The 144,179-nt window shown below is 36.3% G+C and overlaps 3 protein-coding genes and 1 long non-coding RNA gene across 8 annotated transcripts; 2 read left to right on the top strand and 2 right to left on the bottom strand.

Annotated features, from left to right (window-relative positions):
• Positions 1-34,703: 34,703 nt before the first annotated feature.
• CTSB (cathepsin B) lies at positions 34,704-65,605 on the top strand. Of its 2 annotated transcripts, XM_003757924.4 has the most exons (10): positions 34,704-34,841; positions 57,796-57,946; positions 58,659-58,747; positions 59,166-59,283; positions 59,839-59,957; positions 61,646-61,731; positions 62,560-62,706; positions 63,195-63,311; positions 63,826-63,954; positions 64,438-65,605. In XM_003757924.4, the coding sequence occupies exons 2-10, from the start codon at positions 57,821-57,823 to the stop codon at positions 64,533-64,535; spliced, it is 1,029 nt and encodes a 342-aa protein (XP_003757972.1). In that variant the 5' UTR covers positions 34,704-34,841; positions 57,796-57,820; the 3' UTR covers positions 64,536-65,605. The 2 variants fall into 2 exon arrangements, with proteins under 2 accessions (XP_003757972.1, XP_023350443.1); XM_023494675.2 differs by lacking the exons at positions 34,704-34,841; positions 57,796-57,946; positions 58,659-58,747; positions 59,839-59,957 and having other exon boundaries at positions 59,210-59,283.
• A 190-nt stretch (positions 65,606-65,795) lies between these two features.
• FDFT1 (farnesyl-diphosphate farnesyltransferase 1) lies at positions 65,796-104,122 on the bottom strand. 3 transcript variants are annotated; one of them, XM_031951133.1, is made up of 8 exons: positions 103,895-104,122; positions 95,594-95,691; positions 89,946-90,129; positions 81,916-82,044; positions 79,817-80,008; positions 77,599-77,775; positions 73,431-73,583; positions 65,847-67,263 (listed from the first exon to the last, which is right to left on the bottom strand). In XM_031951133.1, the coding sequence occupies exons 1-8, from the start codon at positions 103,991-103,993 to the stop codon at positions 67,042-67,044; spliced, it is 1,254 nt and encodes a 417-aa protein (XP_031806993.1). In that variant the 5' UTR covers positions 103,994-104,122; the 3' UTR covers positions 65,847-67,041. The 3 variants fall into 3 exon arrangements, with proteins under 3 accessions (XP_003757973.1, XP_031806993.1, XP_031806994.1); XM_003757925.4 differs by lacking the exon at positions 103,895-104,122 and having other exon boundaries at positions 65,796-67,263; positions 95,594-96,153; XM_031951134.1 differs by lacking the exon at positions 79,817-80,008.
• A 7,821-nt stretch (positions 104,123-111,943) lies between these two features.
• On the bottom strand, positions 111,944-133,977 carry NEIL2 (nei like DNA glycosylase 2). Of its 2 annotated transcripts, none has more exons than XM_031951132.1 (6): positions 133,817-133,977; positions 133,054-133,169; positions 122,403-122,542; positions 116,626-116,993; positions 114,590-114,783; positions 111,944-113,228 (listed from the first exon to the last, which is right to left on the bottom strand). In XM_031951132.1, the coding sequence occupies exons 3-6, from the start codon at positions 122,538-122,540 to the stop codon at positions 112,909-112,911; spliced, it is 1,020 nt and encodes a 339-aa protein (XP_031806992.1). In that variant the 5' UTR covers positions 122,541-122,542; positions 133,054-133,169; positions 133,817-133,977; the 3' UTR covers positions 111,944-112,908. The 2 variants fall into 2 exon arrangements, with proteins under 2 accessions (XP_031806992.1, XP_031806991.1); XM_031951131.1 differs by lacking the exon at positions 133,817-133,977 and adding an exon at positions 133,454-133,548.
• Positions 133,978-134,330: 353 nt separating this feature from the next.
• LOC116421473 lies at positions 134,331-135,371 on the top strand. Its single transcript, XR_004231842.1, has 2 exons — positions 134,331-134,420; positions 134,749-135,371. It is a non-coding gene; the product is annotated as an uncharacterized LOC116421473 (long non-coding RNA).
• Positions 135,372-144,179: the final 8,808 nt, after the last annotated feature.

Here is a 144,179-nt window from a genome sequence, read left to right as displayed (position 1 = left end):
AAGGCAATTACAATAGACTTGTGGTGGATCCAAGCATAGTATTTTTTCAAGCTTTTCTTGTTAGTTTGTATTATTTTTTTCTTTCTCGGTGGTTTTTTCCCCCTTTTGATCTATTTCATTTGTACAACATGACAAATATAGAAGTATCTTTAAAGGTATTGCACATTTTTAACCTATATCAGATTGCTTGTTGCCTTAGAGAAGGGAGAATGTAAGAGAGGAAGGGAAGGAGAAAAATTTGGAACACAAGTCTTACAAAAATGAATGTTGAAACTATTCTTACATGTATTTGGAAAAACAAAATACTATGGAGAAGCTTTTTTTTTAAAGTACTGCTGCTCATATTTTGGGCCAAAAAAAAAAAAAAAGACATGAATTGATGTTGAGTGAATTGAGCAGAACCAGGAAAATATTGAACACAATAAAAGCAAGATTGTGGGATGATCAACTTAACTCCAAAAGACTTGTGATAGAAAATGCCATCCACATTCAAAGAAAGAACTATGGAGACTGAAGGCAGATCAAAGCATATTGTTTTCACCTTTTTGTTTTGTTTTGTTTTGGTTTTTCTCATGGTTTTTCCCTTTTACTCTGATTTTTCTTTCCCAACATAACTCATATGGAAATTTTAAAAATGATTGTACATGTATAATCTATGTCAGATTGCTTATTGTCTTGGGAAGGGGATAGGAAAGAGAGGAAGAGAGAAAAATGAAATTTGGAAATCAAAACCTTACCGAAAAATAATGTTAAAAACCAGCTTTACAAGTAATTGAAAAAATTACTATTAAAATAATTTTTTTTTTAAATGCTTGTTAACTGGTTTCTATTCACTAAGCTGCTTGTTGAAGGATCTAGGAAGCATCCTGTTAGCATTTTCTTTACAATACAGAAGTAGTCAGTTCCTTTTTTATGGGCTACTACAAAGTAGCCCTCCTACAAAGGAGTTCTATCTTCTGAAGTAAAATCTCCCCTTTGAAGTAAAAACTCCTAAGAGAATTTTGGGGGGAAATACCTGTCTGTGATTACATTGATAAGTTTCATTATATTCATTTCATTCCCTGTGAGGAAATCCCCTCTGCTGTGGCAGTTCTACAGCAGTTCTCCCACTATTAGAAGTGGGGACAGGGGACAGAAATTCATTAGCAATTCTGTGAAGTATTACCCTTGTGTTCTTTCAGGATATTGTTTTCCTGGTTCCACTTCTTTCCCTCTTCATCGGGTCAAGGAATTCTTTCCATGCATCTCTGTATCATGAGGGGAAAGGGAAGCTAAATAGCTACCTGATCCTTATGATTTCTAACAAAATCCTATATTGACTTTAGAGTTTACATTCTGTAACTAGTTTTGATCCCCCAACCACATGTCAGGGAGCCATTTTGATTGGCTCTGGAACCAAAATTAAAGTCTTTTTAAAAATTATGGATCAGCCAAATAAAGACGTTTGACTCTTTTTGGTTCTTTGAATTTAGAAGGCAAATTGTAGTGTACTTCAGAGTGAAAGAGGGCCTTCTCTCATCTGGATCTTCAAACAGAAGACCTATTGCTAGGTAAAAAATAGAAGAGATTCTGATCCAAGTATAGACCTGACACATGGTCTTCCTATCCCTCCATCTCTCCTTCCATCTCTCCCTGTTCTCACAATCTATCCTTCATGTTCTGATTTTATTTATATCATTTTCCCTTGCCTTTATAAGTCTTCTACTCTACTGCTCTCCAGTCCTAAATCACCACTTTCTCTGCCTTTTCTCATACTCTTGAAATATCTGATGCTTAGCACAGTATCTGGTATCTGGTAGGTAGTTAATGAATACTTATTGACTGGTTGATTGATCAACACTGCTGGAAGAATTTGTTCTATAATGCAAATAGAGTTCACTATAAGTGCATTTTATCTAATCTTACCTGGGCTCTCTCTGTTTCATGGAAGTCTTATTCATGTTGGATTATCTATCATACTGGTTGTTTCAAATCTTCCCTTCAAACTCCCAGGTCAATTTCTAATCCTGTCTCTCTTAACAGATGATCTCACCTCCTGATTTAATGAGAAAATGGAGGCAATTAATCATAAACTCTTTTATCTCTCCTATAAAACCTCAAAACTCCCAACGTGATTCATGAGCAATGTATATTAAAATTTAATTAATTTTTGAAAAACCTTCAGATGTTTTTATCCAATCCTCCTGTCTCATTTGCACTAGCATCTTGTGAAGACTATCTTCTCTGCATATGCATTTGATCCCAAATACTCCTAAATCCTTCAGGAGCTCACCCTATGAATCTCTCTCATTTTCAATCTCATTTATACTTCCTGGATCCTTCCTTATTGCTTCCTAAACAACTCAAAATTAGGACTTCAAATTACTTTCTAATCTTCTTTCCTTGTCACAGTAGGAAGTTCTTTTCAACTCCTAGAAACAGTTTCCTTCCTTACTGACTTCACTTCTTATTAACCTACTCACTTCATTTTTCCAGATAGACGGGGATGAGATGGGGATATATTCCATTTAAGAATAAAAATTCACCAAGATTCCATCTTGCTCCATCTTCTCTTCTCTCCTTCTGTTTCTATCCCTTCCTTCTCTAGATAAATAGGTAGATAGAAAGATAGAAAGATAAAAAGATAGATAGATAGATAGATAGTAGACAGATGATAGATAGATTCCCTTTGTAATTTGATTGACTCTTAGATTCCATTATTAACTATAAAGTAAATGATTTTCAATATCTTTCCTAAATAATATTTTTTCTGCTTTATTTGTTTTATTTTTCCCAGTTATATGTAGAAACAACTTATTTTGTTACATATGTACATCTTTTTTAATATATTTCCTTACAAATCATGTTGGGACAGGACAATCAGAACAAAAAGGGAAAAAAGCACAAGAAGGAAAAAAAGCAGAAGAAAAAGAAAAAAAGAGATCATAGTATGTATTGATTTACATTCAGTTTCTATAGTTCTCTATCTGTATTTGGATGGTATTTTCCAAACAAAGTTTATTGGTATTGCCTTGGAAATAATACTTCTGCACTGCAAACTGCCTGCTAGACATCTCTACCTGGTTATCTCATTGATATTTCAAATTCATCATGTTCAGGACTTAAATCATCATCTCCACCTCCCCTCAATCTAGTCTTCATTTAAATATAATGACTTTTTGTTGATGCCACCATTCCCTCACCTTCCCTCACCCCCATATTCAATCACTTGCCAAATCCTACAAATTTTATCTCCATAGCATCTCTTTCATCCATCTTTTTTTTTCTCCCCTTAGTCACCACCATCTCCTGTCATTTGGATTATCATGGTGAGCAGTCTCTCTACTATCAATCCCCATTAGACCATCCTCCACAAAGTTGTCAAAATAATCTTCCTAAACCAAAAATCTCTCTTAGCTTGGCAGCCCCTGAGTTGTACTCCAATCTATTTTTCCTTAGCGCCTTTTGTATATTTTATGTTCTAGTCAAATTGAAGTATTAACTAATCGTGACCTAAATGGCCAATAGACCATCTCCTTCCTTTACAAGTTCCCCCCATGTTTGGAATGCATATCTTCCTCATCTCCACCATTCAGAATGCTTATATGTTTTTTCAAGGCTCAGATCAAAAACCTCTTCATTGGTGAAATTAATGTCTTTTTTGTCCAATGGCCTCCATACCTTATCTTTATTCTACCTATATTTTTATTCTACTTGCATATCTCCAGAAAAATATAAGTTTCTTGCAGGAAAAACTGTTTTGATGTTTGTGTTGTGCCACATTTCTCTTTTGTTGTCCTGACTTAGTTTCCCTAATTGTTCTGACTCAGTTTTCCTCAATTGTTCTGCCTCAGTTTCCCTCAATTGTTCTGCCTCAGTTTCCCTAATTGGTCCTGCATCAGTTGCCCTAATTGTTATGCCTCAATCCCCTTAGTTGCAAACCCTCCTCTGGTTCGTGAAGACTGATATAACTCAGGGCTATTTGCTCTAAGGTTATAAATTGTCAATATGTAAACTCAAAAAGGGGGAATCCAGACATTCTGTCTCTTGCCAGACACTGTCTTAACTCCCAGCTTGTTAGAATTTATGGTCCTACCTCCAAACCTGTCAGAGCTGAGTTGATCGCTGTGGCCTGGAGATTCCCATTCACCAGAGTTTGGACTCCACCCCGCTGCCTTTGTTTAACCATTGTGTAGAAATATGTCATTGGGCACTCAAATTGGCTGTTGGATGCTAGATTCTTGGAGACCATAGTTTCATTCAGCCCTGGGACCAAACCATGGGTCCATTTGGTCCCAGTAAATCCCTCCCTTTCAAATAAAATAGTAAAAACTCTCTAATCTCTATCTTGCCTCAGTTTCCCTGGCATTACATTTGAATTACTAGCATCTAGCTAGTACCTGGATGATAATTTAATAAATGTTGAAATTGAAAGATTAGGATTAAAAGATAATATCAAGGATATAGAGGACAAAAAAAAAAAGAGTCCCAAAAGAGACAAAAGAATAACAGATGAGTAACCCAAAGAATAAATGAATTCATCAATCAATTAAGCCATTCTATATACCAAGTATCAGGGAAACAAATGGAAATTTAAAGCAGTCCCTGATTTTTAAAAATTCACCTTCCAATTGGAGGAGATGACACACATAGGACAGTTCATCCACAATGTAGATGGAAAGGTAGAGATCCCTAGAATTTAAAAGCAAGAAAACCAACAAAGCCAAAAGCTTTTTTGATACAATAGAAGGGCAAGAAGGCAAAGTTCCATAAGCTAAAGGGCACAAATCAAAATTAAGTCAACAAGGCATTTATTAAATGTTTACCTACTCTGTGCTAAAAGCTAAGAATGCAGATACAAGCAGAAAGTCCCTAGGCCCTGAGAAGCTTACATTATAAAGAAAAAAGATAACACCAGAGAGGAGACATATTAAGGTCTGCAACTTCTGGATTTTGAAGTCATTTGAATAGAGGTAAGTAAACTAAACAGGGAAGGTCATAAGAGAGAAAATATTGAAAGAAAAGAAAAAACCATACAGGGTAGAAACTTTGGTGGAAGAGATTGGGTTCTGGGAAGGGAAGAGAATAAGCATTTTGCTGATAAAAATTAAATAACTATCTCAAGATCATAAGCATCTGAGATAGGATTTTAATTGTTTTTCTCTCATTCTAAGTCCAGCAATTGATACTAAGCAGAAGAGTAGAACATACCAAGTTTTAGATTTTTTTTTAAGTCTATAGAAGCATTAATAAACCCTTGAGCTTAAATGCATAAATTTAGAAATCTAAGGCTTAATCTTTCTCTATTCTTCTCTTTTCTGAATAAACATCCTTCCAGACATTATATTCAGAGATAGCTGCCCAGTTCTGTCTAGGCTTGATGCTGTAATAAACTCAAATTCTCCAGCCAAGTGAGGTTTGTTTTGCCAAGCCTCTGTTGGTGTCTCAGCCCTTCCAGATTCTGCTTTCCCAACCTGGAAGTGAGTATGCGAGACATATAATGGTGAGAGGCATTTCCTTCTCTTGGGTCCTTAACAAGGAGATTAGTTATTATTTTCATCTTTGACAGGTATAAGTCATATTTGCTGGAGCAGTGTGGCCTAGAATCAGAAAGATTCATCTTTCTGAGTTCAAATATGACCTCAGACACTTGCTGGCTGTGAGACCCCGGGGAAATTATTTAACCCTGTTTACCTCAGCTTCATCACCCGTAAAATGATTTATGCTAAGTGAAATGAGCAGAACCAGGAGATCATTATATACCTCAACAATGATACTGTACGAGGATGTATTCTGATGGAAGTGGATTTCTTCCATGGACAGAAGCAGCTACACCCAAAGAAAGAACACTAGGAAATGAATGTAAACTGCTTGCATTTTTGTTTTTCTTCCCGGGTTATTTATACCTTCTGAATCCAATTCTCCCTGTCCAACAAGAGAACTGTTCGGTTCTGCACACATATATTGTATCTAGGATATACTGTGACATATTTAACATGTATAGGACTGTTTGCCATCTGGGGGAGGGGGTGGAGGGAGAAAGGGGAAAAATCGGAAAAGAAGTGAGTGCAAGGGATAATGTTGTAAAAAAATTACCCAGGCATGGGTTCTATCAATAAAAAGTTATTTTAAAATGATTTAAAGAAAAAAGTAACAAAGTACTCCACTATCTTTTGTAAGAAAACATCAAATGGGATAATAGGAAAACTGCTAATATAATTTTTTTAAGTTTATTTTAATCGTATTTTATTTTTCCAAATATATGAAAAAATAGTTTTCAACATTCACTTTTTTCAAAGTCTTGTGTTCAAAATTTTTTCCCCTCTTCCCTCCCCTCCCCAAAACAGCAAACAATCTGATATAGGCTAAATGTGAGCAATTCTTCTAAACATATTTCCATATTAGTCATGACATACAAGAAAAATTAGATCAGAGGGGGGAAAATGAAAAAGAAAAAAAAATACAAATAACAATAAAAAAAAGTGAAAATACTATGCCCATTTTACACTGAAGAAAACTGAGGCTTATAGATGTGAAATAACTTTTTCAAGTTCACACAGCCAGAAAAAAAGCAATATCTGGGACTTCAATCCAAACCATCTAATCTCCAGCTTGGAGTTTGTTTGTTTTTCCATTACACCATCCCACCTTTTGTCTGAATTCATTTTTTAGAAGAAGAAAAAAAAATACTCAAATGCACAGTAAATAAAAACAAAGTATTCCACACCCATATCAGTAAGAGTAGTGTCTGACACCAGCAGCCAATTAAATGTGATGCAACAAACTATTATTAAACATTTAAAATTTGCAGTGTCATGCTGGTTGCTGAGGATACAAAGATGAAATGAGAGAATGAGCTGGGGAGTCTCTGCTTTTAAAAAGATTTCAGCCTAATGGATGAAATAGGCACAAATAAGTGCAAATTAGATTCTATTTAAGGGCACAAGAGAGATAAATAGAGAGTGTTTTAAGAGAAGGGAAAAAACTAGTTCCAGCTAAGAACAACAGGACAGACTTCATTGAGGAAGTAGAAGATTCAGTAATATGCAAAGCTAATTATTTATGGAATGTGAACAAAAAGAATTTCTTCACAAATATATTTTAATCCTCAACAACTTGATATTGCCATTGTCCACTGTTTATTATCTCTCTCTGCTGTCTTCTCATCTTGACCTACAAAATCCTCTCATATTATTACCTTCATCTTGATCAAAAGCATTCACTTATTTGGAAAGATACTAAAATGGATAAGAGGAAGTTGAAAGACAAGAAGAGATCATAAGAATCTATTTCCCTGTCTCCTAGAATAGGCATTGGTAGCATCTTTGTACAATGCTGAAAAATCATTACTCTTCATCTTATCAAGAGGGCTAGCTGGCGTGACTGGGGGCGGGGCAGGGGGAGAGGGGAATGGGGGAGAGAAGGGAGAGGTGATGTGCATGTGCCATTTAAGAGATGATATTCTAAACTTTTTCCAGACAAGGTGAGGATGAACTTCTCCCAGTCAAGGTGAGGATAAGGCTGAAAATTTGTTCCAATGATGAACTGAAAAGTCAAATCTTTGGAGGACTAAAACGATTTGGAATTTGGATATTAACTGATTCTCAGCCCACTTGAGAACAGGACTAGAACAAATGGATTAACAATTAACCATGGATCAAGTACTCAGTAATTGCTCAATGATTGGTTGAAATGATGAAAAAAAATTCAACTTGGGCCAAAGTAGAGTTAAGTGATTATACCAATTTTTTAGCCCCTGGAACAGATCACCAAGGGAAGCAAATCATCATGTTTAGGTAGGTATGGGAGGAGTACTATGATTTATTTGCCAGCACCTCCCACACGGAAAATAACAGTAGAGAGAAAGAAAGGAAGGATGAGCCTTATATAGGATCAGATTCTGTCAAAACAGCATATATGAATCATAAGAAGCTGAGCCTATTTGCTTCCCCATTTCTATTTCTGCAAAAAAGGGCCAAGGGGCAAGGAACCTAATGCATTGAAGAATTGTGCTTCTTAGGAATATGAAAATAATGATGGATCATTCCTCCTTTGTTTTTCCTCGACATTCAATGTATATTTATTCTAATACTTCTTTAATGAAGATCATTGAGGAGGGTATTCCCAGCACTGATACCACACTCCAAGATTCTTATTTTTTTCCTTTACTCCTCCACAGAAGACCTAACCAGCATACTAATGACTTTCTATTAGTTCTTTCTACATTTTGTGGAACAGCACGAATGATGTGGTTTATGATGTGGGATTCAGCACCAAATGATGTGGTTTAAATACCAACATGAGATAGGTAATGATGATGACAGGCCCAAAAGTTGAGATTCAGTCACATAAAGAATTCACAATAGCCATTCTTTGTGGCAAAAGTGAGATTTAGGGAAGATATTATAGACAAAATGAAGGGATATAATAGACACTAGGAAGGATGAATATGAAATAGAGTTAGGAGAGCACATGAAAGACAAGTTCCTCAGTGGAATGCACAATTATGCAGTGAAAAAGAAACACCCCATGAAGTTGGGGTATGTAACTGGCAGGCTAGACCCTGAAAGAGACTTAGCACTCCTAAAAGGGGTAAATTAGCTGTAAGGAGGGGGAAGTAGGGTTGAGAAGCATAGTGGATTTAGGTGAGATACCACCTGGCATAGGGAAGGGGAAGGAGAAAGACCACATGAGGCAAAGTGCTATGGCAGACTGATTCAAAGGAAGGCAGAGCCATTGGATAGATAGAGACATGATTGAGATTTCTGAAAGGGCATGGCAAGGTGAGACTGCTCAAGACCTCTCTATAAAGGGTGGGTCTCAGGGATTTGACTTAACTTGGATTTCAGACAGATAGACTTCTCTAGAGAGTAGAACCATGGAACTAAAGTGATCTCTGTCAGAGCCTTCTCCCTACTTGCCTCAGGGATCAATTCCCCTGCCAATCACATCTAACATTGACCTCACAACTAGGACTGTCCATCTATTATTTCTCATTTTCCTTCCATGTATTATTTCATTACAAAAGTCCCCATTCTCTTTCCCAGTCCCTTCTTGAACACAAATATCATTTGTATTGCTATTATGCTATTATGCCCACCATGAAACTCACAAAATATAAACCAATAAAATATCCAAAAGCAAAATGGGTTCAAGCACAGTGAAACTGCGTGGGTCTGTGATTCAGAAGGCTAAGGAAGTTTACATAATCCACATGCTTTTATTTTATTTTTAAAAAATTTAGGTTATCCATGTATAATCATTTTCTTTTTTTATTGAAGCTTTTTATTTATAGGCAATTTTTCAACATTGACCCCTTGCAAAGTCTTCTGTTCCAAATTATCCCCTCCTTCACCCCAGCCTCTCCCCTAAATGGCAGGTAGTGCAATATGTTTTAAATATGTTAAAATATATGTTAAATCCAATATATGTACACATATTTATGTAGTTATCTTGCTACACAAGAAAAATCGGATCAAGAAGGAAAATAAACTGGGAAAGAAAACAAAATGCAAGCAAACAACAACAGAAAGAGTAAGAATGCTATGTTGCGATCCACACTCAGTTCCCACAGTCCTCACTTTGGGTATAGATGGCTCAGTTCATCACTGAACAATGGGAACCAAATCAGTTCCAATAGAGCAGTAATGAACTGAACCAGCTACACCCAACAAAAAAACTCTGGGAGATGACTATGAACCACTACATAGAATTCCCAATCCCTCTATTTTTGCCCACCTGGACTTTTGATTTCCTTCATAGGCTAATTGTACACTATTTCAAAGTCCGATTCTTTTCGTACAGCAAAATAACTTTTTGGACGTGTATATATATATATATTGTATTTAACTTATACTTCAACATATTTAACATATATTGGTCAACCTGCTATCGAGGGAAGGGGGCAGGGGGAAGGAGGGGAAAAGTTGGAACAAAAGATCTTGCAGTTGTCAATGCTGAAAAATTACCCATGCATATATCTTGTAAATAAAAAGCTATAATAATAAAAAAATAAAGAAATAAAAAAGAATTGATCATCATATAATCTTCTTGTTGCAGTGTTCAGTGATCTCCCGGTTCTGCTCATTTCACTTAGCATGAGTTCATGTGAGTCTCTCCAGGCCTCTCTGAAATCATCCTGCTAATCCATATTTTTTTAAAACTTGCTTTCTGCATGCATAAAACAAATGCATTCTCACTGGAGCACTTCCTGGTCCATGGGACAGTTGGGCAAGTGTGAGATTGCAGCCTGGAGTACTTACTTTCAAGGCATGCAATAAATTTCCTCCATTTATCAAACTGGGCCTGCCCAGATGACCCTGAGCTTTGCTTTTGTAGACTGTGGTACACTTTCGTAGTCCAATGGCAACCCTTGATGCCATACCTGCAACTCTGTTCAGACTCAAACTCAATCAAGTCAACAAACTTTTTTTTTAAGTGCCTACTGTGCACTAGACACTGGAAATACAAATAAAGGTAAGAGATCATCACCCTTGGCCTTGAGAAGTTTATGATTTAATGGGGAAAACAAGCTGCAAATATCTTTGTACAAAAAAGCTACCTACAGAATAAATAGGAAATGATCATTTTTATCACATAATGGTCCCACTTCCCTTTCCAGTCCTACAAATCTTTGGTGATATCTTTCTTTTTAGGCTACTTCTTGAATGCATGTCATAATTTGTAACATGCCTACTCATGCCCAACATAAGACTCACAAAACTCAAAAAAATAAAAAATAGGAATCTTCCTGTGGAAGTTGGAATTTTAAATAGGACTTGAAGGAAGTCAGGGAAGCCAGGAAGCTTACATATAAACTCATAAAATCTTAAAACTGAAAAAGACCTCTCAAAAGTGAAAAAGAGACTTTTTAAATTCTAAAGTGGTCCCATTAACACCACCTATTCTACAGAGAGAAAACAGAGCCCAATATATAGAAAATTACATTATTTGTCCAAAGTCACATATCAAGTTTGTCCTAACTTATAATTAGGCTACTCTGAATTCTTGCATCCAGAGTAAATAAGATCTAAGAAAAAGCTAATTCTTTCCTTGCCTGGAAAATAAAAATCAATGGATTAATAGAACCCTTTCACTGCTTTTATTTATTTTTAATAAGAATTTTTACTTTATTAAATTTACAAAGCAGTATAAGTTATTACTAATATTTTATACACAACTGGGTGGTTGGTCAGAAATCAACAATAACTACAAATAGACTTTTTTTTTCAAAGAGAAAGCAAGTTCAAAAAAACTGTTATGGTGACTAATCCATAAAAGTATAAACTGTAATGTAACAAGAATTACAGTGTCCAGAAAAATCTCAAGCATATACTAACTAGTATGACAAATGAACTTATTTATATTCAAAACTTGATTTATATATAGTGAATCTCAAATTCAATCCTTTCATTGCTTTTAGATGATAAAAAGAGTCCTGAACTTATAAATAGGAATGAATGGCAGAGCCATTCTAACCTAAGATGTAGTAAGGTCTATGTTCAACACTTTAGAAGGCACAAATAAAATCTAAAAGGACTTTAACAATTTATTGAAGATAAAAGGTTCAGGGGATAAAATGGAGAATTTTGATTATATAAAATTCAAAAGGCTTTGCACAAACAAAACTGATGAAATTAAAATTAGAAGAAAAACAGGAAAGTGAAGGGGGAGAAATCTCTGTAGTAAATTTACCTGATAAAGGTCTCATTTCTAGAAATATTGAGGACTGAGTCTAATATGTTATATTAGATTGATTCTAATTCCCCAATTGATAAATGGTTAAGGAATATGAAAAGGCAGTGGTCATAGTAGTAAGAGGATGAGGAAGAGGAGGAAAAAGAGAAAGAGGAAGAGGAATTGTTGTTTATCCTGCATTCTCAAAGATGACTATAACATCAGAGAGGTGACACCATGCCATGCAAAGTGAATGGCATTAAAGTGAGGGAGGGTTGTAGAAAGTCATCAGCCTCAGTTTTTCCTCTGGAACCATGTAGATCTATAGCAAGATATAGATTAGGAAGACTAGAGATGGCTGTAGAAACAGTGAGAGACCTCATTGCCTGCCTGATGGACTTTGAGAAGGACAAGCAGGCAGAAGAGGAAGATATCAAAGAAAGAAATTAAAGATTTCAATAGTCATTTGAAAAAATACTCTAAATTATACTAACCAAAGAAATAAAAATTAAAACAAGGTCTGAGATTCAACCTCATACCCATCAGGTTGACTGAAATTATTACTTCAAAGGAAACTGTAGATGCTAGAAGTGATATGGGAAAATTGATACATTAACATATTATTAGTGAAACTGTGACCCAGTCCAACCATTCTACAAAACAACTTATAATTATGTCTCAAAAGTTATCAAAATGTGTATTAACCTTGGACCCAGAAGAAAGCTGCTATTAGGTCTATAGCATAAAGAGATCTAAGAAAAAGGAAAAGGATCCATATGTACAAAAATATTTCTAGCAGCTCTTTTTTATAATGACAAAGAACTGAAAACTAGAGGGTTGCCCATTAATTGAGGAATGCTTGGATAAGTTATGATACATGAATGCAACAGAATGTTATTGTGCTATAAGAATTAATAAAGGGGAACCTGGGATGACTTATATGAATTGACCCACTGTGAAGTGAGCAGAACTAAGAAAACAATCTATACAGTAATGACAATATACAAAAATAATCAACTATGAAAGACTTAGCAATTCAAATCAGCAAAATTATCCACCACAATTCCAAAAAACTCATGATGAAAACTTTCTTCCAGATAAAAAACTGATGTACTCAGAGTACAAACTGAATCATTCTCTTTTTCTTTTTCCTAGTACATGGCTAATGACAAAATTTATTTTGTATAACTTCAAGTTTGTAATGGTTTTTGTACTTCTTGCTTCCTCAATGAATGAGGGAGTGGAGGAGAAAGAGAATGTGTAATTGAAAATAAATAGCATCAGAGCCAAGACAGTAGATTAGAAATACACTCAATTGAACTCGCTGAGTGAGTTCAATGAATCCAACAGAGAACTATTAATCACCCAGTGTTCCCCTCCAAAAAAACTATAAAATAACTTCTCAAATCTAATTTTTGATCAGCAGAACTAATAAAAGATCAGAGTGAAAAATTTTTCCAGCCTAAGATAATTTAGAAGACCAGGAATGTCTGAAACATTGGGTTAGGTATTGGCCCAGAGAATGTCAGCAGCAGCAGCTGTGGGACTGAATCAGCCGCAACAACTGCAGCTACAGAAGAAGCAGTTTCTGGAACTCTCAAGCAAGAAACTGGTGAGCATCAACACTCACAGGCTTGCAGGGGGTAGCAATCAAGATTTCAGATAAAGCAAAAGCAAAAATATATTTAATCAAAAGAAAAAAGAAATTTTGCTCTAAAAAAAATGCTGAAGATGATGAAGTAATACTAAAATGTTTAAAGGACAAATTTCTCTGCTAAAGGTCTCATGACTCAAATGTATAGGGAATTGAGTCAAATTTATTAAAAATAAAATAATTCCCTAATTATTAAATGGCCAAAGGATATAAACAGGTAGTTTTTGAAGAAAAAATCAAACCTACCAATAGTCATATTAAAAAAAAAAATACTCAATCATCATTGATTAGAGAAATTCAAATTAAGACAACTCTAAGGTACCACTTCACATCTATCAGATTGGCTAATATGCCAAAAAAGAAAATGATAGCTGTTGGAGGGAATGTGGGAAAACTAGGACACTATTCACTCTTTTTTTTAAAAAAAATTATTTATTTTTAATATATATTGCTTTATGAATTATGTTGGAAGAGTAAACTCAGAACAAAAGGGGAAAATCATGAGAGAAAAAAACAGAAAAAAAAAGTGAACATAGTATGTGTTAATTTACATTCAATCTCCATAGTTCTTTTTCTAAATGCATAAGGCATTTTCTATCCAAAATCTATTAGGTCTTGGATCACTGAACCACTGAGAACCAAGTTTTTCACAGTTGTTCATTGTATATTCTTGATGTTATTATGTACAATGTATTCCTGATTCTGCTTGTTTCACTAAGCATCAGTTCAGATAGTGTTTTGGTTGGTTTTCTGGAAGTTTCTGGACCAGCCTTCGGTTCAGCAGAATAATCACCACGAGAATAGCCAGAGATAAAGTACAAAAATCTTTATCATCTCCTTCACAATCTGTTTCCTTGCCTGGGACCCAGGCCAGCTTTCTGGAGGTCCTCCAGAATGTGTCTTGGTTTCTGTGAGGGAGACAGGAAAACCACCATGATATTCTCTGTCTTGAAATCTCCCTGAATCCAGGAGCTTCCAGTCCTCTGTCTTCCCTAAGTCTGTTCCAGTCCCCCAGGAGAGCCACCAGGAGCCTGACCAAAGATGGAATGTCCTTGATGTATTATAGAGTTATATAGAGTATTATATATCTGCTATAATTACATCATCGTAGGTGTGAATCTTATAGAATAGGTGTCAATCTTGTAGAACTATATTAACTACTAAGTACATGTACTGAACAGAGAACTATTAACCACCATGCTAAACTAGATAACCACTGTCTTATCAATTCCACTGAGTTAACATCTTTTAAGAATCCATGTTTCAGAGTTCTGCCCCATTACATGTTCATATAAATCTTTCCAAGCCTTTCTAAAAATCAGTTTGTTCATCATTTTTTGCAGAACAATAGTATTCCATTACCTTTATATATGATAACTTGTTCAGCCATTCCCCAATTCATGGGTATCTATTCATTTTCCAATTCTTTGCTACCACAAAAAGAACTGCTATAAACATTTTTGTACATGTGGATCCTTTTCCCTCTTTATGATTTCCTTGGGAAATAGACCCAGTAGTGGCACTGCTAGGTCAAAGAATATGCACAGGTTTATAGCCCTTTGGGCATAGTTCCAAATTGCTCTCCAGAATGGTTGGATCATTTCATAGCTCCACCAATAATGTATTAGTGTCCCAGTTTTCCCACATCCCCTCCAACATTCATTAATACACTCTTGATGAAGTTGTGAGCTGGTCTAATCATTCTGAAGAACAATTTGCAACTATGTCCAAAGGGCTATAAAACTGTTTACTCTTTGGCACCCAGCAATGGCATTAGTAGGGCTATACTCCAAAGAGATCAAAGAAGAAGGGAAAGGATCTTATATACAAAACGATATAAAGGACCTTTATATACAAAAAGATTTATGACAAAGAAAGATAACAAAGAAATGGAAATTGAAGGCATGGTTATCACTTGGGGAATAGCTGAACAAGTTGTGATATATGATTATGATGGAGTACTATTATGCTACAAGAAACATTGTTGGGGGGTGTTATGGGCCAGAACTCTGAACTTGAAACAAAGGTTTCTTACAAGGTGCTAAGTCAGTGGAATTGATAAAGACAATGGTTATCTAGTTTAGCATGGTGATTAATAGTTCTCTAAGTTCAGTATGATTGATTTAATCTTACAACAAATAATGGTTTCCTAGTGATAAAATGATTGGTTTGTACTCAGTGTAGAACATATAAGCTAGGAGCCTCAGCCAGGATTCATTAAGAGAGATTCAGAGGGCAAAGAAGACAGGCGGGAACTCAAGCTCTCAGAACCACAGAGAGAGTTAAGTCTTTAAGAAAGCTAACCAGGACCCAGGAAAGGAGACAAGACTTTGAAAGAGATAATAAAGGATTTGAACTTTAACACCTGGCTGTCCTTGTAGTGATTTCTGAACTGAAAGGAAGGCTGCTTCCAAGACCCCAAAAAACCCAAACCAAAGAACTTCATAGGTGGGGAGGGTTCAGAATAAAAAAAAAAAAAAAAAAAAAAACCATGAACTGATGCAAAATGAGAGGAACTGAGAAATCATTGTATATAATGGCAGGAATGTTGTAATGATGATCAATTGTAAAAGACTTGATGACTGATAATTACAGTGTTCCAAGACAAATCCAAAGAACTCATGATAAAAAAAAATACTATTTACCTGCAGAGAAAGAACTGATGGATTTTGTAAGTGCAAGTTGAAGCATAATTTTCTCACTTTATTTTTCTTGTTTTTTCATGAAATTGCTAATATGGAGGTATATTTTACATGATTTCACGTGTAAAAAAAAGAAAGAAAGAAAGAAAATGAAAGAAAAAACCAAAACATTATGGAGACAATATGACAACTTAAGAAACAATTCTGAATCAGTGTAAAGTAGTCTGTTTCATTTTCCAAAATTGTGGAGGAGGTCAGAATAAGGAGAACTATTTTGGAGCAATGGAAAGAATACTGGATTTGGAACCAGCTCCAGCTCTGTCACTAATTAATTGAATGATATTGGATATCTCATTAGACCTCAGCTTCCTTATAAATAAATCAAATAAAAAGATTGTATTTTATTATCTCTAAGGTCTCTTCCAAGTCTAAAAATCTATAATCATACCTTAAAGACGGCTTTGGAGGAGAAACTGGTCCTGGCCTGTTCCCTAAAAGAGACTTACTCTGATGCTTCAATTAATCAATTGATCTCAATGTGAGTACTCCTTCCAAAAGTACAGATAGTAACCTATCTATGCTTTCTCACCCTATGTGATGCTTGTCTACATCCTACCATAAACTTCCCATAGAGTGTCTACCCAGTGTGCTTGAAAGGCTTTCTCTAAACTACTTGGCATTGTGTGGTTGCCAGTAGAGCTCATAGGCTGTCAGTCTGTCATTCTTTGCTCTTGTTACTTGATCAATCCATCTATTTTTCTAGGCATCCATCTCTAATGATACTTTCACATTGCTTTTTTCTTTTTCTTTTTCTTTTCTTTTCTTTTTTTTTTTTCTTACTGAAGTAATTGGGGTTAAGTGACTTGCCCAGAGTCACACAGCTAGGAAGTGTTAAGTGTCTGAGGTCAAATTTGAACTCAGGTCCTCCTGACTTCAGGGCTGGTGCTCTATCCACTGTGCCACCTAGCTGCCCCCACATTACTTTAAAAGCATGTCCATGATTTGCATGCACCATGTACCTTTCCACTGCTCTTTGAGTGAACTGAAAATTCAGTTCTTTGAAAACTGAGGTATTCAATGACTTATTCTAGCCTTGCAATATCACTAGAAAACAAAACAAAACAAAAATGTTTGCGTTAAAGACAGGTTTTTGTTTTAGGAAGAAACTTGGAATTCACAATTTTCCAAATGTAATCTAGTCCCCTCACTTTCTTCCAATTAATTCTGGGACTAATCCAATATCCACCAGCAGTGTATATCCTAGATATATTGATTGGTTGGTGGTCATCCTTCATGCTTGAATACAGAGAAAGCAGAATCCTCTTGCTATATGAAGTCATGGATGAACTCTAGTTCCTTGGCTCTTTAGTATCATCTATAAACTTGATTTTGTTAGAGAGAAACTTTTTAAAATCCAGAAAGCAGAATGGAGGAGCTTTGCAGTTTAAAGGAACTACCTAATACTGAAATATCTTAACACTATTTCAATGCTGGCCAATGAAATACCTGGAAAGCTTCAGACTCTAGATTTAGAGTTGTTGTTTCACTAAAAGAGTAAAATATTGCTGCTTTATTAAAAGAAGCTTAACCAATTGCTTCAGTGGTCTGACTTTGCAAAGTAGCAACTTTGTCTAACAAGAAAGCAGAGAGGTTCAAAAAGAAGGCTCATGAAAGATAATATGATCTAAAAAAGACCACCAACATCCAAGCAGGTTGTCAGAATGTTGAGTAGTCCCAAGTTTATGTACTTTCCTGTTAGCTTTCTATAGTGCATTCTGTCTTTCTCTGTCAGACACTGTGGATTGGTGGGAGAATGTGACCCAAGTCTGAGTAGACATATTTTGATTAGTACTACTTTTTTTACTTATTTATTTTGAGCCAATGTTATGTTAGGATTATTATTTCTTTTGCTCTCTCATTTAGTAAATATTTCATGTCTAAGAGTTGAAGGCAGCATTGTGATTACGTTGTATAAATAAGAAATATAATAAGGGAGGCTCAGGAGGCATAGTCTAGCCTGGTAGATTACACCATAGGACCCTGACAGTGAGTTGTAGCAGTGAGGTTATGGCTGTGGTTGGCTTTGTTTCAGAAGCCAACACATACTTGCCATTGTGAAGGCAAATTGGAACAAGGGAGCCATTGCTGAGAGGAAAAAGAGAGGAGACAGGTGCCATAATGGGATACATGCCTGTGATGTGTATGTGTGTGTGTGAGAGAGAGAGAGAGAGACAGACAGACAGACAGACAGACACAAACAGACAGACAGAGACAGAGACAGAGATAACTTGTTAGAACAGAATTTTTACCTTAAAGTGTAAATTGACACTACTAATTGGTCAGTTTTTTTTATTGAACAAGATAATAAATACAGTGGCATCTTTTAGAGTGCTTCATCAGTCAACAGTATAAGTATAAAGACGGGATCTACTGTATACTATTATTTGCAAAAAAAACCAACCAAACAAACAAACAAAAAAAACCTTCCTATTCTCTTTTTTATACTTTCAAGGACAACTTTAGACATGTGGATATTATTCTCACAAAGATTTTATAAAAATGGATAAGTAGTAATATGGATCAATAACTATTGATATTTTTTTCCTTTTTCAGAAATAATAATTTTTTCTTAATCATTGAATATCCTGTATCTAGTATTAACATTTGTATTTCAGAGGTGAATGAATAAATGAAAAAAATACTGATTGAGAGCTTGCTAGGTGTCATTCATGGAGCTAAGCATTAAGAATATAAATATAAAATTGAGACAGCTTCTGCTCTTAAGAAGCTTACATACAGTTAGAAAAAAAATAACACATATAGGTGGGCAAGGAGAGATGTTTTGATAGTTTAGTGAATATAATGCTGACTTGAAGTCAGGATATTCTGGGTCCAGGAGATCCTACATTAGGTACTTACTAATTCTGTAACCCTGTATAAGTCATCTAAACTTTCAGAACTTCAATTTCTCATTCATAAAATGAGGGAGTGGAACTGTTTGATCTCTGAGGTCCTTTGCAGCTCTACATATACAATTCTACCATTTTGAAAGCTACAGGGATTATGAGTGGATCCATAGTGAGGTGAATGATAGGCCCTTTCCTCACTAATGCAATAACTATATTGATTTGTTTATGGATTGACAGCTGGAAGTCTAGGAAAAAAGATGATATTATAATGGCAACAGAGTGTATAGGAAGAAGATGGCTGGAGTATCTGAGGCCAGTTAGATACAGTGAACCAAGAGATGCTTACCAATCTTGAGAATAAATACCTTGAGAACTTGTCTTTCAATGGATTTGAAATTATGATACTTCCAGAATATGTATAACAGGTATGGTATAGCTACATCTATCTTTCTTTTATGTAGCCTTAATTCTACTTCTTCATCTAACACATAAGTAATTGTGATGCTGAGGGAGAAAAGGAGTCAGGGGAGAAGAAAAGAAAGGGAAGGGAATAAACATTTATATAGCATCGACTATATGCCAAGTATCATGCTAAACACGTTACAAATATGATCTTACTTGATTCTCACAGCTCTGTGAGGTAAATTCTGTTATTATCCCCATTTCAGAACTGAGGAAATTGAGGCAGAGTTTAAATAACTTTCTAAGGGTCACTCAACTAGAAAGTATTTGAGGGTGAATTTGAACACACATCTTCTTGATCCTACAAACCTAGCAGTCTATACACTATAACACCTAGCTGCTTCTATTAGAATCCAAACTTACTGGGTCCAGTGTCACTAAAGGTGAAAAGGAGATTATTTTCATTTTTAACCTCTTCATTTTCTCTTATCACTTTCATTCTTAAATGCTTGAAGAATGATATGGCATAATTTTGTTTTTTGCTAAGTCCTCCATATTTTTTTTGTTTTCCCTCCACAGCTTCTCATTATTTTATGAGATATTTCTTGTAATTTTCTAGCATCCTCCTCCATAAGATTTTGCAAATGAATTTTGCCCTTGGCTGCTATGTCACTTCTTTTAGTGAGGGAGCAAATATTTATGGTAATTTTCAGGTTCCTTTGTTTTTCTTATTTATGTTGGTGCGACTTTCATTGAGAAATGGTGATAGCCATTGATATTTGTTCTTTTATTCATTTAGCATTTTTTGGTCATTGATAGGTTAAGTTGGTACTATTTAAATTGCATGTCATAGTTATCACTGTTATTCTTGTGATCTAATGTTGATTTTAATCTTTACACTAACATGTTGATGGCCTGACTAATTCTGACAGATTATTTAGAAATAACTGCCATATCAGTAATGTCATTTCCTGTGTATAAATCTTATTTGTGCATGTGTGAGTGCAATTATTTAATGTTCATAATGTCCAATGCTTCCCAACTATTTTCTCAAAGAAAATACTCATGTTAAGTAAAATTGAAAGACAAAAGGGAAGAGTGGTAAAGAGAGCAGATACACAAATTTAGGAAACATATATCTGTCTTTCTGGATCAGAGCATTTGACTTTGAAAAGAATGAGAGATAAGTAGAAGAGTAAAACTGAACAATGTTGCATCTCAAGTTGAAGCATTTTGTCTTGAACCTAGATGAAAAGTATATAAAATCTCTTGCTTGACGATAACATCTATCCTTCTGTTCCATTTCATCTGGTTTACAGGCAAATAGTCAGAGGCAATCTGATTCATGAAACAAAATGAATGTCTAGCAACTGGGAAATGTCTTAAAAATATATATTGTGCTATAAGAACCAATAAAAATGAAGAATTCAGAAAAGCTCTGAAAAACATGTATAAACTAATATAAAGTAAAGTAACCAAAACAAAGAAAACAATATATACAATGACCATAATAATGTAAATACAGACTAATTCAATTTGACTTTAATGACTAGTCTTGGCCCCATATAAAAGATGATGAGATTAACTCTGTCCTCTGCAGCCAGAAAATCTTTTTATCTTTTTATATTTATGGAGGGAGGGAAACAAGGGCTCCCAAACCTTTTAATCCCTCCTCAGATCTCTCATAGTTTCTCTACCCCCATATTCTTATCTGAGAACCTTGCCTCATATTTACCTGAAAAGTTTGAATCCACTGAATTCTCCTATCTTTTCTCCTTATCTCACATTATCTAGATGCCTTCTATCTTCTTTTTCTCATATGAAGAAGAGGCCTTTCTCTTGCTAAGGCAAAATCCTCTCTATACACAAATATCCCATTCCCTCTACCTTCTTGAATAGACCACTCCAACATCCTTACTTTCTCACTTATCGTCAATCTTTCCTGACTGCTTCCCTACTCCCTACAAAAATCTGTGTCTCCTTCATTTTCAAAAATTCCTTGGTTAAAGTCATTATTAATCAGAGAAATGCAAATTAAGGCAACTTTGAGATACCACTACACAACTGTCAGACTGGCTAGAATGACAGGGAAAAATAATGCAGAATGTTGGAGGGGATGTGGGAAAACAGGGACACTAATACATTGTTGATGGAATTGTGAATACATCCAACCATTCTGGAAAGCAATTTGGAACTATGCTCAAAAAGTTATCAAACTGTGCATACCCTTTGATCCAGCAGTGTTACTACTGGGCTTATATCCCAAAGAAATCATAAAGAAGGGAAAGGATCCTGTATGTGTTAAAATGTTTGTGGCAGCCCTCTTTGTAGTGGCCAGAAACTGGAAACTGAGTAGATGCCCATCAACTGGAGAATGGCTGAATAAATTGTGGTATGTGAATATTATGGAATATTATTGTTCAGTAAGAAATGACCAACAGGATGATTTCAGAAAGTCCTGGAGAGACTTACACAAACTGATGCTAAGTGAAACGAGCAGGGCCAGGAGATCATTATATACTTCAACAACAATACTAAATGATGATCAATTCTGATGGACCTGGCCATTCTCAGCAATGAGATGAACTAAATCAGTTCCAATGTAGCAGTAATGAACTGAACCAGCTACGCCCAGCGAAAGAACTATGGGAGATGACTAAAAACCATTACATTGAATTCCTAATCCCTATACTTTTGCCTGCCAGCATTTTGGATTTCCTACACAGGTTGTACAATATTTCAGAGTCCGATTCTTTTTGTACAGCAAAAAAACAGTTTGGTCATATATACTTATTTTGTATTTAATTTATACTTAAATATATTTAACATCTACTGGTCATCCCACCATCTAGGGGAGGGGGTAGGGAGAAGGAGGGGAAAAATTGGAACAAAAGGTTCGGCAATTGTCAATGCTGTAAAATTACCCATGCATATAACTTGTAAATAAAAAGCTATTTTTTAAAAAAAGGAGGCCTCAGGAAGAGCTTTTATACAATCAATGCTTTCCTTTCCTTTCCTTTTCATTCTCTTCTTAGTTCTCAGTAGTCTAGCAGCTTATCTCATCATTCACAGAAACTGCATTCTCCAAAGTTACCAATGATATCTTAATTGCCAAATTAAATAGTCTTTTCTCAAGCAGAACTTTATCTTTTTGCAGCCTTTGACATGGTTAAACATTTTCTTCTCTCTAGGTTCTTGTGACACTACTATTCCTGATTTCCCTCCTACCTATCTGAGTACTTCTCAATTTCCTGGAGATTAAAATTGCTAAATAATGTAATGATATTTCAAGTGCAGCACTTAGGCTTTGATATCCCTAGGACCTAGCACAATACCCATCATATAGTAAATATGTTTTTAATAAATACTTAATTGATTAATTGGGTTTGCTTTCTCATTTCCCACTAATACTAGCAAAGTAAAAGTAATAACTGACTTGAATTACTCAGGTTTTAATCAAAAAGATTTAACAAGTTCTATATCATCTTTCTGACAAAATGGAGGATATACATTTTCCCAGACCTGTCTGAATAAACACAATGAATATATTTGTTATTAGAAATTTTTTTTTCAAAAAAGTAGGCAGCAGAATGGAGAAAAAGACATTTTTTTTTTTTAATAAAAAGGTAGGGGGCACTATAGATGTAGAATTCTTCATGCATTCTACAGATCATTTCAGATGAGATCATTATGTTATTAATTTTATTTTGTTTAAAGAAACCTCTCAGAGTAAGGGAAATCTATAAATATAATATAATGTGAACTAAAAATAAACAAATAAAACTTAAATTACAAAAAATAAGGCTCTTTATAGTCTTCTTTCAAGACCTCTCACATCATTTTTCTTATGCCCTAGTCATGTTGGCCTATTTGGTAATTCTCTTCTATGACATTCCATCTCCCATGTATCAACTCTTCTGCCATGCTCTTTCTATTCTCATTTCTATCTTTTGGAATCCTTACCTCCTTTTAAAGATCAGTTCAGGTTCTAATTCCTACACTAATTTTCCTTATTTCTTTAGTGTTTTAATGTTCCTCTCCATTTACCCTGAAAACTACTTTGGATTTACTTATGTGTTTACACGTGACATGTGTATCCCCCTTGCAGAATGTAAGATCCTTGAAATCAAGAGCTATTTTTTAAAATTTCAAGTATTTTCTGAATTTAAATTATTTTTTGTTTATTCAATAAGCATTTATTAAGCACCACATATATAAGGCACTGAGCTAGATGCTGGGGGAAACACATGAAAATGAAATCTCTGCCTTTGGGGAACTTACATTCTTCTTATGTCTATAGTATAGACATAAAAAGCTAGGGGGAACAGTGAGTAGAGTACCAGGCTTGGAATCAGGGAATACTGACTTTAAATCTAGCTGCAGATACTTACTAGTTGTATAATTTCAGGTAACCACTTAACCCTCCTTGACTCAGTTTCCTCTTATGTAAAATGAGCTTGAGAAGGAATGGCAAACCGCTCCAATATCTTTGCCAAGAAAACCCTAAATAAGGTCACTAAGAGTTGGACAAGACTGAAAAGAGTAAACAACAAAAATCTTAGGCAAATAACTTAAGCACTGTTTGCCTCGGTTTCTTCAGTGGTAAAATGGGGATATTAATTGCACCTACCTCCCAGGGTTGGTGTAATAATAAAATGAAACAATATTCGTAAAGGATTTAGCCTAGTATCTAGTATCTACTCACTTCTAATGTCGTTTAGTTATTTCAGTCATGTCTGACTCTTTATGACCCCATTAGGGCTTTTCTTTGGAAGAAATACTGTAATGGTTTGCCATTTCCTTCACCAGCTCACTTTACAAATGATGAAAGTGAGACAGAGTTAAGTGACTTACCCAGAGTCACACAACTAGCGTCTGAGGCCAGATTTAAAATCTGACAAACTCAAGTTCCCAACTCCAGGCCTGATACTTTATATCTACTGTGATACCTAGCTGCCCCACAGTTTTTATATAAATAATATCTATTATTATTATTATTACAGAAAAGTGAATACAAAATGTATACAAAGTAAAAAATATTTACATAGTGACAGTCAACAAATTGAAGTCCTTCAGTATCAGGGCAGAAGCTGGGCTAAAGAGGAATACTGTAAGTCATATGTTATACTTCTTGAGAAAAAAGTGGAAAAGACTGGGGAACAGTAGATTTTTGCAACTAGGATCTTTATAGGATGATACAGATAAATGGAGTGAACCTCAAAAGAGAAAAGATTGTTCAGGGATTGGTGTCAAAGGAAGATTTTAGAAGTGTTCATGAGGAACAAGGAATATTTCACCTCTTCCTCTTGCCCCAAGAGTACTAATTTGGGATTATCTTCTATCTCTGTCCTAGGTCTGTTTCTCTTTTCTCTGTATTTGCTCTCACTGACCTCCCCTGAGTTCAATTACTATCTCAAATAAGATGATTCCCAGATGTATAATCCCAGCCCTCATCTTTTTTTCAGTTCCAGAGCCATTTCACCTACTATTAGACATTTCAAGTTGGATGTCCCATAGGCATTTCAAATTTATCATGCCTAATATTGAATTCATTATCTTTATTCTCCCAAATTCATCCCTCTTCTTAACTTCTTTGTTACTTTAAAAGTTTCTCCCATATTATATCATCCTCTACTCCTCATTCTCCCCACACATACTTCTCATTGCCAAATCTTGTTTCTATTTTCATAACATCTCTAATCTGTCCCCTTCATTCTATTCACACAACCAATACCTAGTTTAGAACTAGAATGTTGCCATAGCCTCCTAAATGGAGTCTCTCTCCACTCCAATTAATTCTCTGTATAGCTGCTGAAGTAAAAAACAAAACAAACAAACTAAACTAAAATGTAGGTGTGACCATTAACATTCTACTAAATAAATTCAATGATTCCAAAAGTTCACAACCCTGCTCCATATTATCATTTCAATCTGCAAATTCAACACGCAAGTCTGGCCTATTTGCTGTTTCTCACACAGGATATCTAGACAAGGAAAGGGTAAATCATTCAAGTATCTTTGCCAAGAAAACCTCAAATGGCGTCCTGAAGAGTTCAAAACAACTGAAAGTACTGAACAACAATGACCACAACAATAACACACATAGTATTTCACCTTTCATTTCTATGCTTTTGCACTGGCTGTCTTCCATTCCCATAATTATTTCTTGTTCTTTCAGAATTCCTCATTTCTTTCAAGACTCATTCCAAGTATTACTGTCCTTCTTGATTTCATACCCCCACCCCCCCAAAAAAAATTCTTCTCTTTTAAGTTTTTTTTTTTTTGGTATCTATTTTTGCCTATCTTGAATGTATAGGTGCACAAATAGATATATAAATAGATTTTATCCTCTTCCTTAAGAATGTTAAATCTTTGAGGACAATTATTGTCCTTCATTTTTGTTGATCACTCAATGCACAACTCTTTATTAGGTGCCTACCTATATGCTAGACCCTGTGCTAGGTATGGATAATTCAAATACCAAGAATAAAACAATTGTCTTTTTATGTTCAGTATTTACATCAGTGCTAGACACTTGGTAACCATTTGATGAAAGATTGTGTAGCCAGTACCAGAGGAAAAAATTAGGAGAATTTTCTAGAAAGATGAAGATGTTCCAAAATGTAAGAATATGGAAGGAGAAAGGAAGAGACCTAATAAAAAAGGGGAAGAACAGTTTGTTAACAATAATGATTCCAAACGGCACAATAACCAAGACCAGATAGAGCCTGAGGGAACAGAGTTGAAACAGAAAACAAATGAAGCATAGCAGAATTTTGAAGCAAATTCTTCTTTTAGAAGAAAAGGTGAAGGTCTTCCATTCCATCCAGAGCCAATTCCAGTCATCCTGATCTATATCTAGCCACTGGACCCAGATGACTCCAAAGGAAAAAGTGAGGCTGGTGACTTTGCATGGCCCTCTCACACTTTAATCCAATTCACCTGAAAGCCATGGTATCGCCAACAGCAACAAATGCTGACCTAATAGGAAAAGGAGTTTTCACCTAGACTCCTAGTCACAAGGAGAAAGAAAGCACAAGGAGAGAGTCTGCTAGCCATAGAATAATAGATTGCCACAATCTTCACTGTTAGCAAGTTTAACAATCTACTCCATTTCCAGTGTGGAATTTATTTTCTCACTTTGGGGTGGAAGTGGGGATGAGGCTTCTGTCCTAGGCTGAATCTTGGTGGCCTTGTCTGGAAAGGTCTAATATCTACATTCTCAATATAATGGAGAGCAATCCAGTCATCATAGGTTTTAGAAGTGATGGTCATAGTGGATCCAGATGTTTGAATGGTGAGAGATGTGATGCTTGATCTGGATCCCCTCCTATCCTTGCCTTCTCACTTATTCCCTCTACATTTCTCACTTCAATTTCTCTTTATTGCCTGACTTCTTCCCTTGCATTGTTGCATTCCTGCAGTGAAAAAGATAAACAAACAAAAAACCCAGAAAACTTTTACATGAAGTTGACTTCTTGTCAACTTGACTCTTGACTTCAAAAGCTGTCATCCTACATTGTGAATCTCTTCTACAACCAGACTAATCCCTAGAAAAATCTGTCTATATTGGTTATCTCCACATCTTCCTATCTTGTTTATTGTAAAGCACTTTAAAATCTGATTTCAACCATACTACTCCCCCCAAATATCAATGATTTCTTATTACTGTTACTTGTAATGGTTTTATTTGTTTTTCTTTATCTCTTTATCTGCAATACTATTGACCATTCTTTTCCCTTGGATAATTTCTTTTCTATTGGCTTCCAAGAAATGTTCTCTCCTGGATTTCCTTCTACTTACTTATCTGACCACTTCTTAGTCTCTTTTGCTAAATCATCATTTCCCCTAAGGAAATCCTAAAGTCTTTGTCTTGAAAGCACTTTAAAATCTGGTTCCAACCATACTACTTCCCCAAAATATCAATGATTTCTTATTACTATTACTTGTAATGGTTTTGTTTGTTTTTCTTTATCTCTTTATCTGCAATACTATTGACCATTCTTTCCCCTTGGATAATTTCTTTTCTATTGGCTTCCAAGAAATGTTCTCTCCTGGATTTCCTTCTACTTATCTGACTACTCCTTAGTCTCTTTTGCTAAATCATTATTTTCCCTAAGGAAATCCTAAAGCCTTTGTCTTGAACCCTTTTCTCCTCTCTCTAAACCAGAGATTCTTCATTTGTATCATAGACCCTTCTGGTAGTCTTGTAAAACCTATAGACCTCTGAGTTCAAATGTAACCTCAGACATTAGCTAGCTATGTGACTTTGCTCACACTGCCCCACCCATCTGGAGTCTTACAATGTTTGTACTTTTGACCATAGATGTTTCTGGGTCTTGGCATCTACTCTTCAGTCTTTTGGTTTCTTGGGCAGAAAAGCAGACTATGGACTCAAAATCCCCAGGATTTACCCACAAGCCCTTCTACTGACTTTCAGCAGGTGATAGAATCACAGAAATCCAGCTTCACAAAGGACCATGACCATCTCATGTTCCAACTCATACCGGAAAAAGTATCTATACCATGACCCACCACAAAAATCTATATACATTTCTGTAAAGCTTTGAGCATTTTTCTCAGAACAGTTCAATGAGGTAGATAATACAAGTGTTTTACTTCTACTTTACAGTTGAAAAAACTGAGCTCTGACCTTGCACAAGTCACTTAAGTGCTGCCTATTTCCGTTTTCTCAACTATAAAATGAGTGTAATAATAATAATAATAATAATAATAATAATAATAATAATAATACCAATTACTTCAAAGAGTCATTGTAAGATCCAGATGAAATAATATTTGAAAAGTGCTTCTTACCTCAGTGTCTGGAACAAAGACGGCACTTAATAAATGCTTATTCCCTTCTACAAATAATGGTTTTAAGTGCCTAAAACGCATAGGATTGCAAAAATAACTAATTATAATAAAGTATAGTTATCTTTTCTTTTCGTTTTTTGCTTTTTGCTGAGGCAACTGGGGTTAAGAGACTTACCCAGGATCATACAACTAGAAAGTATTAAGTATCTGAGGTCACATTTGAACTCAGTTCCTCCTGACTTCAGGATTGGTGCTCCAACCACTGTGCCACCTAGCTGCTCCCCAAATATTTTTAAAATACAAATTCTCCTGTCCTCTGAAATTCACAGTCCCATAGGGGTGAGCGGACCCCAGTTTAAGAACCCCTGTTACACATTATATCTTCTGTTGACCTCATCAGGCATATAGGTTCAATTATCATTTTCAATTATTTATATAGATAATCTCAGATCTATATTTGATTATTCTATATGGATATATTCTCAGAATGTCAACTTAATATGTTTAAAATGGAAGCTATCATTTTTCTCCATAAATCCATCTCTCTTCAAAATTCCTACTCTTTTAAAGGTATTAACAGAAGATATTAAGTACATTGGATAAAAAGTTATTTCAATTTGGAAACTGGAGAAATAGAGTAAGGGCTTAATAAACATGGTGTTGATGATTGCAATGGGAGAGTAATCCTAAGCCTAAATTCAAAACTTTATTTTCCTAATTTCATACCAGGCTTTTACATTTCTATAAAGCTTTGAGCACTTTTCTCAGAACAGTTCAATGAGGTAGATAATACAAGTGTTTTACTCCTACTTTACAGTTGAAAAAACTGAGCTCTGGAAAATAAAATGATTTGCCCATATTCATACCATCTAGAAACTCCATCCAGACTCCACACAGTTAGAATTCCTTACAAAATACTGAGGTTTAGTTGAAAGTATGATAGACTATTTGAAATAGTTCATTTCCCTAAACTTTTTGAAGTAAAAAGTACCTTGTGAAGTAAAGTTAAAATAGGCTTATTAGAGACACAGCTAGAAAAGTTATTTCTATTATACCTTAAAGTCTGCTCTTATCTGGGTCCAGGGCAAACCACCCATACGTTGTGCAAGCCTGATATTCTTACCTCTCTAGAATGATCCTCCCAACTGGGGTCTGCCCTACCCATCTGGAGTCTTACAATGCTTGCACTTTTGACCATAGATGTTTTGGGGTCTTGGTATCTACTCTTCAGTCTTTTGGTTTCTTGGGCAAGTATCTTGGGCAGAAGAGCAGACTATGGACTCAAAATCCCCAGAATTTACCCACAAGCCCTTCTACTGACTTTCTGCAGGTGACAGAATCACAGAAATCCAGCTTCGCAAAGGACCATGACCATCTCATGTTCCAACTCATACCCAAAAAAGTATCTGTATCATGACCTACCACACTAGTGTTCATCCAGTCTTTTTTGGATACTTCCAATAAGGAGTACCCTCTCTAGTACCTTTCAAACTAGCCTAGTCCACTTTGGATTGGCTTTGATTTTGCCAGGAATATTTAGTTAACAGGAAGTTTAAATTTGCCTCTTTGTAACTTTGAGCTGTTGTTTTTAGTTCTGCCCAACAAAATCTCAACCAATTGTCTAAGGATGGTGAAAAAGGGATTCCTTTTTTAGGTGTAGATAACCATGGAAGATTCCTTCTAACTTTCATATTCTGTGATAATGTCTTATATGAGTATTGGGGTAAGTGTATGTACTTTCTGTTTTTCTGTCCACAGTCATCTGTGAAATTACCAAAGGATTGATTAAAAAAAAAAAAAAAAAAAAGGTAGGAATCCAGGCAAAAATGAATCTATAGCCAAAAACAAAAACATTCTACATTCTACTACAGTTGACCTGAGGCAGACAAAAATATTGAAAAGGCCCTGTTCTGGAATACTTTATATTAAGGAGAGACAACAAATAAATAAACAAGTATATAAAACATACATATAGGGAAGAAGGAAAGTAGCTTTAGAGAAGAAGACTCAGGTGGATAGGAGGCCTGGGAAGACTTCCTACAAAAGTCAGCATTTAAGTTGAGTATTGAAAGAAGTCAAGTCAAGAAAGAAGTCAAATAAAGTCAAGTCAACAAGCATTTATTAATAATTTACTATGTGCTAAGTATTGTGATAAACACTCAGATATAAATATAAGCAGAAAGAAAATAATCTCTGCCTTCAGTTTGGTGAGGAATGATGCCAAAGATAGAATGGGTATTTCCCTTAAAATGGAGGTTCTGGGAGGAACCAGCCAATCAGAGGGAGAGAAATTAGAATCTACTTTCAATGTGTGAAGTCCAGGGCTAGAGAAAGCTTCCATGGTAAAGAGATTTCTGGGGCCTCATAGAATAAGTTGGGAAGGAGAGTCACTTGAGATAGTCCATCCTCCTTTGGGAAAGCTATATCATAACAATATTTTGTCTTGGTTGCCAAGTTGTTTTCCTATCTGAATCTTTGGACCCCATTTGATATTTTCTTGGCAAAGATGCTGGAATGACTTGTCATTTCCTTTTTCAGCTCATTTTACAGATGAGAAGCTAAGGCAGATAAGGTTAAGTAGTATCTAGAGTCACACAGCTAATAGAATCTGAGGCTGAATTCGAACTCAAGAAGATGAGTCTTCCTGATTCCAAGTCCTATATTCTACCCACTGAACCATCTACTTGCTCTGTATCACCAGAAATTTGCCTCTCTGAAACTTCCATTGATTGTTCATGCTCTGACCTCTAGGATACACAGTACTAAAGAATAACTGATCTGATGTCTGACTGTAGTAACCAGACATGGCAGCCCAAGAATAAAAGTCAACTACTTTTCTCCAACTATTTTAGACTCTAGCACAACAGGACAATGAACAGTGTCAAGATATGACTTCAAATTTTTTATGGCTTTGATATAACAATTCACTCATACCTTAATTAAAAGTATACATTAGGCAGATCATTTTGCTAATCATTAAGAGAGTTATAAAGTCAAGTAAAATACATCCTTGCCTTCAAAGATCCTGAAATCTAGCAGTGGTGTTGAGTAGTAGATACAAATAATAATAATTCAAATTAAACCATAATAAACACATAAAAGAAATATTGTGTGTTATGGAGGAAAAGTAATTAATTTATAATCTAGGGGAGTGGGATTTGAACCTAGGACTTCTTGCTCATAAGCCAGTGTTCATTCCACTGAATTTTTTTCAAGGAGGTTGTATATACTTTTTTAAAAGGCTATTTATTTTTTGTGTAAAACTACTAAATGCCAGTTGGTATCTATCCATTGCCCAATTCTATTACTCCACTTCCCACCTTTCAGCATAATTTACCATAACAACTCAGAGAGAAAGTCCCTTTTAATTGTTGAAACTCAATTGATTTTTCTCATTAAAAAGTTTCTTTGCCAGAAAACAGAAAATTCTGTTGGCTGGGTTTCTTCTCATATGCCAAGCATTGTGCTATGCTAGCTAGATATTAGAAAACAATGGCACACAATGCATTTTAAATTATAATACTGAAGCACAGCAAGGGTTTGTTAGCTCCTTTCAAATGGGCCTGTCTAGAAGAATAAGGAAGAGCCTTTGACTCTATAGTCAAGTTAGACTATAGTTAGAACTATAGTTAGAACATTTCCTCAAATTTGGTACTCTACCCCATAGAATTCTAAAGAAGTTCTAAATTTATTCTGGGGACAACCAACTGACAGATTGGTAGGTATGGGAAAGATCTGGAGATTCCTTCCTGCAAAAAAAAAAAAGGTCCTTAGACATTTAATAAGGGTCCCTTTGATGAGGTTAGTGGCAGGTTTGGGGTACAGGGAACCAAATAAAGAGATTTGGCTCCCCTAGTACCCTAGGATTCTGTGCAGGGCAGGGAGTTGTGTGAACCTCTTCTGGTGGCACAGAGGTCCTTCATAAAGGAATTTACAAACCCGAAAAGCTAGACTGATAAAAGAAGTTTATTATTGGCATTGGGAAGTCAGCCTTTGCTATGCATGAATAGAAAGACTGAATTTCTTACTGACAAGATCCCAACAGAGAAGTTTCTTGCAGAAAAATCCCTAGAGAGAGGTATAAAGTCTTGTTAGGGAAATAGGTGAGAAAAAAATAAAAGAGGGGTTAATGCTGAAAGTGACTATCATTTAAGTGGGCAGAGGGTTGAAACTTATGCCAGACAGAGAGAGGTTTCTTGGCATGGTATATCAGGTCCTCTGCAAGGACTGAGGCCCAAGTTGACTCATTATAATAGAAGCCTAGGCTAGCAGCTCTTTATGGGGGCTGGGTGCAGTTTGAGAAGGTATCAGAACAGAAAATCTTGGAACTGAATGAATGTCTCTGGGCTAATTTCCAATTCAATAGGGTTGAAATCTCCAGCTGTGACTCAACTAGCCCTATCTAAATAACAGAATGAAAACCACTTTATCTTGATTCCCTGGCGCGAATGGGGTCTCTCAGGGGAGAGCTTAGTGTTCTTCCCCAAAGTCAGAGAGAGAAAGAGAAAGAGTTTTGGGGTTTCCCTTGTCATCTTCACACTTGTTATGTGGTGCTAGTCTACTCTTTTGAGTTTGTGATCAGATTACTTTAATCCCAACATTGTGAATTTTAGTTATTTAGAAAACATTGTGTCCTTCTCTCTCCTTTCCTCTAAGTCTCTGTTTTTGTCACCCTTCCCACCAAAAGGCTCAACAGTCACTGATAGTTATAATGAATGGCTGATAGATCCTACCTTTGGAAACTTCTGTTTGAAGCTCTTTCTACCTCCCTATCTCCCCTCCCTTTATTCATAGATTTCATTTACTTCCACCTTCAACCTTTCTGACTTTATCAAAGAGATTTTTCAGATTAGAGAGATGTTCCAGGGGTAGGCAAGAGTATTCTGTATAATCTACAGTTGGCAAGAACCTCAGGGATCTTCTGATCCACCTTCTTCAGATAGATAGATAGATTTTTTCTTTTCATCATTCCTTATTCCATCTTATTCACTCTTTTCAACTCCCTCTTATGTATTGTTTTCCCCATTAGAATGGAAGTTCCTTGGGATCATCTGCTCATATTTTGTTTTCTTCCTAAACTTTAGCATTGTTCCTGGTACAAATTAAGAGTTTAACAAAATGCATTTTCTGTCTATTAGGAAGTTCAACTTCCTGTCTATTGTTGTGCCACAGTTCCCTTTAATTGTCCTGCCTCAGTTTCCCTAAATTGTTCTGACTCACTTTCCTTAATTGCTCTGCCTCACTTTCCCTGAATTGTTCTTCCTCAGTTTCCTTGGTTGCGACCTCCCTTTTCTGCCCATTAGAACTGAGATAATTAGGGCTGTGGAGACCTGACATTCCAAAAGATAAGACTACAGATGTCCTATTTCAGATATCTAATTGGCATTGTTTATAAGTAAGTTTCAGACTTCCTGGCTCTGAGCTGGATATCTTCTTAACTTGAAGTTCATAAGAATTTATGGTCCTCCCCCCCCCCCCCCCCCCCCCAACCAGTCAGAACCACATTGATGGTCCCTGCCTGGAAATTCCTGCTCACCAGAGTCTTAGAGCCCCAAGCTTGGAGCCAAGGATATATATGTCAGTGAGAACTCACATTCAATGCTGGATGCTTTGGACATCAGCCCTGGGGACATTATGCCCCCAGCACAATCTCTCCCTCTGAGAAATCCAAATAAAATATTAAAAAGTTTCTAATCTCTACTTTGCCTCAGTTTCCCTGGCATTACACTATCAGGAGGTTCATTAAGACTGAGTCCCCACCCCCACCCCAATCACAAAGGCTTTAAATATCAAAGGCGGGATTTGAATCCAAAGTCAGCCTTCTTAGGCACACTAAATTAGTGATCTGTGGAGATCATACTGATTTATTTCCCTGACTTTCTTAGTCCAAACTAAACTCTTACCTTTTATAGAAAGTTTTCAACATCTCTTCTTAATTCCAGTGTCTATATATATATATATATGTTTGCTTTGTATATATTTGTATGTTATCTCCCTCATTAGATCTTAAACTCCAGGAAAGTAGGGACTGTCTTTTGTCTCTTTGTAGCAAAGGAGCTTGGCATAGAGCCACAGAACGTAGAATTGACTAGCAAATGCCTTTTTTTTTCCCTGAGGCAATTGGGATTAAGTGATTTGCCAAGGGTCATATAGCTAGGAAATGTTCAGTGTCTGGGATCACAGTGGGAACTCCGGTCCTCCTGAATTCAGGGCTGGTGCTCTATCCACTTAGCCACCTAGCTGCCCCAAATGCCTCATCTTTTAAGTTAAAGTTGGCTACACTACTTTTTGTCAGTCAAATAATAGTCCTTTTCCGAGTCATCATTCATTTATTCAACTAGCATCAATCAAATTCTGAAAGAGGCAATTCCGATTGTGTTAAAAAGCAGACTTGAGCTCAGTCATTTTCACTCCAGAAAATTTTCCTAGTACTCCAGGAGTCATATGAAAGATGTTTGTTTCTTTCTGGGGAGAGGTGCGGTGGGGTATGGATAGAGGGTCTTGTTTTTAGCTCTGGGCAGAAGGGAGAGGGAGAGAAGATACCTCTCCCGGGACTGGGTATTCCCTTCCCAGTGAAGGGCTGAGATCACGTGAAATGAATCAGCAATTGGGCGGAGCTGGGGACCGGGGGCGGGATTAGAACCGACTGGGCTGGGTTGGGACTGGGAAATAAATGCTCTTTGCTGAGCTGACCCAGCTTTGGGAGCTGTGCTTGTGCTTGCGGGAAATTCCTGAGCCATCCTGTTCTGCTTCGGAGGGACTGTGAGTCGTGGGGAGTGGGAGACTGTTGCACAGAGGGAGGGTGTTCCTGCTATTTGAGACGGCAACCTTACCTCTACCCCACCCCCACCTCCCGGCCTTATCTTCTCCAAGAGCGTACATTTTTTTTCTTTTCCTAGTCGTGAAGAACTTGGTTCACTCTGAGGTCCCCGAATTTGTAGAACGAACCTTTGGGCAGCGGTGGGATGTCGGCGTTCCGGACGTGGGGACTACAGGATGCGGTGGGGTGGGGTGGAGCCCGAGAGGCCCGAGCGCAGCTGTAGCGTGCAGGGGTATAAAGGTTGTTCTGTTGTGGGAGCAAAACAAGCAGCACAGCCAGGCGTCCCCTCCCCCTCTTCCTCCTCTCTCTTCTGGGTGCGGAGGTATCCTAGGGCCGCTTTTCTCCAGCCTAAAAACCATCCGGGATAGCCCCTAGATTGAGACTGCTGCAGTCCCCATTGCAGCAGTCCCCATTGAGCCCCAACTGTGGGGGGAGGGGATTGCCTTCAGTAGGGATGTTGGCTACGGGTGAAAACGAACCTCCTGGCCCAGGCCTCTTTGTGCAGGGTAGCTCGTGCCCTGCCTGCCTGGAGGAGAGTCACTGGGCACGGAGAGGTTGCCAGCTGAGCTCTGGGACTGAATTCCGGGAGTGGAGTAAAAGATAGTGAAGGGAAGGAGGCGGTGGGTAACCAGGGACCGCCCGCAGCCTCCCAAGGTACTATGGGGAGCCCGGAACTGCTAAGAAAGTGAGGAGTCCAATGCTGGAAATGTTTATTTGGTAATGAAGGGCACAGCCAAAGGATATGGGGAACCACATTTCATAGATCTCACTACCTGAGGGAGAAATGAAAATGTATGACCTTTCTGGAGCCTTGTGTCCTTTCTGATGTAGGAGTTTTAGGAAGCTGGGCATGTCAGGGCTGGAAAGATTACCCTTCCTTGATTGCGGTTCCATTTGGGAAAATCTAGTTTCCTGTGTCTGCTGAGCTTTGAATCGGGCAGAGGTTTTGGGAGTTGCTATACAGTAAGGGCGGGGTGAGGAAAAGCTCTGATTGGTACCTAGAAAGGTATCCTATTCCATTAACTACTAAACTTGTCTGACGGGCACTTAACAAGCTCTTGTTCCTTGGTAGGCACTGAGGAGAGGGAGACAAAAGAAATACCCAAAGAGACTGCACTATTGGAGGAAATGCTACAAGTAATCAGATTAACTATGTACTGGATATTTTGTGGAGGGAGAGAGCTAGGCTAATTATGAACTGAAATTTAGAGGAAGCTATGGATCTTAAGAGGTGGAAGTAGGTTAGGAATCCAGGCTTGGCACTTTGGACAGGGATTAGGACATAGGGACACTAATCTGGGGATGCCAGTTTACCCTCAGGGTGTATTATGGGGGGGAAAGGGAATGTCTCTAAAGACCTTTTTTTTCTTTTTTGATCTGATTTTCTTGTGCAGCAAGATTATTATATAAATACGTTTATACATATTGGATTTAACATATATTTTAACATGTTTAACAGATATTGGATTACTTACCAACTAGGGGAGGAGGTGGGGGAAGAAGGAAAAAATCTGGAGCACAAGGCTATGCAAGGGAGAGGGCAGGTAGTAGGGGCAAGTCCCAAAAGATAGTCAAGAGCCATATTTTTAAAAGCTTGAAGTACTCGTTTATATGAGTTTGTTTTATTTTGAAGGAAATACAGAACCACTGAAGATTCTTGAAGGGTAGGTTTTTTGGTTAGAGTTGTGTGTTAGGAATATTAATGCAGAAGCTAGATTGGGGAAAGGAAAAACTAGAATCAGGAAGACTAAGTAGAAAGAGAAAGCTGTTGCAAGAATCTTAAATTTAGGAGGAAATCATCCAATAATGCTGATTTTGTGCTATTACAAAGAAGGAGATTAGACCAGATATGTAGAAATGGAGACCATAAATTTCTGTTAAAGTAAGAGATAATGAATTTTGTTTGTGTTGCATTTTGTGTTATGTGTTAGTGGGACATCCTTAGATTGTATCTAAGGACAAAGTCTAGGTTTAGATATCAATTTTGGAGTCATAAGATCAAAGAACTGGAAAGGACTCCAAAATTTATCTAGTTCACTACTACTACTACTACTACTACTACTACTACTACTACTACTACTACTACTACTACTACAACACACACACACACGATAAAGTAAGCTGAAGCTCCAAGGAGGTATATATTAGTTTTTAATGGCCAATTGAGTAGTAAATGTCAGTCATCATTACAAAGATCATTTTATTTACAGGAACTGGTAAGATCACCACGTTGAGAGGAAGACCCAAAACAGCCCTAAGCTGTACACCCACATGTAGGGGTGGGATGGGAGTAATCTGACATTAAGAAAAAAATGAATGGAAATTAGCCACCAGAAACTGAAATTGCAATGAATAAGAAAAAGATGTTTGTGTGTATATTAGCAGCTGAAATTGCCCTTAATTATCCTGTATGCCCAGAACAGAAAGAATGCGCTGCTGCTTCCTTTTTTTTAAAAAATTATTTAGTGTTTTATTTTTTTGTTACATGTACAATTTGAAAAGCAACTTTTAACATTTGTTTTTAAAATTTTGAGTTCCAAATTCCTTCCCCCCATTGAAAAGGCAATTTGGTAAAAGTTATATGTGTGTAGTCATGTAAAACATTTCCATATTAGTCATGTTGTGAAAGAAAACAGAAAAAAATCTCAAGAAAAATACGATTTTAAAAAAGTATGTTTCAGTTTGTATTCAAATGCTGTCAGTTCTTTTTCTGGGAACCGGTAGCATTGTTTCTCCACAAGTCCTTCAGAGCTGTTCTGGGATCATTGTGGGATTTTTTTCTTTTTCTTTTCTTTCTTTTTTTGTGCTGGGGATAAATGACTTGCCCAGGGTCACATACCAGGAAGTGTTAGATGCTTGAGGCCAGATTTGAACTCTAGTCCTCCTGACTTCAGGGCTTGGTGCTCCATCCCCCTGGGATTATTGTTAATAGCTATGCCATTCACAGCTGATCATTTTACAATATTGTTACTTTGTGAATAGTACATTTCACTTTGTATCACCTCCTAGAAGTCTTTCTAGGTTTTTCTGAGAGCATCCTGCTCACCATCTCTTAGCACAATAGTATTCCATCATACTCCCATTCCCCAACTGATGCGCATTCCCTCAATTTCCAATTCTTTGCCACCAAAAAAGAGCTGCTATATTTTTATGCAAATAGGTCTTTTTTCCTTTTTGGTTGGTTTTTCTTTTTGAGTCTCTTGGGGTACAGATCTAGTAATGGTATTGTTTGATCAAAGGGTATGTGTGATTTTATTGCCCTTTGCGCATAGTTCCAAATTGTTCTACAAAATGGTTGAGTCAGTTCATAACTTCACCAGTAATGCATTAATATCTTATTCTTTGCACATAAGGGATGAACTTTTCTCAGGTACTTCTGATGTTCCCTGAATTGGAAGAAAGAAAGCTATGGGTTAGCTGGATTGCATTTCAGGGCTCTGCTCTCTTGGTTCTAGAAAGCCAGAAGAACTGGATTGGCCACTGTGATTTAGAGATTACACAATGAGAATGATTTTTCAAGTTCAAATGTTTTAGAGATTTATAGGAGGGTAGATTTAGAGTTGAAGGGGAGACTTCAGAGTCCATCTAGCCCAACATTTCATTCTACAAATAAGCAATGGAGGTGCAGAAAGGTTATCCCTGGCTAGGTCATCCAGTTCTTTTGACTTAAAACAATGCTCATTTATCTTGCCTATCCTAGGTCAGGATTTGCAACCCTGAAGCTAGTGGACATTACAGAGAACCCTTAAGGTAGTTGAGAAATTGAAATTTCAGCTGTTATACAACATTATATCTGGGTTCTGGGCTCACCTGTCACTAATCTTTTACTGGGCCTTGCTTTCTCCCTCTGTAAATTGAGGGAGGAATTTATTACTACCATTATATGATAACTAATGATAATGAGGCAGCTTCCAAGGAAAAAAATTTGAATCTACTAATGTTGAGGTATGGATCGAATGTTGAGGTGTAGATTTGGGGTACCTAAATGAAGTTAGGGTTTAGTTAAGGTCTAGTGGCAGGTTTGGGGTACAGGGAGTCAAGCAGAACTCCTCTGTAACCCCCTTGGATTCGGGGCAAGGATACAGCGGTATATGAGGTCTAGTAGCAGCGTGAATTCCCAAAAGCATTTATTGGCTCGGAGAGCTATATTGATAAGAGGTTTATCCATTACATTGAATTCCCAATCCCTATATTTATGCCCACATGCATTTTTGATTTCCTTCACAAGCTAATTGTACAATATTTCAGAGTCTGATTCTTTTTGTACAGCAAAATAACGTTTTAGTCATGTATACTTATTGTGTATCTAATTTATATTTTAATGTATTTAACATCTACTGGTCATCCTGCCCTCTAGGGGAGGGGGTGGGGGGTAAGAGGTGAAAAATTGGAACAAGAGGTTTGGCAATTGTTAATGCTGTAAAGTTACCCATGCATATAACCTGTAAATAAAAGGCTATTAAAAAAAAAAAAGATAAAAGAGGTTTATTACTGAGTTTAGAAGTAGGAGATAGGTGAAGGTAGAGACAAGGAGGGCACTGGACAGACCGAGGGTCCTCACATGGCTGGCATGTTTGGAATCTCTGCAAAGAGGGGTTCCCAGTGTGGCCCTTTTAAGTCGGAGATTTAGCTCGAGGGGCTTTTGGGTGTAGCCCCAAAGTTGGCTCAGATCCGGGTGGGGCTGGATCTTCTATTGGAATTCAAAGGGAGCAGGATTTGTGAGTCAAAGGGTAATTTACATTAACTGGGGGGGGGGTTGGGAATCAAAGATTGGAATCTTTCCCGCATCACTAAGATATTATCATCTGCACTGTATCAATGTATTCAATCTCAATTTGTATTTTATAAAAAGATTTCAGTCTGTTGCCCAGAAATCCAAGGGTAATTTTATCTAGCATGATTATTATCTCATTTTATCTTCAACACACCCTAATGAGAATAGGTGCTGTGGTTATCCCCATTTACAGGTAAGAGTGAGGCTGAAAGTTTTAAGTCACTTGCCCAAGAGCCCACAGTTAAGATGTGGCTGAGGCCAGATTGGAACTCTTGACTTCCAAGATTAGCACTTTATGCAATGTACCACCTAGTTGTTAGTTGTCTTCAATATATAAATGTTATATAATTGCATTGGAATACAAACAGGGTTTTAGGGAATACAAAGGGAAGAGATTTGTCTTAATCTAAGGTTTGGTGTCTAAATAGTCTTTTTTCTAAACCAGATATGCCGAAAATACAGTCATGACACTCCTGAACAAAGCCTGTATCAGATTTTAAAATGCAAATAGGAAATACTTAACAACATTACTATATTTTCATTTATTTTATTATGTGGTTTTCTAAGAGAAATAATGCACCTACAAGGCTCCTCAGGTATGGTTTAAAGATTCTTTTTCTATTTGTGCTTGACCGAACTGATCTATACTGCTATATCAGATATTTTATTTAATCAGTATATACCACTGAATCAAACAACTAGCAGTCTCCTTATATGTGGGAACCTGACATCTATTGTGGCCACTTCAGTGTTATTCTCACTACCTCACATATCTAATTCATATCTAGGTCTTGTCATTTCTTTCATTCCTATATCTTTTTTTGTCACTACTCTAATTTAAGTCTTGAATATTTCTCTCTTGGATTGTTGAAGTAGTATAATAGCCTATTTCCCTTTCTATCCCCACAGCTCTCCCCATTCTAACCTATCTTCTCCTAACTGTCTAAGTAACTTCCTAAAACATAGGTCAGACCATGTCATCTCTTTCTTAATATACTCTACGGGCTCTCGTTTTATCCAGCATTGTTCAGAATCAAACATAAAGCTCTCTGGCATTTTCAGCTCTTTATAACCTGGCCATATTTTACCTTTTTCCTCTTCCATACATTTTCTAATCCAGTTAAACTCTTCATATACAACACTCCAACTTTTCCTTTGCATTGACTTCCCAGTGCCCTGGAATTCTCTGCCTCCTTGTGTCTTCTCATTGTTTATTTGAATTGCCTGGCTTATAGTAAACACAGCTTAAAATAGTTTTTGAGTAAATTGAAATGAAATTTCTGGTAGTCCATTTAGAGAAGGTTTAAGAGAAAAGTAGGAGGGATTAACCTATGTATAAAAAGTCCTATTTAGCTGAATATAGGAGCCCTTTAGCTCCATTTAATGAGATGCTCTGCCAGTGGCATCTGACGGGTTTGTGGATCTTGCCTCTCCTAGGAAGGAAGGCTAACAAAAGTGTGAAACATCTTTGATGTCATACATAGGATATGGAGCAAGGTGGGTTCCAGTTCAGGAACTTTTTGGTCTGGGTCCTTACCTAGGATGAGTAAAAATCAGTGTTTCCTTTGCAGTGAAAGGATATGACACACAAGTAGATCTCATCGAGCAACATACTACTTTCTGTCTCTAGGAACTGAGATGGTTCCAAGATTTCCTGGACACTCTTGACTCATGGTTATTATTGGCCAAAAGGGGCAGCATAGCACCAGACCTTGTTGATTTTAAGTAACCTGCCATGTGCCAGGTAATAACCTGAAAATGCAGCATTACATTCTACAAATATAATAAAAACTGCTGATTGAGTATCAGTATGAGGTAGGCAGTAATGTGTAGGGAGGGGAATATCAAAGCAAAAGACAATAAGGATTACCAGTAGAGGAGGGCCATATTTTAGTCATGGAGAACAGCCTGAATAAATAAAGAAGACTGAGTTTGGGGGCAGGTGGTAGTCTAGTTTTTTCTGTAAAGTACCCTAAGGTGGTACTGGTACCAGAGTAAATGCTTGTGGAAACCCAGAGTCTTGGACTGAAGCCAAATTATAGAGAGTCCTCTATATAATATAAGCCAGACTATAAGAAACTTTTTAATCTTAAAATATGAAGACACGAAGGATTTTTCCACCAAGAATCATGGATTTCAATCTCTATACAAAGAGGAAATGAAAACCAGAGAAAAGTGACCAGCAGAACCCAGTTTTAAGCCTCTGACATCAGCCTGACCAGACCTCTGCTGTATATTGTTGATAGCCATGTGATTAGTAAAGGGAAAAAATAAAAACAAAAAGGCTGCTTCAAATATGGAACTATATTAAGATGTGACTTTTTGAGGGAAGGAATGTACCTGTGCATTTTTTTTCAACATCTTAGTATGAAGCTTTATTCACTTTTCTTTATCAATTCAGAAACAATGCCATGGACTAAACCTATTCCTCCAAGTGAGACCATGTGCTATACTTATTTTCTTTCTCCCTTCCCAGAAGTTTAATCTTTAGAATCACACAAGAATGACACTCCTATGCTTAAAACACAGTAGAGCATTTTCCTTCTCTCAACATTAGACATGAAAGGAGTGACTTAACCAGTGTGGTTTATTAGCCAACAAATGCATTTTTTTTAAATAGCTGGACTTGGAAAGGCATATGAGATGTGGTCAAATTCTCAGAAAATAGGAAAGAGAGGGTTTGAACCAGATAATTAGGTGGATGGTGAGACGGTGAAGATGAGGAACTAAGGAAATGCTTGGTATTTGTCCAGAAGTCTCCTTTCTTCCTCTATTTGTACTAGTGGAGTTTAGATGATTCTCATTGCACTTGTACCCTATTCCTCCTCAGAAATGGTGACATGCCTGAATTCAGCTAATACGTCTTCCTAATCATTGTTAGTGTTCTCAGAACATTTGTATTTATTCCTTTCACAAAGGAATTCAAGGAACTAAACCAGGTACAGGGATCTTACAGGTGTTGCTGAGCCCAACTCTTCCTATTTAAAATTGGAATGAGAGAGGTCCACTAACTACCTGTGTCTTAAAATGCTAGAGGGAGAAGATGTCAGAAAAGTATTTATCTAAGCAAGAGAAAATAGAATTGTTGAGGACTAGCTGCCCCTTTTGCAGAGTTGGAGTAGTTTACTTATAGGAAGAGCCAAGTTGTATTCAAGTGTTTGACTATTGCTTTTACTTGAGTTTGAGTGTGAAAGGAGTGGTTTCGAGTTTTCCTTTTTAGCTATAGGAAATGGGCTTTTTCTGTCTCTCCATTGTCCCCTTTTGGAAGTCCTACCTTTCAAGATTCAGCTCAAGTATCACCCTTATAAGAGGCCTTGATTTTTTGTTTGCTTGTTTACCTGGATCCCTCTACCCCCATTCCCTGGCAGTTATTTTGTATATGGTTCATTTTTGCTTATTCACATGTATGCTGTAGAGTGTACCTTTAGCTGATACTATTTTCTTTGGTCCTTGTAGTACAACACTAGGCATATAGTACATAATTCAAGTTTATTTAAAGGTTTGACAAATTTAATATTGAGTAAAAAAAAAAAAAAAACTAGTGAAAAAAACCTATTATCTCTCAAGTTTGTCCACTCCATTTATAAAATTTTTTCATATCAAGCTTAAATTTTGTCTCTGCAGTTTGTCAATTCTCAGTTCAATATAGCAATTCAGCAAGTGTGTTAAATACATGCTAAGTTCCAATACATACTAAGGCAACCACAAAATGAAGTCTCTGCTTCCAGAAATTACTTTATTGTGTGTACCACTCACACAGGCACCAAGTAAATAGTAATTCTCTTCATCGGTGAGAAGTCTTCTCTAAGTGCTCAGGCTTGAAGCATTTCATTTTCATAACTGAATGCAATATAATTTGGAAGAGGAAGAAAGTCTTGATGACTAAGGATAATCAGGAAAAATTCTACCAGAATGCTTTAGTCCTCATTCTTGGAAAGTAAGGAATAGTTTATAATTTTCTGGATTATTATATTTTTCTATTAAATTCTTGATGTCTTATGGAGATAACTTTGGGATCTCAAGGAGTGTTCCACTAGAATGTGCAAAATTGGGCCTGCCAAGGTAGGAAAGCACAGCTAGAGAATGTGTTTACTTAGTGTCTGATGGCCAATCCAGCCAAGCATGAGTGGATTGTTAGCAGGTGATCAATTTAGAAGAGTTACAGAAACTCATGTAACTTTTGCTACTGCCTGCCCTTAAGAGAAGAACCTACCCAGTGAAATGAGACTCCTTAAGTACCCACTTTTCTCAAGCTCCCAAATAAGGAATGAAAGGTAGCATAGGCTTTCTGAGCAGGAGATTTGAAGTAATCTGTGTTTTTATTCAACCTCCTTATTACATAGACCTCTTTGGACTGGGTCAGACTGGGAGGAGAAAAGACAAGGAGAGAAGCTCTAAAAGGACACTGATCTGGCAGATAAGGTGGGGTGAGACCCTTGCACTAGCTGCAGGGAACTTTTCAGGAAGTGCTGTTCAGAAGTTGAGACCCATGGTGCCAGTAGAAAGTAGCTGTTATGTTTTGGGCAGGTACATGACCTTGTGTGGAAGGTAAGATGGGATGGGGTTCAGTCTAAGGACGGAAGAAGGATTTAGTGGTTTTCCTCTCATAACACTCTGCCTGGTGGTAGAAGTTGATTTTTTTTTTTTAATTTTTTTTATTTAATTTTTTTTTTTTAGGCCTCTGATATCTCTCATCACTGTTTATCCTGATGAAAAACCAGTCCTTAAAGATTTCTACCTTCATAGGGCAGACTGAGGGAACAGATTTAAATGGAGAATCTTTAGATCCAGGGTTCAGATGCTATGCAGAAGACCTCTAAAAGTATATTTGTGTATGTGTGTATAAAACATCAGATTCACATGTATTAGTAAAGAGATGGGGGTCTATTGAGAATCTTTCTTCACCAGTCAAGACAGAAGCTTTTTTTCTTGGTATGACAGTGCATCAGATTTTGACAGTAGAAGATAGACTTGAAACCTGTCCCTGGTCCATTTCTCTCGGTCAATTGGAATTTCCTCTGCAAAAAGATTTCCATCATAAAATGAAGCCAATAAAACTTACATTTACCTTACAAGGTTTTGAAGATCAAATGAAATAGATATAAAATGCTTCATTACAATAGTAGTAGGACTAAGAAGCATTTCTTAAATTCTTTTATCCTTTCAGTAATGTGAGGTAGGTGGATATTTATAGGTTCATTATTCATATCTTACAAATAAATCAAGGCTCAAAAAGATTTCGGGATCACACAACTAGAAAAAGTGACTGTTAGTTCCTAATATATTTGACTAATTCTTTAGCAATTAAAGGCTTGCTTAGGTTCATCTTATTTCCAAAAATAATCAGACTCCAAGGAATTGAGATATGGAAAGGGATCTGATTATAGAGACTAAAATTCTAGATTGAAGTCCTGCTACTGATTTACTGGCTTTATGGTCTTGAACAACTAATGGTTAACTCTTTTCTAAAAAATCTTATATCCAATCTGGGAAGTTACCTAAACTGATGAAATCAGTCTGGATAAAAGTTGACAATTGGAGCAATTAACCAAATTACGATACATGGTATATAGGATCTATTGTGTCATAAGAAAAGACAAAAAGGACAGATAATAGAGAAATCTGGGGAAATTTGTATGAACTAATTCAAAGTGAAATGAAGAGAATCCAAAGAATAATTTTTAGAATAATAGAAGCGTTTTGAGGAAAAACAACTTTGAAATCTCAAAAATTCTCCCTGATGAAATGATGAATTGGGATTTCAGAGGACTAAAGAGAGTGCATACTAATTACCATCTTACAGAAGGAAAGGCCTGAAGTCTTTTTTGTAATAGGTGGGCTCATTTTGTTTTCACAGGTTCCTTTTTATGCTCTTCTCCTTCCTACCCATTCCTCCATAGCAACTCTCAGAACATAATGGTCAGTTTATCTTGATCCAGAGGCAAAACTTAGAAAAATGCCATCTGCAAATATAGAGAAGGGCTTTCCAAATTATGTATAGAAAGCATGAAGGGAGGGGGAGGGAAAGTAATAGAAGGGTGGTAATTTCACCAGGTCCTGCAGTATGGCAATGTAGACAATACAGAAAGCTATGTCCAAGCAGTTTGGCAAGCCAGTTGTGACTTCAGCTGCTCAATACAGGGTATCAATATCTTTCATTTAATGTGTAGCTCCCATTGCTGATCTGAGTTCTGCTTTCAATTTATCATTTCTTCAACATGAGGAAAAACTACACTTCCCAACAGCCCCTACTACCAGTATAGGTTAGAGAGGGAACCTATGGAGCAAGACGTTCATTTTCACACAGACAAATTTTTGAATTTTGCTTGATTGAATTTGTTACAAGAGTTCCTCTATCTTTCCCTTCTTCTCTCCCACCTCTACCCTCATGAAAAATGTAAGAGGGGAAAAGGTCAATAAGGTTGAGAGAGGCAGAGAGATGAAAATGCTTGCAGCATTAAGAGATGAAGCTTTTTTTGATGCCTTTAAGAACAAAAGGAAAAACGGAAGCAGAACAACTTTGAAAGTTATACCTTGGATTATAAGGAAAAGGCAGGTTGTATACTACAGAATAAGGGTTTCATGTGCAATCTTCCTTCTGTTCTGCTTTAATATTGAAATGATTATTTTATTTTGAAGTTTGAAATTTAAATGAAAGAAAAAATGATCTATGTAGCAAGTATAATTCATTTGGGTTGGGAGAATGGGAAATATTGAAGTTAAAAGGAACAGACTGGTGGGGCCAAATTATAGACTCTGACTACTTAAGGCTCTTTCTTGTCCTGACTTGGGGGATGTGGGTGATGTTATAAAAGAGTTGGTTTAGTCTGTCTGATTATTTCAAAATACTGAGAACTCTCTGGAGTGGCTGGGTCCCAGCAAATAAAAGGCTTGGGAACCTAGTTAGGTGCTAATTAAAAATAGCTATGAGGTAGGTGGCTTAAAGTCTATCTAATTAATGCTGTAAAAGCAGTTTCTGTAGCCTTTTTAAAAATCTGGCAAAGGCTTTAATCTTTTCCTCTGTATGGAGGATGGGCATAATATGTTAAAGAAAGACTAGAAATGTTCCTCCCCTTTATAGTATCAAGTATTGTGGCTAGCTCCCTTCTTAGCTCCAGTGAGACTTTTCAAACTGAGACCTCTTGCTCTCTTTTAAATGCAGAAATATTTTAAGACATTTTACTGATCTTCTTGGACAAAGAAAATCTTAGTCTCAGACACTCATACAAATAAACCCTGTGAAGTTACTTAAGACCTAGACATGTCTTGAAGAACAGGCAGGACTTAGCACCTTTGTTTTGGCCTTCTGGTTGGGTGTTTCTACTGTACCTTGTTCAAATAAATAATTAATGATAGCTACTCAGGTTCAGAGGAACCAAGGAGGGAGAGGGACCCTTTTAGGTAGCATAACCATAACAGTTATGTATTTGACCAGGTATGTGTTTGACATCATCTGCCTCCTGGATGGTTGCAGTGATTTTTTTTGACTTTGTTTTATAAGTAGTGTTTATCTGGCTTCCAATTAGTAAGTACTTAGGACTTGGATGAAACTTTTTTCTTAAGAAATTTACAACATTCAGCAAATATTCCAACATCCAAAAAATAGTTTTAAAATTAATGTATAGAAGAATCATAAGCTTCCATTGTATACTTATTTTGTTTTAAAATGTTCTTAAATTTAATAAGGTGATAACAGGTGTATTGTCCTGAATGTTTTCTTTGTATATTATAAATGTTTCATTGATAGTGCTTTGTATCTTTAACTGTTTGCCTTCACTCTTATAAGCATAGAAAAGCAAAACACTATTTTTTTTTTTTAAATAATTACAACTTTTTATTGACAGAACCCATGCCTGGGTAATTTTTTACAATATTATCCCTTGTACTCACTTCTGTTCCGACTTTTCCCCTCCTTCCCTCCACCCCTCCCCCAGATGGCAAGCAGTTCTGTACATGTTAAATATGTCACAGTATATCCTAGATACAATATATGTGCACAGAACTAACCAGTTCTCTTGTTGTTCAGGAATAATTGGATTCAGAAGATAAAAATAATTCAGAAAGAAAAATAAAAAAGCAAACAGTTTACATTTATTTCCCAGTGTTCTTTCTTTGGGTGTAGCTGCTTCTGCCCATTCTTGATCAATTGAAACTAAGTTAGATCTTCTTTGTCAAAGAAATCCACTTACATCAGAATACATCCTCGTACAGTATCGTTGTTGACGTATATAATGATCTCCTGGTTCTGCTCATTTCACTCAGCATCAGTTCATGTAAGTTTCGCCAATCCTCTCTGTATTCATCCTGCTGGTCATTTCTTACAGAATAATAATATTCCATAACATTCATATACCACAATTTACTCAGCCGTTTTCCAATTGATGGCCATCCATTCATTTTCCAGTTTCTAGCCACTACAAACAGGGCTGCCACAAACATTTTGGCACATACAGTTCCCTTTCCCTTCTTTAGTATCTCCTTGGGGTATAAGTCCAGTAGAAACACTGCTGGATCAAAGGGTATGCACAGTTTGATAACTTTTTGGGCATAATTCCAGATTGCTCTTGAGAATTGATGGATTCGTTCACAACTCCACCAACAATGCATCAGTGTCCCAGGTTTCCCGTATCCCCTCCAACAATCATCATTATTTTTTCCTGTCATCTTAGACAATCTCACAGGTGTGTAGTGGTATCTCAGAGTTGTCTTAATTTGCATTTCTCTGGTCAATAGTGATTTGGAACATTCTTTCATATGAGTGGAAATAGTTTCAATTTCATCATCTGAAAATTGTCTGTTCATATCCTTTGACCATTTGTCAATTGGAGAATAGCCTGATTTCTTATAAATTAGAGTCAGTTCGCTATATATTTTGGAAATGAGGTCTTTATCAGAACCTGTGAAAATGTTTTCCCAGTTTGTTGCCTCCCTTCTTATCTTGTTTTCATTAGTTTTTTTTGTACAAAGGCTTTTTAATTTGATATAATCAAAATTTTCTATTTTGTGATCAGTAATGATCTCTAGGTCATCTTTGGTCGCAAATTTCTTCCTCCTCCACAAGTCTGAGAGGTAAACTATCCTATGTTCCTCTAATTTATTTATAATCTCGTTCTTTATGCCTAAATCATGGATCCATTTTGATCTTATCTTGGTATACGGTATTAAGTGTGGGTCCATGCCTAATTTCTGCCATACTAATTTCCAGTTTTCCCAGCAGTTTTTGTCAAATGATGAATTCTTATCCCCAAAGTTAGGGTCTTTGGGCTTGTCAAACACTAGATTGCTGTAGTTGACTTTTTTGTCTTGTGAACCTATCCTGTTCCACTGATCAACTAATCTACTTCTTAGCCAATAGCAAATGGTTGTAGTGACTGCTGCTTATAATATAGTTTTAGATCAGGTACAGCTAAGCCACCTTCATTTGATTTTTTTTTTTTTCTCATTAATTCCCTTGAGATTCTCGACCTTTTGTTCTTCCATATGAATTTTGTTGTTATTTTTTCTAGATCATTAAAATATTTTCTTGGGAGTCTGATTGGTATAGCACTAAATAAATGGATTAGTTTAAGGAGTATTGTCATCTTTATTATATTCGCTTGGCCTATCCAAGAGCACTTAACATTTTCCCAATGATTTAAATCTGACTTTATTTGTGTAGAAAGTTTTGTAATTTTGCTTATATAGTTCTTGACTTTCCTTTGGTAGACAGATTCCCAAATACTTTATGCTATCGACAGTTATTTTTAATGGAATTTCTCTTTGTATCTCTTACTTTAGATTCTGTTAGTGATGTATAAAAATGCTGAGGATTTGTGTGGATTTATTTTATATCCTGCAACTTTGCTAAAGTTATGAATTATTTCTAATAGCTTTTTGGTAGAATCTCTGGGGTTCTCTAAGTATACCATCATATCATTTGCAAAGAGACACTACTTTTCAATCCAGTAAATAGCCTAAATTTAAGACACCCTTGCTCAGCCTGAGGAAATGAATATTAAAGCTAGTCCTTACCTTTAGATACCTAACTCTGTATTGTATGCAGGTAACAAACATGGGGGAGAGGGGAGTGAAAATAAGAATAAATAAAAGTATTCTAGGAAGGGGATCTAGAAGGACTTTGAAGTGGCAGCTGAAGCTAAGCCCTAAAAGGAAGACAAGATTCTACAAGGTAGGAATTAGAGATACCCAATCAGGTTGGAAATTCTTGTAATTCATTTTGGCTAGTTTGCATAATGTGTGAAATAAAGTTGGAAAGATAGTAGAATCCAGGCTACCAAAGACCATAAAAGCCAGATTCAGAAGTTTGGTTGTTTTTTGTTTGTTTGTTTGTTTGTTTGTTTTGTTTTGTTTTGTTTTGTTTTTGTCCTAGAGACATTCATGACTGCCAAAAGATGGTTGCTGATAGGGCTAAGATTTGCGATTTTTTTTTTTTTTTTTTTTTTTTGGTTAGCTTTATTAAGCATTTACTATGTCAGTCACTGTGTTAAAGCACTAGGGATTGAAAAGTGAACATCCCTGCTATCAGGGTTGCTTGCAATCATCTAATAAGGAAGACAACATACAAATAACATACATACAAGACATGTACATACAGACAAGCTATATGTGGGACAAATTCTACATAACCAAGAGAGAGAAGGCAGCAGGATTGAGAGAGACCAGGAAAGGCTTCCTAGAAGGTGGGATTTTAGTTGGGACTTGGAGGCCAGAGAAACTAGAAGGTGGAGATGAGAAGAGAGAAGCACAAATAATGAAAATGCACGCAGCAAGAGATGGAGTGCCTTGTTTGAAGAACCATAAGGAGACATCTAGATAGTACAGTGGATAGTGCACTGGGCTTGGAATCAAGAAGATTCATCTTTATGATTTCAAATCTGGCCTTAGATGCTAACTGTGTGATTCTGGACAAGTCACTTAATTCTTTTTCCCCTCACCTCCTCATCTGTAAAATGAGCCTCAGACACTGTAGCTGTGATCCTGAGTAAGTCAATTTAATCCTGTTTGCTTCAGTGGAGTGATAGGATTTTTGTATTCATGGCTCTTAGATTCATGAAGCATATGTAAATAATTGCCTATCCTCTTAAGAGATTTCATCTACGAAATGAGCTGGAGAAGGAAATGGCAAAACAAATTGGTATCTTAGCCAAGAAAAATCCAAATGAGTCAAACTGAACAATTGAATAACCACCACTTAAATGATCAGGAATAAGCCTGTACCCAACCTAGGGTGTTACCTATAAAGTGCCCTTCCTGGCACTTACTTAAGGAAGACCTGGGAAATCCATTTGCTCCTTGTTCCCAATCACACAGACAATCCTGGTTTCAGTGGATGCATTCTTTATTTTTATTAAAGCTTTTTATTTACAAAACATGCATGGGTAATTTTTCAACATTGACCCTTGCAAAGCCTTCTGTTTCAAATTATCCCCTCTTTCCCCTCACCCTCTTCCCTAGATGTCAGGTAGTCCAATACACATTAAATGTGTTAAAATATATGTTAAATCCAACATATGTACATATTTACACAATTATCTTGCTGCACAAGAAAAATTGGATCAAGAAGGGAAAAAAAACTGGGAAAGAAAATAAAATGCAAGCAAACAAAAACAGAAAGAGTGAGAATGCTATGTTGTAGTCCACACTCGGGTCCTATGGTCCTCTCTTTGGGCATAGATGGCTCTCTTCATCACTGAACAATCAGAATTGGTTTGAATCATCTCATTGTTGAAGAGAGCCACATCCATCAGAATTGATCATCATATAGTCTTGTTGCAGTGTATAATGATCTCCTGGTTCTGCTCATTTCACTCAGCATCAATTCATGTAAGTCTCTCCAAGCTTCTCTGAAATCATCCTGCTGGTCATTTTACAGAACACTAATATTCCATAGCATTCATATACCATAACTTATTCAGTCGATGGGCATCTATTCAGTTTCCAGTTTCTAGCCATTACAAAGAGGGCTGCCACAAACATTCGTGCACATACAGGTCCCGTTCCCTTCTTTATGATTTCTTTGGGATATAGCCCCAGTAGAAATACTGCTGGGTCAAAGGGTATGCACAGTTGGATAACTTTTTGAGCGTAATTCCAAATTGCTCTCCAGAATGGTTGTATCCATTCACAGTTCCACCAATAATGTATCAGTGTCCCAGTTTTCCCACATCCCATCCAACATTCATCATTATCTTTTCCTGTCATCTTAGCCAATCTGACAGGTGTGTAGTGGTATCTCAGAGTTGTCTTAACTTGCATTTCTCTTGATCAATAGTGATTTGGAGCATCTTTTAATATGACTATAAATAGTTTCAATTTCTTCATCTGAAAATTGTTTATATCCTTTGATCATTTCAGTGGATGAATTCTTGAGGATAATACTGCTAATGAGTAAGAGGACTTTAGGAATAAAAAGTTTACACAAGTGAGAGAAATGCAGAAAGGGTACAGTAAAGCACATCAATAAAATATTTTGTTGTACACAGAAAAGGTCAGTAGGAAATAGAACCAGGATAGTTATATTACTACTATATTGAATTCAATATGCATGTTTTTAAGAAACTATGAGTTTCATAATTCTTTGTTTTATATAAATTGAGCTGTTTGTATTTTATGTTTAATAACTAACACATATGCTACAGACGAGGCATGCTTGCTAACCACTTATCTCATTTGATATTAACAAAACCCTGAGAGATAAATGCTATTATTCTTAATTTACAGATAAGGAAACTGAAGCAAACAAATATTAAGTTAGGAAGTATCTGAGGCTTGATCTGAACTCTGTGGTCTTATGACCTCAGACCCAGTGCTCTATCCACTGAATTGTCTGGTCATAGGTAGTATGATTTGAATTCTCACTTGTAAATTGAGGAAGCTACTGAAAGGCACTTAAGACTGTATTCAGTGATGGAGATATTAACAGTTGGGAAAAAACCTGTTCAGGGGAGTTAATTGAGGTCTGGAGCCCAGAGCCTCTTGTTAAGGATATGACTTACTGGCCATTGACACTTCACATATGCTAGACTCTGGCAGGTAGAAATCCTATACCTAACTGAATCTTGAAAAGATGGTAGTAAGGAGCTTTTGTTTTATTGATGAAAGGATTTTGGGAAAGCCTAAATGCACTATATAAATGAAAGTTTGAGGCTTTGATTACTATCAAAGTTGTTACTCACCGGATAAAATACTGAGCCTAACTTTGGATATAACTTTTGTCAGAACATGAGCAAATCAACACATCACAAGGAAAATGAAACTACTTCCTCAGGCTGGGGTTGTGGTATAGCAAAGTCTGTTCTGGAAGTTTCTTATAGGGGAAAATCCACACATGCATATCTTGACTATATATGAGTTAAGTATCTTTTCTTCAGTGAACTCGAACACCCTAATGTAGATTTAAGTACCTAGTGCTTGGCTCAAAAACAGTCTCTTCACCAACCCCCTATCATGTCTACAAGGTGTTGAAATACGGAGAAACTAGATGACTTGTTTGTTCAAGGTTACACTGAATCAGCAAGAGATCTCATGACTTCCAGCTACTGCTTAGTCAGGAAACACCTTGGGACCCACTTACCACAGACCATGATACCTGGAACAAAACATTGATTGAACAATCTCCCTCCTCCACTCAACTATTGACCTGCCTTATTTCCTTTTAAGTCTCAACTAAAATATTTTCCTATCCCACCTTTTAAAGTTTTTTTATTTTTTTAAAAAGTTCCAAATTCCTTCTCCCTCCCGCCCCCTCCCACACTCACGGTCTGAGATCTAATTTGAATCCAGATCATCCTGACTCTAGACCTACTTCTTCACCACCTAGCTGCTTCCACTAATTATTTCCTTTTTATTCTGTATATGACTTGCTTTGTTTGTTATTATATTTGTTTGCATGGTCTCTCCCCTCCTCCTGCCCTCCCCCAATTTATAAGTCTCATTGAGGACAGGGACTGTCTTTTGCCTCTTTTTGCATCCCCAGCACTTAGCATAATGCCTGGCCCATGTTGTTGTTGTCATCATCATTTAGGTTTTTTTTTTTTTTTTTAGCTGGGTCAGACCTCATTTGAGATTTACTTTTTGACAAATAAATCTTTGACTATACAGGAGCAGGGTTTTTTTGTTTGTTTGTTTGTTTTTTGAGGTCAAATTTGAATGGTCATGGGGACTCAGACCTTAGGAGGCACTTAATGTTTGTTTACTAATTGATTAAGGTCCCATTTTTGAAAAATATTGCTAGATATTAGAAGACATAAAGTTGATAAGGTTTTGCCCCCATACTTGTTAGGGAAAATGGAAGGCTAGTGTGGTAGAAAAAAGAAATGATTTGAGGTCAGAGGTGACTTTGGACAAGTTGTTCCAATTGCCTCCTTTAATACGGCTTTTAGATTCTACACGTGAAAAGATTTTGCCATCAGAGAAATTTTTTTCTCATTTTTTTTTTTAAATTAAAGCTTTTTATTTTCAAAATATACATGGATAATTTTTAACATTCACTCTTGCAAAACCTTGTGTTCCAATTTTTCCTCCCTTCCCCAACCCCTCCCCTAGATGGCAAATAATCCAATATATGTTAAATATATATATAACTCTTCTGTATATATATTTCCACAATTATCATGCAGCACAAGAAAAAATCAGATCAAAAAGGGGAAAAAATAGAAAGAAAACAATGCAAACAACAAAAGTTGAAAATACTGTGTATCGAGGAAATTGAAGGCACTTGGTTAATAAGTAGTAAGCAGTGCCAAGGAACTGATTATCTAAGCCATCTGACTGCAAATTTAATGTCCTTTCCACTTTGTCTCATTGAGTCAGATATGAAGAGTGGATAGTCCTCTCTCACCTTCATCTTCAACTTAATCGGTATGAGGAATTTTTCATTGAGGAAATGCAACTATCTTGTAACTTTGTCTTTAGAGAGTAATGTGGGCCTTTTGAGGTTTTCATGTATCTATAAATAGCAGCTCAGACTAAACCAGGTTTTTTTTCCTTACTATTTTTTTAATTTTCTTGGTTATGCATGTAACTTTTTTTTACATAATTCTTTGTGAGTTGTGTTTGGAGAGAAATCAGAGCAAAAGGGAAAAACCACTAGAGAAAAAGAAAAGAGAAGAAAGGGGGGGAAATGAACATAGCATGTATTGATTTACATTCAATCTCCAAAGTCCTCTCTCTGGATGCAGATGGCATTTTTCATCCAAAGTTTATTGGGATTACTTTGGATCACAGAATTGCTGAGAAGAACCAAGTCTTTCCATAGTTGATCATCCCACAATTTTGCTACTATTGTATACAATGTATTCCTGATTTTGCTTGCTTTGTTCAGTATCAGTTTGTGTATATCTTTCCAGGCCTTTCTAAAATCGGCATGTTCATCATTTTTTTGTAGAACAATAATATTCCATTACTTTAGCAATTCCCCCATTGATGGGTTATCTACTCATTTTCCAATTCTTTGCCACCACAAAAAAGAGCTGCTACAATTTTGCACATGTGGGTCCTTTTCCCTTCTTTAGGAATCCTTTGAGTCACAGACCTTTAATAGTGACATTGCTGGATCAAAGTAATATAGTCCTTTGGACATAGTTCCAAATTGCTTTCCAGAATTGTCTAATTATTTCATAACTCCACTGATGTATTAATGTCCCAGTTTTCCCACATCCCTGTCAACACTTACCATTATCTTTTCCTGTCATCTTAGCCAATCTGATAGGTGTGAGGTAATACCTCAGAGTTGTTTTTAATTTGCATTTCTCTAATCCATAGTGATTTAGAGCATTTTTTCATATGACTATAGATAGCTTTAATATTTTCACCTAAAAATTTTTAATATCCTTTGACCATTTATCAGTTCAGGTAAACTCAGGTTTTGTTTGTTTGTTTGGGTTTTTTTTTTTTTTTTGCTGAGGCAAGTGGGGTTAAGTGATTTGTCCAGGGTCACACAGCAAGGAAGTGTTAAGTGTCTGAGACCAGATCTGAACTCTGGTCCTCTTGACTTCAGGGCTGATTCTCTATCTACTGCATCACCTAGCTGCTAGAAATTCTTAAAATTTAAATGGGTTAAATATAAGCTAATCCATGAACTAGGAAACTACCATGTTTATCAAGGGAAATGGCTTAGCTCAGGTAAGAGGTCAGAGCTGGAAAAGACCTTGGAGAGTCCCCTTATTTCACACACACAAAAAGGAACTAGAAGGGTCCTATAAGGGGAAGATCAACTTTTGAAAAGATTTTATTTTTGTTTTTCATCACTCTCATTTCCAAATATGTAACCCTACCCCAACTTCTAGGGGCAGCTAGGTGCTATTGACAATAGAGTCAAGATGAGTTTTCTAATTTCAAACCTGGCCTTAGATACTTAGATCACTGTCTCCTCAATTTCCTCATCTGTAAAATGAGCTGGAGATAGAAATGTAAAACCAGTCCTTTATTTTTGTCAGGAATACCCCAAAAAATGACTGAACAAAAACTACAACTAATTTTGGCCAAAGATTTAAAAAGGACAGAAGGCAAAAGTTTAGCCAAATTAATTTGAGACTTATTCTAATTCTAATTGCTACTGGGCTAAGCCTGGTCATTTATAATTAGTGATACATCATTCAGTTTTGAGTTTTCTCTTCAAATCCTACTTTGTAGCCCAGTAGATAGTCTGATTTCTAATCTTGCCTTTGACCCTTTTTAGCTGGGGGCTCCTAAGTACCTTCTCAACCTATTTCCCTCTCCATAAAATGATGATGTAATGGCACTTACCTTACAGATTTGCTATGAGGATCCAATAACATAATAATATAAAAAGTTGTGAACTCGGTACCTATTTCCTTTCATAATGAATGGGGGTTGCAGGGAGTTTTCCTGGAAGTCAAGAGATATGGGGAAGGGATTCTGAAAGTGGTTGGCAGCCTCTGCCCTGAGACCTCATCTTGCCACCTGAGGGCCCAGAAGAACAGGAACAGAGATATTCTATAAAGGGTTTTAGTGGCGTGAGGTTTTTCATATCATGTTACTTTGTTGGTAATTTTGTCTTGCAAAGACTGTAAACTGATACATAATCATCTCCTTTTGAGCAACAGCTGGTCTGGGTAAAGCTTCTTTGTGGCAAGAAGCCAGCCAAGATTATTACAAAGGACTTGGAGGGGTGGAACGAGGCGCACACACAGCTTTGGTTTCTCAGAAATTCAAACATGGCTTTCAGTTCTTCTAAGAGGGGGAGATTGCCCAGAGTAAGTGCATGGAACCTACTGAATAAATAGATGAAAAGGGATTTGCTAAGCACTCTAGGAGCTCATCCAATTGGAGGAAATAGTGACACAAAAGAGGTCTTAAGGGTGCAGTGATTGGGTCCCTAAATTAGACATTTCTAGGCGTCTAAAAGATATTAGCAGCTAGGTGGTCCAGTGAGTAGAGCCCTGAGCTCAGAATTCAAACAGAACCCTCAGATGCTTATTAGCTGTGTAGGTAAGTCACTTAACCCTCTGCCTTAATTTCCATAATTTGTAAAATGGGGAAAATAACATCTACATCTCAGTTGTAGTGAGTTTATCTTTGTAAAGCAGTTAGCATAGTGCTTGACACATAGTAGATGCTTATAAATGCTTGTCTTGGAGCAGCTGGGTGATGCAGTGGTTACAGAACCAGCCCTGAAGTCAGGGGACCCAAGTTCAAATATGGTTCCAGACACTTGATACTTCCTAGCTGTGTGACTCTGGGCAAGTGGCTTATCTCTAATTGTCTCCGTAAAACAAACAAACAAAAAGCTGAAAAAAAAATGATTGTTTTCTTCTTGGCAGAGCAATGGTAAGCCAGATTTGCTAGCAAGACCTAAATTTGAATTTCAAACTCCTTTTTTCTTGCCTGCATGACCTTTGATATAGCAAAAGAGCATCTTAAAATCAGGCTTCAGGTTAGTTTCTTAGTCTATGGAATAACTAACTGAATGATATCTATTTTGGGCTTTTTGACTCATCTATCTTAATTCTATTGCCACATTATAAATAAGTCATTTATTACATATTAGAATTATTAGTTATTGTTTATTAGAAACAATGTGACTTATCTTATGTCAGATAACAAGATTTCATGAAGTTTTTTTTTTGTTTTTTTGTTTTTTTTTTTTTTCCCTCTTCCAGGTAAATCAGGAATTCATTTACCAAAATGTGGCGGTTCTTGGCCACTCTGTGCAGTCTGGTTGTACTGACCAGTGCTCGGAGTACAATGTCCTTCCCTCCTCTTTCAGATGAAATGGTCAACTATGTCAACAAGCTCAATACTACATGGAAGGTTTGTCTTGGGAATGTGCAGCCACTAACTAGGCTATTGGGAGGAAAAAGTACTTTTTTACTTTAAAAAAAAAAAAAAAGACAAAGTTTCAGAATTGACCATACTTGCACATAGCACACATAGGATCCTCTTCTTAGCTTGCTTCACTTAACATATATTTATTCTTGTCATCTTAGTTCTAAGTAATTCCAGAAATTTTCCTCATTTATGACTAAAATTGTAACTGTCATTCAATTAGCTCTAAGCCCCTCCTCCATCTTGCTTACTAACAAATTGGAGAAACCTGTTTCCATAAGTCCCACTGTTCAGCCATTAAGACTGCAAAAGTTTCTTTTTATTCTCTTTCTGATAGTTTCATTTGATCTCTCTTAAACCATCTAGAATGACAATTAAAACTTCTAGTCTCCCACAAACTCCTTATAAAATAAAATAAACTATATCTCTTCAAAATTTCAAGTCCTCTTAAAGAAACAGTTTCTATAGTCTCTGTAGGTGAGGCTATTGAAGCTAATGTTCTCCAAGTTGGGGGACTGTTAGTAGAAAACTGAACTGGATAGAGAAGGTATCTTATTTTGTTAAAATATGCCTTATGATTGTCTACCACTGGGACAAACTCAGTAGCCCAGAAATGACTGCTGAAGATGAATTTTCTTTGGGGGGAGGGACTTTTTTCCCCCTATTACTCAGTAATGACCTGTAAGTTTTGTTTTAGGCTGGGCATAACTTCCGTAATGTGGACATGAGCTACGTCAAGAAACTCTGTGGTACCGTCATGGGTGGAGCCAAGCAACTACCTCAGAGGTATTGAGTGATGGGAAAGGTACAACCTGAGGGAGAAGAGAGTATTAGTGGAGAAATCTTGACCTTGAGCATCCAGAACACAGGGCCCCAAGATGCCATCTAAGTATTTACTTCATTTTAACTATAATGTGATTCTTCTGTGCATGAGTGCCTCAGAAGTTTTTAACTTGATGTATATAAATTATCACAGGCCTAAGGCCTGAGAATATACTGGGACCAGTGAGATGTAGTTATGAGAGAGAGGCTGCTAGGCATGAGGGTATTTGGGTCTAAGGCATTTGGACACTGTTTCTTATAGCTGTTTAGTCTTAAGAGCCATGCTTCCTTTCCCTCCCACCCCCTTTTAATCTTTGGGACATGGGAAGAAGCAGAAAAGTCCCATTTGGTTTCTTGAAACAAAGTTGTATTCTTTACTCAGAGTGATGTTGGCCGATGATGACATGAAACTACCGGAAAACTTTGATGCACGGGAACAGTGGCCAAAGTGCCCCACCATCAAGGAAATTCGAGACCAGGGCTCCTGCGGCTCTTGTTGGGTAAGAATGAGGGGCTTGAAACACGGCACTATAGACTGCAGAATTACCTCAGGCTTGGAGTAAAGGGAAACCTAGAAAGATTATTTCCATTTTATATATAAAGGCAAGTGAAATAATATTTAGACTCAGGGATAGTACAAATAAAATGCTTAAAATCTATATAAACATGAGATGCTAATACCTCGATAACTCTGGAAAATCTCTTCCCTTCTTAAGGCTTCATTTTTTTCCCCTCTGTAAAATAGATTAGATGATATTTCTCCCTCTCTGTCTCTCTTCCCCCCAGCTTCTTCCCTCATTTCCCTCTCTCTCATTCCTTCCCTTCACATCCCCTAAGGTAATTGGGGTTAAGTAACTTTCTCAGTATCATACAGTTAGTGAGGGTCAAGTGTCTGAGCCTGAATTTGAACTCGGATCCTCCTGACTCTACGGCCCATGCTCTATTCACACATAGTTGAATCCTAATTGCTCCTAATTGATTTCTTTAAGAATCATTCTTGGTTAGCTCACTCATCCATTGCATTATTTTGCCTTTGCTTGGATTTGCTTCCATAGGCATTTGGAGCTGTGGAAGCCATTTCTGACAGGATCTGTGTGCACACTAATGGCTATATAACTATAGAAGTGTCTGCTGAAGATCTGCTTAGCTGCTGTGGATTACAGTGTGGGGAAGGGTAAGTTTTGGTCCTACAAGATAGTGAGAATTGAGGCCCAAGAGTAAACACTAGCTTTTAGTTTCTTCTCAAGATGACTCCTGAGAACCAGTGGGAAACAGAAACAGAGCTATGTAATCCATGAGCATTAGAATCTGTCTTTCCTTGAGAATATAATTATCAAAGACCCCCATTTGTCTTGATATATGGTATACATCAGCCCTGAAAGGATATGCTAGAGAGGGACACCTTTGCCATCAGGGTAGAGATCACATCTTATTGTTGAAGTACAGAAGTGTGATCATAAAATGTTTGGAAAGATAATACAAGAACAAGCATCAAGGTTTATCCTTTAGGATAAAGAAGGCTGTAGCAAGGAGTAAAGGAAAGAAAATCGGAGATGATACAAAGGCAAGAATCAAGATTTATCCTTTAGGATAGAAAAGGTTGTAGCAAGGAACAAAGGAAAGAATTCTGTACTGTAGAATCAAAAGACCCGAGTTTTGTCTAAACAGTGGGTGACTTTGAGCAAGTCACTTATCCTCTCCAGAGTGTTAGTTTCCTTCTTTTGTAATATGAGGGGGTTTGAACTAGCTTAGCCCTTCGGTGCCTCCCTTATCTCCCTTGAGAATCAAGGATTTAATTCTCAAAACCCATGTTTCTTTTGTGCTTTGTTTTTGCAGTTATTTTGAAAAAGTATACATGCAAATAAGATAAGTTGAATGGATGAAGTATGTCACCACTTATCAGAAAGTCTGGCTCTTAGGAAGTTATTACTAAATATTAAGCTGCCAGGCCAAGAATCAATCAGTAGTGATTTGATTGCCAAAAAGCTGATGTTATCTTGAATATCCAGGACAGGGGGAGGTGATATACTAGTCTGACTTCATCTTGATTATTGTGTTCATTTCTGGGTGCCACTGTTTAGAAAAAACACCAATGAAATGTTACTCAAAGATCAGGGAACTTGTTTGGCTGAAACTTAGGGGAAGAAAACATACACACATGTAAATATGTATAAATGAAAAGGTGCTCCGTAGAGAAAAGGAATTAGACTTGACTTTCTTGTCTGTAGGGATGGAACTTGTCCCTAGGAGCCATAAACAAAAGTTAAAAATAGATTTCAGATTGACTTAAGAAATACCTTCATAACAAGTAGGGTGAGTTCACTGTTACTAGTAGTCTTCAAGCAGAAGGATTAAAGAAATCCTATGATCCCAGCTCTCTTCTATGATTGGTCTTCTAATCCTGCAGTTTCCCCTTTTCCCATAAAAGGGGATAGATCTAATGTCATTAAGGTTCCCTTTAGTTCTCATGTTCTGAATCTGATTTTTGCTGCAGATTGGATTAATGAATCCCCTTGTTATTCATCTGCCCCTGCCTGGATTGCTTTTCAAACTGCTCAAAAATAAAGGTCCTCTCTAATGTTAGCCATCTTTTTCTGAATGCCTCAGGTAGTCTTAGAGTAATCATATTGCTTCATGGAGGAAGTGAGCCAGGAAGCAAGAATTAGGGGTATGGTAGTGACTTTGGGATAAAAGGAAGGATTTGCTTTAGCTAGCCCATTGATTTTGGTCATTTCTACCTAGGAGATAAATAGTAGTATCAGAAGTTTAAATATTATTCCATCTAATCTTATTAACCCTTCTAGTGATAGGTATCTTACTAATTACTGAAATAGCTTGTACTTATCTGGACTTGTCTCCCAGATGTAATGGTGGCTTTCCTGCGGGAGCTTGGAAGTATTGGATCAAGAAAGGCCTTGTATCTGGTGGCCTCTATGATTCCCATGTGGGTAAGTATCCATCCTTTAAAGTACTTAGTATATATTCATGAATTTTTTAAGTGTGTCTTTCTTGCCAACAACTTAGTCAATTATGGTAGGATTAGGGAAAGAAAGGAAGAAAGGAGCTTTGATTTTATCCTTTTGATTATCTGAGGAGATTTCTGAAAGAGAGAATTTCATTAGTCATTAGTCTAGAATTAGACTAGAATTAGAACTAGAATTCAGAAGACTTTGTTTTTAGCTATATAACTTTGGACAAGTCCCATTTTCATCTTTTATGAAATGACAGTAATATCTATCCTTGTTTCTCTATAGTGAATGTGATATTAGATCTGCAACTTTCCTTCTTTGCTGAGGGTAGGGGATTATGGTTGTACAATATTGTATCTGCCCTCATTTAAGTTGGTTGGTTTTTTTTCTGAACTGTTTTTCCTTTATTAGAAGAATGGATGAGCTAGGGAAGTGAGGAGAGATATATTAGGAAATGCAAGTGATAGGAGGAAACAAAGATCAAAAAGAAATTAAAGGAATAAAGCCCAAAGCAAGTAGATGTTGAATAAGAAAATTGCCAATTTAATACTTTCTTTGCATAAATATTTTAGGTTGATATTTTCCCAGTTTAAATGGTATGGATAAAAAGATTAAAAGCATGTATTGGTTCTTCTTTTTCTTAGTATTATAAATTCCATTACTGTAATATCCTGCTTATGAGTTCATGGGAGAAATACAGTTAAGTGCCACAGGATAAATTGGTTCCAAGGAGGCCTTTCCTAGGAACCAAGGCACAGAGTAGGAGTAGATAAAATCTTAACCCTATGGCTGTTTTGGTTCTATTAGGCTGCCGACCTTACTCCATTCCTCCCTGTGAGCACCATGTGAATGGTTCCCGCCCTGCTTGTACTGGAGAGGGAGGAGATACCCCTAAATGCAACAAGAAGTGTGAAGCAGGGTATTCTCCTGACTACAAAGATGACAAACACTATGGTGAGCAGGACCCAGGATTTGTGTGTGTTTCTTTTCCCTTACAGGGCCTATGGGGTCTGGGCTTTGCACCCTACATCAGCTCAAGTTTTAAGCTGGAGGTTGACTAGGCGAACTCTAGGCTTTAAAATAAAAACAAAGGAAAGCAGATGCATCTTGACATCCAGATTTTGTGTCCCCCATGTAGCTCTTGAAGTGAAACTGGTCTAATTTCACAGAAATTAGGGACTCAGAAAATACACAGCCTTCTATCTTGTCCACAGTGCTCTGTGTTTAGAAATCTTTGGACAGAAAGAATATATTGGACAGTCTTTCAGGAGCTGGCAGCATAAAACTGCAGTCTTACTTTGGATGCTAAGAATGGTGAAAATAGGACAGGGAAAAGAAGGCAGATTGAAATGAAGTTGCAGTTATCCTTATCCTGTTGAGTGTGGAATGCATAAAAATCAAGTCTTGGGACTCAGACCCAAGATGACTATTCTGTCTTTTAGGAACAACTGCCTACAATGTACCTTCAAGTGAGAAGGAGATCATGGCTGAGATCTACAAGAATGGCCCTGTAGAGGGAGCTTTTATCGTGTACGCTGACTTCCTTCAGTACAAGTCTGGTGAGTTGAGAAAGTAGAACTAGTCCAGAGAGGGCCAGGGAGAGTCATCAGGTAAAGTATATGGTAGAAGTGACTGTCTAGTTGACATGTTCACACTAAATAACTGTTCTTGAGTCTCCAAATCCAGTATTCTTTCTACTCTTCCCTTCCCCACTCTTCCCTAATGATAAAGCTTTCTGGCAAACACACGATTAATGTTGACATGTTTTAAAGTCTCAGTTCACACATCTCTTCCTTGCCTAAGGTGCCAGGTGGTCTTCCTTTTTTGCCCCCTTTATTCTGCATGCTTTTTAGAAGGAAGCTTTCATGCTTTTTCCTTTATAACTAGAGTGAGAGCTTATAAGTATTGCTTGATTTCAAAAACCATGAGACTGTTGAACAACCATAAAGGCTACTTCTGAGGACAAAAGTTCTTTGCAGGAGTTAGGAGGAAGTGATATGAATTTGGGGGGAGGCAGAGATTAATTCCTTGGACCATGATCCAGCATCAATCACCCCATTGTACCATTCCTAGGAGTATACCAGCATGTGACTGGAGACATGCTTGGAGGCCATGCCATTCGTGTCCTAGGCTGGGGTGTGGAAGATGGTGTTCCTTACTGGCTGGCTGCCAACTCCTGGAACACAGATTGGGGTGATAATGGTGAGTAAAAAGAGCTGGTAAGCTATATACAAGAATATTTGTCTGTCCTTTTCCAAGGGCTTATGAAGTAACAGTACAATTCGAAGTTCAGCCCCACCTAGCTTCTATCAGGTCATTTGACTCTATACAAATACCTAATACCCTGATTCTCATCTCACCAAAAAGGAGTTAAAGTCAGCTAGGAACTCATAGAGGTGAGGAAAGTGGACATGAATTTCTCATGCCTAGAGACAAACCTTGGGCCAGAATTTTATCCCCCTATCTTTCCTTCAAGGGGTTGCTCTAGAGAACTTTCAGAAGGCAGCTGGAAGGGGTTGTGATTTGAGATTAAGAATAATTTACTTCCAATGCTTATCCTAGAAAAAAAAAAAGGATTGGGAAAGAGGTACTTGTGTGGGTACTTTATCTTAAATGGATAAGTGAGAGTTAAGTGTCAGTACTTATTGGGGTGGATTTCAGAGTTGTTTGGTTTTTTTTTTTTAGGTTTCTTTAAAATCCTTCGTGGAAAGGATCATTGTGGAATAGAATCTGAAATGGTGGCTGGAATTCCCCGAACAGAGCAATATTGGAAGAAGATCTAATCTGCTATTTGCCCAATTTGATTTTTTTAAAAAGAAAGAAAACTTGAAAATGGGAGTAAGGTGAATGGGGGGGGGAAAAAGGAATATTTTTAAAAGACTTTGGAACTACAGACATGCTCTATTATTCACATTTCCTTTAAACAGGAAGGTTGAGATTTTAGACAAATTGGACCTTAATTTGGTTGAGCCAAATTCTTGTGGAGTCTTCCAGCTCCATCCATAACATAGGTACATACTTCTTGGTCTGACTCCACCTAATGATGCATGCCATTTCAAGTTTTAAGTAATTCTGTGAATAGCACATAACACTGCTGGTAAATAGGCTGTGTACTAGATGCTTTCTTTTAAAGTTTGTTTCCATGAATGTCTCCCAATTCCCAGTTGTCATGGCTTCTGCAATTCCTTCCCCCTCCCCTCCAACAACCACCTATCTTTTAGGAGTCTGAAATAGCCAGGAACCAACAAACCAACAATGATTCAAGGGAAAGGTGTTTTTTTGTTTTTTTAAGTTTTATCCCACAGGAGTGAGGGTTTAAAAAAAAAATTTTTTTTTTTTTTTTAAAGTCTTGAGCAGGAAGGAGGTAGATATTCTCAGAAATCAATTTGACTCCCACATAATTTTGTTGGGGGCAAGGCCCTCGAGGCTTTAGCATCTTAATCTGTCCCAATTCTCACTACCTAACAATCCCATATTATGCTTACTTGTCCTTAGACCACTTTTAGTACCAGTCAACCTGAACCAATCAAGCTTTGCAGTTTTGCGAAGAGATACCAATAAATATATAAATCATCTCTATTTTTGTTAGTATACCTTGGTTGATCATGCAAATAAGAGTTGCCAGGATCACTTGTACTCAAGTCTGTAGGCTCAAGTCTGAGCCTATGGAAAAGCAAGCTGAATGGGTAATCTCTCCACCCCAAAGGCAATAATTCCCTCTGCTGATGTCTCTGGACTGTTAAAGAACAGTACTGTTCTTTAACCTCTAAAGTAATTTAACCATAATATTGGTTTTTAGTGACTGAAGTGAAACCCAGAACCCTTGTGCCAATAAAAGATTTCTCTTACGGTTTTTTTTTTTTTTTTTCCTTGGTGGATAATTGGGGAGAGGGATATGGTATTTCTCCTGAAACTAAAAAGGGCTTTAAATAAAGCCAAGGATTCTTGTTTTGTGGTTCCTTAAGCAGTCTCAAAGCCCAAGAATTACTCTCAAAATTTCATTTTTAAATATATAAAAACAATTTTTTAAAAAACAGCTTATGCTTTTATATCTTTATTTTATACACTTCTGAAATACCTTGTTTTTTAAGCCCTTATGAACCACAACCTTTTTGAGTAAGGATGAGATCCTTTATATTTTAGAAACAGATGGCTAATCAAAGTGTAATGATTACTCGATTTTAAAATGGTACAGACAGGTTCTGAGCTAAACAGTTCACTAATTAATAAACAGAATTACTAATATCGCTAACTTCCCTCATTCAGGGAGTCTTAGAATATTATTATTAAAATATTATTACCTCAGGTTACAGAATTGTATTCATGTTGAACAATTTCAAGTAATCTCAAAATAAAAGCCTTTTATTTTGCTCATTTTTTTCCCCTCTAGGCATGATAAATGGAGAAATTAATTTTTTTTTCTCGTTTATGCCTGATCTGTATTCTCTGTTGCCTTCAAATTTTAACTTTCTCTGAAAGTTTACACAATATTCCACAGCTGTGACCACTATCGAAGAGGGGAGTAGAAGGAGTGAGTGTCTTATTTTTTTGCTCTATGGTTCTTCCTGTATACATTGCCACCTCTAATACTATTCTTGGCACATCATAATCTCATTATCTAATCTCATTTTTGTTGTGAAAGTATGTTTTTTAAGTGCCACTGTAGAATCCCAACTTTAATTTTTACTTTTCACATTCATAGGGTATTAAAAATATTACAGAAACTTTTACAAATTCGCGCCTTTATTAGAGGCAAGCAGATTTTCCTTTACCTCCTAGAATGGGAATTGGGTACAATACAGGAATTATTTTTCTTTTGAAACCAAACTCCCTCCAAAAAAAAAAAAAAGGGGGGGGGGGCGGGGCGCCGCACAGATTAGCCTCTGACCCTCATGCAATGAAATTTACAAAGGGAATAATGAGCAAAAGAATCTTACACATTCAGGAAACAAACGCACGCACGAATCTTACTAGACAGTGTCCAAAATTCCAAGTACTAGTAGGGTCACTTCCAATTAAATATATTTCATTATAATCCTATAACAAAGGATTCCTATGAAAACAAATCTGGCAGTCTCATATATAATAAATTTGAACAAAGTTGTAGAAATTCTGCCAGCTAAGTAGAACAGATCAGGTCATTCCCTTTTTATTTTTACATTCTTCTCAACAGCATTTCAGTTTCTGAGGATTTATGCCATCATAGAGTTTTAAAAGGATAAAAGAAAAAAAAATCCTTTAAAAATATTCCATTGAATATTGAATTTTAGTCTTGAGATGACTTGTCAATCAGTGTTCCCCAGTCTGAACATACTCTTCTGTGGCCTGGGACATGGTGCTGAGATATTGCCAGCTTAAAGCAACCAAAAGCATGGCACATGATAAGTAAATAGGTGAATAGTGATTCCGAGAGACCAGTTGACAACTGGGAAGATTTTGTTTCCGAACGGAGGAGATGATCTGCTTTGTCTTGCTGGAAGATGGGTCTGAGCTTGGGATTCTTTGATAAATCTGTCACAAGGAGGAAAAAAACAACCCATAAAATATGAAGCTGTTTTTAAAAAAAAATTGTCTTGATAACATCCCTCCAAACCCCCTTCTGCCGCTCCCCCCCCCCCCCCCCCCCCCCCCCCCCCCCCCCCCCCCCCCCCCTCTGTGTATATCTATGTAGTATCTCATAAGAGATTCACAGAGTTAGAAACAAGTCCTGTACCATGAAATTTCTAGGGGGAAAAAAAATAGTCAAAGTTCCCACTACAAACACTGTAGAGAGGAGGCAAAGTGAACTTGGAATCAAAAGTTCAAGATTTTGTTCTGGCACTTATTAGCTCTGATCCTGTGCAAATCAGACCCTCTTCAAAATGGCTAACATTTATAAAAGACCTGCTATGTGTCAAGCATCGTCCTTGACAAAAATAAATACTGGAAATACATATCATTTAACCCTCACAACAACCTAGAAGGTAGATGCTAAGATTCCTACTTTCCAATCAAAGAAATGACTTGCCTAAGAATCCATAAGTCTTCTGACCCCTACTTCCCAGATGTCTTACTTTTAGTAATAGTAGCTACTTCACAAGGCTGTTGTGAGGTTCAAATGAGAACTTGTGTGTTGTAAGGCTCCTCAAACTCCTGCCCTCAAAGCAAGAGATTTTGATATATTGATTCTAGCCCCCTTATCACATTGCTGATTACACATAACCTAAGTCTCAGTTTTAAATCATTCCCACTATTTGCATCTTCACTCCTACACACGCTGCTGAATGAAGTTGGAGAAAAATCATACTTTCTGATGGAGTCCACTATAGATTTGTTACATAACCTCAACTCAACCCTCCCTGTTGTTAGACAATTCTACTACACCTCCCCCTATCCAACATGCCATCTTATTGTCCACAGTGGCCCTTTAAAACCTTTTCATCCCATCTCAAACCTCCTATGCTTCCTCTTCCCACTTTCTCGGCTAAGAAGCTTGCCTCATAGTTTATAGAAAAAGTTGAGGCTGTTCACTCAAAACTCCCTCTTCCTCATTTCCTACTACTAGATGTCTTCTATTACTATCATCCCCGTCTCACAGGGTGAAATGGGCTTTCTATCAAGGATACCCTCTCCCCCCCCCCCCAATTTGCTCAACTGATCCCATCTCATCAAGTCTACTCCCAATAGATTGTTCCCCCACTGACCTTCCTTTTTCACTTATTTTCAATCTCTTCCTGTCTACTTATTTCCCAATGCTTACAAATAAACCTTTGTTCCCCCATCTTGAATGGATCTTTCTATCCCCATTATCATCCTATATGGTCTTAGTTGCCGGATCCAATGGATTTTTCCTCTCTTCTCATTTTCTTTGACCTCTCTATAGCCTTTGACATTATCTCTTCTCTACAGGCTTTTGGGACACCATTCTCCTGGTTTTCCTTCTACCTATATGATTGCTCCTTCTATATCTTTCTTGCTGTATTCTCTAGATCATGTCCTCTAACCACAAATGTCCCTCAGGCTTCTCTTCTGGACCCTCTTCTCCTAAATTACTTTATTTGATGACTTCAACAGATGGCATTGGATTTAATTACTTTTCTCTATGCTGATGATTTTCAAATCTACCTATCCTGCCCCAAATTTTCTGCTAACCTCCCATCTCCAATTTCTAAATGCCTTTTAGACATCTTCAAGTAGATGTTTAGTTAACATCATAAACTTATCATATCCAAAACAGAACTTACCATCTTTTCCTCTTAACTTCCCACTCTACCCATCCAACAATCTTCCTACCTTCTCTATTTCTATAAAGGACAGTTCCTCAGGCATGCAGCCTAGGAGTCACTTTGGACTCCTCACTATCTCTCGCTTCCCATATGTAATGAGTTACCAAAGTCTGTTGTTTTTACTTTTGCAACATCTCTCTAATACAGTTCCCCACTGAGCTGACAAAGGAATATTCCTAAAGCACAGTTCTGAACATGTCATTGTGATTCCTTTGTATCAAGTCTTCCCTAAAAGTTCTATTAACTCTAGTTTTAAACATAAAATTCTCTGATTGATATTTAAGCTCATTACTTTTGCTTTTCTTATATAATATTCAACTCTAATTTTACAATTGAGTCAGTGGTCTATTTACTATAATCCTCAATTTCTTGACTTTATTCTGTCTGTTTTCCATGCCTATAATGTTCTCTGTATTAAACTTAATTCCTAGCAACATTACCTTTCTAATTATACCTTCATTTACATTTACACAAACACACAGTTGTTCCCATTTGTCTCACCAATTAGACCATAAAGTTCCTACAAAACAGTCCTGTTTTGCTTCTATATCCTTAGCCATTAGCACAATGCTTGGCAAATAATAAGTACTTAATAAATATTTGTTGATCAATTCCTATTGATCTTTATAAAGATCTTCAACAGATCTGCTTTCATCTGCATGAGTATTCCCTCTACTGATGTAGAGACTATAATTCTTCCACAATTTAATAGTTTTATCAATATGACCAAAAAGATTCATTACTTCATAGCCAACCTTCTGGTGATGAACATGACTGGACATCACTACAGTCATCCTTATCCTTAGACACAGCCTATCATTGGGTTTGTAAAATTTTTCCAGCTTGGTAGGCCCTGCCATAGTTTATATTCTGCTGGCACAAAATTTCAAAAAGTAAAATTCAGAGCTAAGCCAAATAAAGGCACCAGCAGAAAATTTTGAACAGTATTTCCTCTAAAATCATGCAAAAAGTCTTATTATTTCCAAGGAGCTGAAGTTATTAGCAGAAAAGAGAAAAATAGGGTTTCTGATCTTCTGTCTCAAATCTTTCGTCTGTGTCCTCAAATAGTTGGCTACTTTCTAATCAGCTCAGAGGAATTCAACTATTTTTAGTTCCAGGCAATTCTGGGTGCTCAAAGAAGCTAAATCAGGTCCAACAAGTTACAGGAACACAGTCAGAGGATAACTGGCTTCTTAGTTTTTACTTTGAATAGAATCATGTAAAATACCTGAAGAATTTGATCAGTTCTACAGACATACTGATCTCCTGCCCTGTGTTTTCAGCCAATGAAGAATATACTTAGTCCAATATGATCATTCAAATTAAATAAGGAATATCTCTAACAAAATCAGGGATAAATTAAATTAGGGATCTGCCATCACCCAGAATGATCCTTTCCTAAGAGAAAATTGATTAATATAAAAAATTGTTTATATTTGGGATAAATAAATGGTATCTAAAACTGGAAGGGAACTCAGATCCCCAATTCCAGCACTGGTGCTCCATCCACTGTATCATTTAATTGTTCCAACAAGCAGTATATTTCCAGTTATCTAAAGAAGAAATGTTTCTCCTGTGGTACCTAAAAGTGAATATTAACCAGTAAAAAATAATCTAGATTATCATCAATTGAAATATAGAATGAAATAATAGTCAATTCTAGGTTCTAACCATACAGTGTCAGGATAATTTAATCAAGTCATCTGAGTTAATCTAAACTATAACCCAAAACCTAGATTGAACTATGCAGATTTGCTAAATTCAAATCAGGGCATTTTCCCCCCTCTGAACTGCAAACCAAAACAGAAGTTGTTCAAAATCAGAACACCAAAACAGTCTCTGAGTAAGGTGATAATTCATTCAGTTTAAGTCTCAACAAGACACAAATCTGCATCCACCAATTATCTGTTTAATAGTATTTAAAAACTTCTGTTTTGAAACCACATCTACAAATGGATAAATTTACTGTTAAGTAATTTATAAGAAGGCTGTGATATTGGCACATTTGCTGTGTTTACCATGAACTAGTATATCCTTACAGGCTGATAGACACTGCTTTCTAGTCAATAGTGGAACTTTTTCAGCCATTTCAATAAATTAATGTAGCCATTAATGTAGCTATATTGACTTTTGTATCTGTCTCCTTTCCCCTCTACAGTTGCCCTCTCTGCTAGAAACATTGACAATAATGTCTAAAAACCAATTTAACAAAAGGAAAGTACAAAAGAGGAATGGAAACTTTGGTTACAGAGATCATTGAAAATTCTATTATAATGAGCTCCTATAATGTTTCCAAAGTATTATATTCAAACTTTATTAAAATGAATATATCATTAGAAACCACATGCCTAATCTATGGAGATTAAAATATTAAAATACGTTAATAATCAGACTCCCTCCCAGAGTAATTAAATACTTAAAATCTACTGATACTGATATACTACACTCTTCTCCCCTCCTCACCCACTTTTTCTTAGGAATTAGAACTTTTAATAGATGGAGGAATTCGAGAATGAAGAAAAAGACACAATTTTGTGTTTTGAGAATTTTGGTGTCTTATTATTACTTAACAATAATGAAACCTCATCATTTATATATAGCACTTTAAGGATTCCCAAATAATTTCCTTATAAATCCCTATGGGGTGATGTTAATGTAAGACCTATCTTTAGTGTTAAGTGATTTTTACCCAGAGTCTATGATTAGTAAATGTCAGAAGCTAAACTCAAAAACTTCAGACTTTAAGACTAGCAGTACACTAATCTTTCCACTTATGGAATGCTGAGGCAATTAATGTTTGGCAGGAGCAACAGGGTGCCCTGAGTAGATAGAATGCTAAGCCTGGAGTCAAAGACTCAAGTCCAAATCAAGCCTCATCAACACCTGCTAGCTGTGTGACCCCTGAGCAAGTCTTTTAATCTTTTTGCCTCAGTTTACTCACCTGTAATATGGGGATGATAACAGCACCAACTCACAAGTTGTTGTGAGAATCAAATGAGAAAACACATTTGCAAAATGCACAGTGCCTGGCAAGTAGTTTATCTCTGATAGCTATTATTAGCTACTACTAAAATAATGCCTTCTATCCCAATTTCATAGATGAGGAAATTAGAATTTGGAATAAAGATGAAACAGAGTAATTGCATCATGATGGTTTCAAATACTTAAGCAGATTTCTAGGGTAATATGCTCTAGATCCAAATTCCCAAATCCTACATTATTACTTTTCCACAAAGTTGCTGAGAGATCCTCCAGAAGTGACTATCTGGGTCTCATTTTTCCTCAGTACAAAAATGAACTAAAAGTTGCTATTGTATTTATAAACAAGGCATAAAATGTTGTGATAAGCACCATTATTTTACAGCTTTGGCTACCATGATCAAATGAGAAAAATACTTTAACTAAGACTTTGGAAAGGGAGGGAAAAGGATGTATAGGAGATAATAACAATGATGAAAAAAAGGGAAGAGATTTTTTTAAAGTTTCAATGAAAGGGGCAGGTGGTGAAGTGGATAGAACACCAGTCCTGAAGTAAGGAAGACCTGAGTTCAAAGCTGATTCCAGACACTTACCAAGTCCTAGCTGTATGACCCTGGGCAAGTCACTTAACCCCAATTGCCTCAGCAAAAAAAAAAAAAAAAAAAAAAAAAAAAAAGTTTTAATGAAAAATAGATAAAGATGACCTGAGGGGAATCCAGAGAAGTGGGGAAATGTTGGTACTACCATATTAAATGTAAAATACATTGAAAAGAAAAGTTGTATATAAGTAGATTTTAAGTTTCATATTAAATTCCTCTTTTCTTTTTGTCTAGGAATTTTTTTAACGGACAGGGACTGGACATCTTGTTATCTTAGTTGGTTATTCTCAACCAATGACACTCAGAACTTTTTCAGCTACTTGAGAGTCTTAAAGATAATTTTCTGGATTAATGAAAGTTTAAGTACCTTTCCCAGACTCACATACACTCAAAAGTGTATGACCTTGGAACTCAGTTTTTCCAGTTCATTGCCTGGCTCACTATATACCACATTTTAGTACCTCTCAATAAAAAAACTTTTTGAATATATAATTTTCTTTAAAAAGCTTTAAAAAAGGAAACTGCTTTGCTGACAGTAAGGTGCTATAGAAATATAAAACCATTATTATTATTGAGAAAAACTGTGAAAAGACCTGAAGTAACCTGTAAAGTACAATAAAATCAAGCAAACACTAAATATTAACCTAATTTCTGCTTTTTACTTTTGTATATGTTTTTATATTTAAAATGGACTTTTAATTTGTTCTACTGCTCTAAAATTTCTCCAATTTCCCCCCAAATAATACATTCTATCTCTAATCATTCACACACACACATATACACACATGAGCACGCAGGCACACATGTTATCCAAGGCATCTGAACCAAAATTTACCTCTTCCATGTACTGGTACATAATAGCTTTGACAGCTGGCATGTTGGTAGCTTCCATCATTAATGTTACTGCTTGACCCTTCCGAATCTTCACTCTTCCCCTGAATACTTGCTGGTTGTTATAACAGGCAGCCAGGGTAGCAATAGCCATCACCTACAAATAAATCAAAAGCAACCCTCAGAAGTTTCTTAATTAATCCTATAACTCAGAATCAGAAGAAAACAAGGAAAATCAATTTAGCCATTACTACTGAAAGAGATCACCCTCTCAAACAAGTCGAGTGTCAAGAAGAAAGTAATCAACTAAAATCAATATTCATGATTTATTTCTTTTCTTTCCCATTTAACTCTGACTAGAAAGGACATGGAATCATGTATCTTAATTTAAAACCAAATATATAGCACAGAAGTATACAAATATATGTACTGTGTGCATTATGTGGATGTATGTGTACATCCAGAATAAATGGAAAATCGGGACAGATATAGAATTTTTATTGTTCCTACCCTCTACTATATCCTCACCTGTTAGGTACTTTCCTTCAGAGAATTGCCATGTATGCCATGTTAGCAGGTAGGGTGGACCCAGGAGGTAAAAAGAGGCTTGGCCTCTGAGACAGGAGGTTGTATTTTACAGGATGCAGCACTAACTCCAGGGGTCTCCCTTCTGTGAATCCACCTACGCAGTGCTGAGTGGGTTAGGCATGGGGTAATACCAGAAGAGAGGAAATATAAATGGCCAACTCGAGTCCATAGACAGAGAAGGACGTGGAGAGAAATAGAGAGAGGCCGAAATGTAGAGAGATTCAGGGATGCAACGAGAAACACAGAGACATACATACATTTGCTCTTGCTTCCTGCTAACCCCTGCTGGGATTACCAATAAAAAAAGGCTGTTTGGCACCTTAACATTGGCTCATCTCCATGTGTTTCCAGGGAAGATTGGTATATATGGCCCTGGCAATCAGTAGCCTCAGAGAGGGAGATTACAAATGGCACCTGAATAGGGACAGGATTGGCTAGAGATCTCATGAGTTCGGTTGGTCCGATGATGGGAAGGGAGAGGAGACCCCAGACTGATAAAGCAAGCCAAAAGTAGATGTGACATCACAGGAAGAGGCATGGGGGAAAGAAGCAGGAAGTAGGTAGAGTTACAGAGAGAATTAGAATGTATGTTACAGAAGGCAGTAAATGAAGGGAATCAGCAAACAAATATTTGGTGTGTTTGATAGTCCCCAGGAAAGAATGTGGGCCCCATTAGAGTGGAAGAAATTTAAGGAATTGAAAGAGGCAGTTAACACTTAAAGGGTTGAATCTCCATGTTAAGGAGCTGCTGGCTCTGCTGGCCTCCAGCAGTATACTAACATCAAATAAATGGAAGACTATTGCTAAAGTCTTCCTTACACCTGGGGAGTCTCTGCAATGGATGACTGCAGACTTAGCAAAAAAAACCTTTGCAAACAGGACCTCGATGAACCCTTCCCTGATTTTGTGGCTCACCTATAGGTGGCTGTTGAGGTTAGTACGTAAAGGAGAAGCAGTTGGTCTTCTTACCCGGAAATAAGCTAGAGAATACTAACGCCTGTTGCCAGGAAGCCATGTCCTCCTTAAATAAGGACACAAGCCTTGAGGAGACGATAAAAAGGTGTGAGAATGATGGCTCCTATGTCTTTCAAACTTGAGCTTGCAAGCTCTTGTGTCCAGGTGCTCTGTTGAACAAGAACCACTGCTTGATGAGGCAGTGGCCAGAGATGCCCGAAAGCCTGGAATTAGGCCTGCTGGCAATCCGTACTCTAAGGGGAGGTTACAAGTGAGGACTGCCAGGTCTTGCATGGGAAGATTCAACAGCCTCTTTGAGAGACAGGAAGGCAGGAATACACAATGGGTCAGATATAAAAGTTTGCCCGTGATCATGTTGCAGTATATAAATTAGAGAGAGCTAGACAGGTGGATGTGAATAAAGGTTTACAGGACAGAAAACTATATCCTATGAAAATAGGGTTTCAAGAGCCAGAGAACATTCAAAAGGTCCTTTGAAAGGACGAGGAAGGACATTAGCAAGGTCTAACCTTAATACTTTGGAGAGGGCCAAGATATTTGTCTTGCAGGCTCTGATGGGGATGGCCGCTGGATTTCAGAAGGATTCCAGAAATACCAAGTACTTTGCCAACCTGAAATCACCTTAGACCTGATCTTGACATTTGGTACTGGATGTTGTTGCTGCTGCTTACAAGTCACTCATCTTCTCTCTTCAGTCAATGGACCCCATTGAGTAGGGCCAGTTGAGTAGGCCTTGTCAGCCTGAAGTAGTTCCAGAAGATGAGACCTTCATCCCTTTGTCAATGATGAAATCTAGAACATATTCCCTTCTCATTCCCTTTATTGCATTTTTGCACTTTTTCTACTTCAAGCCTATGTTTTATATATAGATATATTTTTAATATCAAAACTGGTTTTATGAGCGGTCCCCACTAAACAGAAAGGAGGATATGTTAAGAACTTTACTTCTGAGAAATGTCATGTGTACCATGTCAGCAGGTAGGGTGAACCCAGAAGGTAAAAAGGGGCTTGGCTTCTGATGCAGGAGGTTCTTACAAGTATTGGATCTTAGGATGCAGCACTAATTCCAGGTGTCTCCCTTCTGTGGATCCAGCTATGCAGTGCTGAGTGGGTTAGGCATGGGGTAATCTCAGAGGAAAGGAAATATAAATAGCCAGCTTTGAGTCTATAGGCAGAGGACATGGAGAGAAGTAGAGAGAGAGCGAAATGCAGAGAGATTCAGGGATGCAGAGAGATTCAAGGATGCACAGACAGAGACAGAGACACACACACACACACACACACACACACACACACACACACACACGCAGAGACATACATATATACTTGCTCTTGCTTCCTGCTAACCCCTGCTGAGATCACCAATAAAGAAAAGCTGTTTGGCACCTTAACATCGGTTCATCTTTATGTATTTCTGGGGAAGATTGGTATGTATGGCCCTAGCAATCAGTAATCTCTGAAGGAGAGGTTACACTCACCTTGTTATTTGAAGCCACCAAAGACAAACAAATATTAAAATTACCAAACAGGCAACTTTTGTCACTAACACGTAGTTAAACTCCACCATTCACACCCAATAACAAAACGATAATATCAAAAATCAGTTTTAACAGCCCATTACATAAATAAGTACAATCTCTGACCTGGATTATCTATTTAAAAAAGCAAAATTAGAAGCAATCTGTAGCCACAGGTTTCTTTGTCCTGGGAATAAGAACCTTAAAGGCAGTAAAGTTTCGATTATTTTAACCCCAAAATTATTTAATATTTCCTTTGTAATTCAAAAGATCCAACAAAGACTTTTGTTTGGGCCCAGTTAGCCTCAGAGTAAATGTAAATAGCACGACTTTCTGGTTTTAGTCAGAAACTCTGAGATCTTTCCTTCCCAGACTGAATTTTATTTTGGGTTTTTTTAACCAAATGAAAAAGGCCTTCATTTCTTTCTTACCTAGCCTTAATCACTGAATGTGTGGCTGCCTCGGTCAAACTGAAACTAGTTAAAGATCTTAGCTTTAAAAAGGTCAGGGTCTCCCACTGTATCCAGGAAATTGTCCTGATCTATATGTGGCTACTGGATCCAAATCACTCTGGAAAAAGTGAGGCTGGTGACTTTACAGCTCTCCCTCACTTCAATTCATTTGCGTGTCATAGCATTACCTTCCTGATGTCCTGGTCTTCTTCAAAATGAAGGACAAACAATAACAATTCAAAAGGTAAAAAGTTTATAAGTTGATAATCTAAAAATTCATTAAAAAATTCTATAGAACGAGGTGTACTTTAACCTGATCTTTATGAAACAAGGAGGGGGAAAAAAATCTTCCTCATAAGCAAAGAAAATTACTGTAATTTTTTAAAAGGAATCATGGGGCAGCTAGGTGGGGCAGTGGTGCCCTTTAGTCAGGAGGCCCTGAGTTCAAATCTGACCTCAGACACTTAACACTTTCTAGCTGTGTGACACTGAGCAAGTCACTTAACCAAATGCCTTAGCAAAAAAATTAATTAGTTAAAAAAAATCATAACCATAAATCCAGAACAGAGAATAAATGAATAAATGCAGATGCAGATAAAAGACCATCCCAACCTCCAACTAAAGATAGACCCATGTATACCTGTGGAATAGCGCAAAAGTTGAACACACTTTGATTTCTTAGTTGGGAAAGATAGGTGAGGACATCTGGGATGTGTTGTAAAGCATTAGTAATCAGTTCATTGAGACAATGGACAGCCAAGTCAATATTTTCTGGTTTTGCTAAATCAGACAACTTCTTGGCATAACGACTCCAAACCTAGACATAAATGATGCAAAAACCATCATTACAAAAGTGAAAATTAAGAGTTGAAGAATTTATACAACAATGCTGAATATTTACTAAAATTCAAGGCTGTCCATTTGTCAGAGTTATGCTACCTAAAAGTCAAACAAAGGTGAAGATTCAATGGATTATATTCTAGAATAAACTACACTCTAACAAAAATGGCAGGCACCCACAGAAAGTATGTAACTACTTCTAGACATCACATTAAGAAGTTACTGTTTTGGCACATTGTACACTACAAGTAGAAATGTAACTTCTAAAAGTAATTCATTTACCTTAAAGGGCTAGGCAAACCCTAAGAAAAACTGGGAAAAAAAAAAAAAAAAAACTAAAAAATAGCAATTATTAAATCAGTATTGTTTGCAAACAAGGCATTCTAGAAAACAATTCACCAAAATGGCCAAAGTTCAAACAATCACCAACATGTCGAAATATGGGCATTAAGTAAGCTGGACTTTTCCTATGAAAATTTTTTTTTTGTCCTTTGGCAAAATGAAACTAAATTTACAATTTCAATGTAAATATAACATAAATATAAATATAAATAAAATAATAAGATTTGAGTCTTTCCTATCTTGTTATTCTAAGAAACAGAACAAAAGTTCTATCTGTGCAATTGTGGTGTTGTTTTTAAACTTAAATTAATGCCATTATCTTTACCTGTATTCAGTTTTGCCATATGAATTCAAATCTATTCAGTCCTGTTAGTTTGTCTAAAGAATACTTTGAGTTCACACCCAGTGAAAGAACTCTGGGAGATGACTAAGAACCATTACATAGAATTCCCAATCCCTGTATTTTTGTCCATGTGTGTTTTTTATTTCCTTCACAGGCTAATTGTATACTATTTCAGAGTCCGATTCTTTTTGTACAGCAAAATAACTATTTGGATATGTATACTTATTTAAATAAACTTTAACATATTTAACATGTATTGGTCAACCTGCCATCTGGGGGAGGGGGTGAAGGGAAGGAGGGGAAAAATTGGAACAAAAGGTTTGACAATTGTCAATGCTATAAAATTACCCATGCATATAACTTCTAAATAAAAAACTATTAAAAAAAAATAAGAATACTTTGTTCTACAAGCAGTTCAATTAAGTATGTACTTTTACCTAAAAAATTATAATTCTAAAAGAAGTCTTGGCAAATAAATTAAGCTCTTGGTCCTAACTGACACATCCCAGATGGACTAATGTTTATCCTTTTCTCTTCAGGACCTCTAGAAAAGGAGATGATACAGATTTCAATGTCTTAGGAAATGTTCTCAGAGCTAGCCAAAATTTCATAGGTTGTGTTTTTAAAGACAATACTATACTCAAAACAAAGTACATAGAAATGCAGATGTAAAGAACTGGATTCAAGAGCATATTCATTTAGAAAAATAGTTAACTACAAATTTAAATCATAAATGACTTTAGCTTAGCTTTTGGGGTAAGAGCATAAATTCTCTTTTTCGAATATTATTTACTTTCTTGTAGAGTTCTGATATGAAGTAAAAATACTTAAGATATTTAAATTAAAGGTAAATTATTCTCTTTAACTTCTTCATCACAATTTAACTCCTAACCACCAAAATATTCTACAAGATGTAAAACAAACATTGAGTATGATCAGACAAGAGAAAAAAAAAAAAAGGCACTTATTGGATTACAAGTTTAAGAAAGTCCTCTGTAATGCCCTCAGTTTGAAGATGTTAAACTACATAAAGCCTCCTATGACAATTTCCAAACTAAAAAGTCATATTAACTGATGAAAAGTTTATATGAATCTTTAATTGAACACATTTTCACAAGAGAGTTTTTAAGCAAAAGAAATCAAACTTCTTTAACGTATGGTTTGTATTCCATTAATCCACAAAATTCCATATGATAAAAAACAAATAAAAACTAGAAAAGAAAATCCTTCAATCTTATTATCTTTTGTCTAAAAGTGTTTGGCTTTTTGTTTTTTACAGTAATTTTTTAAAAAGTCTCTAGAATGTTTTTTCTCATATATCCCAATTTGTTACCTCTTGGGGCCAAAACTCTCTCCCTTCCATAATGTCTTCTAAATAATCTCTAATGATGTTCGTCTTCTGTAGGAATAAACCCATAGAATTGGCAAGCTTTGAGTCCTGTCCAACAATGGGGTCTTCCAATTCTGAAGCCGAGAACAGACGAGAAAGGCCAATCCCTACTAGTCCAGCAACATAATGACAGTACTGTAAAAGATTATTTTTTAAAAGCTATAGTAAATTCTTTGTTATTCAGCAAAATCAGTAAATGCAATGTTATGATCAAGTACTCTTATTAGCAGAAACCTAATTATATTAGTTTAATTACATTTTTAATGAATTCAAAATATTTTCAATGTTTAACAGTGGTTTCAGTCATAATCATCATTTTAAAGGAAATAATAAGGAACTAACAATCAACAAATTACTATTTTAAATAATAGCTGACTAAAAAAAGAAAAAAATTTATTTGTAATAAGCAAAGTTAGTTTTAAAAAATTCTTTTTCCCCTCCAAATCGGGGAAAATCACCACACAAATTTCTCTTTCTTTACCCAAAAAAATCTTTCAAGTGAGTTATATAGCCAAAGTAAAATGGACTCCAAGACACATCGCAAAAGGCAATCAGTGAATCAGGGAAACAGCAAACAATAAACTCTGACTTCTCTCTGACTAACATTAAACACAAACCTGGAAAAAACTAGAAAGCACACTGCAATAGCAGTGGGTTATACAACACAGGCTCATTATGACAGAATATAAAAAAAGAGAAAATTGGAATATTACTATTCATGTGACTAGCACCGTGGAAAGGAGAAAAATGCAGTTAATTTTACTACAATGCTTGTCTTGAAAATGAAAATTTGTTCTAATACAACTAATTTTTTAGTTAACATTTTGAGGCTAACATATATTTCCTAACTATTTATATACAAGACTTTGTACAAAAGAAACATTAATTGAACACAGGAAACTGCATTCAGCTGAATCGAGTTATTGAATACATAAAACATACATATACAAACAACTCAAACATCTATCAGCTACCTAAGTCCACTATGTATTATTCCTACAAGGTTGTGTTTTGCTAATCTTTCACATCTGTAAACTTTATTATATAAAAAATACTCATTAAATATCCTATTTATTTAAGTGCTGAGGATGGACCAAAGATAGCTATCAAAGGTAAAATCATGTCATATAAAAGCTATGATTATTTCCCCTAAGTTCATAATTCTCTTACACTAGCTCATAATTCTCTTATACTCTATTCTTCTGCCTCTCTCTTTGGATGGAGTCTTCAATAGCCATTAACTTCCCCCTTGGCTTTCAACATCTACTTCTGTACCTACTTTCCACCACAATTCTTACTAGTTTTAGAAGAAAATAAAAGGGGAAAGGGTGACAGAAAAGAAGAAAGCCAGAAGTTCTAACTGATTCATACAACACGCAGGTTTGTCCCCTCTCTCAACCCTTTAGCTATGTGGAGAACTAGAAATACACTTATCTGATCCAGAACAGGATGAGCATTCTAATTTATTCTTCAAAAGCCAATGAACTTTAAAATGGTTCCAGTACCCCGAGTTTAAATTAAAACTTTTGTGATGGGTGTGACTGGAAATAAGTTAGAAGAGGAAGCAACCATCACAAGTACTGAACTACTGAACCAGTAAGAGAGAAGAATGTGAAAGTCACTGTTACTTTTATTACCAGAGATTAAGAAACCAGGACAAAAAGCATTTTATTTATCATCACAGTAAGTTAACAGGAGATCCCAGCCAACAATTAAGATTTAAAATATATAGTTCTTTTGTAGTCATGTAATGTTTATATGCCTGAGACAGAATAAGCTACATCGAATTTGATATATTTATTTTATCAAATATCAAAAGGGAGGCATGAACAACATGCAAAAATCTACCTTCAAGATATTATGATAATCACAGTTAGTATGTATATACCCACATATATAACTGTATTTACTGTATATGTAAAACAGGCATATATTGGAGAGGAGATTTCAAATTTTGTCCCTAGTCTTTGGCACTGGGTATAACCACTGTAATTATTGTTCTCCTACAAAATGCTCCTTCACACACTTAAAATAACACTGACCTTTTCCCATTCCTGAACGGAGTTCACTTTCTTTTCCAAAAACTCTGCCATTCCATGCCCCATTTTTTGACAAATGTCATTAATCACCACTTGATAGCTCTCCGCCAGATTTCGAAACTCTAAGGAGACCTGCAACAGAATCCATAAAAAATAAACTATTGAGAATGAGGCATGACCCTTATAAAGCTATTAAGAAAAATAACTTTTTGAAATCAGAATGATTATTAAAATGAGTTGAAGTTGAACTCTGCCTTAAGTTTCTATACATTCAAATATTTAACAAGTAACTTAGGGTTTCTCCAATATAAAGTATTATGACAACTTTAGATACACACATCACACACAAACACACACACTTTAAAAATACCTTTCTGAAGTAGAATTTATTAGAAAAAGAAAAGTAGGGCCAGTAATCATTGATCTTGAATAAGGTTGAACAGATTTGATCAAGAGATAAATCTATATTATGTCAGCCATACATTAATATTTAGATGAATGCCTGCATGTGTGTAAATGCATATATGTGTATGTGTGTATAAATACACCTATGCTTAACTGTAGCCTGCTTGGAATAAATGGAGGGAATAAAAAGGAAGGGAGGATAAATAAAGTAAAAAGGGCCCAGCAGAGAACAAAAGAGTAATCTACAAGGAAACAAAGAAAAGATTAACAGTCATGAATATATCTTTTTTAATATATATATGCTTTCTTGAAAGGGAAATCTATTGTTACAGATTTTGAATCCTCCCTGATATTCTGCTGAGCACATGACAATGTTTTTTCCTTTTCTTTTTTTATTTTGTTCTTTATTTTTTACTTCTTTCAATATGTATGTGTATAAGTGTATCTGAAGTTGTCGTTTATGATATACATAAAAAAGGAAAGCCTTTCTTCCATGACTGAAATCATACCATGACTGAAATCATACTATAAACTACTAATTCTCATACTTAAAAACACCATTAAGCATGACATAATATTTTCCAACTGGAATTAAAATTTTGGATTTGGAATTAGAAAATACATCTGACTATAGAGCACATCAAATATCTTTCTAGATTATGTTTTGATAGATGATATACGTGCTGATGGATGAATAGTTCAGTACTGTTCAGTAATGTTTCTAGTGTTAATTTTAGATTGGTCTGTTGTTACTTCATTTAAAAACAGCTGAAATACTTGCACAACAGCAACATGAAAACTTATATATGAAATGTGAGAAAATGTTATGATTATTGATCCAAATTTAAAAATAGTAAATAGACCCTGGTCAAGAAATAACTTATACATATTTGGGACTGTGGCTATAGGATAGTAGGGGGTTTTTTTGGTTTATTTTAAATATTTGTACTGTTTGGAATACTTTTCTTTGAAACTGAATCCCCAAAAAGATTATGAAACTAGATCAGTTTATTCAAATGTTTCAAAAGACATATACCTCAAGCCAGTCTCCAGAGTTGGTTGTTGATGCCCATGAAAATACAATAGGTCTATTAGGTATACTGATTCTTCCTTTAACTATGCTCCTCTCCTCCAATTTTTTTTCCCTAGCCAACACAGTCTATTTATAGGAAGGGATATATAATAATCCACAGAAAAAAGGGGAAGATGGTAAACAGTTTCCAAAGTAATATGGTTAGGATGGAGTTTTCTTTCACTCGTTCCTAAAAGTAAGCTTTTCTTTACACCATTACCTTTTAACTACTTTCTTAAAAGTCAATCAACTTTTAGTAAGCCTCTATTATATATAAAATATACCTTGAGAAAGTGACAATTGGGACTGCATACTTATTCTAGAAATCCTAATCCAACTAAGTAGTGGAATAATGACTTAAGTATTCTTTAAGTATAGCCAAAACTAGCACCAGTCTGCAGTTTCATATATGTAACCAAAGAACAAAGTTATATTCTAGCAGCAGTGTAAAGTAAAGCTAAAAGCTTAAATAAGCTTCTGCAGATTTCAGGTATACAAATGAGAAGATAACCTCAATAATCCACTATAATCTTGGGGAAAGGTCACACAATACACAATAGGCCAAAGTAATGCAATACTTTCTTCAAAGGGATAATATATAAACACTACTCTAGAAAGCTCTCCCCTCCCCCTAATATTGCAGTAATTCCACCTTGGTCAATATTTAGTTTTGTTTTCACTAGTTGATGTTTCTAAGTAACTTTTAGAGAAGGCCTATCCTTCTCAGTCCTGAGAGATGGTAGCTATAAAGAATATTGTTAACATGAAGGTTGAAATTCTGCTTACTCTTAAAAGCATCACTTACCTATTTTCTGCCTCAGTTTCCTTATCTGTAAAATGAGAGGGTTAGACTATGATGGCCTCTAAGATTCCTTCCAGTTTTAAATCTACAATACTCTTGACCCTGGTTTATTAAATTTTTAAGATGCCTACTGATAGCACTTCTGGTATGAGGACTTGCCAAGACCTTTTTAGAGCTGCTCATCCATCTTTGGTGTCCACCTGGCATCCAATTCTTACCTGTTGCTTCAAAAGCTGTAGCACACACAGTAGCCCCACCCTGTAAAACATGTGGGCAGACAGGCTAAATCAGATTGATGGTAACCAAAAGTCTTCAAACCCATCAGTGAATTACAGGGGTGTCTAAGCTAATATTTCCCCTGGTAGAATGGGCAGATGAGAACAATCTGTTTCAGTGGCCATGAAGGCAGCTGAAGCAGGCCCCGGGGAAAGTGGAGAGCTTAGAGCTAGGTCAGGCGTCAAATGCCACAGGCATCCACTGGATCTAGGGCCTTGCCAGTCATCCTGACTTGTCTTGATTGGACTTCAGTGACTCTGGAAGAGAGTATTAGGCAGCTGATTTCTGCAGCTCTGTCTCATTTAAATCCAATCATATACCAGTCAAGATATTAATTCATGTCACCAGGCCTCTGAAAACAAAGGACAAACTACAATATATGTCTGATATCGTACTAAGTGCTAGTAATAAATTATAAGCAAAAGTTAAAATTCCTATCCTTAAAGAGCTTACATTCTAATGGGGGAGACAATTTTGGCCTACCATGTAATATTTGTGCTTTCTCTACAAGTAGAGGATTATTCAGATCATCTTCTGATTTGTTATATGTGAAATCTTCAAGAACTAATTTAAATGGGGGTGGCAGGGCAGGCAACATCACAATCACTGCTTCTATACCCTTCTCTTCTGACTAAATATCTAATCACTTGCAATTTGGATCCCTACTTTCACCATTCAAGTGAAATTGTCCTCTTTACCCATTAACCATTTCTTAGTTCTAAATCTGATAGCTTTTTTCTCAGTCCTCAAACTTAACAATGAACAACTCCTTTATTGTTCTAAATAATCTAAATTTAATCTAAACAATCTCTTTACCCTGGGTTGTTTCTTGACATTGCTCATTTTCTCCTTATCCTGGTCTGGCTGCTTTTTCTGAGTGTCTGTTGGATCCATATTTCATCCTCAACTGTGAATATCCCAAGGTTCTATTTTAGGCCCTCTCTTCTTTCATATGTGATTCCAACAATTCTCTTAGGTTCAATCATCATTTCTGTTGTTTTCTCTCATTAGATTGTAAGCTCCTCTTGAGGAGCTGTGGTCTCTGTCTGTCAGTTTCTTCAATTGTAAAACGCAAATAATAAAATGTTTACTGAATACCGACTCTCCTTTCTCTCATAACCACTTCTCTAGACCCCAGCTTCTTAAACTATGGGTCAAGGTTCCATATCAGATCTCACATTATGATTTATTATCAGTAAATATTTGATTTGTATACCTTACTTTATATATCTATATACCTGAGGCCACAAAAATTTTTTTTAACAAAAAAGTTTAAGAAGCCCTGCTCTAAACTACCTTCAGTCACTCTCATATAACCAGTAAGATGACCAATTTTATCACTTCTACCTCCACAAAATATACTCCTCTCAACTCACATCTATTCCATTTCAGATTCTCTTCACTCCTCAACAAAACTATTCCAACAGCCTTCTAATCATTTCCAGGCTTCCAGATCCAATCCCATCCCTAATATGGGTCCTAAAGCACAGGTCTGACCTTACCACTGCTCATTCAGTATGGATCCATACTGCCTCTAAGAGAAAACAAACTGCTAAGTGAAAGATCATCCATACTGACTACTGGCCCCACTTCTGGTATGGCCCTTGCTACGGGTAACAGAGAAGAGAAAACCTTGAAGAAAGATCTACTCCACCATCCTTATCACCAATAGCAATGAGAAGTGAGAGAAGAGGAGGTGAAGACAAAGAGAAACAACAAATTTTCCTGGGTAGATAGCCAAGGGAGGAGAGAAAGAAAAGTAGAAAAAGCAATGGTAAAGTCAAGTGGAGAGTGTAGCTTTCTCAAGAACAGGAGACACAGGCAGATCTGAAGGTAGCAGGGAAAAACTAATAAATGGGGAGGTACCACAGATTAGAGATAGAAAAGAATGACTGAGGAGAAATCTGCAGAAGATAAAAGGGGAGGGGAACAAGAACACATGGAGAGAAGCTAGCTTTCACAAGACTGGCCACCCCATATTGAAAGCTGGAGGAAAAGAGCAGGGAATGATTTTAAAGGGTTCTGTGGTACAGAGAAGGGGAGAAGCAGCTCTTCATAGACAATGGTCTCAATGTTCTCAGGAAAATAGGAGGGTAGGATCCTCAACTTGCAGGGTGGGGGAAACAGGAGGTATGGGAAACTTGAGGCATTATATTAAGTACTTACTGTGTACCCAGAATTATGCTAAATGCTTTATAAATATTATTTCATTTAAATCCTCACTATAGCTAGTTGCTGTTATGATCCCCACTTTACATTTTATGAGGCAGACATAGGTTAAGTGACTCAGCCAGGATCACAGAGCCAGTATGTAGTCTGGGGTTAGATATGAACTCATATCTTACTAACCCAAATTCAGCACTCTACTCACTGCACCACCTCGCTACCTCTTAAAACATAGAGTAACTTCTGAGGGATTATGATAAGCAATCAATTAGAAAGACCCAATTGAAGTTAGACGATAAACTTTTATTGTCCATAGTTGACTCTGTTGTGTAACTTCCTTAAGCTTAATTCAAAAGCATGACAGCAGAGCCAAGAGGAACCGCAAGTGGAAGTAATTCTGGACTACAGTATGGCAAGCAATGAGTGGCAACAGGACAAGGAGAGAAATTCAAAGTAGAGGGCAGTAGAAGGCTGAATTGATTAGCTATAATAGGAAAAGACAAAGCAGGAATCAAAGCTTGAGAAAATACTGAGAAATGGAGATAACAGAGGTTCTGATGAGGGAAAAAACCAGGTTTAGAAAGGATGAGACCTAAGGAAGGGATGGAATGATAAAAGCAGTTTTTAATCAAGTATGAAGAGCACTCGTGGGTTTCAGGGTATGACCATCTCTACAGTAGAGGACTCATTGGATTTGAGAAAACTAAGAAACAGGAAGGTTGAAATTTGTTGAAGTCCCCTACTATAAAGAGCAGAAATTGGGAAAAAAAGGGAAGTGAATGATCCAAAGCTGAACTCCTTGAGGAGAATAGGAGAATGACCTAAAGACCAGGAAACAATAGCCATTATGATGTACAACAGGTGAAAAGCATTATCAATGACTTTCAAATCCAGAACTCGTTCCCCTATATTATGTATCACAAAGGTTGCTTTTCTGTAAATACATCATTCCCTTTCTAGATTACAAAATCTTTAAGGGTCAGGGATGCCATCTCACATACCATCTCACCACTGAAACTTATTTATTGAATTAAATGAGATTCAATTTTACAAAGAGCTGTAGGGTAGAGGGGAAAAATAGACAAGAGAATCACTGAACTTTACTTCAGATAAAATCCCAGTACATAATTCCTTATAAACTCCAGAATAAATAACTACTAAAAACATTTGCATTTTATAGGATGAACAAGTCACAAACTGCCTCTGAAGAGAGGGAATCACTTATTGCTGATCTCTTCAAGAGCACTTATATTAATCCTAAATTTTGCACTTAATTACATTCTTTCTTATGAGGTTTATGTTTCCTTTGCAGAGATAATATCTAAGAAATCTGAAAATATATTAAGGGCAGGAATTCTATTTTTTACTAATCCTAAATTACATGCAGTATTCAATAACGTTAATAAATATTTGAATTGAAGAAGGGTTTTTAATCCAGTAAGATATTTATTTTTCCTTAAGTTTCTTCTTCCTGGTTTCCAGTTCTATTTTATTTTGGCATATAGTTATTTCAGTGAGTAGTTTAAGGGTGCTAACATTATTTGAGAGTAACTGTGAGGTAATGAAAATTAATTGCTTCAAGAGTACAAAGCAAAGCAATGTAAAGATCTCTACTAAATAGCACTGCTGTCTTCCCTTCCTGCAGAACAAAAACAACAAAGATAAAAATTTATTTACATAAGGACTAATGAAAATACTGGTAAAAGGATAATCCTTTGTAAGGATCTTATAATTGATAAAAACAAAAAGTACTGTTCCTCTGGGCCATAATCAAAGAGACAATTTTCTAACATTTTATTTATCTGCAAAACTATCTTAAAGAATCTTGTATAATCAGGATGCTGCAAACTTCAAATATACTTTATCCCACAACTGGAAAGGCTAGTAAATGTCATTCTAAGAAACTGATTCTAAGATGTTGCTATTATATTCATTTGTTTAAAAGGAAAAAGTTTTGGGGCAGCTAGGTAGTACAATGGATAGAGCACCAGCCCTGAGGACCTGAGTTCAAATCTGACCTCAGACAATATTTTCTAGCTGTGTGACCCTAGGCAAGTCACAAAACCAATTATGTCAGGGGAAAAAAAAGGGGAAATTCTCGACAGATGTGTGGAAAGATGGTCAGTGAGAAATGTTAATATAAAAAAAGAAAAAACATTAATAAAACTTCCAGAAAAAAATTAATGTCAATAAAAATTAACATCAAATTGATTAGCCAATATCATAAAGAAAACCAGTCTAAGAACTGGTTTGCAAATTTAGTGCTGTATGTATTGTGAAATCAATAAAAGAAATTCTTTCAAAGTCAGAGGAACCAGTTTATCTTCCATAATCTTTTCAAAAAGGATATGCATAAGTATATAACTAAAACAATACTTCTACATCTTAAATAATTATTATAGCACAATCAAAGAAAGGCTGTCATAATAAAGAATGGTGGCCTGCACAGAATCTAGGAAAAAGTAAAGATCCTTAAGAAAGAACTTCAATGTTTCTCTATCACTGCCTGGGAGAGAGGATTCTGTTACCAGGCAACCAGTAAGGGTTCTATAAACAGAATTATCTCTAGAGAGTAAAAATTCAAACCCTAAAGATGCAAACTATTCTTATGATTGTCAACTTTTGCTTGGTTTGTTTGTTTTTAATTTAGTTAGTGGAATGATGTAAGTGGAAGCCAAATTGTAAGAGATAAAAAAGAGAGGAGAGAGAAAGTGAAGGTTTTTATAACAGGGTATTAGAAAAAGATTTATATAAAAGTGCTGTTTAAAAAGTTTCTTTCTGTAGGAAAGATGAGGAGACAGAAATACATTCCAGGAATGGGGATAGCTTCTAACAAGCTGAAAAGCACCTCTATGGAAGAAATCAGACAAGAATCAAAGAGCATAAGAAATATCATCTTTATCACTAGAGGAAATGTCCATTATTGAAATAAAGATTCAAAGTTTAATTAATTTAATGTTGGTTATAAATATAATGAACATAGGAATGTGGTAGAATATCACTTTCCTCCTTGAATTTGAAAGAGATGGTCAAATCTTCTAATTAACTCAAACTGAAGATATTATGGAAACAAACAGATATATAAAGAGATAACAGAAGTAAATCTAGCGTTGCCCTAGTAAAACAAAAACATAACTTCTTTATTATTTTATAACGTATCTATTTTCTTCAAAAATTTCTCCCCAAATTCTTTTTTCTGTTACCAGATGCCTTTGGCAATACAGTGGAGTGATGGTTCATGCCTTTGGCAACTAACTAGCAACAACGAATCATCTGTCAAAAAATGAAGAATATTATTTTTAGATCTAATACCGTTGAAAAATCCTCTAAGACTTGCCGATCCTTTTGATTGCTTTCCATATACCTCCAATCTGGCTGGTAAAGGTAAGAGTGAAAATTTTGCAACAATGGGACCTTTTTTTCCATACTGATTGTCATGTCATCTTCCACAGTGTCCAGAGCTCGAAGGACCAGGTAAAATATGCACACAGCATTGCTGAAAAAAGGAGGAAGAAATATTTATGTCTTAAAGCATTGAGAACTAAATAAATAAATGCTAAGATATTTCACACATTACAAAATATTCCAATGACATGTCATATAATATTAACACTGTCATCTAAAATAATAAATTTATTCAAAATTCATCATTTTACTTTTATAAAATAATTCTGATGTATGCATGCAGTTTATTTAAAATAATTTCAAAGACAAAAGCAGACTAAGAGAAATTGTTGAGCGGCCAAAAAAAAAGAAAAATCCTTGTATCAAATATTTTTGAAGAAGCATAGAGAATTGATATAAATTCATTTAAGAGTAATTCCCCAATAAATAATCAAAGGTTATAAACAGTTTCCAAACAAAGAAATGTAAATCATTAATAAGAAAAATGCTATGATGTAACAAATGATGAGAACAACAAGCAAGATCAAAAGAAGCACAGAAAAGCCTTAAATGAATTAATACAAATTGAAGCAAACAGATCCAGGAAAACAATATATACATTGGTTACCAGAATGACAAACCTTGCAAATGGGGAAAAAAAACTATCACCAAAATTTTGAAAGATACATAATGTAAAATTATTAAAGAACAATGTTGGACTCAAAGAAGACATGTGAGAAGATACTTCTGCCCACTCTTTTTGCACAAATGGGCTGTCCACAGATATGGCCTGTGGATGTGTCAGATTTTTTTGACTGTGCAGATTTTTTTTTTCCTCTTTAAAAATAATTCTTTGATTCAAGAGATGGCTCTTAGGGAGAGAAGAGACACACAATGGAGAAATATAAGCAATATAGAAAAACAAAAGATAACAATAAAAATCTGAAAGTGGGATAGGAGGGAAAGATAGCAAATGAAACAACTCAAGATTTCATCTTACGTCCAACTAGGTAGAGATAATGAGAGACAAATTGTTAGTGTTGGAGAAGTAGAGGAAATATAAATATAATCATATTTTTGTTGGTAAAACTTTCAACTGTTCCATTCCTGGAGTATATTGTGAAATTGCTAAGAAAGTGACTAACTTCATTTAATAATAGCTAATAGCTAACACACAGCACTTCCTATGTACTTATTATGTGTAAGGTTCTGTGATATATGTATTTTATAAATATTAGTTCATTTGACCCTCACAACAATGCTGGAAGGTAAGTGCTATTATTATCCCCACTTGATAGTTGAGGAAACTGAGGTAAATATAGGGGGTTCCATATCTAGTAGGTGTCCGAGACTGGATCTGACATCTACTTAACTCCAGGTCCAGCATTCTGTCCACTGTAACACCTAGCTGCTTTCACATATTCTCTCTGACCTAGTAATTCTCTTCTTACTCTAAGGCAATTAAGAACGGAAAGAAAGGTCTCATATGTACCAAATATTCATTCAGCACTTTTTATGGCAGCAAAAAAAAACTGGAAACAAAGTGGATGCCAAAGAATGAGAAATGGCTGAATAGTATATAAATGCAATGGAATTATAGTGTGCTGTCAAGAAAGGAAGACTAAAGAATACAGGTAAATATAAGATGACTTTTATAAACTGATTTAAGAGCAAAGAAAGCTAAGTAAGAAAAAAATATATATAAATAAAACGCAATCTAAACATAAGTAATCACAAAAGAAACTGATCTCAAATCAAATTCTTGAACAATACAGAACTTGAGAATTTATAATGAATTGCATTTTTCTCTCCTCTTGATAGTAAGGTAGGGGCTACAGACACTGAGCAATTCATATATTGTCACAGGTCATATCTGTGTTGTTTTCTGTTTTAGCTTAACTTTAATTATTTCCACTTTGCAAGTTAATAAGAGGGTATTAAAATGACTTAGCCAGGGTTACATTGTTAGCACATGCCAAAGCTAAGATCTCTCCCAGGTCCCTCCCAATTCTAAACTTTTTTCTATCATACTATGCAATCCTCTGTAATGTATGTCAGATCTTCAGTACAAATTCTATATACTTATATATGGTGTAGCAGAAAGAGTGGAGAACCCAGAAGGCATAGACTACTATTTAGTTATAAAATCTTGAGCAAATTGTTTAACCTCTGTCTGAGCTTTAGTTTTTAAAAAGGGGGGCGGAGAATCTTACTCTACCTTATTCCTATAGTGGCTATATGAGGCTGAAATGAAATAATGTATGTAAATTATAAACACTAAATTCATCTCAAAAAACATTATTAAGGGCCTGGAGTAGAGACTTAACTTTGATAAGACAGTTTCCTGCCTTTGAAGACATTTACAGACTGGCAGGGAAAAAACAGCGCGCACACACACACGCACACGCACACACACACACATGCACACGCACACGCACACGCACACGCACACACACGATACCAGAAGTTTATAGAGGTGCTATGTGCTATATAAGGTCTGAGGGAAGTGAAGTTATTACCAACTGGGAAAATCTGGGAAGGCTTTGTGGAAGAGAAAAGCATGTGAATTGGGCTTTCTTTCAATTTTTCTTTTTTGTAGTTTAATATTTTAACATATTAAAAACTTACAAGAATAACTCAGGAGTCTGACATATTAAAAAAGCATGTACTTACATGTAAAACAACTCAGAAAAGTATAGTGAATGGATAGAATCTACTGTATGATAAAAATGCTTCAAACACCATTCAGTTACCACCAATAAGAAATTTACTTGTTTAAAAAAAATGCAAATGCAGGCATCATCCAGAAAAAAAATAACAGATTTATAATTGTTGTAAAGTTGAATTATATTCAAACTTTTAATGAAAATACTTTTGTTTTGCATTAGTGTTTTAATGTCTTTGCTTTTATATTCAGAATTTGCACAAAAATGAAAATGGAAAAAACTTATCAATACTTGATTTCTAACCTCTACTTTTTCCATTCAGAATCACATGCTTAGGTATGTGACTTCATGGAGAAAAAATATCAAATATTCAAAACTACCAAAAACATGAAGTTTTTTTCCCCCCACATTTTGAGAAGGAAATAAAGTTTCCACAAAGTGGAATTTAAATACATTTTCTACTTATAGGGCACTTCTACTTATAGCTGTCTTTTGGCATGACTATGACACCTTTGTTTGGGAAAGCACAAAGGCAGGTATCCACAAATAGACCAACCAGAGAAATTTCACTTGCCTCCTGCAAAGCACCAGTTGCTGCACTCTGAAAATGCAGATTTGTTTTGAAATCCCAAGCAATTTTCATGCTTTCAAATATGGATGAAATAGTTTATTAAGCTTAAGGTAAGAGGGCTTTTAATAATGCTTGATTTCACAGAATGCTACAGTTACCCAGAATATAGTGGCAAAGGTTCTTTACCCCTCAAGTAAAGGGAACACTCTAGTGAACAGCTGCTTTATCATCAGGACTTACCAACAGTTTGCTTGAAATGAATCATGTTCTTGAAATTTCTTTTTCATCCCTCCCCCCTCAGATCTTTTGGATTTTCAGCAAACAGGAAGAATTCCCCAAAGCAGAGGAAGATCATTTCAAGAATAATAAAAACTATGGCAAACAATTTATCAAGATGGATAAGTACTGGACTTCTAGAGGAGTGGCAGATAGTTTAATTTTACTGAAGTATAGAGAAAATTTTAACTATGTTCTACATAGTTTTACATATTACTATAATGTTACATAATTACATATTACATAATACTATAATGTACTATGAAATAAGGCTAGCTATGAAGAATATAGAAAAGCATGATAGTACTTGTATTAACACAAAGTGAAATAAACAGAACCAGTAAAACAATTTTTAAATGACTGAACAATGTAAATGGAAAGAACAGCAAAAAAATGTCAGTGGTTGAATTTTATAATCAGCAAGCATGTTCAGAAAAAGAGACAGGAAAATGGGGCATGTGCCTTCTTTGCAGAAGTGGGCATCATTGTGGGGATGGAAGCTGGATGGAATCTGCATATATTATCAAATTTAGCAAACTTCTACCTACCTACTCCTTCTTTTTTATTCTTTATTAAAAGAGATTTCTCTCTGGAGAATAGGAGATGGGTTATTACAGTAATGAGAGTGATATTTTAAAAAGATATATTAATTAATTTTTAAAAATTTAATTAAAATTAAAAAACAAGAGAAAAGGAAAGTAGATATATATTTGTACATGTGCATAAAACATTAAGTATATATATAAAATAAATATAAAAATAGGGGGAGGCCAGATTCAAAAGGCTATGGATGCCTGATAAAGGAGTAAACATTTTACTCAGTAGTTGAAGGGAGGCTTTGAGCAAAGGAGTAACAAAACTAAATTTATGCACAAAGAAAGTAAGTAATCTGGGAGATGTGAAAAGGAATGGTTGGAAAGGGAAAAAGAAGTCGGAATACCTTTTAGGAGATCATTGCATTATTCAAATGAATGATGAGGTATTAAAGAGATTCTTGAAGCACTTTCTGAATCAGGGATTCACGCTAGTGTTCAGGTTTGAAAAAATGGTAATCTATGTATGGTAGTTATGAATAACTTTCAATTAAACAAACTATTAATTTAGAATATAAACTCCTTTAAAACAAGGGCTGTTTTCTTTTTCTTTTTGCAGCCTTGGTGTAGATAAGAATGCTCTACACATTGTACTCCAATTGACAAATGTCTGCCAAATTGAATTAACTTCTTAAGGGAAGAAATTTGCTAAGAATTTTCAAAACATACATATTAACTCAAATGAAAAGATCACCCTCCCTGAAAAATAAAAAAAGTAGGAAAGTCCTTCAACAGTGAACTTCCTTCTTGAGTTTTGTTTGATTTACCATTCCATACATTCTATATATTAAGAATCAGATGACAGAGAAAGATTTCAAATTGAACAAAAGATAAATAAACTTTGGATACCACATAGTCAAGGTCATAAATGCTTCCTGGCTTAGCTCCCACCTTTTACATGCAACAAAGCCCTCTGATTGATCACCATGTGAAAACTGAAAGCCCACCTAAAGTTCTCTTTACAATTAATTGCACCTGTATCACTTTTTCTTACTGATGTGTACTATAACAGACTAACAGAATTATATTTAATTAAAAAGCAACACACATACACACAGACACACACACGGCTAGCATGCAAAACATTACAAATATTTTGCAGTTAAAAAAAATAAGGAATCTTAGTTTAAACATCCAGCATGTACATAGAGGCACTATCCCAAAAATTCAGGTACAGGAAAAAAGTTGCCACTGTCCTTTCAAAGTGACGTACTAGTCCCCTTTTCAAGCTTCGTTAAATGTCAAAGGACCTCAAAGGACATTCCCATCAAAAACGTAGAAATTTCAACGCTGGGAAGTTTATATGGATTGGAAAACAATCTAGACAAGACACACTGTGGAGGAATATTAGACTGCATTCAAGTCAACTCTTCACAACAACTTCAGCTCCATTTTAAATAAATCAGATGAGTCAACTATCATACAGGAAGTTCTCCTACCTAGAATGAGTGTGTAGCTGATAGTACTCACCGCAGCTCATTATCAAGTGCCTGGATCACTGCTGCAAAGCTGCGGCTGGTCTGGTTCAAGTACTTGTAACAAGTTTTCAGGCCGTCGCTGAGAGTGTCCTGTGGACAGAGAAGACAGGTGGAAGTAGAAGTGGAGGTAGAAGTTGAGGAGGCCCGGGGCTGTGAAAGTCGAGATACAATAGGGGGCCAATAACATATTCCTTCTCCTCTGCACCAATCTCTACTAGTCCAGGGGGAAAAGGCAGAGACACAGCAACGCTGAGAACTCCCGACACCTATCCCAGAAGCCCTGGGAGCTGCTGTGGGAGTCAGCCCCAGAGTGAGCTTGAAAAAGGCCCCAGCCTTAGTACAGCAGGCAGCAGCCATGGGAGGCGGGGTTCAGTACTGAAACAACCAGAAGTTCCTTTCCATGGCCCGAGGGACAAGAGCTACAGACTAGGAGTAGGGAGGTATTGACCTCCCAGCCCCAAAACAAACATGTACTCCTCAGTTTCAGCTAGATAAACAGCCAAAAGGCCCAGGGACACCTCCTTCCACTACATGCTCCGCCCCCACACATGGAATAACAAGTGCCCACTTCCTTAACCCCTTAAAACCCAAAGGACTTTGCATTCCTAGTTTCTTTTAACTTGGAACTTCAGCACTATTACCTTCTAATTAGAGATTGACAGATTTAGAGATAAATGGAATAGGAATTTTATGGTGCACCATATTCTCACCAAAAAACAAAACAAAAAAAATTGTTATTCTCAAAAAGTTCTGTATTTATTGAATAATTAAAATGTCTATACTCTCCCTTCTTTAAAGCCCAGGTATTACAGCTGCACCTGAATTTACTGGAAAGCTGGATATTCGTGTTATAGTACTTGGCTACCTTCTCTTTTGGACTACAATGTGGGCTGGTATTTTTAAGCTGAATTGAAACTCACTAGATTATTTATTCTTCCTAAAGAAATAAAGGGCAACCAGGTGGTACAGTGGACAGAGTATCAAGCCCAAAGTCAAGAATATTCATCTTCCTAAGCTCAAATCTGGTCTCAGACACTTACTAGCTGTGTAACCTTGGGCAAGTCACTTAACCCAATTTTACCTCAGTTTTCTGAGGGAAATAGCAAACCACTCCAGTATCTCTGCCAAGTAAAACCCAAATGATGTCACTAGGAAATGACCACGATTAAATAAAAACAAATACGGACAAATTGTACAAAGGGGTTAAAATATTTTCTACCAATTTTTCAGATGTAAATACAATGTATATGAGGGAGGGGCATCTGCTGAAAATTTCATACCAACTCCCTTAAGTGCTCAAACAAAGGGCTTTTATATTTGATTCTGGTGGTGATAGGAAACCAACAAATTTACTGAATAGGAGGGGAAGAAAAAGGGTGACTTGGTCAGACTTGTCCTTAAGAAAATTACTTTGGCAACTAAGTGAAAAATGGATTGGAGTAGAAAGATAATAAATGCAGGGAGACCATGAGAAAGCTATTTCAATAGTTTGGTGTAAGATAATGAAATAGTGAATAATGTAAGATGAAGAAAAAGTGATGACAATGTCTGAAGGGGGATGAAAAGAAGGATAAAATTGACAGACCTTGGCAACACATGGATACGGAATGTAAAAGGTAAAGTGATAAATCAAGAATAACAACAAGAATAACATTTCCAGGCTGAGTGACTGAGAAGGAATTGGTGCCTTCTAATTACAAAGTTATGAAAAAGAGAAGGTTTGAGAGAAAGATAATATGGATAGAGATATTCCTAACTGATAAAATGATCAAAGGATAGGAACAAGGAGTTTTCAAAGAAATCAAAATTTGTAAGAGACAAATAAAAATACTTCAAATCAAAATAATTAAAAATACAAATTAAATCAATTCTTAGATTTCAACTGATATATACTATGTTAGCAAAGATGATAAAAATGGAAAATGATAAATACTGGAGGAACCACAAAACAGATACATTTATGCATTGTTGGCAGAGCTGTGAAGTAGTATAACCTGTCTGGAAAAAAATTTGAAATTATGAGAGAAAAAAAATCATTAAACCATTTCTATTCTTTGACCCAGTGATCTCACTATTAAATATACACTCCAAGAAAAAACAATAATCAACCAATAGATAGAAGGCTACAATAACAAAACTACTGCTAACAGATACACTAAAAAAAAGTTAAGACTGAATAAATGCAAAACCACAGTAGGTCCTTAAGAATAAGCCATGATGATTGCAGCTAGAATTTACACAGTGATTTAATATTTACACAACACTTAACTTACTTAATAATCACACAAAGGTACTATTATTATAGATGAAACAGATCTGTATCTTCATTTTATAAAGATGGAGGATTTCTATGACCAAATACTGTATACATTGTCAGACAATATTTCTATATCAGAAAATAAAAAGAGCAAAATACTCCTATATTAAATCTCTGATAGTTTTACTGCTTAAAAATGTAGATAGTTCATTAAATACTTCTAAAAATTCTGCATGAAGAGAATATTTTAAATCTCTCCCCTCCCTCCCCCTTTTTTTTGTAGACAATACTTTATCAACTGCCATCAAGAGTTCCAGAAGAATATATCCACATAGAAAAAAAAATGAAGTGAAAAAGTAATGGGCATTGCCCAAATGAAATACCATTAGAAAGGAAACCAAAAAAGTACATTTATCTTTGGGCAGGCATCTTAGATGGACAATGAAGATTAAGTTCAGAACTGAACAAGATGAGAACAGGCTGGACTGAATTTGGAAATGCCTTGTTCTCAAGGATATTCAATATTCTCATGGTCACCAAAACTTTTCTAATTCTAAATGCCCCCAATAATGAACCACTGATTGAAAATCAAGAAACACCAAGAGTTTTAAAGAATCAAAATTATTGGTCATCTAGGCAATAGACAGAATCCAAAAAGCAGACAAAAGACTTCATTATGAGTAGAAAAGGAGGTCGTAAGTCTGGCCATTTAATGACAAAGATGGAGAAACAAACAATGTTGCATCTTCAGAATATTGTTCTTTATCCTTCAATTTGGAAAGGACCAATTACATCATGGAGTAATGTCTTGACTCATTCCAGAAATGGATTTAAATGAAGCAAAGTTGCAGTCTCACTATCTCTTCCAAAGTCATTGAAGTTTAATAGCAAGACCAAAGTCAAGATGGCTAGCAATGGCTGGAGATATAGTGGATGACCTTGGCACTTTTGATGCCTGACCAAACTCTATATGCTCCTGAATATTGACTTCTGAAGCCTTCATGGCTGTTGGAACAAATTGTTTTCATCTGTCCATTCCACTAGGAGAAGTCTTCACATGCTCGAGATAGACATCACTAACTCACTGACAAACATGAGTGTCCTTAGTTAGCCATAACCTGGTTTAACCTGTCTGCCAACATAAACTGAAGCCCCATATTACAGCTTCTTAGTCACAGGTGAGAGGTAAGTGAGGGGTGGACAATAGAAGTGGATGAGCAGCTAGCCTTGACTCCAGAAGTGCTTGTCCTCCCTGAAAATTTGTCAGAAAGCCTTGGTTGGCTAAAAGGAGGACCTAGACAATAATCACCAATGACAAGAAAGAGCAGAAGCACAAATGAAGGATATTCCATGAGAAAGCAGTTTGAGGAACAGCCTAGCTGTGGTCACTATTTAACACAGCAAGTGAAACTTTTCTTTTGGAGAAAAGCCCCTTTTGTAATAAAAGACTTCTTAAAAATCTGTTTTATTTATTTTTCGTTATGAATTTAAAATTTAAATACAATATCAAAAAAAGAAAAAAAAATGTCACATGCCCGTCCAAAGCAATACATTTTCATTTCAAAAAGCTTGTATAAATACTACACATTGTATTCAGAGCTGTTCATCTTTTCTTTGTTTTCTTGCAGGTTTTCTTTTGTTCTCTCCTGTACATTTTTATTTTATTTTTCTTTACCTCCTTCCCCAAGAATGCTACAATTAAATGTGGATATGTTTATACGGGCATATATACATATTTATAGTCATATACATTTAAATGCACATACATTCATAGATCTCTATGGCAAGACCATTAAGTATAGGTTTCTGACAGGTCATCTGATGGAAGCATCTATTCATTTACAAAGCAATATGAATTTCTCCCCCAAAAGGCTCTATTCTGGGCCTTTTTTTTCCTCTCTACTCTCTTGGTAGCACAATCAGCTCAAATTAGTTCAGTTACTATTTCTGTGAAGATTACTTTCAGATTTACATCTCTAACCCTAGTATATCTCTCCTGAGCTCCAGTCCCACATCAGTAATTGTCTACTGAACATTTCACACTAGAAATCTCACTGGCATCTCAAACTCAACATGTGAAAAACATAATTTATTATTCTCCTTATTTCTTCTAAGTTTTCAATTTCGGTTGAGGGTACCAACGTCGTTCTAGTCACTCAGAATTGCAACCTGAATCATTCTTGACTTTTTTGTTCATCCTATATGAGGGAAAAGCATTTTAAGGATCAGAAACAAAGCAGATAATATATATTTTGATAAACTTTCTTATTAATAACATAATTGCCTCAGTAATAGTGCTTATCCTGCAAGCTTCCTGACATATTCCTGTCTTGAGCACTACTCTCCAGAAGTAAGCATTTCTCAGATTCCTTGACAACATCCATTTTATGGCTTTAAACCCCTCAGTATCATTATTCCCAACTCCCACCTCATACCTCAAATTCAACATGTCCAAAGAAAACTCAATATCTTTTCTCTCAAGTCATACCCTGCTCTTCAACTGTCTTCCCTTCCACTCATACAGATTCACAATTTCTATGAAATCTCTATCCACTCTCTTGCTCACTCCACTTATCAAATCTGTTGTCAAATGTTTCTACTTTCACTTTTTTTCTGCTATGTCCTCTTTTCTTTACACACAAAGCTAATACCATGGTTCAAGCCTCATAACCTTTTGTTAAGACTATTGCAAAGACTTTCTAATTGATCTCTGCCTCAAGTCTTCCCTATTCCAAATAATTTTCTATTCAGCTGTCAAAGTAACTTTCCTTAAGTTTAGGTATGATCATGTCACATACACTTCAGGAGTGCCCAATTAACTACACCTCATTTGGTGTTTAAAGCTCTTCACAATTGTGAACAGATCCAACCATTCTGGAGAGCAATATGGAACTATGCTCAAAAAGTTATCAAACTGTGCATATCCTTTGATCCTGCAGTGTTACTACTGGGCTTATATCCCAAAAAGATCTTAAAGAAGGAAAAGGAACCTACATGTGCAAAAATGTTGTGGCAGCCCTTTTTGTAGTGTCGAGAAACTAGAAACTGAATGGCTGTCCATCAATTGGAGAATGGCTGAATAAGTTATGGTATATGAATGCTATGGAATATTATTGTTCTGTAAGAAACGACCAGTAGGTCTGGAGAGACTTATATGAATAAGTGAAATGAGTAGAACCAGAAGATCATTAAACATGACAACAATAAAATTATATGATGATCAGTTCTGAAGGTTGTCACTCTCTTCAACAATGATTCAAACCAGTTCCAATTGTTCAGCAATGAAAAGAGTCAGCTACACCCAGAGAGAGAACTATGGGAAAGGAGTGTGGACCACAACATAGCCTTTCCACTCTTTCTGTTATTGTTTGCTTGCATTTTTGTTTTATGTAATGGGCTGAAGTTTGAGTTGATGCACTTAGGTCCCAAGTACATGAGGCTAAATAGTAATTGGGCTATACTCTATTAATATACATGATTGGATAAAGAATGGTCCCTGCCCACTCTCTGTGCAAGTCCTGATGTGTTGTACAGGAAATGACGATTTTGGTGGGTGGAGGCAGAGAGAGGAACAGGAAGAGAAACTGGGAGAGATTGGGCCTGGGTCCATTCTCCTAGCTGCTGGTCGTGTGGCTGCGCGTCTAGCTAGCTTCTTGACTCAGCTGCACACATTGCTGCTGCCGATTCTCTTCTGCCTCCGATCCTTCTTCACTGATATAAAGACTGCCGATTTTCCCCTAAACTGAACTCCGGACTCCTGCTGATTTTAAAAATACACGGTCTTCACAGTTTTACTTCTCAGGGTTTTTTCTTTCTTTCTAGAATCGATTTTTCTTGTGCAGAAAGATAACTGTATAAATATGTATACATATATTGAATTTAACATGCACTTTAATATATTTAACATGTATTGGATTACCTGCCATCTGGGGAGGGGGTGGGGGGAAGGAGGGGAAAAGTTGGAACAGAAAGTTTTGCAAGGGTCAATGTTGAAAAATCACCCATGCATGTTTTGTAAAAAAAAAAAAAAGCTATAATAATAATTTTTTAAAAAGCTCTTCACAACTTAGCCCCTCCTTTTCCTATCTTCTTATATTCTGCTCCCCTCACATTCTACAATCTTGTAATATTGGCCTACTTGCAGTTCCTTGAACATTTCAACCCTATCTCAATGACTTGTTAGTTTATCCCTGTGCCTACATGCACTCACTCTGTACTTAAAACCTCCTCCTCTTAGGTCAGTGACTTAAGATTCATCCCAAGCTCTGTTTATTCTATGAGGTGCCCAGTTGCCAGTGTCATAGATGCTCTCCAGGATTAACTACTACATACTCTCCGTAGTTATCCTATATGTTGTTTTATACATGTGGTCTTTCCAATTAGCATGAAAGAATCTCAAAAAGAAGAGTTGTTTTTGTTTTTCCTTTTGTATTCCACTGTATAGCAGGTGCCTGATACACAGTAAGTGCTTAACATTTGACCAATTGCTTTCATCATATTCTCTGATTGGCAACTTCTTATAGCTTTGCCTAACACTTCAAATGCAAAGCAATTCCTCACAAATCCATAGCTTTTTACAAACAAGCCAGGGATTGATCCCACCTCCAAGTCTTTTCTCATGTTCTTAAGGGAATGTCCTTTGCCCTCCTCTCTGACAATCCTAATTTTGCCCAACTTTCAAGGTTTAAATCAGCTGGGTATTTCCTTCACTTATTATGACTCACTTGTCTTTACCAGGTTAATCTTACTATTTCTTATCTTGTAGAGTAAAAAGGCTGTTTCTGGTGAGCAACTCTCTCTTCCCTACTAGAAGATAATTCCTAAAGAACAAATGTCTCCCACCCCCCTCCCCATAATGCTAAACTTGTTCTAGACAGTCTTCTGTTAAAGTTCATTTGATTATGATACATTTTTCAAAAAGTTCTTGTAAAAACCTAAGCTAATATCTCCTGTTTCCAAGAGCAACTCTCTTGCCTTTCAAAAGGAAATTCTCTCAAATGCCCAGTACTGGACATGCTCGAATCTAATCTTTTATTTTAGAAAAGATAGGGAAACGGAGAAAAAGAGATTTCCTAAAACTGACACAGCTCACACAGCTGGTGACCAGTCCCCAATTCTTCTAATTCAGAGGAGATAAAATTCTGTTTTTATGTTCCAATACTAGGGCATGAGCCCTGAACCTGGTTGTTTAGAGGTGGAAGAGACCTAAGAAATTAACTGCCTATATGCTGACAATTATCTTTACATGAAATTGGGGGGAAATATATATATGTTTTTTAAAGAACATAAAATTTAAAGAGAAAAACTAACTGGCTAATATCATTTATTTTGCAGAGGAGAAAACCGTGACCCAGAGTTAATATTCAGGAGAGCCTGTATTGGAAACAAACAAACAAAAAAAAGGTCTTGACTTCAATTACAAGACTTTTTCCACCTTAAGTTTTTTCCATTTTATTTTCAGGATTTCATTTTTTTTCCATCAATATTGTAATTTTGTCTCTACTACTTTGACCCTGGGTCAGAACAGTGTACAGAGACCTTGTAGTCAGAAGCTGGCTTCAAAACTGAATGACCTCACCTGTAAAAAGAGGGCGGTTGACCTTGACTCTGAGGGTCCCTTAGTTGATTATACTAAATGATTCCTGAAAACCTTCTATGCTTATTGGTTCCCCTTTCGGTAAAAATGGGCTGGGATGGGAGTAAAATAATTTCCAAGCCCCCTGCAATCACGAAAGCTAGGGACCTTTTACAATCAGAATGTGCCCCAGAAATTCTGCTAGGCTCTAAGGGCGGCGGGGGGGAGGAAGGGAGGGGCGGCACAGAACCGGTCCTTCCTCAGCGAAGCGAGGGCGCACAATAAGCATCTTGGGAGGAGCGGCTATCAATGGAACATTCACCTGTTCCAGGCCGGGGCGGGCCTGACAACCCCCCCCGGAAGTGGGGGCTGCTCTGGGCTGGGGAAGAGGGAAAAAAGAGGGAGGCGGGCACTGGACCCGGGCTGCGGCCCACCCGGGCCTCGGGCGACGCCCCACTCACCTGGTCCAATTTGGGCATCATCTTCCTAGCTCCCCCCATCTTGAACCGCAGGAGATTGTAAAGCTCCTCCGGGTGCCCGAGCAGCTCCACGAACTCCATGTCGGGGCTGCAAGCGGGCTCCTTTTCCAGCTAGCCAGCCAGTCAGTCAACCTAGCAGCCGGCTTCCCTTCCCTTCCTTGGTTACCGCCGGCGCCGTGACAGACAGACCACTAAAACACCGAAGTCAAAGGGGCGGAGCCCCGAGGAAAGAGCCGCGGGCGGAGGAGGTTCGAAGCCGTTAGTCACGCCCCTTCTACCACCGCGCCACCAACCGGTGCTTGATGCTCAAGGTCCCGCCCCCTCCCGAGATCACCGGCTGGAATTATGCGTGCTCATTGGCCCCATACTACTCGCACCAGGAAGACGCTAGCCAATAAGCAAGCCGGACGAGCCTGGTGTGACGGACCTTTCTCCGAAGCCCATTGGGCCGCTGGCTTGGGCTTCCATACCCGACCACTGGGCTTCTACCTCTGAACTCGTTAGGCTAGGGAGAGGAGGATTTGAGCCTGAGGGTGGACTGTGGGTGGAATTGTACAATTGTCCTGGGTGCGATGGGGAATTCTACCTAAAGCTCCGCCCCGGGGCTCGAGCTAGTGGGCTGGTTCTAATTCCCCCACTACCCTCCCTGGTTTGAGTTCTTCCTTCTCTGGGGTCTGGGCTCCCACCCGCCAAGTATTCCTGCTCCTGTGGCCCGAGGAACTGGAGAGAGTTCCCATTTCCTAGTGTAGAGGGGTGACTTCCGACCCCTCCTCTCTCCCCGGAGTAAAGGCGGCCGGAGGCAGAGGAAGGGGAGAAAGAAGACTGGCCTGAGCAGTTTCGGGGAATGTCGGAACCTCTGAAAGCTAGAGTGGCCTTCCCCCGGCCTCGTTTCAGCACTGCCCACTATGTAATAAATAGCGTGAACAACCAGCATCACTCGGCTTCATCCCCAAGCTGCTCTGAATCAAACAGCATTAATAAGCCCTAGTTAGGGGTCAGAAACGGTGAGTTTTAGGTGTTGTGGAAAACAAGCCAAAAATGAAAACAGTCCCTACCCGCAAAAGCAATGTTATAAAGGACGCCATAGACATAGCAGTAGAGGCAGAATAGGTAAAAAAAAAAAAAAAGATATTTAAAAAAAAAACCCTACCTTTTGTTTCCATATATTCTAGATTAGGCCCTGTATCCCTTTTCTGGGATACAAATGCTTCTCTCTGAGAAGCATCTCTCGCATAAAATTATAAAGGGGGAAAAAGTTGGCTCCCTCCAAAAAAAATCTGAAAAAAAAAATCTAAAATTACATGCAATATTCCACACCCGTGCACTCTTCTCGTATAATGTGGAGTCAAGATTATTATTTGTACTTTCAAAACATTCATTTGTGATTGTTTTACGACGGTTCTTAAAACTTACATTCTTGTAGTTACTACATGTTATTTTCTTGGTTTTGCTTACTTCTCTGTGCATCAGTTCAGAGAGATCTTTCCATGCCGTCCCGTACTAATTACATACATAATTTCTTGTAGTATTGTAATATTCCACAGTAATATTCACAGTACCATAGTTTGTTTAGCCATCACTCAATCGATGGGCATCGTCTACCTTGTCTTAACTGCTTTGGTATGTTTCTTTGTTTTTGTTTTTTTTACGGAAATCCCAGCAGAGGACACTTCTTCAAAGCAGACAGCCAAGTGCTGTGAAATTTCTAATCTTAAAGTTCCCTAGTACACTGAAAAGTTGTGATTCGTCAAGTCATTTGGGATAGAAGGTAGGATTTGAATTTAGATCGTTTCTTACCCTAAAGACCGGTCCTCAAGTCACTTAAGTGCGTTTGTGTGTAATTCATTTACCTTCTCTATGTATGTATATATATGCAAATTTTGTATTACAAATGTATATATTTACATATTTTGTTCAAATTACATATAATTTGCATACAGATACAAATAGACAGAGAAAAGGTTTTAATTTTAGCCTTTACTATAGGGATAGGGAGAAAAGTATCATCTTGTAGCTAGAGGAGAAAGATCAGAAAAGGACAAACAAGATGTTTAAGTTTTGAAGGAAACTGATATACCTAAGAAGGGGAAGTTGAGAGGGAAGTGCATCGCAGGTATGGAGGCACAGCCTGTGCAAAAACAATGAGCTAGAATATCATTAGTGAAGAACAGCAAGGTCAGTTCGGCTGGATGAAAGAGTTTGTCAAGAGAAGTATATAAAGGGGCACTGTGCATACAAGTTTGTCTTTTTGTCTGCCACAACCTAGCTTTCATTGTACAATGTTAAGTTCATAGGAAATAGAAGTCCAAACACACCCATCTTTTTACAGCAATCAGCATTCCCAGAACATCTTGAGTACTAAGTAGAGCCTTATTATAAATTGGTTGTATAGGGTCCGTAGTTCTACATAGTTTATTATCTGTTTGCACAACAAATCAATGCAGCCAAGATTAGAAAGGAAGCTGAAACCTGGGGAAAATATTTGACAAGTTTCCCTGACAAAGACCTCATTTCTCAAATAGAATTGAGCCAAATTAATAAGAATAAAAGTCATTCCTCAATTGATAAATGCTTAAAAGATATGAACTGGCAGTTTTCAGATGAAATCAAAGATATATATATCACCTGAAAAAGTGCTTTATTGACTAGAGAAATGCAAATTAAAACCTCACATCTATCAGACTGGATAATAAGACCAAAAAAAAAAAAAAAAAAAAAGGAAAATGACAAAAGATTATAGAAGGTTTGGGGAAATTGGGATCTTAATACACTGTTGGTGAAGTTGCTAAGTAATTTCAACCATTCTGGAGAGTGATTTGGAATTATGGCCCAAAAAACTGCATAATCTTTGACCTAGCAATATTACTACTAGGTCTCTACTCCAAAATCTGTACAAAAATATTCATAGCAGCTCTTTTTATGGTGGCAAAGAATTGAAATTGAGGATATGTCCATCAATTGGGGAATGGTTGAACAAGTTGTGGTATATGATTGTGATGGAATGAATATTAAGTATTGATAAGCAGGATGTTTTCAGAAAAACCTGGGAATGATTACTTTGAGCTGATGTAAAGTGCAGTAAGCAGAACCAAGAGAACATCATACTACTAACAGCAATATTATGATAACCTACTGTGAAAGACTTAGCAATTCTTAGCAATACGATGATCTAAGACAATTCCAAGGGACTTACTATAAAAAATGCTATACCAGAGGAAGATCTGATGGAGTATGAATAAAGCCAGAAGCATACAATTTAAAAACTAACATTTTTGGGTTTTTTGGTCTGTGTTTTCTATGACAACATGACAAATACGGAAACATTTTGTATGACTACACAAGTACAACCTACATCAATTTGCTTGCCTTTCATGGAGGGAAGAGAGAAAGGAGGGAATATGGAACTCAACATTTAAAGAGAAGTTGAAATTTCTGTTTACATGTAATTGAGAAAAAAATAAAATGCAAATTTTATGTAAAAAAAAAAATTGGGTTTAATCCAGATGATTTTAAGATCCATTTCAGCTCTAGATCTGATACTTGTCTCCTCACCCAGTTTTCTATACCACCATGAACCTCCTTTGAAAGTGCATACGGTACTGACATGTTTAAATGATTTGCCAAGGGCCATAATGCCAATTTATGTCAGGGACTGGCTACCCTTGAACTTGGGTCTTCCTTCCTCTGAGGCCAGATCTATTGGGTCACACTGCCTTTTTTTTTTTTTAAACTTTGGAGAATGATTTGAAAGAAAAACATATTCTTTGGATGGGGTGAGATAAGTATTTATATATCATCTACCAGGTACTAAGCACTTTACAAATGTGATCTCATTTGATCATCACAATCCTGCCAAGATATATTACCATCATTCACATTTTATAGCTGAGGAAACTAAAACATGAATATTCAGGGTCACTCAGCCAGTGTCTGAAATTGGATTTTTAACTCAGGTTTTCTTGACTTCAGACCTATGTCACCTATGATTATCAAATTATAAGGAACTCTCTCCAAAAAAAGGTATGGGGCAAAAAAATAATGCCACCTCACATTAGCAAAACATCTTGTACTTTTGATTGCTCCACTGTCATTTCATTCTCATACCTAGAGAAAGAAGGAAGTAGATTGATTAGGAGTATGTTACTTCCCATGATGACAAACAGCAATACATAGACTTAAGCACCATAAGAAATGATGCACAATAAAGGAAAACTGTGACCAACATAAACACTGATAAGTATGCCAATAATTTAGTAATAATTAGTAATAAAAACCCCAAAATTACAAAGTCCAGAAAAATATGTAGAGCCATGTTACTTACCTTATTGTATACCTAAAAAGTTTATTTTAATGAATGTATTGTCTTCCCCATTAGAACATGTGCTCTTTATAAGCAAGAATGTCTTTCTTTTTGTATGCCCAGTTCTTAGTTAATAAGTGCTCTTTCTTTCATTTCTTTAATATATTTAAATATTTCTGCTAATTACTAATCTTTTCTCAATATTTTATTTTCATTATGATTAGTTTTTAACATTTATTTTTGTACGATTGTGAATTCCAAATTTTTTTCCCTCCTTCCATTACTCTCCTCTGCCAAAATAGCAAGCAATCTGTTTCTGCCATACTATTTTTCAGTTTTCCCAGCAATTTTTGTCAAATATTGAATTGTTATCCCTGAGGAATCTTTGGGTTTCTCAAACAGTAGATTACTATAGTCATTGCCTATTATGTCTTATGTACCTAACCCCATTCCACTGATCCACCACTTTATTTCTTAGTCATTAGCAAATGGTTTTGATGACTGCTACTTTATAATACACTTTTAAATCTGATATGGCTAGGGCATTGGCTAATCCTAAGGAATTTGAAGAACTTGGGAGTAACAACTGTTTTAAGAAATGCTGGCAAAATCTTTTTCACAAGTTTGATGGATCACATATCATCTACCCCAAACTCCTAAAAATGAAAGCCAATGATAATCCAATATATACTCAGTAATTCAGCAAATTTATTTGGAACTTGTCAAAATGTTTCCTGGAGTACACTATATCCATTTGAATTCATAACAGCATATACCCTGAATTCACCAAGTTTTTATTGATTGAAAGATACTTTTAGACTTGCAAAAGAGGTACACACAAGTCCAATTTAAAGTGTTTTAAGCATATTGCACAAAAAAGGATAACAAATGACCTTTAAAGTGCAGTATAAAGGACTTGGGTTAATCACAAGTTCATGATTAAAGACTAGTGGAAAGGCACTGTGGTCTAGTGGAAGAAATATTGGAAAAATTCAACCATTTAGTGGTTGATAAAGGCACTTAAAAGTTTATCTATAAAAATAAATATACTATAACTACCTAATAATACGGTTGTGAAGAAACTAGTTTTTGAAGGAATCTATCTCTCCATTTATATGATCTTTATTATTTACATATGTATTTGTGTGTATGTATATATATGTATGTATTCATTCTTAGCTAAAATTGTCACACTGGAAATGTGAACAACAAAACCAGAAACTGGTCCCATATCTGTAGGATATAGTCTAAAAAGAATAGTAAACAGTCTGACAGAGTAACCAGCAAAGTAGGCATAGTCAGTGAATAAAGCACTGCTTATTAATGTCAAACTGTGCAAATTATTGGGAATATGAATAAAAGGAAAAAAGTGCTCCTTACATTGTAATGAAGGAAAACAACACATTAAAAAGGAAATTCAAAATGTGGAGGGAGAAAAGGCGGGAACATAGTAGAAAAAGGAACAGTCAAGAATATAGACTAAAGAGGAATGAAATTTCCAAGAGGAAATTGAATAAAAGAAAAGGCAAAAATTGTCTTCACTCAAAAAAGCTTATTCTAATGGGGGGAAATTTATACATAAGGTACACACAAGATACATATAGGAGTGGATGGAAGGTAGACTCAGAAGGGAGGATACACTAGCAGCTGGGGAGACCAGGAAAGGCCAACTGCTGAAGTTGGTACTTAGGCAAGTCTTGAAGTCAGGGAAATTAAAATCATGATGAAAGAGACAGAACACTCCAAGCCTTAGAAACAGAGTACCAATGCATAAAAATGAGTTAATAAAAGGGTGACGTTTAAGGAACAAGTAGGCTGATACAATCAGACTATAGAGTTGGTGGAAGGTATAAAATCTAATTAGTCAGCAATGGTTTCTAGAAAGAGGCAGAGTTAAAAAGGGCTTTAAATGCTAACCAGACTTCTTTGATGCTGATAATAAAAGGAATCCTTGGAGCTCAGTGAGAGGAAAGGGAAAAGGTCAGACTCACAACTGAGGAAAAAAATAATTTTGGAAACTGAGGGGGAAGATGGATTGTAGTGGGTGGAAAGTGGTTAAAAAGCTATTGTAATAGTCTTGATGAGAAGGCAGCCTGAACTAGAGTTCACAGACTATTCAAAAAGGGTTTTGATGAATTCACAAGTTAAAGGAAAGCGAGGTTGTTTAGGGCTTTATAACCCAAATTTTTAGGGAGGTGAAAAAAGATAGTATTCTTTGGTACCACTGTCAAGAATATCAGACTAAATGACATTTATGACTTTAACAAGAAAGTCTTTATATTGCTCATCAATAACATAGGAAAATCAGAGATTTTAAGGAGTAATTTACCTTTTTATCAAGAATGGCTATCAGACAAACAAGATTAGAAGGGAAACAATAAACTGGGAACACATTTTTACAGTCAAAGGTTCTGATAAAGGACTCATTTCCAAAATATATAGAGAATTGACTCTAATTTATAAGAAATCAAGCCATTCTCCAATTGATAAATGGCCAAAGGATATGAACAGACAATTTTCAGATGATGAAATTGAAACTATTACCACTCATATGAAAGTGTTCCAAATCACTATTAATCAGAGAAATGCAAATTAAGACAACTCTGAGATACCACTACACACCTGTCAGATTGGCTAAGATGACAGGAAAAAATAACGACAAATGTTGGAGGGGGTGTGGGGAAAACTGGGGCACTGATGCATTGTTGTTGGAGTTGTGAACGAATCCAACCATTCTGGAGAGCAATCTGGAATTACGCCCAAAAAGTTATCAAACTGTGCATACCCTTTGACCCAGCAGTGCTACTCCTGGGCTTATACCCCAAGGAGATACTAAAGAAGGGAAAGGGACCAGTATGTGCCAAAATGTAAGGAGATACTAAAGAAGGGAAAGGGACCAGTATGTGCCAAAATGTTTGTGGCAGCCCTGTTTGTAGTGGCTAGAAACTGGAAAATGAATGGATGCTGGAATATTATTGTTCTATAAGAAATGACCAGCAGGATGAATACAGAGACGCTTGGAGAGACTTACATGAACTGATGCTAAGTGAAATGAGCAGAACCAGGAGATCATTATATACTTCAACAACGATATTGTATGAAGATGTATTCTGATGGAAGTGGATTTCTTTGACAAAGCGACCTATTTCAGTTTCAATTGATCAATGATGGACAGAAGGAACTACACCCAAAGAAAGAACACTGGGAAATGAATGTAAACTGTTTGCATTTTTGTTTTTCTTCCCAGGTTATTTTTACCTTCTGAATCCAATTCTCCCTGTGCAACAAGAGAACTGTTTGGTTCTGCACACATATATAGGACTGCTTGCCATCTAGGGGAGGGGGTAGAGGGAGAGAGGGGAAAAAAATCGGAACAGAAGTGGGTGCAAGGGATAATGTTGTAAAAGAGTACCCAGGCGTGGGTTCTGTCAATAAAAAGTTATTCTGATACATTTTTTTTATTATAATAAGCTAGATTTCAGTCCCACTCCTTCAAATGGAGGTATAGTTTAAATAACCAAAGATTCTATTCTTGGTATAACCAAGCCCAACATATTTACAGAATATGGGATAACTTGGGGTTTGAGGTCTCCATGCAAGCCCTGAGAAGAAATCTTTATAACATACTATAAGTAAATGAATTATAAATCATATTTCTAGTTATAGTTCACCATGCCTTTCATTAGTTCCATATAATAATCCTAAGAAGTTAGTACATGTATTAAATTCATTTTTTAAATGAGGGAAAAGAAATAAGGGATTCAAGGTTAAAATAAGGTTAGAACACAAGTCACTTTGGAATTCAAGTTACACACAACACTGCCTTCAAGTTTTATTGGAAAAAAAACAAAATAGTCAGTTAGCAAAGGGTAGTTTTATTTTTGTGCTTCAGTATCAGTATGAGATAATTTTTATGAAGATCCCTCTCAAAGTGATTAACATTTTAATATTTAAATAACTTCAGGAAAAAAAAAATCTCAAAGAAATAAGAGCTCTCTAACTATGGTATGCTACCTTCATCCTCGAAACCCAGAGCTCCTCTAACCTACAGCTTGGTGTTTCTACCTCTATTATACCTAGAATGATCAAAAAGAAAATACTTCAACAAATGCATCTGTTAGATTCACAGATGATTTTGCAAATGTCTGTAGCAGAACTTTGACCCCAGGAGATTTTTCTCTTTAGCTATTGTCAAAAGATATTCCTTTCTTTTTTTAAGAGTGAAACTGAAATATGAAAAACTAGTAAGGCATTTTTCTTAACATAAAACTTTTACATACAAAAAGCATTGTTGTTTTGGAGCCAATAGTCTGCACCCTTTATTAACCATTGACATTTCAAAAAAGGAAAATTCTCAAGAAAAGGGGACCCAAATGCCTTAGAAACTTCTTGAATAAACCCTATCCCATTTATCTTTTTATTCTGAAATACTAAATATATATATATTTTTTCATGTAGAGAATACAAAAAAAAATTGTGTGAAAATATAAATGGACATTGAAGACCACTTGCTTTCTTTAAAAGTGTAATAATTCCATTTTTACTTTCAAAACTGTCTTTTTATTGTCTCTATCTTCTTCTGAACTTTCTTCTGTTCCCTTCTCTACAAACCCCACCCAATGTAACATATAGATCAACCAACACCAAAGGAAAAGGCAAAGGGAATATCTTTTTACAAAGTATTATATTATGGAAGCTACTCCTGAGTAATCTGAACTTCATTAGGCTCTTCTGATACCACCTTGAGTTGGCAATTGGGGCACCACCAGGTGAGTCTCTGAAAACCATTTGGAGGCCCAAAGCTATCCTTCATGATCTGGTGTCCAGCAGGGCACTGCTCTTTCTGGTAGATCAGATAGTGTTGTGGTTTCCCCTCCAATTTTTTCTGCAGCCAACCAACACTGAAACTCACAACATGGTCCAGCAAAGACTCAAGGTTCAAAGAAGTTAAGCAAGAACCCAAAGAGAGGGGATGGATTCTAGCCAAGTACAAAACTTCATTCTTAATGATGTTTCCTACAAATCAAGATGAAAGGAGGGAAAAAAAATGAGGAAATACAGATATAAGTAAATATATAAATCATAGTAGTAGAAGGATAATTGGACTTGCAAATTCATCTCAACTTGTTCAATTCACCATTCAACTTTGAGTAATCCCCAGAGAGCCCACTCCTGAGAAAGATCCTTGCCTTAAAACTAGAGCACTGATTCTCTGAAATCATTGAAAGAACAGCTAGGCAAGGCATATATACCTATATATGATAGTAATGAACTGGCCATATGAGATTATAACACTTAACACAGAGAGAGGCAATGTGGCTTAGTAGAAAAGGCCAACCTCAAAATGTATCTGAATACAAGTCTTTGTACCTCTCAGTGTCCCCAGGTACCTTTTCTAAGATTTAAGTTGCAGTTAGAGGAATTTTTTCCAGTAGTCTTATGAAAACATAGATACAATCTCAAAACAAAACAAGTTAGCATATTAGGGGACAAAGAATCACATTTAAAAAAAAATAACATTGGAGAGGAAGTTTTTCACATTTCATGGTAACATGGATACAATCCCAAAACAAGTTAGCAATAATAAGGGACTAAGAATCAGATTTTTAAAAAATAACATTGGTTGCAGCTGCAACATCAAGTCTCCTCCTATTAGCAGCATAATAATCAGCTCTGAGCACAGGCCATCAGAGCATGGCAAATCATACTATGTTCCCAGAGCCCTCTTCCTCCCTTCATTCCCATGAAAGCCTTTTCCTCTTATGCAATGGTTTTATACTTCGTTCTAGAGCACCGTTTTGGGTTTGTTGTTTTTTTTTTTAATACTTTTATGCATTTACAAATATTAGTGAGGATGTGTAGAGGGTCACAGTCAGTGGGAGAACTCTGGGTGAGGTATAAACCCCTTCAGCCCAGAGAGAACTTGTTGACAATGTCTGGTTCAGCTCCCCATGTCCCCTGAGGGCTCTCGGCCTTCCTGAGAAGTCAGGGGGCGGTGACAACCTGTGTTGTGATTGAAGCAGAGTTGCTACCAGATGGCAAAATATGTACAATAGCGTTATTTATGTGGTCCTATGTGAGCAATGTTGTTTTTGTTACATTATAAAAAGGGAAAAGCCCTTGAAATAAATGAACTCCATTTTCCCACCATCCTCAGGAGTCCTGCTTCATCACTTCTCCACTAGGAAAGTATATTTTAATCACTCCCATGTGGGGGCTCTAGAAAGCCACAGTACATTTTGTCACCCCAACTTGGGAGCTCTAGAAAGCAGGACACAAGGATGTATCCATAGGCTTCACCAAACTGTCAAAGGGGCAATGACATAAACAAAGTTAAACATTTTAAAATATACAAATCCCTTTCTGGTCAGTCATACCCAGGCCTGAAAAGTATCTTTGATCCAGAAGAGTATAACAGACAGGGTTAGCCTGTTTCAAAGCTTCCAAGGCTTGTCTTCGATCAAACTGCTCAGATAGGATATCTGAAGTTGGTTTGACCACTGGTCCCAAGCACCAGTACATCTGACAATTGTAAAATGCCAGGAAGCCTTTTTCAAAGTGTAGAACCAACCTAAAAGAAAACGAGAGAATTTCTAGCACAGTACAAGGCAGACCATCAACAGAGCTGAGCTAAAAACAGCAACAGTTATCAAGCACATACTACATACAAAAGATTCTGGGGGAGGTATACAACAATGAAAAAAAACAACGGGCAGAAAAAACAAAATAAATTAAAACATTAAAAACGAACGGGAGAAAAAAAAATTGAGAGGGGGACAAAAAGTACAATTTTGTTACTTAAAAACTATATGTAACAAATGGAATATTTAGCATGCAATCTTTGTTGTTGTTTTTTTTTGTATACTGAAATGTTCCTGCTTGTTAATGTCTTAATCTAAACAAAGATTAAAAATTAAAACAGGCGGAGGAATACAGCAGGAAGAAGCCTGCCTTTGGAAGTGCTAGCCATAGTAGCACTTAAAGGTTTCCTTAATACTGAGATCCTGCCAGCTATCACCCCTAAGAAATCTAGTTTATGGTGTCTGCCTTGCTAGGCCAGTGCTCTTTCTATCTGACCAAATTCTAGATTCAGCTCTGTCATTAACTTCAAATGATCTTGGGAAACCTTTCTATTCCCCCATTCCTAAAGATACTAGGAAGAGTAAGAATCATAGCTCTTCATTTCAAACTGCTCAGAAAAAAGTGCTAATGACAAGAATGGAGAGGATTGGGGAAAATATCATTAGGCATTTATAAGGACCCTCATTTTCCATCTATTTCTTACTGAGTTATTAAAATCATCATTAGTTATAGAAAAAAAACCAAATTTTTTTATTTAATTTTACAAATGGGGGAAAAAACACAGCTCTTAAAGAAACAGTGACTTTACTTATCAGATTACCTAATATGACAAAAGGAAAACAATAAATGTTGGAGGGGATGTGGGAAAATTGAGACATTATTTCATTATTGATGGAATTATGAAAAATGATCCAACCATTATGGAGAACAATTTGGAGCTATGCCCAAAGAAATATCAAATTACATGCCCTTTAGCCATTAACATATCACTGCTAGGTCTATCTCTCAAAAAGATTCAAAAAAAAAAAAAAAACATAAAGGATTTATCTGTACAAAAATATTTAAAACAACTCTTTATAGTGACAAAGAACTGGAAATTAAAGGGATGCCCATCAATTGGTGAATGGCTGAACAAGTTTGTGGCACATGATTGTAACAATACTGTTGTGCTAGGCTGGTTTCAGAAAAATCTGCAAGACTTATATGAACTAATACAAAGGGAAATGAGCAGAACCAGGAGTATATTGTATAGAGTAACAGCAATTGTATGATGATTAACTGTGAATGAATTATCTATTCTCAGCAATATAATGAGCCAAGATAATTCCAAAAGATTCATGATGAAAAAAAATGCTATTGATAGTATACTTCAATCTGCATTCATATGCTATTTTTCATTCTGAGTATCTTTTTTTGTGGGCCCCCCCCTTTGGGTATGACTTTTTTCATAATATGACTAATATGGGTAATATAGGTTATACATGTGTAATCATGCAAAACATATCAAATTGCTTACCCTGGTGGGAGGAGGGAGGATATTTGGAATTCAAAAACATTTTTTAGTGAATGTTTAAAATTGTCTTTGGGGACAATGTAATTTGGGGAAAATAAAATATTAAAAAAGAAAAAAAGAAACAGTGACTTCTCCAAAAAATTTATAATACATCTAGGTTAGCAACTGGATTTGAATTCTTGCTGTACTGATTAGCCTATATAAACATACTGCCTTTCTCTGTGAAAGGAAATAAAAGATATGTACATCCTTCAAAAGCTTGACACTGACACATCTCATCCTCTCTTAGTTTTGAGAGCAGTTTGACCAAACTAATACCTGGGTGAGGGATCCTTCCAGTCTCCTCTCTTGTTGGCTTTTGTAGCTCTGGATAATTCATTTGCCCGAACACTACCAAACAAACCAAAATGGAAGCAAAGCCAAGGCTCAGAATTTATGGGAGTATTCAGCCACCAAGGTTCATTAACAGAATCCTTTTCTTTTTCCCCAAGCTCAGATGCTTTAATGTCTGAAGATGAACTAGGAACTTCTTGTCCACCTAGCCTTGAGGTAGATTCAAATTTATGATTATTTGTCTTCTTTGGCAGGTTCACTTCCTTTTGAAGATGCTTTGGCAACTGCAAACTGTTAGGAGGTTCCAGGTCTTTACCTAGGCCAAAGTTAAGATATAAATTCTTTCCATGGACCTAGAAGGAAGAACAGCCATAACTTGCAATATTCTAGAGAAAATGTGTCTGGGGAGTACATGCTGATGGAAGACTTGTTCTCAAATCTTGTGGCACCCGCTGTCCAGCACTCTTGCTCTGATTTTCTGTAGCAGATACTGTTTTTTCTGCTTATTTGGGAGCAGTATTACCTTCTGTTACTACAATGAAGTATTATTTATTTCTTGCATTATTAGGTCAAATAACTAAAGCAAGTTTCTAGGCTCAAAATGAGGACTTTCTTTTTTTTCCCCAGGCCCTTCATTTGGCCACCCACATTCTAAGTGCTGCTCAGCAGAAGAGTGTGGTGAGAATACTATGTGCCCTTTCTCTCACAATTCTACACTGGAACCAAAGTGGTTATATTGGTAGAAACAGGGACAAATATAGATTGCACCCAAAATAAAATCAATATAGTGGTAAATTTAGTTTTTATAAAACTTTACTATGTAAGAGAAAAGTGATACTCTATACTTAGAATAGTAGTACTGTTCCTTCCGGGGCTCCCCTAACTAGGTCCTCTCGAAATTCTTTTTCTTCCCCCCCCTCTTTTTTTTTTTTACTTTATATATTTACTAATCAGTTGAATTAAATGAAGATTAATTTTAAGAGAAGGGATGATCTTTCACCCTGCCCAGGAGCTTTCTACTGAAGGTTCAATCAATGCTGGCTGAATGATCAAGAGGTACAAATCAAACATACTTTAGCAATACAATAGAGAGGGCACTCCAGAAGCCTAACAAATTAATCTGTCTACTTGCACTTGATATATATAGGTTTTTAAGAAGTACTGAGTAACAGTATAAAGGTGACTCTGGGTTCTTTCAAGTGGTGATAAATTGGAAAGGTTTTGAATATAGGCCTATGTCTTAAAATTTAAGGAGCAGCCCAGCCAGGTTTGAAGAGATTCAATCCCAATTTTAGCCACAGGATGATCAAATTTTTAGCAACAGCAAAATTAAGACTAGGGTCTAGATAGGTTGCAATACGCAACAATGAATTGAGTTCAGCACCTACAGAAATAGAAGCACAAATTTATTAAAAAAATGAAAGAAAACTCAGTTTTCTAAGCCCTCTCCCAATTTCCGAGAACTTGTAAAGGCTACATGGTGAATGATGAACTAGCTGTTCTCAGTTTCCACTGATGGAAGAGGGGGGACAGAAGTATAATTTACAATACCAGGATTTTAAGACTTTATACCTTAAAAAGAAAATTATCATGAAAGGCTACAATTCATGAATCACCAAAGAAGAGCAAAGCTGGCAACACCTTCTCCAAAGTTGAAGTAGACAAGGAGGAGAGGCAAGGATATAGGACTGGAAAAAAAAAAAAAAAAACCTGCCATTTAGAAAAAAAAAAAAGAGGAGAAAGTGGATAGTTGAGGCTAAAAAAAATATTTCAGAAGGAAAATAAGGAGAGGAGTAAAGAGGAGCCACTTGGGAAGAAGGGAGGTAGAAACAAGGCATATACTTTAAATTTTGCTTAATAGTTTCCCCTTCCTTGCTTATTTGTTTTTGTTGCAAGAGATAGCACTTAATATGTTCCAAGTACTACACTAAAGAGATACCAGTTCAAAACTTTAAAGTTTACATTATCAGTGAGACTTTATATCTCCTCAACTAACAATAAAGTAGACACGGAGTTGTAGAGAAACAACATATGCACTAATAGCAAATTTTTCTCCAAAAGGATTCTAGCAGTCTAGTAATAAGTTATAAGAACTAAATGAAAAAAGTTATTTTGAGTCAAAAATTCTATTACAGGGATATTATTTTAAAAAAACAATACAAAGATGTACCTGTTCAAAGTATTTCTAGTAGCATTATTTTCTTTACGGCATTTAGTATGTCACTGGTACAGGTAACTCTTCTATAATGCTACTTGCAAGCCAGCTGCAAAATCTCTTGTGTTGCTATTTCCTGTCTAAATCATTCCATAAATTCTCCATAGAGGATTTACTAAGACAATTACAGGTTTTTACAGTTAACCCCACATTCAAGTCAGCTTATTCCCAACTCAGGTTCTTCAGTTAATCTTTGTATGACTTCCCTTCTCCCAATCCTGCTATGCAGAGTCTTTATATTTGATAATGTTTCCTAATTTTTTTAATATTATTAAAAAAATTGAAGGGAGTCAAGATGGTGGAGTGAAGGGAAAGACTCGCTAAAGCTCTCCCCCAAACCCTTCCAGATACCTTTAAATAATGACTCTATACAAATTTCGGAGAATAAGAACCCACAAAGGCCTAGTGGACAATTTTCAAGTCAAAGACTGCTTGGAAGACTGTACTAGGGTGGGTCTAGCACAGCCTAAACCTCAACAAGTCAGGGGCAGACCTTGAGGCCTCTGAATAGGTAGCAATGGTGGCAATTTCAAAACCTCTAAGTCTAGAGACAACAAGGACAATCTGGAAGGTCGACAGGAAAGGTCTGTTCCACTAGAGTGTGTGGAGAGCCCCAGCAAACCAGGAGCAGGCTTTGGGAGCCACTGCATTTAACAGTGGCATCAACAACAGCAGCAGCAAAGCTGTGGCAGTAGCTTCTGGAGATCTCAGCCTACAGATGGTAGAAGGGAAGGCTGAATGACTGGCTCATCAAAGGGAGATTGCAGGTGCCTCCTTGCAAGCATTGAGGCAGGACTCTGTTTTGTCTATATTCAGATCTGGGTAACAGTGCTGGTTCATAGTATAGGTCCCTAGAAAGATCTCTGAAAACAGCTGAACAAAACCCCTGAAGCTTGAGACACTGCACCTTCTATACTAGAAATAGAGCCCTACTTTGATAAAGAGTTAAAAGACAAATAGACTGGGGAAATGAACAAACAACAGAAAAAGATTCTGACCACAGAAAGATACTATGATGACAAAGAAGATTAAAATATACACTCAGAAAAAGATAACAAAGTCAAAATTCTTACATCTAAAGCCTCCAAGAAAAGTAAGAACTGGTCTCAAGCCCTGGAAGAGCTCAAAAGGGATTTTTTGGGGAAAAAAAAAAATTAAAAAAAAAAAATATATATATATATATATGTGTGTGTGTGTGTGTGTGTGTGTGTGTGTGTGTGTGTGTGTGTGTGTGAGTGAGAGAGAGAGAGAGAGAGAGAGAGAGAGAGAGAGAGAGAGAGAGAGAGAGAAAGAAAAGGTGGGGAAGAAAGGACATAATGGGAGAAACAATGGGCAGAAGTGAAATATTTTTAAGAAAAGACAGGATGAGTAGAGAAAAAGAATAGAATGATCTGGGAAGGGGGAATAAAATTAGCAACAGTAATTATGAAAAGAATTTTGAAACAAGTTTCTCTGATGAAGGTTTCATTTCTCAAAAGTATAGGGAACTAAGTCAAATTTATTTAAAAGAAAAAGTCATTTCCCTCTCCCAACTGATAAAAGATCAAAAGATATGAACTATGCCTAAAGGGCTATAAAATCATACATATCCTTTGATCAAACAATATCACTATTAGGTGGCAAGAAACTGGAAACTGAGTGGATACCCATCAACTGGAGAATGGATGAATAAGTTATAGTATATGAATGTAATGGAACACTATTATTCAATAAGAAATTATTAGTAGGATGATTTCAGAGAAGTCTGGAGAGACTTATATGAACTGATGCTAAATGAAGTGAGTAGAACTAGGACACCATTGTATACAGCAACAGCAAGATTATACAATGATCAATTCTGATGACGTGGCTTTTCAATATTGAGGTGATTCACGCCAGTTCCAATAATCCAATAAACAAGAGTCATCTACACCCAAAGAGGGGACTGAGTGTGAATCACAACATGGCATTTTCACTTTTTAAATTATTGTTTGCTTGCACTTTGTTTTCTTTTTCAATCTGATTTTTCTTGTACAGCATGTAATTGTGGAAATATGTATAGAAAAATTGCACATGTTTAACAGATTACTTGCCATCTAGGGGAGGGAAAAAAAATTTTGGAACAAGGTTTTGCAAGGGTGAATACTGAAAATTATCTATGCATATGTTTTGAAAATAAAAAGCTTTAATTAAAAAAAAAATACCACTACTAGGCATGTATACCAAAAGAGATTAAAAAAAAAAAAAAAAAACCTCTGTGTACAAAAATATTTATAGTAACTTGTTTTGTTTCTCAGGGTAGAGAATTAGAAATTGAGAGAATGCCCATCAATTGGGGAATGACTGAATATACTGTGATTATATGACTATGATGGAATATTATTGTTCTATAAGAAGTGACAATCAAGCAGCACTCAGAAAAACCTGAAAAATCTTCCACCAGCTTAAGCAAAGTGAACAAAGTAATAGCAATGTTAATGGAATGATTACTTGTGAATGACTTTACTATTCTCAGCAATACAATGATCCAAGACTATTCTGAAGGATTTATGATGAAAAATGTATCTACACCCAAAGAAAAAACTGATTGTGATTGAATACATACTGAAGCATGCTTTAAAAAACAAAAATCAAAAAACAAAACAAAACAAAACAAAAAAAACAAAAAACACTTTTTTTTCCTTGAAGGGAAATGTTTTCTTTCACATGACTTTTTATGGAAATGATTTGCAAAACTTCATGTATGCCTTCTTTATAAGGGTAGGGCAAGAGAAAGAGAGAATCTAGAACTCAAAGTTTTAAAAACAAATGTAAAGGCCTTATATAGGAGGTGGCATTAGAGGATGTCCTAAAGGAAAATAAGGATTGAGATCAAGATAAGTAAAAGGAGAAGCAAAAGAAAGCCATAATAAGAAAACTCGGAGAAAAAGATAGTGGTTATTGATGTCAAATGCTGCAGAAGTCAAGAAAACATAAGCGTGTAAACTACTTAAGCACGATATCCTGGTGAGCTTTTGACCCGAGTTATAAATGAGATATTTTATATATATTATATATTTTATAAATGGCATAGCCAGGTGAAATAGGCAATAAAAATCTTGATTTAAAAGAAATAATGCCACATGAAATATTTTTTTGGGGGGGTTTGGTGCTCAGGCAATTGGGGTTAAGTGACTTGCCCAGGGTCACACAGCTAAATATGTTAAGTGTCTGAGGTCACATTTGAACTCAGGTCCTCCTGACTTCAGGGCTGGTGCTCTATCTATTGTGCCACCTCACTGCCCCCTACATGAAATACTTTTACAGATCTCTTTTCCCAAATGGATTGAGAACATGAGAATAGAGGTGGTGACTAAGAGGATCATATCCCTAGGAATTCAATGGTAGAAAATATGGTTAAGGGATGTGTTTAGTTTTGTTTTTGTATCCCTAGCAAAGTGCCCAATAAATAATGGGCATATACTTGTTGAAATAGAGTAGCCTTCAAAGTTAAAAACAGCTTGGCAGACAAGCTGACAGCATGTGGTGTCAGAATCAAATCAAGCATTTATCCTATAAACCACCTTACCTGTGAGTCCTGAAGCCGAAGCATTTCTAGCATGTTGGGGTCCATCTTCTTACTATTGCCCCCTACCTTGACCACCAATTGCCCTACAAATGGAGCCACCAACTGGTGGAACTTCCTCAGAGATGGCCCTTCTGGCATTCCTGCCAACAGAAAAAGAAGAAAAAAAAAATTAAAAAAGGCAGAGACCACCAGTCAGTAATGGTCAATTTTCTATTGTCAGAAAAGTACGAGCTCCCACTGGTGGCAGAGCTGCCACGAGATACTAGATCTTGCTAGTCCAGTGCTTTCTTCTATAATACATTTAGACAAGATCCAACATATCTCAAGATTCTAATTAATGTGTCAGAGTAAAGAGCTTAGTAAGATCCAAAATAATAAAAACGTTCTATTCTCATTAGAGCTTACAGTCTTACCTAGGGGGTAATATAAAAAATACATAACCTAAAAGCATTAGAGAATTAAACACTAAAATACCATGATACAAAACAGGTAGATCACAGAATCAATACCTTTTGAGTTAGTCTATTCAGGTTGGGATGGAGTTTAAAGGTTGAAGCATTAGCAAGGACATTCCAGGAATAAGGTAAGGACATGGTAAAGTGCAAAAAACATTCATGGGCAAGATAATATGGCAATGTTCCCATGGGCCATGGGCAAGTTGAGCTCGAGTTTATATACATGATGGGGTTTAATCAAAAAAAGATGCCTATGTAGCATCCCCACTATTTTATGACTCAATAAAAATCAACTACAAGATTTTCAGCTAAGAGAAACCCAATTTAATCCAATAATTTTTTTTAAAAACACTAGAAAAAAATTAATGACAAAACTAAGTAAAGAGGATATGAAACTATCCCTATTTGTTAATGGCATGATGGTTTCATTAGAAAATCTTAGGAAATCAATAAAGACACTGACTGAAAAAATAAGCCTCAGCAAAGTTGGAACCTACAAAATGCCCAAAAATCAACAGTATTTCACAATTAAATTTAAGAGACAATAGAAAGGGAAATTCCATTCCAAATAAATGCAAAATGAACAAATAACTTGGGGATGAATCTACCAAAGATTCAAAAACATACCAAAAACCAAAATACTTGTAGAGATTCACCTACAAAGTTAAATAGCATAGGCCATGCTAATACAATAAAAATTATAATCGTACCAAAGTTATTCAGTTTTCATGCTATTATATCAAAGTATCAAAAGAATACATTACAAAGCTCAACATAAGTGAAATTCACTTCGAAAAATAAGACTGAGAATATTGATGGAATTAAAATTAGTATAGATGAAAGAAATTGATTTTTTAAAAAATCTTTTAAAGGAAAGATACTATAGACAATGAATCTATTTTAATACCAAATGGCATGGCATCAAAGTATTAAAAAGGAAAACTAAAAAAGTTACAATGATAATAAAACTATAATAGGGATGCATTGAGGGTCCCTTACTATCAGAAATAAACTAATCTCCCAAAAAATAAACAAGATAGCTCTCAATAAATTTTGAAAAAATTAGACATAACAAATTTATCAAAATTACTGAATGAAAATAGAAAGGAATATACACATTCTAAGGTATACATGGCAATTTTATAAAAACGGACCATAAAGTCATAACAATATGCAAACAAATGGAATAGTAAAATATATCTTTTCTTGACTAAAATGCGAATTTTTTTTCAACATGCCTTAAGGATTAAAAATTAACTGGAGAAGCTGGAACCAAGGAGGCAGAACAACAAATTATACCCCAACCTCCAAATTAATCTGGAAAATCCACTAGACAAACTCCTCATTAGAAAATCCAAGAAAAAGTTACAGCGAGTCATTTTTCCAGCCTAAGTCAACAAAGGGAAACAGAGAGGTCTGTGGACTGATAAGGTCTGGTATGTAAGACTAAAAAGGACTATGAAGACTATGATTGTGCACTATAGCAAATGAAATCCAGGACCCAAAACGTAGTACAGTATTTTTTTTTTTAATTTAATAGCCTTTTATTTACAGGATATATACATGGGTAACTTTACAGCATTAACAATTACCAAACCTCTTGTTCCAATTTTTCACCTCTTACCCCCCCCCCCCACCCCCTCCCCTAGATGGCAGGATGACCAGTAGATGTTAAATATATTAAAATATAAATTAGATACACAATAAGTATACATGACCAAAACGTTATTTTGCTGTAGAAAAAGAATCAGACTCTGAAATATTAGTACAGTAGTTTATATGAGGTTTGGGAATGACTGCCAGCTGGCAACTTTGTCACCCACTATCCTATTCTGATTCACAAATCAAGGGTGACTGAGTTAACTATCTGTCAAATACTGCTGGGAAAGCTAGAAACTAATGTGATAGAAATAGGTTTAGATTAATATCCCATTATTACATAGCAAATCATCTCCAAATGGATACATGATTTTAATAAGCAAGGTTGCAACATGAACAAACATGTTTTGGGAGGAGGAAGATCTTTCATGGCTATGGATGAGGAGTTTTTGACCAAGGGACTGGTCCCAAATGCTCACATTATATAAGTGAAGAATTGCTCTAGTAACATAAGCAATTCAATTAAAATTAAAAAGATAAAAAACTAAATGAAATAAAAATCTTTGCAGCAAGCGGCTATGATAAAGATTTGATATCTAGGCTATATGAGGAACTAATATAAAATATTTAAGAAAAATTCATTTCTCAAAAAGTAAATTATCAAAACATAGGAAAAAGCTTTTCTTTTTTTTTTTTTTTAAAAAAGGATAACTATTAATAACCACTTAAGAAATAACTAGTAAGAGAAATGCAAATTAAAAATAATTCTGAAACTCTACCTCATTCCCCACAAGATTAGCAAAGATGACAAAAGAGGAGAATTTGAGAATTGCTGAAGGAGCTGTAAAAGGGCAAGCATATCCTTTTGAAAAGACTAAACTGGTCCAATCATTCTGGAAAGCACTATAAGGCACAAATGACTAAAATGAATATCCAGTTAATGCCACTATTAAGGCCTATGTCCTCAATACCAATGGAAAGGACTCAAGCACAAAAGTATTTAAAGCAGAACCTTTTGTTATTGTGAAAAATATTATATTAACTGGGAACAAAGTGAGTACACATCAAATAGGGAAAAGCTGAGCAAATGTGGCCTACGAATGTAAAGGAAAATTATTATGCTGTAAGAAATAATTAACCATTTTTCCCCTCAAGAAAAATGGTTAATTATTTCTTACAGTATAATAATCTCAAGGCAACTGGGCTTAAGTGACTTGTGCAGGGTCACAGAGAATCATAGAAGATTAAGTGATTGACTCTGGATTTGAACTAGGGTCCTCTTGACTTCAAGGAGAGTGCCCTATCCACTGAACCATCTAGCTGCCCCATAATTATAAATTTCAAAGAAGCCCATGAGTGCTTTTATCAATTGGTACAGAGTTAAGTAACTACAATCAGGAAAACAATTTCTACAATGACTATAATATTGCAAAGGAAACCAACTTTGAAAGACTTAAGAACTCTGGTTGATGCAATGAACAACCATAACTTCGAGACTGATGATTAATCAGAAAGGACTAGGAACTCAGAAGGGGACATTTTCCCCCCAGGTGTGGCTAGTATATTGTTTTAATTTATACAATCATACTTGTTACAAAGGAGAGCTTTTAAAACATATATGGTAAGCTAGTGCACAAAAATCCCAAAGAATCCAGGTAGCAGAGTAAGGGCTGATTTCACAAAAATTGTTAAGAAAATTGGACATCAATTTGGCAGAGATTTAGAGCAACAGAGGACACAATACACCAAGTTAAAGTCCAGATATAAAAGGTTACATCACAAATAAATTAGAAGAGCAAGGAAGCTACATCAAGGACAGGTTAGAGTGATGTAGTAGAAACCCCAACAGTAGTATTTTCTTTTTCTTTTCTTTCTTTTTTTTGCTGAGGCAATTGGGGTTAAGCGACTTGCCCAGGGTCATACAGGCAGGAAGTGTTAAGTGTCTGAGGTTCAGATTTGAACTCAGGAGGAGTCCTACCAAATTCCTTTCATGACACAGACATGGTACTGATACCTAAACCAGATAGGATGAAGACAGAGCAAGAAAATTATAGACCAATCTCCCTAATGAATATTGATGCAAAAATCTTAAATAAAATATTAGCAACAAGATTACAGAAAATCATCCCCAGGATAATACACCATGGCCAAGTAGGATTTATACCAGGAATGCAGAGCAGGTTCAATATTAAGAAAACTATTAACATAATTGACTATATTAATAACCAAATTAGCAAAAACCATATGATCATCTCAACAGATGCAAAAAAAGCTTTTGATAAGATCCAACACCCATCCTATTAAAAACACAGAGTATAGGAATAAATGAACTTTTCCTTAAAAGAGTCAGTAACATCTATTTAAAACCATCAGTAAGCATCATATATAATGGGGATAAGTTCGAATCATTCCCAATAAGATCAAGAGTGAAACAAGGTTGCCCACTATCACCATTACTATTCAGTATTGTATTAGAAATGCTAGCTTCGGCAATAAGAGATGAAAAAGATTAAAAGAATTAGAGTAGGTAATGAGGAAACTAAATTATCACTCTTTGCAAATGATATTATGGTATACTTAGAGAACCCCAGAGATTCTACTAAAAAGCTATTAGAAATAATCCACAACTTTAGCAAAGTTGCAGGATACAAAATAAATCCACATAAATCATCAGTATTTTTATACATCACTAACAAAATCCAACAGCAAGAGATACAAAGAGAAATTCCATTCAAAATAAACGTAGATAGTATAAAATATCTGGGAATCTATCTGCCAAGGGAAAGGCAGGAACTATATGAGCAAAACTACAAAACACTTTCCACACAAATAAAGTCAGATCTAAACAATTTGAAAAATATCAAGTGCTCTTGGACAGGTCAAGTAAATATAATAACGATGACAATACTACCTAAACTAATCTATTTATTTAGTGCTATACCAATAAAATACCCAAGAAATTATTTTACTGACCTAGAAAAAATAACAATTCACCTAAAAGAACAAAAGGTCAAGAATTTCAAGGGAACTAATTAAAAAAAAAAAAAAAAATCAAATGAAGGTGGCCTAGCTGTACCAGATCTAAAACTATATTATAAAGCAGCAGTCATCAAAACCATTTGGTATAAGAAATAGACTAGTCAATCAGTGAAATAGGTTAGGATCACAGGAAAAAATAATCAATAACTACAGCAACCCAGTGTTTGACAAATTCAAAGACCCCAGCTTTTGGGGATAAGAATTCATTGTTTGACAAAAACTGCTGGGAAAATTGGAAACTAGTATGGCAGAAACTAGGCATTGAATCACACTTAATACTATAGGTAAGGTCAAAATGGGTTCATGATCTAGGCATAAAGAATGATATAAGCAAATCAGAAGAACATAGGATTGTTTACCTCTCAATTTGAACTCGGGTCCTCCTGACTTCAGGGCTGGTGATCTAACCATTACACTATCTAGCTGCCCCTCCAATAGTAGTATTTTCAAAAAAAAAACAAAACAAAAAACAACAACAAAAAAAAAACCCTTAAGCCTCCTGGCTTTGGGAATGATAGTCACCTCAGGAATGTAAGTACTGAGAGTAATACAGCACAACCTTGGAGAATGTGTGTGAAAGAAAGGGAGTTGGACCTGATATCTTTATTCTACTAAGTTATTCTTCAAGGATATCCGAGTTGTCCTTTAAAACTCTGGGCTGCTCTCTTGCATGTAAACCCAAACAATGAGTACTCTCTTAGCTTAAGAAAAGGGGGCCACTGTTAGCCCCCATTACCAAACTTTCCAAATGTGAACCCCAATCCCATGGCATCATTTACCCTATTCTGTTCTTTGTTCTGTACTCCCAAATTCCTATAAATTTACCTGCTTGTTTCTTACTCTTTGCTATCTTCCTCTCTTGGAATTTAGTCCTTTAATTGGTATTACATTTATAATAAACAGCTCCTTCTTGACTTGAATATTATCTAAGCCTCCAAATTTTGGAGTAAACCTGGATCACTGGATCAGAATACCAATATTCTGGGTTCCCCTTGAACTTCAAGAGGAAACAAAATAGGGACACCAACTGAGCAGCTGTCAAAATAGTCCAGTTGAGAAGTAGTAAAAGACTGAAACAGTATTCAATTAGAAAGAAGAGTCCTTGAAAGACTTACATGAACTGATGCTGAATGAAGTTAGCAGAACCAGGAAAACATAGTAAACAACAGCAGCAACATTGCAATAATCAATTTTGACAGACTTAACTCTTTTCAGCAATACAATTCCAAAAACATTTGATGGAAAAACACATCTAGAGAAAGAACTATGGAGTCTGAATGTAGATCAAAGCATGTTATTTTCACTTTTTTTGGTTTTATTTTTTCCTTTCTTGTGATTTTTCCCCTTGTGTTTTCCCCCGTGCTTCTTTCACAACATGAGTAATGTGGAAATATGTTTAATATGATTAGATGTATATAATATGTCAGATTACTTTTTTGGGGGGGAAAAGAGAAAAAATAGAAATCAAATCTTATAAAAGCAAATATTGAAAACTGGGGAAAAAAGGATGTTAAAAACAAAGTAGCGGAAAGAAAGGGAAAAAGAAAAAAAAAGAAAGAAGGGGCCTGAAGCATTGTGGAAATAGAATCCACAAAATTTGCCAATGTGAGGGGAAGAGGGAGAAAAAGTCAGAGATTACACAAATATCATGATTAGGACAGTGAGTGGTACACAACATGAGCTGGGAAGTTTGAGGAGATGCTGTATTTAGAGGAAGACAAGTTCTATTTTGGATATACCGAGTTGAAATATCTATGAGATATACAGAAATAGAATTTCCAAGAAAAAGTGAGGGAATGATATGAGAGAAGAGAACTGGGCCTAGATTAGAGAGCAATAAATAATGATAATAGAACAAAGGAGAAGGCAAACAGACAGGTGGAGAGCTAGGAGAGAACAATATCAGAAGAAAAAAGTACCTAAGACAAAGCTGAAATCAATCATTGAAAATTATAAAGAGGTTAAGGAGAAAAGCATCAGATTTAGCCATTCAAGGATCATCAGTAATCTTGAGCAGTAGGTAATTGGTGGCGTGGGAAATCAGATTGGAAAGGTTTGAGAAGGAAGCAAATGAAGAGCCTAAATGTATAGGCATGAGTTTGACTGTAAAAGAGACAAACAACTTGGAACAAAAATTTAGGAGTACATCAGGATAAAATTAATTTTTTTTTTTTTTTTTTTAAAGAATGAGATAAACTTGAACGTATTTGCATAAAGGAAGATAGAAGAGAGCCAAATTATAGAAAGAAACTGAAGGGTGGGAATGATCAATAAGACAAAAAGCATATAAGTGAAGGTATATTGGCTTTGGCAACAAAAAACCAAGGCAAAGAACTATCTAATCCTCAGAGATAGAGGATAGAGAGATTTTAAGAAACGGAGGAGAAAGGGAGTTCATAGCAAAAAGTCTCTGTGTATTTACTTTTTGGAGCAGGAATCAAGAATATATTAGAACTGTTGGCAACAAAGTGCTATAAAATTATATATACCTGTTATGGAAGTCACCTGCTAGTGGCTGTTGGGGTTCTAATTCTGATCAGCAGACTAGATGCCTTCATGTGAGAGGATAATAACAATATAAGGAGACCAAGAGGCAGTGATATTCTCTGACCTCTCTCCTCTTTCCCCTTGCCTCCAATTTATTTCTTTCTCAATTCACAAGCAACATCTGAGTCAGTAGAGGCCGATTTGCAATTCCTTCAAGTGTGTTATGATGTACAGCTGTGGGGAAACTGAGCTGCCCCTTAATGGGGCAGTCCCCTTTAACCCTTTAAAGACTTTCTGGGCTTCACACTAAGGCGTGGTCCTCAAAATATACCCTTTGATCCAGCAGTGTCACTATTAGGTCTGTATCCCAAAGAGATCATAGAGGAGGGGAAAGGACCTACATGTGCAAAAATGTTTGTAGCAGCCTTTTTTTTTTTTTTTTTTGGGCAGATTGGAAATTGAGTGGATGCCCATTAATTGGGAAGTGGCTGAATAATTTATAGTATATGAATGTAATGGAATACTATTGTTCCATAAGAAATGATAAGCAGGGCGATTTCAAAAAAGCCTGGAAATATTTATATGAATTATGCTAAGTGAAGTGAGTAGAACCAAGGGAACATTGCACACAGTAACAAGATTATATGATGAACTACTGTGATGGACTTGGTCCTTTTCAACAATGAAGTGATTCAAGGCAATTCTAATAGAATTGTGATGGAAAGAGCCATCCAAATTCGGAGAGAGAACTCCATTGTTAATCCATAATTAACTCCATTTTTATGGAGACTGAATGTGGATCAAAGCACAGTATTTTTACCCTTTAAAATTATGGTTATTGTTTGCTTGTTCTTTTTTCCCTCCTTGGGCAGCATGATGAATATGGAAATACGTTAAGAAGAATTGCACATATTTAATTCATATGGCTGTGTTTGCTGCTAGGGGAGGGAAAGGGGAGAAAAGAGGGAGAAAAATCTGAAATGCAAGGTTTTGCAAAAGTGAATTTTGAAAACTATCTATGCATGTATTTGTCCAAATTTAAGAAAAAAAAAAAAGCTATTAATATGTTTAAAAAAAAAAAAAAAAAAAAAAAGGACCATGGATAAAACATTGAAAACTTGAGGAGAGAAATGTTTTAGAATAGTTGCTAAGCTGAATGGGCTAAAAATCAAAGAATAACAAATTTTGCTAAGGAGCTACAAAGAAACCACCCCCACCCCCACCCCACCCCCGCCAAAACTGGATAATATGAATTCATAGTGATCCCAGTCAATATAGTTGTAAGATTTTGATCAATCAACATTTATTAAACATATACCATGTGACAGGCACGGTACCAAACTCCAGAAATACAAAGAGGCAAAACAGTCCCTTGTTCTCAAAGAGTTTACCATCTAATAAGGGAGACAATATGCAAGCAAATACATATACATTATTACATAATAAATTGGAAATAATTAACAGGGAAGACACTAAAACTACAAGGGTTTGTAGAAAACTTCCTGTAGTGGGTGGGGTTTTAGCTGGGACTTAGAAGAAGCCAGGAAGAAACCAAAGCAGTGAAAAACCAGATAGCAAAAAGTGCCTGGAACCATGAAATGGAGTGTCTTGTTCATGGAACAACCAGGATATCAGTATCACTGGATCAAAGAGTATGTGAAAGAAGACTGGAAAGGTGGGAAAATTATAAGAAGCTTTGAATGCCAACAGAGCATTTTTATTTTTAGCTGGCAGACCCACCAGAAGGCTGTGACAATACTCTAGGAATCAAGTGATCCAGGCTCTCACTAGAGTGGTGGCACTAAAAGAGGGGACATATTGGAGAGATATTGGCAGAGATGAAAGCAACAAAGCTTGGGCAACAAATTAGATGAGGGATAGAGAGAGAATAAGAGTGAGGAGTCAATTTATTATCTCTGAGGGACTAGGATAATTTGCCTTTTATATTAAGATGGAAGAGAGAAGCTGGAGAGGTTTTAGGGAGAAATATGAGTTCTGTTTAGAACATATCAAGTCTACTGGATATCCAATTCAAGATGAAAGGCAGATGGGGGTAAGACAGGTATACCAGAGAGTTTGATATATCTGAGAATAATCAGCATAGAGATGGTAATTAAATCCAAGGAACCTGAGGAGATCATAAAGTGAATTAATGTATTAGTAAAGAAGGTCCAGAACAGAAACCTGAAGGACACCTATGCTTAATGTCTGGATCCGGAAGGGAATCTAACAAAAGAGGCAGAAGAAAGCTCACAGAATAAAAGAATGCTGGAATTTGAAGGGACCTAAGTAATCATGTTATTTTAAACGAAAGAGAATGAAGGCTCAGGAATATATGCTGCTTGATTCCCATGCTAAGGTGATGAAATTCATAAAGAGAAGTTAAAAACTTTACCGACATGAAAAACCTCACGGAAGATAGGTACATCACAAGAAGTATATACTTTACTGCCGTCTTTCCTTCTCTGTACAAACCCTTGTGTACGAATGCACCCAGAATAATCAAGGCTATAGGTGGTCTGCATAGGGTAAAGCCCTCAAGGATATATAGGCTCGGATTGCTTCTACATCGCTCAGCCTCAAACTTTGTGGCTCCAAAGGCAAGTACTATCTACTATGCCCCAGGCTGTGTTCCCAAAACTGAACAAGAAATTAACGTCCACAACAGGGTCAACTTGGCCTGGAACTTTGGGGATCATTTAGCTTTCTAAGTTATCCCTATTTCAATAATTCAATTCAATAAACATTTATTAAACACTTTCAATTCAATAAACATTTATTAAACACTTTCAATTCAATAAACATTTATTAAACACTTTCAATTCAATAAACATTTATTAAACACTTTCCATGTACTATATGTTGTGCTAAGTGAGGGGTGATATTAAAAAAAAAAAAAAAAAGGCAAAAAACAATTCCAATCCTCAAGGAGCTTACAATTGAAAGGCGACAGCAAGCAAACGACACATACATCAAAGTAATCCACTCCAAGAAAGCAAACTACTAGAGAGTAGCAGCCCTGGGGAGTGAAGCCTATTAATGGGGGTGGGGAGAAAAGAGGCTCTACTAACCCTTATAGAAGTCCACTTGAAATCCCAGAGAGGCAGCTGGCGGGTCCAGGGTTCCAGAACTCGCAAAACTGAGGTGGAACTGGACCTAAGGGGTTCCAGTAACCAGTAAGAAGTTGCTGAAAATGAAAAAGGGGCGTTCAGGGGGCCTTCATCCCAAGGAAGTGGCTGGACCCCATGCTCAGTCCACCCCCAGCCCCTCACCACCCCTCCCCCATCCCCAGGAAGCTGGGACCCCTCGAAGATTGGCCCGGAACCCAGGCTCCACCCTCGGCTAACAGGGATGCGTCCTTAAGGGAAGGGGACAGGAGAGTGTGACAGGAACCCGAGTGTGGCCCAACTCAGCGCGGGTCCTCGACCCTGGCACCGGGAGAGTAGAAATGACGGAAAGAGGAGATCCAACCTCTCTGGAAATAGCTAAGTGAGAAGTGCCCACTCCAACCACCTTCGTTTGGCTCCCGGCTTCAAATAAGAAGCTCCCGCGGGATGAATTCGTCCAATGACAGGGGAGGACGGTGTAACGAAGGGTTCCATCATTGGAGAAGAGAAGGGGGTGGGGCTAAGAGGAAGGCGAAGGTTTTGGAAAGAGGACGGGGAGATAGTGGGGGCGAGGAGGGGAGTGGGGGGAGAGAGAAGAAAGAAGTGGAGTTACAGAGATACAGCGGAGATCTGGGAAGGGGGTGCGGGACGTTTAGCAAAGTCCCCTAATCTCTCAGAGTTTGCCGAGGATCTCCTAGTCATCCTTTAAATCCTCTCGGCCACCTACTCATCTAATGATCTTTCAAGCTTTGGCGGGGAGCCTCCCGGAGAGGGGAAGTTTTAGGCACTTTTCAGGGACTTTCGATTCTTCTCGGGGATATCTCTTTAAGTAAAGAGAAGCGTTTTCCTTTCCCCAGCCTAAATCGTCTTTTTTTCTTTTCTTTTTTTTTTTTTACTGTGGAGCCTGAACAAGCTTAAAATCTCTTCCATTTTCTAGTGCTCGAAGAGAATCCAATACACAAGAATTCATCTTTTCTGAAGGCTTAAGCATCCCTGGTTTCTTCCGCTAATCCTGCGTAGAGATGCTCGCCCTCTGCGCCGGAAGTTTTACTGCCTCTCACCTTCACCGGGTTAACTTGTATCTGACCTTCAAATGTGGCAATATGGAAAGGAACACGGTTTTCTAGCCGTTATCTGATCCGCTGCAGGGGACTGGACCGGTTGGAGCACCCTGAGCAAGACATTTCATCTCTCGACCTCAGTTTTCTCCTTTGGACAGTGGAGCGATCTAGTCGGAGGACCCGAGTTTGCTTCCCACTTATGAGATTTACTATGTCATGTTAGGCAAATTACTTAACCCTTCTGGGATTCATTCCTCCTTTTGTAAAACGGTGAGATTAGATAATATGGCTATCTTAATATTTCCACTAGATCTATGATCCTATGGTCTCCAAAGTCCTTTTCAGATCTGATATTCTATAAATCTATAGATTTACATAGATCCTATAAATCTATAGGTTTTATAAATCTAGGACAAGGAGAAAGGCAAAGAAAGGATGGTACCCTGCCTTCTCATAGAGCTCAGGCCCTCCCAATCAATGAACAAGAATTTATTAAACCCTACTATCTGCAGTTTGTTTGGGGGGGAGGGTGGTCCTCTAATGCCTTAAGAGTAAATTAAATAAACTGTCAACTGCCAAACATTTTGCTTTCTATCAGGGAGACATCGAGGAAAATGCAAATACACAAAATAAATACAAGTAATTTGGAGAAGGAAGGCAGCACTAGCAGCTTGAAGGATCTGGAAAATTCTTGAGATGGGCTTTGATGGAAACTTAGAAGGAATGGGGGAGCAGAAATGAGGAGGTAGTGCATTCCAGGTATGAGAAATGAATGGGCATTTGGTTTGCACAGTTAAAATTAAATTGGAGAAATGAAACAAATTTGAAAACTGAAACCCACAAGGACATCAAGAAATAATCAAGGGTGGAAGTTATCTTCCCCCAAAAGAATGTAAGCTCCTTGGGAACTTGGACTAATTTTTATAATGAGGGATGGTGGCCTGAGATATGAAATAAAAAAAAAAATTGTTCTTTCTTCTTAACCTTCCTCTGTTACCTTCCCCCTTCTAAAATGTAAGCTCCTTGGAAACAGGGACTATGTAAGAAGGGATAGAGATTCATGTCATTTAACTTCTGTAACATCCAATTAATGGGGAATCGGAGGAGGGACTTGTGCTTCAAGATAGGAAATAAAATGCAACTTTGGGACTTTCAAAGGTGTGTCTAGTCACCTAGGCACTCATTCTCACAAGAATGTAAAATAAATTTTTCCTGCATTCACTAGTGAGTCAGTGTAGATATTTTGTTTCTTACACAGGCATTGGTAGAGGGCTTGTACCTTTGTACCTTGGGAAAAGGAAGAACATAAACATTTATATGACGATTTTGTTAAGCCCTTTACAAATAATACTTAATTCCATTCTCACAACCTTTTAAGGTAGGTACTTGATGAAGCAGAGATTGAGTGACATGCCCAGACTGATGTCTAGGCTATCCCCAACAAAGGGCTCTGAATATATAGGCACTTAAATTCATTCTTTGTTCAATCTTCACCCTGCTTCTGTTCCTATTTATGCAAGAAATGAGAAGGCAAGATAAAAAAAATCACCTTACTAAATTTAACTAGAAAAAGTCACAAAACTGTGCTAACTAGATTCACTACATATTTATGCTATCTGACCTCAACTGGACCCTCACTTCAGCAAAGCAGTCCTTTTTTCTCATTTCCCACAAAGTTCTTTTCTCAAGAGTCCCACAATACCACTGCTTCTCTTCTCTCAAGGATATCAATTTGATACCAAGAAAATTGAGATCTTTTTAGAGAACTCTTCTCTTTTGCCACATCATAATCACTTGAAGGAACTGGATATGTTTAGCAACAACTAAAGTAGTCTAGGAGAGGGAAATGTTCAAGGGACTGGCAAATGAAAAACATGCAGGTAGACTTAGTTTATGTATCACTATGGGTAGCAATGAATATAAGAAACAAAATATCTTACCAAGAACTACACTGACTGATGAATGCAGAAAAGATTTACTTTATATTCTTGCAAGAAGGTGCTAGGTAAGTAGACACACCTTTGAAACTCCAAAGGCAGCATTTTATTTCCTATCCTGAAGCCCAAGTCCCTCCTCTGATTCCCCATTAATTGGATGTTCCTGTAGTTAAACGATGTGAATTTCCACCCCTCATTACATAGCCAGTCCCTGTTTCCAAAGGAGCTTCCATTCTAGAAGAATCTTTGAAGGGTAACCGAAGAGAGTTAAGGACAGAGAACAAAAGATTCTTTTCAAATCTCAGGCACCACGCCCAATTATAAAAGTCAGTCCTTGCCCCCAAGGAACTTATTTTCTTTTGGGGGAAGATAACCTTCACCCTTGATTATTCCTTGATGTTCTCCTTGTGGGTTCAGTTTTCTCATTTTAAGTTTCATTTCTCCAATTTAATTTTCATAACTGTAGAAACCAAATGCCTATCCATTTCTCACAATGAATTTCAACTAAAAAGTAAATTTAGGTGCCACAACAGGAAAAATATTTTTCTCAGAAATAAAGATTTCCCACAGTGTACTGGACTATGCGAGATTCAGTAGTTTCCCCATCATTGAAGGAATTTAAGCAAAGTGAATGGGACTGATGGGATGAAGTTTTCTCAAGTTTATGATACTAGGCCTAAGTCACATGATCCCTATTCCCAGACCTTGATCCTTGTCACAGGCAGTGACAAGACCCACAGGAAGCAGACAACAATGGTGACTATTGGTCAAAGATAGTTAAATTCTTTTGGTCTACCCAATGAAAAGGCTTGGGTCTTCTATTTAATCATCTATTCTACTTCCAGCTGATCAGGTTCAGGAGCACATGATGGGAGTTGGGATGTCTCCCAGGTGTGCTTGGACCTCTCCCTAAATTGGGATTAAATACTTTCTTTTTGTACCTAAAGATGTCTCTGATTAGTTAATTTGGGAAAGGGGGTCTAGCACCCATCTACTTACAAAAGTACACATGACCTTTGGTTTGGTGCTTTGTTTAAATTATCTAGATCAGTATTAATATAAGTAATAGCTTCCCCCCCCCCAAAAAAAATGTTGCTTTTATTTTTAAAACAAAATGGCAATGTAATAGGTACAAGCAATATTTGCTGACTGTTTTAATTCTGATCTCCCCTAATCCCCATTTTGCAGTGAAGCTACCAGACTTTTAAAGCTGTATTGAGTTCATTGAGTTGAACTTGTCTAATACTTAAGTAAATTTCCTGCTTCATCTGCAAGAAAATTTAGCACATGAATGGCAATAATTTTGCTTGGAAACATGAGTCTTACAAGATGGCAATTCAAATTCTGAATGCTTCAATATCATTTTTTTGGTAAGTTTTTACATAGAAATATTTACTTCACATTACAGCAGGAACAAACATGTAGTACCTTTGTCATGTTGTGCAAAAAAAAGCAGACCAAAAGGGAAAGGACTATGAGAAAGAAAAAAACAAGCAAACAAACAAAACTTATTTTGTTTTTGTACAAATACTTTTCTACAGGTGGGTTTTTTCCCCTTTTTTCTATGATCTCCTTGGGATACAGACCCAAGTAGTGATACTGCTAGATCAAAGGAAACACACAGTTTTGTACCCCTTTGGGCATAGTTCCAAATTGTTTTTCAGAATGGTTGGATCAATTCACAACTCCACCAATAATCGAATGCTTTAATTTCTCTTATTAATGAGATACAATAAATCAGAAAAAGACCAAAAAAAAAAAAAAGACAACTCCTTTCTTCTTCATCTGACAACCTCTTGACATTATCCTCTACCATACTTCCCTTTGTTTTGGTGTTCATTGAAGAAATGGTCCTTCTTTCTAAGGCCAACTCTTCTATGTATACAACAGGTAGGTATTCAGACTTGAGTATTTTACAGATGTTTTCTTGAAAATGAGAAGTCTGTCATTACAAAGAAAACAAATGACAGTGCTGACAATGATAAAATTCGAGCTTTCAAGTGAAAATTAGAATTTTGGAAAACTTGTATCTGCTTCTGTAAGTTTGACAGTTCCTAATACTTAAAAGATTTTTCTGAATATATGGGTGGTTATATTAATGAATGTGATTTCTGGATATTGAATTGCTTTGATTTGATATTTGATATAGACAAGTAGATATAGATATTTTTTAAAAGTCATAATTTGGAAGATTTTCATAACACAGTGAATATTTTCCAGATGGTTATTGGTTAATGTTAGAAAATTATACATGGATAAAAGACCCATTCAAAGTTCAAGATAATAATAATAGCTAGTATTTATGTAGCATTTACTATGGTCAAGCTCTATGTGAAATGCTTTACAAATATCTCATTTGATCGTAACAGCAACCATAGGTGGGAGATGCTATTATTGTTCCATTGTAGAGGAGGAAACTGAGGCAAATGAGGTTATATGACTTGCCAAAGGTCTCACAGCTAAGAATTATCTGAATCTAGATTTGAGCTTCCTGACTCCAAACCCAGCACTCTATCCATTGTACCATCTACCTGCCTAATATCTTGCTGATAGAAAAGTTGGTCCAATGGATTTTAATGTAATAGCAACAAAAGTTTATTGATAGGGATTCAGATTCCTCATTGCAATTAAAACTATTACTTGTTAAATTTTGGTATGGTGCCAAAAATATCCATAATTATATAAAAAGGCTATTAAAAATAGTCCTCCCTTTTCTAACCATTTGTGTGTAATACTATATATTCTCTATATACTCCAAAACAATTTATAACAATAGATTGAATACAGAAGCAGATAGTCACCTGTCTTCTATCAAGCTAGATTTGGGAAAGATTTGCAAAATTGTTAAAACAATGCCATTTTTATGAAATATTTGTTTTGAAAAATATATTTTTCATTAAAATGTTATTTATGTTCATCTGTAATAGGATTGCTATTTTATTGTAAAGGACTGAAACACTTAAAAAGTGTGCTCACTTCTCTTCTCCCCCTAAAGATCAAGGACTTTTGCTTATCCTGATTCTGGCTGATTCTGAGGCCCCAGGGAGGTAGCCTGGAATTTATATTTTACATTATTAAATATTTTTAAAAGTATTAGTTCTAACTTCTATTATGGCAAAAACTTTTTAGAATTCTCAGTAGTTTTTAAGAGTGTAAAGAGGTGCTGAGACCAAAAAAGTTTTCAAACCACTGATTTAGATCATTTAATAATTAAATGGATAAAGCATCTGGACCTGGAGTCAGGAAGAGCTCAAATCTTGCCTCAGACTATAGCTTGTGATCCTGAGCAATTCACTTAACCATTATTGAAATAATAATAGTACCTACTTGCCAGGGTTGTTGTAAGGATAAAATGGTTTAATATTTGTGTAACCCCAGGCCCAAAGCCTCACTGAGGTTAGAAGATGCACACCTCCACTTCAGGTGACCAAAGAAAATGATTCTGGAAAGAAGCCAATGTAAGAAGAGCTGGTAGTCTCCAACATGCTCCTCTATCCAGATTGTTACACTGGAGATTTGGGGAGCTTAATTAAGATACGGGACTGCTTTGGACTGAGTTGCCTTACCACCAATGAAGAACTCCTTTAGTTTTGTCTGGTATATTTTTTCCTACATATACCTTCTTTGATATCTGTTTTGCTACACATTGGATAAACAGGTTTCTTACTAAGTGATAAGTAATGAATTTGAGATTTGGCACGCCAAATGGTGAGATTGATATAGGCATCAAATGATGAGACTGAAGAGAGCAATTGGCACCAAATATTGGGGTTTGGTTCCAAATGTTGGGATTTGGTCATGTAATAAATTTACAATGACCTTTCTCATTATTTATGAGAAGAGATTATAGACAAAATGAAGAGATAAAATAGACACCAGTATTGATAAATATGAAATAGATTTGGGAGAACATATAGTTAGCAAAGAAAAGACTTTTGTTGTTTGTTTGGTTGTTTTTTTTTGGTGAGGCAATTGGGGTTAAATGACTTGTCCAGGTTCACTTAGCTAGTCAGTGCTAAGTGTCGGAGGCTAGATTTGAACTGGGGTCCTCCTGACTTCAGGGATGCTTTATCTAGCACCAACCAACTACTCCCAAAGAAAGGGTTTTTAATAATTAACAATGGAAAAGACAAGTTCCCCAGGGGTACATGGAATTCTCCATGAAGTGGGAGTAACCCATTGACTGGCAGACTAAATTCATAGAGGAGTTTAGCCCCCTAAAAGAGTTAGTTAGCTATCATGAAACATGGGCATAAGGAGAAAGACACTATGAGGCATGGGGGAGGAGGAATGAGAAGAAAGATACCAGGAAGTAGAATGCTGTAGCAGGCTAACTCAAAAGGGATTCAGCAAAGATGAAATAAGCCATGGACAGATTTATAGGGGAAATTTAACCTCAGGGACTAGACATAATTTGACTTTCTGACTGGATACAGTAAGATGGGGTTACCAAAGATCCCCACAGACTGTAAGGTTGAGTTGATCTCCATCAGTGCATTTCCATGATTGCCTCAAGGAATAATCTTATCACTACTTCAGACTTTTTCTGCTAACTCCATCTAACAGAAAAATATAATTCTAGCCAGATACTCCCTCTCTAAGAGGAAAGCAGAGTGACCTCAAGTCCCAATCTCCTATTTCCTCTTCTGTCAAGAATTAAAGACTTTGGGAATAGATAAATGAGTGCAGTGGATAGAGCACCACCCCTAAAGTCAAGAGGACCTAACTTTAAATTCTGCCTTAAACACTTAATTCTTTATGTGACCCTAGGCAAATCACTTAATCCCACTTGCCTCACAAGGAAAAAAAAAAAAAAAAAAAAAAAAAAAAAAAAGAAGACTCTCTTGGAGAAGCATATGTGTGTGAAAAGGACAGAAATAGCTATTCTGCCTCCCTTCCAGTCACTGTGCCTCAAGATACATTGAAATCTACCATCAACACATTTGTAAAACCCTTGGCAAATCTTAAACCCTATATAAATATAGTTATTAGCTTTATAAATACCTCAAAATAATATTTAAAACAATAATTAATTGCCACTCAACTATCATAATTGCCTGCTATTTCAGTCACTTGGGTTCCTCTTATACAATCTCTTCACTTTATACCTACTACTTTATATTCAGCAGCTGTTTAAAATTTAGGTACTTAAAGACTGTTATACAATAGAAATGCTAAATATCCCCTTCTAAGCTTAGGTACTGCCTGGTCCCTCTTGTCTTCTGCTGCTGACGTTGCACTTCTCAAATGTTTTTTTAAGAGAGAAGCCCAAAATGTACTTGTTTAGTTCACTCGTGTAAACCCTCTCCATTTCTGTGATTAAGTCCAATTTTTACCCTTTTGGTTTCTAAGATTCTGATTTTTTTTTTAAATTTTATTAAAGCTTTTTTTTTTTTTTTTTTTTTTTTTTACAAAACGTATGTATGAGTAATTTTTTAACACTGATCCTTGCAAAGCCTTCTGTTCCAAATTATCCTCTCCTTCCACTCACCCCCTCCCCTAGATGGCAGGTAATCCAATACATGTTAAATATGTTAAAATATATGTTAAATCCAATATATGTATACATATTTATACAGCTATCTTGCTGCATAAGAAAAATCGCATAAAGAAAGAAAAAAACTGGGAAAGAAAACAAAATGCAAACAAACAATAGAAAGAGTTTGAATGCTATGCTGTGGTCCACACTCAGTTCCCACAGTTTCCACTATGGGTACAGCTAGCTCTCTTCATCACAAGATGATTGGAACTGGTTTGAATCATCTCATTGTTGAAAAGAGCCACGTCTGTCAGAACTGATCATTGTATAGTCTTGTTGCTGTGTATAATGATGTCCTGGTGCTGCTCATTTAACTTAACATCAATTCATATAAGTCTCTCCAGGACTCTCTAAAATCATCCCCTTGATCTTTTCTTATAGAAGAATAATATTCCATAACATTCATACCATAACTTATTCAGCCATTCTCCAATTGATGGGCATCCACTCAGTTTCCAGTTTCTTGCCACTACAAAAAGGGCTGCCACAAACATTTTTGCACATATGGGTCCCTTTCCCTCCTTTAAGATCTCTTTGGTATACAAGCCCAATAGAAACACTGCTGGATCAAAGGGTATGCACAATTTGATAACATTTTGAGCATCGTTCCAAATTGCTCTTCAGAATGGCTGGATCTGTTCACAGTTCCACCAACAATGTATCAGAGTTCCAATTTTTCCACATCCCCTCCAATACCATCATTATCTTTTCCTGTCATCTTAGCCAATCTCAGAGGTTTGTAGTGGTATCTCAGAATTGTCTTAATTTGCATTTCTTTGATCAGTAGTGATTTAGAGCATCTTTTCATATAATTAGAAATGGTTTCAATTTCTTCATTTGAAAATTGTCTGTTCATATCCTTTGACCATTTATCAATTGGAGAATGGCTTAAATTCTTATCAATTTGAGTAAATCTCTATGTATTTTAGAAATGAGGCCTTTATCAGAGCCTTTGAATGTAAAAATGTTTTCCCATTTTATTGCTTCCCTTCTAATCTTGTCTGCATTAGTTTTGTTTTTATAAAAACTTTTTAACTTAATATAATCAAAATTATCTATTTTGTGATCAATAATGATCTCTAGTTGTTCTTTGGTCACAAATTCCTTTCTCTCCATCTGAGAAATAAACTATCCTATGTTCTTCTAATTTGTTTATAATATCATTCTTTATGTCTAGATCATAAACCCATTTTGATCTAATCTTGGTATGTGGTGTTATGTGTGGGTCACTGCCTAGTTTCTGACATACTAGTTTGTAATTTTCCCACAAGTTTTTGTCAAATAGTGAATTCTCATCCCAAAAGCTGGGGTCTTTGGGTTTGTCAAACACTAGACTGCTATAGTCATTGACTATTTTGTTCTGTGAACCTAACCTATTCCACTCACTGATCAACTAGTCTATTTCTTAGCCAAATGGTTTTGATGACTGCTGCTTTATAATATAGTTTTAGATCTGGTACAGCTAAGCCACCTTCATTTGCTTTTTTTTTTCATTAATTCCCTTGAAATTCTTGACCTTTTGTTCTTCCAGATGAATTTTGATGTCATTTTTTTCTAGGTCAGTAAAATAGTTTCTTGGGAATTTTATTGGTATAGCACTAAATAAATAGGTTAGTTTAGGTAGTATTGTCATCGTTATTATATTCGCTTGATCTATCCAAGAGCACTTGATATTTTTCCAATTGTTTAGATATGATTTTATTTGTGTGGAAAGTTTTTTGTAGTTTTGCTGACATAGTTCCTGACTTTCTCTTGGCAGATAGATTCCCAAATATTTTATCCTATTGACAGTTATTTTAAATGGAATTTCTTTTTGTATCTCTTTCTGTTGAATTTTGTTAGTGATAATATAAAAATGCTGAGGATTTATGTGGATTTATTTTGTATCCTGCAACTTTGCTAAAGTTGTGGATTATTTCTAATAGTTTTTTTAGTTGATTCTCTAGGGTTCTCCAAGTATATCATTATGATTCTGACCTTTTAAAAGCTTCTCAAAACATGGATTAAATAGAACTAAATTAAATCATTCCCTCCTTGTGGGCCAAGCAACTTCTACTGGACTCTCCAGGTTATCTCAAAACCCTTGTAGCTTCCTGACACCTTTTCAGAATTGGAACCAAGACGAATTGGGAAAAGAGGGGGAAATTGGCAAAAAAAGGCATAGGGAAGATAGAAAGACAAAGGAAATTGTGAACTAAAGTATAACCAGGTTTGTATTCATTCTGTTATGTGAAGATTCTTTTTTTTTTTTAATAATAGCTTTTTATTTTTCAAAATACATGCAAAGATAGTTTAAAATACTCACCCTTACAAAACCTTGTATTCCAAATTTTTCACTTTCTCTCTCCCTAATTCACTACTTCCCTAGACAGAAAGTAAGCCAATTTAGGTTAAAAAATGTACAATTCTTTTAAACATATTTCCATATTCATCATGCTGCACAAGGAAAATCAGATCAAAAGGAAAAAAAATGAGAAAAAAACCAAGCAAACAACAACCATAAAAAAGATAAAAATGCTATGCTTTGATCCACATTAGCCTCTGTAGTTCTCT

This window comes from Sarcophilus harrisii, chromosome 2 (assembly GCF_902635505.1).
Source record: "Sarcophilus harrisii chromosome 2, mSarHar1.11, whole genome shotgun sequence".
NCBI lineage: Eukaryota > Metazoa > Chordata > Mammalia > Dasyuromorphia > Dasyuridae > Sarcophilus > Sarcophilus harrisii.
This window is presented reverse-complemented; position numbering and strand designations above follow the sequence as displayed.

Excerpts from the sequence above, each read along its gene's own strand:
- NEIL2 (XM_031951132.1), bottom strand. The coding sequence starts at position 122,540 with ATGCCAGAAGGGCCATCTCTGAGGAAGTTCCACCAGTTGGTGGCTCCA. Across the intron at positions 116,994-122,402 it reads TTCGGCTTCAGGACTCACAG|GTCCATGGAAAGAATTTATA; the intron begins GTAAGGTGGTTT and ends TCTTCCTTCTAG. Across the intron at positions 113,229-114,589 it reads AAGATACTTTTCAGGCCTGG|GAAACATCATTAAGAATGAA; the intron begins GTATGACTGACC and ends CTTGATTTGTAG.
- CTSB (XM_003757924.4), top strand. The coding sequence starts at position 57,821 with ATGTGGCGGTTCTTGGCCACTCTGTGCAGTCTGGTTGTACTGACCAGT. Across the intron at positions 59,958-61,645 it reads GGATTACAGTGTGGGGAAGG|ATGTAATGGTGGCTTTCCTG; the intron begins GTAAGTTTTGGT and ends CTTGTCTCCCAG. Across the intron at positions 63,955-64,437 it reads CACAGATTGGGGTGATAATG|GTTTCTTTAAAATCCTTCGT; the intron begins GTGAGTAAAAAG and ends TTTTTTTTTTAG.
- FDFT1 (XM_003757925.4), bottom strand. The coding sequence starts at position 95,958 with ATGGCTGCTGCCTGCTGTACTAAGGCTGGGGCCTTTTTCAAGCTCACT. Across the intron at positions 90,130-95,593 it reads GCACTTGATAATGAGCTGCG|CAATGCTGTGTGCATATTTT; the intron begins GTGAGTACTATC and ends TCCTTTTTTCAG. Across the intron at positions 73,584-77,598 it reads ACTTTTGCGCTATTCCACAG|GTGATGGCTATTGCTACCCT; the intron begins GTATACATGGGT and ends ATTTATTTGTAG.